The sequence below is a fragment of the Gossypium arboreum genome, chromosome 8, assembly GCF_025698485.1.
Source record: "Gossypium arboreum isolate Shixiya-1 chromosome 8, ASM2569848v2, whole genome shotgun sequence".
Taxonomy (NCBI): domain Eukaryota; kingdom Viridiplantae; phylum Streptophyta; class Magnoliopsida; order Malvales; family Malvaceae; genus Gossypium; species Gossypium arboreum.
This window is the reverse complement of record NC_069077.1, coordinates 132,772,779-132,916,957: the sequence shown is the minus strand read 5'-3', so window position 1 is coordinate 132,916,957 and position 144,179 is coordinate 132,772,779. Positions and strand designations below refer to the sequence as shown.

Here is a 144,179-nt window from a genome sequence, read left to right as displayed (position 1 = left end):
TATGATATAGCATATATTGCCTGAGTCTTCGAGCTACCCAAACCAGAGCGCAACAGTATTTTTCTATGGACGAATACTTTGCTTCATATTCAGTGAACTTTTTGTTGAGGTAGTAGATCGCCTTTTCTTTCTTTCCGGACTCGTCATGTTGACCCAGTATGCAACCCATTGAATTCTCGAACACAGTCAAATACAATATCAATGGTCTTCCCGGTATTGGTGGTACTAGCATTGGAGGACTAGACAAATACTGTTTTATCTTGTTAAAAGTCACTTGGCACTCCTCGTTCCATTCTCCGGGATTATGTTTTTGAAGGAGTCGAAAGATTGGGTTGCATTAGTTGGTAAGTTAAGCGATAAATTGGGCAATGTAGTTTAATCTCCCTAAAAATCCTCTGACTTCCTTTTGCATGCGCGGAAGTGGTAACTCTTGAATGGTTTTTATTTTGTCTGGATTAACTTCAATGCCTCTCTCACTGACAATGAAGCCAAGCAATTTTCCTGAGGTAGCCCCAAACGTACATTTGGCCGGATTGAGCTTTAGCCGGAACTTTCTCAGTCTATCGAACAACTTCTTCAGGTTCACTACATGCTCTTCTTCTCCTTGGGATTTAGCAATCATATCGTCGACATAGACCTCTATTTCTTTATGCATCATGTCATGGAATAATGTCACCATAGCCCTCTGATATGTTGCCCCAGCATTCTTTAACCCAAATGGCATTACCTTGTAGTAGAATGTTCCCCACATTGTTACAAAGGTAGTTTTCTCCATATCCTCAGAGGCCATCTTGATCTGATTATACCCCGAGAATCCATCCATGAAAGAAAACAATGAATGTTTTGTTGTTTTATCCACCAACGTATCAATGTGTGGTAAGGAAAATTATCTTTGGGACTTGCTCGATTCAGGTCACGATAATCTATGCACATTCGTACTTTGCCATCTTTCTTTGGTACCGGAACTATGTTGGTCACCCACTCTGGATATTTGGAGGTTTGTAGGAAGCCAGCATCAAAGATAGCATCAAATTGCTTCTTGACTTCCTCTTTTATTTTCAACAACATCTCAGGTCTCATCCGTCTTAGCTTTTGTTGAATGGGTTTGCATTCTGGCTTCAATGGGAGCTTATGGACCACTACATCTTCATTCAATCTTGGCATATCCTGATATGACCGTGTGAATACATATTTGTACTTACGGAGCAAAGCAATCAAATTATGCCTGGTGCCCCCTGAAATAGAGGTCCCAATCTTCACTTCTTGCTTCCTTTCTTCAGCTTCCAAGTTTATTGTTTCAACAAATTCTTGATGAGGCAAAATCTGTTTATCCTCTTGTTCCACCATTCTCAGCAAGTCAGGAGACAAGACATAGTCTTCAACATTTTCTTCGGCTTCGAATTCTCCTAAACAAACAGTCTTCTCAAAATCGATTTCAGGACTCGTAACGGGTTTGTTCATGCAATTGATATCTGAGCACCTGAAATTTAAATGGAAAAGGAAACTATAGAGGGGCATCCAAGTATTAAAACCAACAAACTGAATGTTATGGTATGGCAAGAGGCAAAATGTAAAGATATGCTATGAAATGATTATGGAATTAGTGATAATGCGAAAAATCGTGACAAAATGCATCTTCATTAATATTCATTTAAATGATAAAGTGCGAATGCAAGCTCTTACAAAAGAATTCTATTATATCTAAGGACATAACAGAATGTTAACGTTTGAGCATTACTCTGAAGACTTATAAACTACAAGAAGATCCTCGGCAGTCCAATTGTTCAACATGAAACCCGGAGGACAAGGGCGTATCTTTGAGACGTCTTTATTCGCGTCAGCTCCTTTGTCAATGACATTTATACTGATATTCTGAAAACCCTCTTCGATCATTAACATTGTGCTTTGTGCACTATACTGCCCTGGGTATATCGTTCTCGCAGACGTAAATGTTCTTGACAAATGAGGGAATTCCATAGGCTCCCATTCTGGTTCTCGGCCTAATGTTCTCGCGATCCTTCTTTCCTGATCTTTCTTTCACTGCTTTCTTCTTTGATGAATGTCCGGCTGGAACCCTAAACCGTATCGAGCCTTGTGGTGTACTGGCTTTAGAGCCCTGACTATTCCTTGCAGATATCTCCCTAAACCTCTTCTCGCTCAAGCTCCCCTTCCTATAGTCAACTTGACACCTATTCTGGTATTTCTCGACAGTTTTGGCACGGAAATTCTATTTTCCTCAGCGACAAAAGTGGCATTGACAAATTCAAGGGATCGGAAGGAACATTCCACTGCATCTTTGCTTAGTTCATGATATGGCGCATCAGCATAGATAGATGCGATAATGTCTTCTTCTCCCTCGACAGTGACCAAACAACCATCCATGATGAACTTTACTTTTTGATGGAGAGAGGATAGAACTGCTCCAGCAGAATGGATCCAGGGCCTTCCCAGAAGGCAGTTATACGAGGGTGTGATGTCCATGACTTGGAACTCGACATTGTAAATGTAAGGGCCCACTTCTAAAGGGATATCAATCTTTCCCATAACTTCACGCCTTGTCCCATCGAATGCCCTTACTGTGGAATGACAGGGCCTTAAATAGGACAGATCTATCGGAATTCTAGAAAGCGTGGCCAAAGGCATGACATTGAGTGCCGAGCCATTATTGATAAGCACATTCGGTATTATGTAGCCCTTGCAACGAGTCGTAACATGTAGTACTTTTATGGAGCCTCTACCATTGGGTGGTATTTCGTCATCACTAAAAGAAATGAAATTATCCGCATTCAAGTTGCTCACCCATCTGTCCAGCTTCTCCACGGATATATTGTTTGCCACGTAAGCTTGATTCAACACCTTCAACAAAGCGTTCCGGTGTGGCTCCGAATTTAGCAGCAGAGATAAAACCGAGATTCGTGCTGGTTGCTTATTCAATTGTTCCACCACATTGTATTCACTGTGTTTGATAAATTTCAAGAACTCCTGTGCTTCCTCCTCATCCACAAGCTTTTTAGTTTCTTGCACGGGTGGAATTTCTTGCTCGACTTCGGCCTCATGCATCACTGCTTTCCCTTTTTACTTCCAGTCACTGTTCTTCTTCACTGGTTCGACCTCTTTCGAATAACATCTTCTACTTTGGGTAAAACGACCTACCTCTCCAACATCTCCAGTTATGGTTTTGAGCTTTTCATCTTCCGGTGTGACAATATTGATGTCATATTTCCATGGTACGGCTTTGTCGTCCTTGTACGGGAAAGGAGACGATAATTCGATTATCATTTTTGGTTTCACCAGCTCTTTCGTCGCGTCGTAATAAATTACTAACGGTTGATCCGCACTATAAGGGAGACCTGATGATTGGTTGTCAGAGGTGCATACTTCTCTTTCATTGGTCTCTTCCCTCTTGTTAAGGACCTTAATCTCCTTATTATCCATCCGGTCTTGAAGCAACCTTTTAAATTCCTCACACGACTGAATGTCGTGTCCTACAATTCCATGGAAATTGCAAAAACTTTGACCTTCTTCTCCGAGAATTCTATTGGGGTGACAAAGTAATCCTTTCTTAACCAGTACCTCCCAAATTTTCTGCAGAGGCGTCCTTATTTCTGAAACACATCTTCTCACTTTCCATTCATCCTCTTTCCCCACTGTGCTCACATTCCCTTCAGCATGGTTAGGGAACGGGTTCCCGATTCGCATCGCACTATCGAACCGTAGGATACCCGCGTCAATGAGTCCTTGAACTCTCCTCTTAAAGGCTAGGTAATTCTCCATGGAATGCCCCTAGTTTCCTGCGTGGTATGCATAACTAGCGTTTGGATCGTACCACTTTGGGTATGGAGGTTTAAGGGGTGCCATATAATATGGAGAAATCAGCTGTTTCTCCAGAAGTTTTGGGTACAATTTCCCATACGACACAGGGATAGGAGTAAATTGCGGTCTCTCGGGATTAGGCCTTGCTGGTCTTGGTTCGTTTCTGGGCTGGCTTTGAGCGGGTACCGTGTTTTGTGGGAATGTGGTGACGGGTCTTTGGTTGTTCGTGGCGTATACGGGGTAGGAAGGAGGTGGTGCTTGGTAGTAAGGGGTTTGAGGGGGATAATAGAAATTTGGAGGTGGATAACTTCGAGGTAGGGGTTGGTTTGGATATGGATTAGGGGCATAACGGCTTCCCATTCCCACCATGCGGGCTTCTGGTTCTTTCTTCTTCATAGGTGCTACCCTTCTTGAACTTTCTTGACCTTCCATTCTACCGCTCTTGACTACGTTCTCTATAAGCTCACCGGATATTACAATATCCGCGAAGTCCTTCGTGGCGCTTCCCACTAGTTTGTCATAAAACAGCGTCTTTAAGGTGTTGATAAAAAGGACGGTTATCTTCGTTTTCGTTAGTGAGGGTTCCAATTAGGCTAAGACGTCCCTCCATCTCTGTGCGTACTGTCTAAAAGTTTCCGACGGCTTTTTCTCCATCATTTGTAAAGTCATCCGATCAGGCACCATATCTGATACATGCTTATACTGCTCACAGAATGCCGATGTCAAGTCTTTCCAAGATCAGATCCTTTCCTTACTGAGTTGGTTGTACCACCGAAGAGCCGATCCTACTAGACTGTCTTGAAAACAATGTACAAGTAGCTTATCTTCGTTCACGTAACCGGTCATTTTTCGGTAAAACATGACAAGATGTGCTTTTAGACATCTTGTCCCATCATACTTTTTTAAATCAGGCACCTTGAACTTCGGAGGCAGGATTAGGTCAGGTACCAAACTGAGTTCTTTAGCACCTAGTATCGAGAAGACTTCAGTGCCTTCTATTGCCTTGAGTCTTTCTTCCAAATTCCTATACTTCTCTTGAGCCTCGTGATCATCTATTTTCAACTTGGCTATTTCGACTGGATCATCTAAATCTGGAACTACAGGATTGGCAGGGGTTGCTCCAGGATTTGACATAAATGTTCCTTGCCCTAGATGAGCAAATGGCATAGGTCGTTGTTCCAAGCCTGTAGATTCCCCTTGAGTATACCCTCTTTGTGCTACGTGAGCAAGTGGTGGAGTGAATCCTGGGGGATAGATTGGATCCTAGTCATGATTAATTCTTGATTGAGGTTCCATACTGTCGGGGTTCTGCATGGGTCCTTTTCCTTTGACCAAAACTGATATCATCTCCATCATTCTAGCCATTTGATCCTTTTGTTCAAGTGATTCCTCTCGAGATCTTACTATCAAATCTCTTGTTTCTTGCTGTGACTTAGCCAGTTGTTCTTGTAATTCCTTCTGGACTCTTTCCATCCTTTCGATTCTTTTATTGAACTCAGCCTCCATTGCTCTAGCTTGTCGACGCGTTTTATACGAATAGCGTGGTTCCAGATTTGAAGTGTTGCAACTGCGAATTATATGATTCTAACCTTAGCGAATGATTATGGGATATGTATATGCAATGAATGGATGAATGGATGCAAAAAGAGGCGTTGATTCCAATTCAATTTCATTAGAAGAACTTTACTAGAAGAACTTCACTAGAAGAAAATTTTCTTTACATAGAACGGATGATTACATATACGACTTCGCCCTAATGCTCAAAGTCTTAACTTTCCTAAGAAGCCAAGCTAAGCTTCGGCCTCGGTCTGATTCCGACTCGTACTTTAAGCTCAATATATCAGCCTGAACTGTCAAGGTTTACAAGTGATCAGCTATCTCCCGAACTTGAGCTATAGCTTCGCCCATGACATAGTCTCTATCTCTAATCTGGTTTTAAGAGTGGTGAAGCTGTTCTCTGTAATGGTCGTTGTTTGTCTCAAGAAGTTCCACTCTAATTTTGCTATCTCGCAGTGCAGTCTCGAGTTCTTCTATTTTCCCTTTCAACTATTCGATCCTGCTCAGACTAGCCTTTAGCTTAATTATTGAATTATGGCTACGATGTTGCTGAAGTAATCTTTCCAATTCAGCCACCCGAGCTCGTAACTTCTCCTTTTCGTTTTGGGTTTCTAACAAACTCTTCTTCAGAGTGTCCTCTCGTACTCGGGCATCTTGAAATCTTTTCTCCCAATGGTCGGCTCTAGTCTTTTCCTCTTTAATCTCTTGACGCCATTGCTCTGACGTTTTACCTAATCCGGCAGTTTTTATTATTATACGAAGCTTCTTGTAATCGGTTTTCAGACTATCTAAATCTTCCTCGGCCTTGTTCTTTCCTTTCCTTAAATTCTCGACTTCTAGCTTGTAGATATCGACGTCTAACCTAACTTCATTTTATCTTCTTCTAGCTGCTCTATCTTCTTCCCCAACTCTAAGTTTATTTTCTCAAAATCTTGCTTAATGATCTCTAACTCGGATGGGATGACCCGTAAATGCTCCTCTATCGGTTGTGTGTTCCCTTGATTCTGCCTAGGGATGTTGTTGTTGACTCTCCTACCCCACCACCATTCATACTCAGGGGTCGTCATCGGGCCTACAGTGAATCATTTCATTCTTTGAGTTTGGTTCCATGCATCTGATATCTCGCGAACCCTCTTTTTATAATTGTTGTCTTTATAGGGGAACTCACATTGTGCCAACCCTTGTGTCACCGGTATAAACTGCCTTGATCGATACTGCCTTAACACCATCAGTGGCGCGTATCCAATGGCTCCCCATATTCCAGCCAGAGGGACCCAGCCAAAATCACCGCACCTATATAAGATCTCGTCAGGAATCAACCACGGAGCCCTCCATTCAACGTCTTCGGTTCGTAAATTTTGGAGAATAGTTATCCACCTCTCTTCGGAGATGTTGTCCCACCTCGATGTGGCCACTAATTCTCTTAATGGGGAATAATCCTTAGAGAATACCCGATAGGAGACCTTCTCCACCTTCCAAAAATGACTGTGGAACCAAGCCAAAAGAAGCTGTGCGCAACCAATAAATCTTCCCTCGCCCGCTCTCCGGCATGTATTCAAGGATCAGAAAGTTTCTGCTAGGATTGCCGGGACGGGTGTGGTACCTTTATCAAGGCGATCGAATAAATCTGAGACGGCTTCAGCTATGTGTCCAAGTGCTTTAGGAAAGACAATCAAACCGTAGAGACTTAAGGCAAAAACATCAACCCTTTTCTTCGAATCCGGGTGCGCAAGAATAAAATCCCTCAAATTCCTCCAAGGAATACATTTACTATCCCCTTTTTGCTTGATGCGGGTCGCAACCCATTGCTCGCTCATCCTCGTGATATTCATCAATTTCTTCAAAAAGGGAGGGACATTAACAGGTCTTAAATAGGCCCTATCAGCCTGAATCTTCGGGCAATTAAGTAACGCCATGTATTCCTCCACCGTAGGTACTAAATCAACTCCTCTGAAAGTGAAGCAACTGTAAGCGGGGTTCCAAAATTACGCGAGGGCCCGGAACAAGTACTTGTCCACCTTTACATAGAGCAAATAGGGTAGGTCGCCGTAGTTACAGTAAAAGAGTTATTTGACTTCGCCATTCCAACTATTCCATATATCCCTTAACTCTTGCAGGTCGTTTTGAGTCACACTGATGCGATTGAAATCCCACAACTCCGATTCATATACCTCGATCAAACTATCTCCTTTCTCCTGTTGCATTCTCACAGACCACACTCGGACAGCCGCATTATCCTCCATTCTATCAAGAAATCCTTTTTCCATGCTAAACTCTTCTAATTAGTAACCGAACGTAAATCAACACCCTTTTATGATGAAATGTCATGCGAAGATGATCAAAATACAACAAGTTAGTATTATATAAAAAGAATAGAATTCAAAGCAAATAGTGAGTAAATAAGCACCTAATCAGGTAACCACTAGGGTTTGGTGTGGTTCTACCTAGGGTAAGCTCCAAGGGCTCATTATATGTAGTTTGGTTCTAAAGTAAAGGTACCTGAACCAACAGATTCCTCGATCCTCACCTATTATAGGTTCATACAAACCGAATTCGATTCAGGGGAATACATTTCCCTACGGTTATACGGAGGTGAAAACCCCACGAAGACGCAGGTACGGATATATCCTGAAAGCAATCCACTATCCTATACGGAGGTGAAGACCTCACGAAGGAGTAGTTTTTCACTTCCACTTAAGAGGGTGAAATTGACTAATAATGCGATGCGATATGCAAAGATACCTTAAAGAATTAAACCACTTAAAGCAAGCATATTATGAAGAGAGTCGCGAAAATAACAGACAATATGCAATGCAATAAATTTAAAATCGATTTTCGATTTTTGACAAAAGACAAAAAAAAAATCAATTTAAGGCTCGACTCTCGAATTCCTCAGTGGAGTCGCCAAGCTGTCGAAACCATTCTTTTGAAAACGGGGATCGACTTTGTTTGAAAGTGAAAATTAAAACGGGAGTCACCACTAATCTTTTATCAGGTGTGATCGGATCACCTTTGTTTTAATAAATCAGTTTTAGTTTACTAAAACAGGGCCTTTGGTCTACGAAACTTGAGAGAATGAGTTCGGGAGTCAGTTACGTGCGAGGAAAGATTAGCACCCTCAACACGCTCAAAAAATTGGTACCGAATTGATTAGTTAGTGTCTTAATGTCGAAAATTAAAAATCGGGAAGGGACTTGAAATACGATCTGTTCTATTAATACTGATTTTAAAATTCTTGAATTAGCTTAAATCGATTTGTTTAAAGATTTCCTTATCTCGAGATATCGGAGTATCACATCCCGTAAGTTAGGACACAATACCATGAATTCCCGAGCACAAGGTCATCTTTTAATTTAAATTGAAAATCCGTGCATTTCAAAACTTAAAAGGATATTTAGCTATTTAGAACCAACAAGAGAACCGAAACCCCGTAAGTTAGGGCACAATTCTTCGATGTTCCAAAATGCGAAACATTGCCTTATTTATTGAAATTAGTAAAACATGAATAAAAATCTTTAAAGTAATGAACAACGAATGATATAAAATAGGTGGGAGACAAAAATAAACGAGTTGGAAATACATTGAAACAAATAATAAATATGACAATAATATTAAAACAATAACAATGCATGCGATATATTAAACGTAATAATAGTATCCAATGTGAAATAAAAACAACAAATATATACATAATAAAGATATTAAGAGTATGTACGTAATATATATATATATATTTTATAAGTAGTAATAGTGTTAGAAATATACTATATATAGTGTTTGAAGCATATACATAAAATAGTGAAAATATAACTAGTAATGTTAAGATATATATAATATATACATATGTATGAAATAGATATAAAAAAATATGTACATAATATAGTGTAAAAATACATACATAATATAATTAAAATATATACATAAGATAACATGTAGAAAAATAAATAAATAATATAGTATTAAAGATATATACATAAAATAGTATAATATATATACGTAATATAGAATTTAGAATATACCTAATATATTAAAATAATATATATAATATAATATTAAAAATATAATAATAACAAAAAAAAAGAGAGGGAGAGAGTGGGTGATTTCTGGCCACAAGGCCGCCACCGTCTCCTTCATCGACCATGGCAAACACCACTGTCGGTGCCACCAGTACACTGATAGCGGACCTCAAAAAAACTTTTTCGGTAAAAATGGGAAAGCTTCCTCCTTTTATTTTTACTTTCGTATAAAAGAAACAAAATAAAACTGAAAGGAAAACAATAAGCAAACAAAGAACTTAAAACGAGAATAGACCAAGAAACTTCTTTTGCTTTGATATTTGATTAATCTCTAAAAAAAAAACTAGCCTCTCCAAAAACTAGCCTTTACAATAACTCTTCTCCTTGATTACTCTCAAAAAACCTCTCAAAAATCCTTTACAATAACTTTCTCCCTCAAAACTTCTTCCTCCCCTAAATACAAAATATGAGAAGACTTATATAGCCATTTACAAAATATTTTTTATTGTTTATGTCTTCATTTGTAGGTACAAGTGGTAGTGGAGCAAGTGTGGCTAATGGAGTAGGTGGTGGAGCAAGTGTGGCTAGTGGAGTAGGTGGTGAAGCAAGTGTAGCTAGTGGAGTAGGTGGTGGAGCAAGTATGGCTAGTGGAGTTGGTGGTGGCAAAGGCTAGGATTTAGTTGAGAAAAGTTTAGGTTGTGGGCTAGGGTTTTTTAAATTTAATTTGGGCTTAGGGTTTGGGCCATTGGGGTTTTGATGTAAATTGGGCTTTGGGTAGTTAAGATTTTGGGTCTTGGGTTTAATTTTGATGGGTTAGGTAAGGTTAAATTGGGTTTTGATGTAAATGGGTTAAAATTAGCCTACAACACATATCACCCATTATCACGGTACAAATATCCAAGTCTATTCCAAAGGTTCAACAAAAGTCTTCACTACATAAATTTCTCAACTTGTATTCTCATATTCCAAGATCAATACAATTTATGCCATATCAACTGAATTACACATTATAAAGATATAATTGCATTATTAACATACAACTTACCTTGCTAATCAAAATGTAAGTAATTATTCAGTTTTAGTCCGCTAGCTTTGCTTTTCCCCGGTCTAGGCCCGGATTATGTAATTCTTGATCTAAAATGATAAAAAAATTCACAAGTTTAGTCGTTTTATCGATCTAGGTACTTAACAATTCATAATTAGGCAAAATGACCATTTTGCCCCTAGCCTTTCACAAAATAACCATTTTACCCCTAGACTCGAAAATTGATTTTTATCCTATTTTCTCATTAATCAAGCCTAGCCGAATAATTTTTAGGCTAGGAGCAGCCTTCAATTATCATTATTTCACACATTTATCACCAATTTTACAACTTATGCAAAATGGTCCTTAGTTAGGGTTTCCATGAAAACTACTTCACAAAAGTTGTTTATTTCACAACTATAACTCATATTCTTCCATAAAATTTTAGAAATAAACATGTATACTATCATGGAAAAACCCTAAAATTTCAACCATTTTGCAAAATAGTCCCCTTATTAGAAAGCTCATGCTACAAGGACCTCAAAAGTACAAAAATATTCAAGAAAAACCCTCAAATCACTTACTTGCAAGGGCTTTAAGTTACTGAAAATTTTTCAAACTTCCATGGCCATTTTCTTAAAGAAAAATCGTTGGAGAAGAAAGAGAGAGATGAAAAAAAAAATGACAACTTTTACTATTTGTTTCATTTTATTCAATTTTCAACACCTAATTTCACCAATTTTTTTACTTTTGACCACCTTTGTCGCCTATGGCCGGCCATGCTATTCTAAAGGGTATAATTTCCCTTTAAAGACCTCCAATTTAGGTTCTCTAGCTATTTGACACCCTTAGCTATCAAAATAGGACTTTTGCACTTTATGCGATTTAGTTCTTTTTCACAATTAAACCCACAAATGCTAAAATTGCTTCATCAAATTTTTCATGCACTAATATAAACATGCTATAACTCTAAAATAATAATAAAATAATTACTCCGACTTCAGATTGATGGTCTGAAAACCACCATTTCGACTGAGCCCAAAATCGGGCTATTATAGAGACTGAGTTACAGGATTTAAGATTTAGAGGTCTTTCGTTCACATGGCATAAAAGGCATATCTGAACGTCTTGACAGGGCTATAGGAAATGATGCTTAAGGTGAAGGCTTTCCCTCATTGCTTAGTAACTCATTTTCCTCAGATAAAATGCAATCACATGTATTTACTTTCTTTCACTTATATCAGAGGTTAACTTAACCAGAGGGCATTCTTTCAAATTATTGGTTGGTTGGGTGGACCATCATTCCTTCTCAAATTTTTTCAAAGATAATTGGCATTTTAATGGTAACATGGCTAAGTCTCTACTTAGTTTTGCTGCAAATATCAAACACTAGAATAAAACTATGTATGGACATCTTGTGTTTCAAAAAAATAATTGATGTAGAAATTATTTAAGATTCAATAGGCACGGAAAGATTGGAGTCGGATTATTTAGTTTAGAAGGAAGCTCTGATTCATAAGAATCGAGCTTGAAATTGTTGTTCATCACAAGGAGCTCCTATAGAAACAGAAAGCTAGGTGTGACTAGCTGCATTTAGGTAACAGTAATACTAAGTTTTATCACTCTTGCACAATCCAAAGAAGGAAGAAAAATCAGATTACAGCCTTAAAGAATGAAAAGGGAGAATGGATTTATAATACAAAGGAACAACAGTCAGAGGCAGTTAATTTTTTTTTTAAGCTTTATGGTGAAAATCCAAGTCCAATGTCTGATTTACTGCCTAGTAAGTTTCTGATTCTTGATCACAGTGATGTTATATTTCTGGGTAAGAATGTTTCGAAAGAATATATTAAATGAGCTCTATTTGATACGGCTCCTTTAAAAGCGTCTGGTTCTGATGGGTTTCATGCATTATTCTTCAAGAACCAATGGGAATTGATTGTTGGAGCTATATGTGAATGGGTGCAAAAAGTATTTACTGGACACGCAATTGATCAAGAGTTGAATAATACATTGATTGTCTTGTTACCAAAGATTTCAAATCTAGAAAGTTTCACCTAGTTCAGACCAATAAGCTTGTGCTTTGTTCTTTACAAGTTGGTAATGAAGATCATAGCCAATTGTTTTAAGGTGGTTTTCCCCAAAATTATCACTCTAGAACAAGTGAGGTTTATTGCAATGAGGAACATAACTGACAATATCATCATTGCCAAAAGTAGTGCATTCTATGAGTAGCAAGCAGAAGAATAGGAGGTGGATTACTATTAAAATAGATTTGGAAAAAGCTTATGATTGGGTAAGATGGGATTTCATCGAGGCTTCTCTCCAAGCTGTAGGTATATTTACTTTCATCAGTAAAGTCATTATGTCAGTCATTAAAAATTCTAATATGTTGATTTTATGGGATGGAGTACCATTTCCAAAATTTTGGCCTGCAAGAGGGGTTAGACAAGGTTATCCTTTGTCACGTTATATTTTTGTATTGTGTATGGAATGAATTGGGCATAACATTTGATCCAGCATTAGTGTTGGTAAATGGCACCCAATTCATTTGTCGAGATCCAGTCATGCGCTTTCACATTTGTTCTTTGCTGACAACTTGGTCATTTTTGGTCAAGTTGATAGTAAACAAGCTAGTTTGATCAAGGCATTACTAGAAAATTTTTGCGCCTACTCGAGATATCAAATTAATGCATACAAAACTAATGTTTTCTTCTCTAAAAAGAGAGGCAAAGAGGCTAGAAGTAATTTTTGTAAAATACTTGGATTCTTAAAGTCCAATGTCTAGGCAAGTATCTGGGAATTCCTTTATTCCATGAAAGGGTCACTAACAGTTTCTTGAGGTTTGTTATTGATAAGGTTCGAAGCAAGCTTCAGAGATAGGATGTGAGAAAATTGTCTTTTAAGGGTATAGTTACCCTTGCCCAATCAATTCTTCTTTTGGTACCCAATTTTTTTATGCAATCCGTGTAACGCCCCCACGCCCGAAACCATCACCGGAGTCAAGCTTGAGGTGTTACTAAACTTATCTTACCTTTTAAACAACTCTAAATCACTTATTTTAATTTTCAGAATAAACTATTTTTCTGCATCATGGTTACTTAAAAATTAATTTCTCGAGTTTCAAAACTCGAAATTAAGATCCGTAAATTTTTCATGAAACTAGACTCATATATATATCTACTAATTTTTTTCTAGAATTTTTGACTTAGCCAATTAGTACAGTTTATTAGTTAAAGTTTCCCCTGTTTCAAAACTCGACTGCACTAACCTCTTGTTACTACGAACCATGTTTCTTCCTGTAAAAAATTCATATCACTAAGCCGTTTGTTTATTTTAAAACTAGACTCAACAAGGATTATAACCATCTAAAGTATACCTTCTAATTAGGTTTTTACAATTTATGGTGAATTTCCAAAGTTGAAACAGGGGTTCTAGAAATCGCTCTGACCTTGTTTCACTAAAACTCAGATATATCATGAAATATAATACCTTTACCTATTTTTCTTATTCCATAAGAAAATAGACATAATAAGCTTTAATTTCATATATTATTAATCTTCAAAATATGTTTATACAATTTTTAGTGATTTTTCAAAGTTACGTCATTGCTGTTACTTGAATCTGTTTTTAGGTTACTTTCACATTTTTCATAATTTTCATGTGATAATCACCATTCAATCATACATATTAATAAACATGCATATCATCGGCCATTTTTATTAGCTAATCACTAGCAAGTATTTACACATCATTCATTGTTCATATTATACCAAAAGTGGCTAAGTTTCTATACATGCCATACACAAAACAAAACGTCTAATTATACCGAGTTATTTCTTTGATAGTGTGATCGGCCTCCGACATTTCCTTCGATCCCCGAGTGACTAGATAAGTACTATAAGAAGAAGAAAATAAAGAGATTAAGCACTAGGCTTAGTAAGCTTACAAGCAAATAAATCACAACATTCAACATAATGGATAATTATGCATAATATCATCTAACATCATAAATTTCTTTACTTCTCAATTTCTATCTTCTTCTTTATTCCTTACCTTCTTTCTTATCCGACCTTTCCTTTTCATAAGTATAATCTACTTTTCCTTTGCTGTTAATTCACTGTAATTTAACTCGTATCCTGACCCGTTGAACCACTCGGAATACTAAGGATACTAGGGTCGCTTCTGTCTATCAATATCTCGCCAATGCCATGTCTTTGACATGGACTTACATGAATTATTCCTGCTCCAATGCCATATATAATATGGACTTACATGGCTCAATCCTGTCTCCAAAGCCATATTTCTAATATGGACTTACATGGCTCATTTCTGTTCATCTCTGTCAACCCTAATATCCTAACATTCCTAGGGTTCAACCGGCTTTCTAACACTTTTCCTCTGTCACTTCACCTTAAATTCGACTTTAAATATTTTCATAACATAAATATATAAATGCTGAAATTGACAATAATAATGTAAAATAAAAGAATATTGCATTTATTTATCAGTAAACTTACCTCGATACAAAATGTGACTAAACTTTACAATTTAGTCCTTTACTTTTCTTTTCCCGATCTACTCTCAATTTCGCTCTTCTTGATCTATAATAGCAAATTTAGCTTATTTAATATCAACATTTATCAAAACAACCCTTTACTCAAACTTTGGAAAAATTACATTTTGCCCCTAAACTTTCACATATTTGCACTTTTGCCCCAAGGCTCGTAAATTAAACTTCATCCTATTTTCTTATGTTTTATGACATGCTGATCATTTTTCCCTTCTATGGAAACATCAAATTCACACACTAACATGTACTTATGACTATTAGATATTTTTACCGATTAAGCCTTTTTACTCGTTTTCACTTAAAACCAAGTAGCACAAGTTGTCTAACATAATTTAAAACCTCATATTCCATCATAAAACATCAAAATACACAAATTTCACCTATGGGTATTTTTCCAAATTTGATTCCTAACTTAAATTATTGCTAGCATAAGCTTTATCGAGCTACCGGACTTCAAAACGTAAAGATCATTAAAAGCGGGCTTGGAATCACTTACTATGAAGCTTGAAAGTTGAAGAAACCCCAGCTATGGAGAGAGGTAAGGTTCTGCTGGTAACTTGAAGAAGATGATACAATTTTATCATCTTTTTACCTTTTATTAATGTTAATAACCAAATGACCAAAATGCCCTCCTTACTAAACTTTCAAAAATTCCTTCCATGTCCTAATTTTGTCCATGAACTTAAAATTGGTCAAATTACCATTTAAGATCTCCTAATTAATATTCCAAAATAATTTCATACTAAAACTTCTAGAATGCAAGTTTTGCAAATTATTCGATTTAGTCCCTAACCTCAATTTAAGCACTTTATGCATAGAATTTTATCACGAAATTTTCACACAATCATGTAATCATACCATGAACCTCAAAATAATAATAAAATATTTTTATTTTATTTTTTTACCCTAAATTTGTGGTTTCGCAACCACTCGCTCCGCTTAGGCCCTATTTGAATGTTACATTTCTCCCCACTTTAGGGATTTTCGTCCCAAAATCTTACCTGTGAAGAGATATGGGTACTGTTTTCGCATAGGCTCTTCGGGTTCCCATGTAGCCTCGTCTACCCCATGTCTATTCCATAGTACTTTCACAAGTACAATACTTTTGTTCCTTAATTGCTTTACCTCTCGAGCTAGAATCTTTACTGGTTCTTCACCGTAAGTCATGTCCGGTCAATCTCAACCTCTGTTTGAGAAATCACATGTGACGGATCTGAACGATAACGACGTAGCATAGACACATGAAATACATTATGAATCTTCTCTAACTCAATCGGTAAAACTAACCGATATGCTAATGGTCCGACTCTCTCAATCACTTCAAACGGTCCAATAAAACGTGGAATTAGTTTGCCTTTCTTGCCAAATCTGAGAACTTTCTTCCACGGGGATACTTTCAAAAAAACTTTGTCACCAACTTGATATTCGATCTCTTTTCTTTTAAATCTGCATACAACTTCATGCATCTGTCGCTTTTAAACAATTTCGATAACTTTCACTTTTCTTCCGTTTCTTTAACTAGATCAACCCAGAATCGCTTTCTTTAAGCTCATCCAATATAAAGGTGTGCGGCATTTACGTCCATACAAAGCTTCATAAGGTGCCATCTTCAAACTCGATCGATAACTATTATTGTAGGCAAACTCTACTAATGGTAAATATTTTTCCCAACCGCCTTGAAATTCCAAAGACACAACATCTAAGCATATCTTCAAGTACTGAATAACTCTCTCTCGATCGACCGTCGGTTTGAGGGTGGAAAGTCAGACTAAAACTCAACTTTGTGCCCAAAGCCTTCGTAATTTCTTCCAAAACCGTGAAGTAAATCTTGGATCTCTGTCTAAAATGATCGATAATGGTACCTTGTGTAGTTTGACTATCTCGACATATACAACTCGGCTAACTTGTCAAGTGAATAATCCATACTGAACCGGATAAAATGAGCCGACTTCGTTAACTTATCAATCACAACCTATATCTGCATCTTTCTTTCTCGGTAAACGGCAATCCTGTCACAAAATCCATAGTAACTCGATCCCATTTCCACTCGTGGACTAGCACAGTCGCAATAAACTGAAGGTACCGATGTTCGACCTTTACCGGCAGATCAAACATCTAAAAACAAACTCTGAAATGTCCCTTTTCATTCCTACCCACCAGTACATTTTTTTTTTAAATCATTATACATCTTTATACTACCTGGATGAATAGACAAAGAACTACTATGTGCTTCCTGTAAAATCTTTCGAATAAGCTCATCATTCTTGGTATGCATACCTGCCTCGGAACATCAAACAACCGTCGAATCGATCCGAAAATCGACTCTACATCCGACTCAGACCGATCTCTTTTGGTTAACAACTCATCATCATTTTTTTTTTGAGCTTCACAAATTTCTTCAAGAAACATCGGTTTAGCTCTCAACTCAGCTAAGATAAAACCATCATCCGATAAGGCTAGACTAGTGTTCAAAGCTCTTAATGCAAATAAAGATTTCCTACTCAAAGCATCAAGAACAACGTTTGCCTTACAGGTGATAATCGATCACTAGCTCATAATCTTTAATCAACTCTAACCATCTTCTTTGCCTCAAATTCAAATCTTTTGAGTCATCAAATATTTCAAACTTTTGTGATCGGTGAATATGTGGCACTTCTCACCGTACAAATGATGTCTCCAAATCTTCAAATAAAAAAACAATGGCGCTAGCTCTAAATCATGTGTCGGATAGTTCTTCTCATGTGGCTTTAGTTGTCTAGAGGCATAAGCAATTACCTTCCCTTCCTGCATAAGTACACAACCAAGTCCATTCATGGACGATCATCAGAATCACAAACTCCTTACCGGTTCTAGTTGCACTAAAGCAGGAGCTTTAGTCAACAATGCTTTTAACTTGTCAAAACTCGTTGACACTTCTCATCCATTCAAACTTGACATCCTTTCGCAGCAATCTTGTCGATTGGGGTAGCTATCATGGAAAATCCCTCTACAAATCGCCTATAATATCCGGCAAGACCAAGAAAACTTCTAACTTTTGATACATTTCTAGGAGGCTTCCAATCAACAATGGCTGAAATCTTGCTCGGATCAACCTTAATACCTTCACCTGAAACAATATGTCCAAGAAAACCAACTTCTCGTAACCAGTACTCACTTTTGCTGAACTTGACATACAACTGATTATCTTTCAAAATCTGCAAAACTGTTCTCAAATGCTCTGCATGCTCAGTCTCATCATGAGAATAAATCAAGATATCATCAATAAACAAAACTACAAACTTATCCAAGTACGGTCTGAAAATTCGGTTCATTAAGTCCATGAAAATGGCAGGAGCATTAGTCAAGTCAAATGGCATCACAAGGAACTCATAATGACCATACCTAGTCCGGAAAGCAGTCTTCAAGACATCTGACTCTTTAACTCACAACTGATAATATCCGGATCTCAAATCTATCTTGAAAAACACAGTAGCTCCCTTCAATTGATCAAACAGATCATCAATTCTAGGCAATGGATACTTGTTCTTTACTGTTACCTTGTTAAGTTGCCGATAATTTAAGCACAATCTCATCGATCCGTCATATTACCTTGTTTCAATTCCAGGAATTCCTTTCTCTTCGGTCAATAAACCTCGATGATGTACTTTTTACGAAATTCCTCCCGAAGAAATCCCAAGTGACCTCTCCTTTGGTACAACTGATACAAGTGTCTTCCACCAGTAGTAGGTGAGTCTCTAAGAAGTGATACTACACATTCCATACATTCCTCGGTGTACAAGATAACTCATCAAAGACTCGATAGTATTTTCTAACCAAAATTCGCTCTTTCGCATCATCATCTTTTGTTGCTCGGAACTCTTCGCCTTTGTTTCCTAATTCTATCAACTGGTGGCTTTTCTCTTATCACTGCACTGTGATTGGGGAGCTTGAGCTACATGGGTAGCCCGAGAATCATGAGGGGTGGAGGTCTAACTGCCGGATTCGTGCGAACGAACTCGCAAACAAATCATTCAAAGCTTGGAAGAGAGCTTCTCGAGTCACTCCTCCCCGATTAATCATTCTCGCCTATTCTCGATGGCGCTACCCTTCTACGGAGCAAAGCATTACTTTCTACATCATCATCACCAGCTCACTCGGGATCCATTACAATAAAACAAAATATTTAAAAATCGCCGAGAGTCGTCACACTATCAAAATACAAGTATGGCATGTATAGCTAGACTTTTCTCACACTAACTGCTCCGAGAACCGACTAAACCTGCTCGATACCAATAAATGTAACGCCTCTACGCCTGAAACCATCACCGAGTCAAGCTTGAGGTGTTACTAAACTTATCTTACCTTTTAAACAACTCTAAATCACTTATTTTAATTTTCGAATAAACTATTTTTCTGCGTCATGGTTACTTAAAATTAATTTCTCGAGTTTCAAAACTCAAAATTAAGATCCGTAAATTTTCATGAAACTAGACTCATATATATATCTACTAATTTTTTCTAGAATTTTGACTTAGCCAATTAGTACAGTTTATTAGTTAAAGTTTCCCTGTTTCAAAACTCGACTGCACTAACCTCTTGTTACTACGAACCATGTTTCTTCCTGTAAAAATTCATATCACTAAGCCGTTTGTTTCTTTTAAAACTAGACTTAACAAGGATTATAACCATATAAAGTATACCTTCTAATTAGTTTTTACAATTTATGGTGAATTTCCAAAGTTGAAACAGGGTTCTAGAAATCACTCTGACCTTGTTTCACTAAAACTCAGATATATCATGAAATATAATACCTTTACCTATTTTTATTATTCCATAAGAAAATAGACATAATAAGCTTTAATTTCATATATTATTCATCTTCAAACTATGTTTATACAATTTTAGTGATTTTTCAAAGTTACGTCATTGCTGTTACTTGAATCTGTTTCTAGGTTACTTTCACATTTTCATAATTTTCATGTGATAATCACCATTCAATCATACATATTAATAAACATGCATATCATCGGCCATTTTATTAGCTAATCACTAGCAAGTATTTACACATCATTCATTGTTCATATTATACCAAAAGTGGCTAAGTTTCTATACATGCCATACACAAAACAAAACGTCTAATTATACCGAGTTATTTCTTTGATAGTGTGATCGGCCTCCGACATTTCCTTCGATCCCGAGTGACTAGATAAGTACTATAAGAAGAAGAAAATAAAGAGATTAAGCACTAGGCTTAGTAAGCTTACAAGCAAATAAATCACAACATTCAACATAATGGATAATTATGCATAATATCATCTAACATCATAAATTTCTTTACTTCTCAATTTCTATCTTCTTCTTTATTCCCTTACCTTCTTTCTTATCCGACCTTTCCTTTTCATAAGTATAATCTACTTTTCCTTTGCTGTTAATTCACTGTAATTTAACTCGTATCCTGACCCGTTGAACCACTCGGAATACTAAGGATACTAGGGTCGCTTCTGCTCATCAATATCTCGCCAATGCCATGTCTTTGACATGGACTTACATGAATTATTCCTGTCTCCAATGCCATATATAATATGGACTTACATGGCTCAATCCTGTCTCCAAAGCCATATTTCTAATATGGACTTACATGGCTCATTTCGTTTCATCTGTCAACCCTAATATCCTAACATTCCTAGGGTTCAACCGGCTTTCTAACACTTTTCCTCCTCACTTCACCTTAAATTCGACTTTAAATATTTTCATAACATAAATATATAAATGCTGGAAATTGACAATAATAATGTAAAATAAAAGAATATTGCATTTATTTACTGTAAACTTACCTCGATACAAAATGTGACTAAACTTTACAATTTAGTCCTTTACTTTTCTTTTCCCGATCTACTCTAATTTCGCTCTTCTTGATCTATAATAGTAAATTTAGCTTATTTAATATCAACATTTATCAAAACAACCCTTTACTCAAACTTTGGAAAAATTACATTTTGCCCTAAACTTTCACATATTTGCACTTTTGCCCCAAGGCTCGTAAATTAAACTTCATCCTATTTTCTTATGTTTTATGACATGCTGATCATTTTCCTTCTATGGAAACATCAAATTCACACACTAACATGTACTTATGACTATTAGGTATTTTTGCCGATTAAGCCTTTTTACTCGTTTTCACTTAAAACCAAGTAGCACAAGTTGTCTAACATAATTTAAAACCTCATATTCCATCATAAAACATCAAAATACACAAATTTCACCTATGGGTATTTTTCCAAATTTGATTCCTAACTTAAATTATTGCTAGCATAAGCTTTATCGAGCTACGGGACTTCAAAACGTAAAGATCATTAAAACGGGCTTGGAATCACTTACTATGAAGCTTGAAAGTTGAAGAAACCCCAGCTATGGAGAGAGGTAAGGTTCTGCTGGTAACTTGAAGAAGATGATACAATTTTATCATCTTTTTACCTTTTATTAATGTTAATAACCAAATGACCAAAATGCCCTCCTTACTAAACTTTCAAAAATTCCTTCCATGTCCTAATTTTGTCCATGAACTTAAAATTGGTCAAATTACCATTTAAGATCTCCTAATTAATATTCCAAAATAATTTCATACTAAAACTTCTAGAATGCAAGTTTTGCAAATTATTCGATTTAGTCCCTAACCTCAATTTAAGCACTTTATGCATAGAATTTTATCACGAAATTTTCACACAATCATGTAATCATACCATGAACCTCAAAATAATAATAAAATATTTTTTATTTTATTTTTTTACCCTGAATTTGTGGTTTCGCAACCACTGTTCCGTTTAGGCCCTATTTCGGAATGTTACAATCCGTACTTGTTCCTTAAAACTTTGCGATGAGATGGAAAGATTGGTGCTATAGTTTATTTGGGGATCATTAGGAGGGAGTAAGAAGATATCTTTAATTAACTGAAAGGTGGTATGTCGACCAAAGGCCTATGGTGGTCTTAATTTTCATCCAATAAGATAACAAAATAATTCTTTTATGTTGAAATTAGGGTTTAACATTCTAAACAATATTAGTTCTTTGTAGGTCCAAGTTCTCATGTCTAAATACGGGCTTAAAGAAGGTATTTCCAAAGCCATATCTTTAAGAAAGTGTCATTTCCTTTGGAGATGGCTTTAAAAATTTTGGCTCTTGCTGCGAGATAGTATTGTCTAGTTTGTGGATGATAGAAATAGTGTTCGTTGTTGGAAGGATAACTGGATTCCAGAACTTGGCCCTCTAGTTAACCAAATCCCTACTTACGTTAATCTTAATATAATAAAGTAATTTATCATATTCATTGTTAATATCATGATATATGAAATATAAATTTTAAATATTTTAAAATAATTAATATAAATCATTTATAAAATTTAATTTAAATATAACAATCATATTTAGATTTTTTTCTTTTCAAAGAAAAAGCCTGTAAGGGCCATATTTAGAATTTTAGTTAACTAAACAATGTGTGAGTTATAATTTGACAACCAAGTTCGCTTTAAAAATTAATTTAGTTAAAAAGCTATCTATTTTCTCAAAAAATAAAAAAATATCTATTTTGATCGTGTTTTTAATATTATATATATATATATATATATATTGAGCATTTTATTGAGTTGGTGTCACTCTTAACTGCACCACCAATTCAGTTATAAAATTACAAAATCTCTTCTTTTAAATTATAATTAATAATGTTATAATTACACTTTTGTTTTTTTTATACTTATATTATTTTTTAATAAATCAGTTAAAATTACAAATACAAAGATTAAACATGCATTCAATACTCAATAGTATTAAAATATAAGTTCATTACCACTCCACCTATATTCATTATAGAATAAAATTTAAAACAAAATGTTTTAACATCTACGTTATGGGTGTGACAAAATCTAATATTATTCTATATTTATTTAAATATATTTAAATTTATTAATTAGTTATATGTAAACTTAATAATAAATTATTGTCATAGATACGTATATTTCTATATATTTTATATTATATACTTGTCAATTTTTTTTCATTTTCGTTGTGTTATTTAATGAAGGCTTTATTAGTAAATTGGTAAATTACGCCAATTTTCATGTTGCTTTTAAAGTTTCTTTTAATATAAATTATCAATTTTGTTTCTTATTACTCGCAAATGATATCAACTAATAAAACCATATCATATTCTAATAGAATGTTTTACCTTTTTTTAGTAAAATAAAAGAAAATCAATAACTAAATAATAATTTTGACTAAAAATTTTAAGAACTAATTTGATAATTTAAGTATAGTTGAAAAGCCAATGGACACTTAATCTCTAGTTCCAAGTCCAAAATTAAAAAATATTCATGCATTTTAATTGATATTTAAAAATAACAAGCCGAAGTAAATTCCTAAGCTAGTTTTCTCCCGACTGTATGGTGAACTTCTTGAACATTGAGGATGGTGGTGGTGGTGGCTTTCCCTTATTGCTTAGTAACTCATCTTCCTCGGATAAAATCCGGTCATTGGCCTTTACTTAACTTAACCAGAGGGCGTTCTTTCAAATTATTGGTTGGTTGGGTGGACTGTCCTTCCTTCTCATATTTTGTCAAAGATAATTGGCGTTTTAATGGTAACATGGCTAAGTCTCTGATTAGTTTTTCTGCAAATATCAAATACTGGAATAAAACTGCGTATAGACATCTTGTGTTTCGGAAAAATAATTGATGTAGAAATTGTCTAAGATTCAGTAGGCACTGGAAAGATTGGAGTCAGATTATTTAGTTTAGAAGGAAGCTCCGATTCATGAGGAGCTTGAAATTGTCCTTCATCACGAGGAGCTCCTATAGAAGCAGAAAGCTAGGTGTGACTAACTGCATTTAGGTGACAGTAATACTAAGTTTTATCACTCTCGCACAATACAAAGAAGGAAGAAAAATTAGATTACAACCTTAAAGAATGAAAAGGGAGAATGGTTTTATGATACAGAGGAACAACAGTCAGAGGCGGTTAATGTTTTCTTAAGCTTTATGGTGAAAGTCCAATCCAATGTCTGATTTATCGCCTAGTAAGTTTCTGATTCTTAATCATAGTGATGTTATGTTTCTTGGTAATAATGTTCCGAAAGAATATATTAAATGAGCTCTATTTGATATGGCTCCTTTAATAGCATTTGGTTCTGGTGGGTTTCATGCATTATTCTTCAAGAATCAATGGGAATTGATTCGTGGAGCTATATGTGATTGAGTGAAAGACACGCAATTGATCAATAGTTGAATAATACATTGATTGTCTTGTTACCAAATATTTCAAATCTAGAAAGTTTCACCCAATTCAGACCAATAAGCTTGTGCTTTGTTCTCTATAGGTTGGTAATGAAGATCATAGCCAATTGTTTTAAGGTGATTTTACCTAAAATTATCACTCTAGAATGAGTGAGGTTTATTGGAATAAGGAACATAACTGACAATATCATTATTGCCTAAAAGTAGTGCATTCCATGAAAAGAAAGCAGAAGAATAGGAGGTGGATTACTATTAAGATAGATTTGGAAAAAGCTTATGATTGGGTAAGATTGGATTTCATCGAGGCTTCTCTCCAAGTTGAAGGCATTCTTAGTTTCCTCAGTAAAGTCATTATGTTAGCCATTAAAAATTCTAATATGTTGATTTTTTGGGATGGAGTACCATTTCCAAAATTTTGGCCTGCAAAAGGGGTTAGATAAGTTTATCCTTTGTCACTTTATATTTTTGTATTATGTATGGAATGAATTGGGCATAAATTTGATCCAACATTAGTGTTGGTATATGACGCCAATTCATTTGTTGAGATTCGGTCAAGCACTTTCACATTTGTTCTTTGCTGACAACTTGGTTATTTTTGGTCAAGTTGATAGTAAATAGGCTAGTTTGATTAAGGCATTACTAGACAATTTCTGCGCCTACTCGAGCTATCAAATTAATGCACACAAAACTAATGTTTTGTTCTCTAAAAAGAGAAACGAAGAGGCTGGAAGTAATTTGTGTAAAATACTTGGATTCCGTAAAGTCCAATGTCTAAGCAAGTATCTGGGAATTCTGTTATTCCATGAAAGGGTCATTAACAGTTTCTTGAGGTTTATTGTTGATAAGGTTCGAAGCAAGCTTCAGAGATGGGATGTGACAAAAATGTCCTTTGCCGCTGTCAAAACCATTTTTATTTTTTTTAAAAACGGGGATCGACTTTACAAAACAAATATGGAGTCGCCACCAATCTCTTTGTTTAGGTGTGATTGGGTCACCTACTAAAACATTTTGTTTCATTTAAAACAATTTTGGTCCACGTAAAATTAAAAATGGGTTCGGGAGCCGGTTACGTATGAGGTAGGGTTAGCACCCTCATTATGTCCAAAAATTGGTACCAGATTGATTCAATGTTGCCCTCATATCAAAGATTTTAGAAAGGATCTTTTGAAGTATGGTTCCTTTTAAAACGTTTGAGTGGTTTAAGCTGGTCGTCGAAACTTTCTCGTTTCAAAGGCATAAAGCATCACATCCAACACGATAGGACATGATCCTTTATACTTTTGAGAACACGATTGAGTTTCGACTTCCAAAAGCTCGTAGGTCAAAAATTACAAAAGGATGTCCAAATATTTAGTCCAACGAAAAATCGAAACCCAACACGATAGGGCACGATTTCTCAATTTTCTAAATACTGAACATTGCATTGTTTTTGTAAAAAAACAATTTAAATAAATTATTGTAAATTATTTCAAAACATATTGATTTTACTCAAATAAAATGGACCAATTGATTTTTAAAATTGAAAATTATTATGCAAAATTTGTAAACTAAAAGAAAATAAAAATATGAGATAATATACATGCATAAAAATATGATACTTGATGGTTGAAGATAATATAACTTTATTTAATCAATCAAATCAAACAATTGAATATAATTAATCTAAGCAAAATGAAACCAACTTTCTAAGCATGTATGGAGAACAGTTGAGATAACAATAAAAAAACTGAAAGAAATAGTACCACAATGATATATAGCCTAATGCAATCAATTTAAAATATACAAAACAAAATGCAAATCTAAAAAACCCACTATGGTATAAGACTAATTTAAAATAATGATGAACATATAATATACAATATATGAATTGATGAATTGATGAATTTGAAATTATTTGTAAACTCAAACTAGAGATATATATGTAATCATTAAAATATGTATTATAGAATGAAGATTTTAAACCAAATAATATACAAAGTGTTAAAAACATTGGTTAAAATACATACACTAAAGGAAAATTTAATAATATATAAAATATGAGAGAATAGCAAGAATACATGATAAAATATAATTTTAGGAAATACCCATAATGGGTTTACAAAACATATACATACATAAATAGATTTAGAAGTAATTATTCGTAAAAATATCATGAAATTAATAATGCATATAAGATTAAATTAATTTAACATAAAATATATATGTAACAATATACATGAAAGCATTTAAATTAGATACTATATAAAATATTAGAATAATATAATATAAAGAAGAATTCAAATAATAAGTTTATAAACACAAAAATGAAGTTCCTAAAATAGCTTCATATAAAAATATTAGGTGAATCATAAAGCAAGAAGTATTTGAAATAGAAAGACTCTATTAAAATAATATATGTACCAATATATAAAAATACTTAAACAAAATGTTATATAAAAGTGTTAAAATAGTTTAATGTAACAAGAATTTTAAAACAATGATTTTACAAAACAAAATAAAGTTATTAAAATGGCTCAACACATATATAAAAATATTGTGAACTTCAAAATAATAGGCATTATAAATTGAAAACTCAATGAAAATAATATATGTACAAATATGTATAAAATATTTAAAGAAATATTGTGCAAAATGTAAAAATAATATGATAAAAGAAACTTTCAAAATAATTGTACAAATAAAAACAAACAAAAGCCTTAAAATGGATCAACACTTATAAAAATATTAAATGTATTCTAAATTAGTAAGTTATACAAATAACAAAAAAAAACCAAATTAAAATTGAACTAAAATAAAAGGGATAATTTATAAATAAAAGAAACCAAAATAAGGACCAGCGCGCAATGTGCGCAAATACACAGGGACTAAAACTGGAATTATTCCAAATCCCAAAACACTGTATTGAGGCGTGGGTTAAAATGCAAAAACATAGAAATTTTAGGAAAAATTTAAAAAGCAGATAAAGTCCAAATAGGAACTAATTGAAATGCATCACAAAAAGGGAAGGACTAGCCACATAACTTTCCCATTTGAAGCGTAAAGGCGCGAATCTGGGTCCTGGAACGGGCTGACGCACGGATCTCATTCCCTTAAATGGCGCCATTTCATTTTTAATCCAAAATTACAAGAAACTGAATGGCAATCTGCCATTTTTCAAGCCACAAACTGAATACCCATTTGCTAGGGTTTCGACGCAGCAGCTCTAAAGTTTTCCATCCCCTTTCGCCCATTCATCCACCATTTTACCATTATAATTGGTAAATGGCAGAGGCGCTCCTTACACCCATCAAAACCGAGACTCACAGCTCATTTTCATTCGAAAATCCACATCTCCAACCCCGTTTTCGATGTAGAAGACACGAATCTTGTCATGCATTCACGACGGTAAATCTCTCTCATTTCTCTTTTTTTATTCTAAAAAATATTCTACAAAAGCAAGATAAATGCAAAAAGAAACAGAAATATTGAAGGCAAAGGAAAAAAATTTGAAATCACCTTCCGATTTCTTTTGCTAATTCTTTGTATCTAGTATTCGTATTTCAGTATGCGTAAGATCTTTTAGAGTACAAATAATGGCTTTTTATAGCTGAGCTTACAGAATTAATAAAAATAATAAAAAAATCTCTTTTCCTTCTGTCATTTGGCTGTGTATTCTGTTAACTACTTCTCGTGTATTCTGTTGCAGGTATGGCCGTACGGAGGAACGAGGGAAGACGCGCGTAAAAAAAGCCGTGCATGTAAGGAGCCCGATCCCAGCTAGTTGCTGGCTAGCTGCTGGTGCTAGCACCTTCCAGAAACCTCTAGGGTTTCTGGTGCCTTCAACCTATTGGGCTCGTTCGGGCCATTTGTAAATTGGATTGGGGATGTGGGTTTATTTTAGTCTTTGGATTTTGAAAGTTGTAAGTGGACTTTTTGAGCTATTTTAGTCTTGGACTTTATTTTAATTTATTTGGGTTTATTCATTTGACTTATTTATTTATTGTAAATAAATTAAATGGGCTCGGGCAAAATGGGTTAACTACAGCCGGTATAGTTACCCTTGCCCAATCAATTATTCTTTCGGTACCTAATTTTTTATGCAATCCTTACTTGTTCCTTAAAAGCTTTGCAAGGAGATGGAAAGATTGGTGCTATAGTTTATTTGGATATCATTAAGAGGGAGTAAGAAGATATATTTAGTTAACTAATAGGTGGTATATCAACCAAAGGCCTATGGTGGTCTCAGTTTTCGTCCAATGAGATAACAAAATAATTCCTTTATGTTGAAATTAGGGTTTAACATTCTGGACAATACTAGTGCTTTGTGGGTCCAAATTCTCATGTTTAAGTACAGGCTTAAAGAAGGTATTCCCAAAGCCATATCTTGAATAAAGTGTTATTTCCTTTGGAGATCGCTTTAAAAAATTTGGCCCTTACTACAAGATAATATTATCTGGTTTGTGGATAATAGAAATAGTGTTCGTTGTTGGAATGATAACTGGATTCTAGAACTTGGAAAATTATATGAATATTCGGTCAAGCATGAGTATATGAAAATTAAGTGTTTTTTGTGATTTTGTAAATTAGAGACTAAAGTGTCAAAATATGAATATGTGAGGGCTAGTTTGCAAATTGACCTAAATATGTGTTTGTGGATTGATTTGAATGAATATGAAAGTGAATGAGTTAAATTTGAATTTGATAGATCGAGAATTAAATAATACAGAATTAAATCGGGGAAAGTCGAAAGTCGTTGAGTAGCTGATTCAATCTATCTGAACCCGTACGAGGTAAGTCAATATACAAAAACGTGTTTGAATTGAATTCTTATTATTCATATGATATTGAATTGTGATGAATGAATGTTCGAGCTAAATATGTGCTATTCGAGAAAGTATCGACAAAATTTCGACGTCCGAAAAACCCCGTATGAACCTTAGGAATAGTTAGGATACATATGTCATGACATAGGATTTCTGATATGTGTTATCGTGTAAGACCACGTCTGGGACGTTGGCATTGACTTCTATTTTACGTGTAAGACCATGTCTGGGATATTGGCATCATTAATCGATTTCGTGTAAGACCCTGTCTGGGACAGTGGCATCGATGTTTGATTACATGTAAGACCACATCTACATTATTTTTACTTTTCGAGCTATCTGCGTATACTTATGTTTCTGAACAGTTCAAACGAGCATTCCAAGAAATCGAATGACTTTGTAAAATTGTATCCGATTCAGGTATGTTTGCATTGTATATTATGTTTGAGAATGAAAGGTAAGTATATGTACAAATGATAATCTATGATCCAAGAATATGAATATGAGGCTTGCGTTGGTATTTGGCTACAAAGTAATTTGAAGATGTTTATATGCTTTAAATGATAAGTTTACTTGTATATGGCTTACTAAGCTTTTCAAAGCTTACTTTATGTATGTTTGCATTGTTTTATAGATATTGAAGCTATTGTGAGCTCGGGGATTGTTGAAGATCATCATCACACTATCGAATCTCATTGTGGTACCTTTTGAAAATGTATATAGTAAAGTATGACATGTATAGGCTAGAAGTATTTTGGATATGTTTTGTAATGTTTATACCATGCCATGTGATATGGCTAGTGTTTAAACTTATAGTTTGATAATGGTATATAATATATGATGCAAATGTGCTAATGTGATATGTTTTTGGTTGGCCAAAGGAAATGGTCAATTTGGCATGGTTTTAGTATGATATTTGGTTATATGTTTGGAGATTACCAAATTATATGTTTTGATATGATTTTGTCTTATGTTATGACATAAATTAGTAAGGTTTATAAGTTTGGAATTGATTGGAAATGTTATGATATGAATGACATATGTTTTAGTATTGAAATTGGTTATAATTGTAGAGGATATATGCTTGGTTTGGGGCGTGTAGGTTTGACCCAATTGGAGTGGCAAATTGGCTATTCAAATGACCTATTTTTGTCCACAAGGGCAGAGACACGGGAGTGTGTCTCAGCCATGTGCGACACACGGCTATGTTACATGGCCATGTGTCCCTAGTGTATCCTACAAATTAAAGTCAGTATACCCTCCAGTTTTGACACGGCCTAGGCACACGGGTGTGTCTATTGGTCGTGTGTGGCACACGGGCTGGCACACGGGCGTTTGGTCAGCCATGTGGCCAAGTCAGTAGCCTTCCTAATTTTCACACGGCCTGGCACACAGGTGTGTCTTGTAGCCGTGTAGACAAGTCAGTATGTATGCCCTGTTTCGCCACGGCTTAGGCATACGGGCGTGACTAATGCCATGTGAGGCACATGGCCTATTCACACGGGCGTGTCTAATACCGTGTGAGGCATACGGTCTGTTCACTCGGGCGTGTGACACTTGAAAAGTTAAAATTTTTTTAAGTTTCTGAAACTTCCATATGTTACCGATTTGGTCCCAAATGCATGATTTAGGCTTTGTATACTCAATTTAAGTTCATATTGAATAAGAATGACTTATATTTATTGAAATGAGATGATATTTGATATATGATTATTCTGAATTGAGTTACAAGTCCGGTAATACCTCTTAACCTATTCCGGTGACAGTTACGGGTTAGGGGTGTTACACAATTTTCGCGCCTACTATAAATATCAAATTAATACGCACAAACTAATGTTTTCTTCTCTAAAAAGAGAAACCAAATAGGCTAGAAGTAATTTGTGTAAAATACTTGGATTCTGTAAAATCCAATGTCTAGGCAAGTATCTGGGAATTCCTTTATTCCATGAAAAGGTCACTAACAGTTTCTTGAGGTTTATTGTTGATAAGCTTCGAAGCAAGCTTCAGAGATAGGATGTGAGAAAAATATCCTTTGCCGGTATAGTTACCCTTGCCCAATCAATTCTTCTTTCGGTACGTAATTTTTTTATGCAATCCTTACTTGTTCCTTAAAAGCTTTGCGAGGAGATGGAAAGATTGGTGCTATAGTTTATTTGGGGATCATTAGGAGGGAGTAAGAAGATATATTTAGTTAACTGAAAGGTGGTATGTCAACCAAAGGCCTATGGTGGTCTCAGTTTTCGTCCAATGAGATAACAAAATAATTTTTTTATGTTGAAATTAGGGTTTAACATTCTGGACAATACTAGTGCTTTGTAGGTCCAAATTCTCATGTTTAAGTACAGGCTTAAAGAAGGTATTCCCAAAGCCATATCTTGAAGAAAGTGTTATTTCCTTTGGAGATCGCTTTAAAAAATTTGGCCATTGCTACGAGATAATATTGCCTGGTTTATGGATAATAGAAATAGTGTTCATTGTTGGAAGGATAACTGGATTCCAGAACTTGACCCTCTAGTTAACCAAATCCCTACTCATGTTAATTTTAATATGGGTTGTTGACTCAAAGACATGGTTATAGAAGAAGGTGGGTTGAATTTTGATCTTCTCAAAGTTTGGCTTTCGGGAGATATTATTAAACGTATTATAAGTATCCCTCTTCTACATCCTTCTATCGGTCAGGAAATACTTTCTTGGGCTAGGTCTCTATCCAGGTCATTCTCTATTAAGAGTGTTTATACGATGCTTAGGGAGGGTTCGTGGAATCAGAAAGAGGAATGTTGGAACTTAGCGTGGAAATATCGGGGTACAAAGGGTACGAATGTTTTTTTGGCTTGTTCTTAAGCAAAGATTACTCACACTGGTAAAGTGGGTGAGGCATGGAATTGGGGAGGATGAGTGGTGTTTATTATGTAGACATACCTTAAAGGATGTTCTCTATGCCATTAGAGATTGTTCAACGATTAAAAGAGTATGGTCGCGAATTATTCCAGTTGACAAGCAGGACTATTTTTTTCCGGAGATATACGGGAATGGCTCTCTTATAATTTGGGCAATCAGCATAATTTCACCTTTAGGGATATTAACTGGTTATGTTTCTTTGAGTTAATTATTTGGTGCATTTGGAATAATAGGAAGCTTTTCATCTTTTAATAATCTTCGTGGAGTGTCAATGAAATAATTAGGTGTTCATATAATTGGGCTCAGCAATGTAATTCTACATATAGGTAGATACTAGGATAATAACAACTTCACAAGCATTATCCTCTTCTACTGGTAATTGGATCTGGTTATGCTTTGATGGCGTAATCAAGGTGAATTCAAGGGAAGCTACTGCCTAAGGGAGTTCTAAGGGATCACCATGGTAAATGGATCATTGGGTTTAATAGGAGGTTGGGACTTTGTTCTGTATTAAGTGCTGAACTATAGGGTATCCTAGATGGTTTGACGATACTAAATATCAAGAACTGGGACAAAGTGTCGATTCAGATGGATAGCGTGGAGGTTTTTCAAGCCATTCAAGTAGCTTTCTCAAGGTCATCTAATTCAACACCTATCAAACATATTCAGTAGATATTGTTGACAATGCTACAATAAGAAATGATATATACTCCTCGAGAAGAGAATATATAAGCTGATAGCATTGCTAAATTAGCTTTTAACAAGGATGAGGGTATGAAGTTGTTTGCAGAAAACCCATTAAATATTGGTAGTTTAATATAATTATTGTATTGATTATCCTTTTCATCAAAAAAAAAAGTCGATTGAGTCTTAGCTTAGTTGCCATCGATATTGTTACTAGTGCAAGAGGATGTAGGTTTGAGTGGATTGAAGCGCATTATCCTCTTATTTAAAGGTTGGGGATGTGGAGGTTATGTACTCCATCACTGTGTTAGATCATTATTCTTTGGGTAAACTACACCCAATCTTACTAAATTATTAATAAGTTTATATTTTGGTTATTCAACTTCAAAAGGTTACACATGGTCAATGAACTATTCGAACGTTTTCATTTAAGTCACTAGGCTGTTAAAATCTTTATGGTATGTCCACCTCCGTTCACACCCCCTACACTAATCAAAAGTTGTTTCCCCATTCTCTTTTATAGTTCAACTTGTTTTCATTAAATAGCTTTGAGTGTCACGAATCTGCAAATCAAAATCCAAGTAGCTTTCTTCGTCGATCTCCAACACTAATCACCAAATCAACTTGAAGCTAAGGTATGTTATTCTTCTCATCGATAGATATTGAACCACCATATTGGTCGTCGAATCATCACTTGGAACTCGCTAGCTGAACTTTTATTAAAAAAAAAAACTTAACAACCCAGTTACTTGAGTAAAAACTTTTGTATAATTTAGTAACTTAAATGAAAGCTTTCGAATAGTTCAATGACCATTTTGTAACTTTTTGAAGTTGAGTGATCAATTTGCAAACGTACTAATAGTTTAGTGACCTTAGATATAGTTTACCCTTATTCTTTAAAAAATGTTAATAATAACAACAACGAATTTATCACACACGTATGCATGTAAAAACTATGTATTTAAAACACAAAATATATTTTTAATAATAACATACAATAAATAATGAAACATCTAATTCAAAATTTATTACTAATAACACATAAAATATATACGATATTAAAATAAAAAAATTATTGACTTCTCATTTTGAAATGCATTTAAAAGTAGGGTGAAAATGTACAGCAAAAAGAAGTTACTCCATTGGTCCATTAATTTGATTTACTTGAGCGACTGCAATGGCTTTAGAAACAGACAAGCACGCGTGTGAGTTGCCTGCCCTCATAACTCCATGCCCAATTGCCCACATCACAGAACACTTAGTACAAATATTAGTTTATTTAACAGTAATGTTAAGCAACTATATAATTGGTTAAAAGAGGTATACTGTTCGTAATTTTGAAATTTGTATTTATTTTATTTTAAAAATTATTTTATTTATTTTTAAATTTCAAGATTTTCCTTTAATTATTAATCTTATTAGAATATTTTTTGTTAAATTGGTTGGTGTGATACTTTAAACTTTAAAAAAATTATATGATAGCAATGTAATTAAAAACTGATATTGTAATATACTTAAAGTTATTTAAAAAGAAGTTTAATAGGATGACTTATATTTTAAATAAAAAGATAAACTAAATTCATTAAAATAAAAGTAAAAAACTGAATTCCAAATATATAAAAAGTATAACAACTTAAAATATACTAAAATCTTATCATAAGCATATGCGTGTAGAAATGAAAATTCAAAATATAAATGTGCTTTTAAAAATAACATACAATAAATAATGAAATGTATAATTTGAAATTAATAATAACACACAAAATATGTACAATGTTGAAATAAAAAAATTAAAATTGTTTAGTATGATATCGTCATCAATCTTGAGTTGGTGGGGAATTAACTTATAACATCAACTCAATCAAATACATTAATATATATATATACACACACAATTGATAGAGATAAAAAGTGTGAATAATAAAAGTTGAAATGTATAAAAATATTAAAATACAGCTTTGATTAAGGGTAAATTAAAGGTTTTACTAACCCAATTAGTCCAGGTTCAAATCCCATCATATATATTTTAATTTATCTTTTAAATAAAAAGATTAAATTATCCTCTAACAATATAATTTATTTTAATTATAGAAAGATATCGTAATTTCACTAATTAAATTAGTGACTCGATCGAAGATGACACCAACTCAATAAAATACTCATACCTCGTTTTAGTTATTAACTTAATAACATAAGGGAAGCTTATTTAACATATATGTATTAATAGGAGAAAAAATAATATGCTAACAAAAGTAATAAATAAGATAGTGTTTGGTAGATAAATTGAAAACCATCTTATACAAATATTTACTTTGGTTATATTATTGTAAAAGTAAAATATAGGTATTATTGTATGAAATATAATTTTGCCCTTAATGAAAGTACAACATAGAACAAATCAAATTTTGAATTTTTTTTAACCAAAATAATTTCTTTTAAAAATGGATGCCTATAAAAGGATTGGTTAAATTCTGTTTTTAATCCGATATAAAATTAAAAATAATTAAATTAAAATATAAGGACTAAATTTATAATTTATTTAAAATACAGTAACCAAAATAATTCCCCACGAAAGGCATAGAAAAAGAATTTATAGTTATTTGAATATTTAATCTGAATTAATTTAAATCTAATATAATTACCCAAGACTGAAGAAAAAAAGGCCACGCTCTCTCCTGCAGATGTGGACTTTGTTAATAGGGTGGCGTCATTTTGAACATGCGGCCGTCTTTTGACTCTGCCTCTATTTCCTTTCCTACTAATTTAAACAAAAACCCGAATCAAGTTTTGTTTGTCAGTAAACAATTTATTAGTTGATTAGTGTTAAAAATTAAATTAGAAAGTAATTATATTTTTATTAAAAATTTAATGTGATTGACGAAATAATAATATAATAATATTTGATGTGTTATTTTTATCTTATGTTAACGTATAGTGATTAATTTTAACAGCAGATATTTTTAATCTAATGTACATATGAGAGTGTTGAATGTATATATAATTTAATAATTTTGAAAAATAGCAACAGTTAGTGACTACTAGGATTAATTATTTTCTTAATTATATTTTATTATTCTATATCTCTCAAATCCCAACAAACATTACGCACACGAATTCACGTAAGTTCAGAATTTTAACCGTCTTTCAATAATAGTGGCTACTACTCAATAAACTAATTTACCCTTAAATTCCACATTGATAATATTATTTTAATAATCAATATATTTTTATAACCATAATTCAAATTTAGCCTATGTTACAATTTGGGGTTCTTTATATAATATTATTAATCGTTATTAAATTTATTTAAAAATTTATAATTTGAATATAGTCTCTTTAAATTTTAAAAATCTAGTGTTTTTATATTTTAAAAGAAAATATTCACATTTTAATAATAAATGTATTTTAATTAAAAAGTGCATCATTAATAATAAATATTTTTGTTACACCTTCAGCGTAACACGTTTCGTTAGACTATCCAATGATTATGGAAACTCGGTGAGGCTCAGCCTTATGGCTTCCCAATAGAATAGTTCTCATCTCTTGAGCATGTTGCTTGAACATCATGTCACGCTAAGCGAACCCACACAATCTTCAAAAGTTATATATGGAGTAGTTTCTAATAGCTCTCATCAATCCATTGCATCCCCAACATGAAGAGCATCTCAAATATAACTATAACTTTATTGTTTTACATTTGGTATAATATTATTGTTATAACAATAGGAGTCGTCTACAAAAAACAAACAAAAGCGCTATATTATTATCCTATGAAGGCCATCATCAGTAAAAGCAAGAGGACCAATATATCTCCCATGACAAACACTGGGATAGATCTAGATGATGTGATCAAAATGATGCAATCAAAATGATGCAATAGAGGCTTATCATCCATTTTATCCTTAATTTCAACATAAAGCAACAAGCAATCTCATCCATTTTTGTCAACCCCTAACAAATCACCAAGTGGAGGAATATTATTGAGGTTCAAGGGCGGAAAAAGAATTCTCAACTTACCATCCAACAATATTGAAAGTTGCAAATCCAAAGAAAGTTGCTTTGGGCTCAATTGAGAAAAAGAGAAATATATTCATCTCAAGGCCAAAAATAATCCCAGTGACAACAGTATAACCATGACTCAGAGGAAATCAAATCAGTGTTTCATCAACGAAGAAAAGACGATGTCACAATAGGACACCATAACTACCAACACTCAAAGAACCTAAAAGGGGTGTCACCTACTCCTATCATTATACTCCTCAAATGAACCCCACTACCCATGCGATCTGACCCATGGAAGAGGAAGTCTAGAGTTGAATTTTATTTTTTTTCTAATATTTTATGTTATTTTTAATGCTTTTGAACAAATAAGCTTTTGCAATGTCTTGTTATAGGCAATGGATCGAGATTGAGAAAACAAAAGCATAATAAAAAAGGTAGAGTGAGGAAAAAGCTAGAACATGAAAAAAAACTACATTATGCCAGAGAATGCCATAATATTTAACTTTTAATGTCGCGACATTAACTTGATTTTTCTAGAATTGCTGTTATTTTGATGTTATGGGCCTTTTGGTTTTTTCACTCATAGCTCAAGATTTTCCCTAAAAAAACTCTTGTAAATAGTATAAGCAAGTGTGATTCATTAGTTTTTAGGTTTAGTTTCAGTTTCATGGTTAGTCATGTTTACATTTACTTCTCAATTCTCTTATAAATTGTAACAACTCTTTAAGAGATTATTTAATATCAATATTTTTTAGTTTTTTTTTGTTTGTTATTATGCTTCATTGTAATGACCTGATTTCCAGTGTTACTGAAAAATGCGGTTAGAGAACCCCATTTCTATAAATCGAGTCTGTAAATATTTTATTAAATATTTTATAGAATTATTATATAGGTGAATTGAATTTTTGATAAGTAATTTAATCGAAATTGTGTTTAATTAGGGCTTAGAGACTGAGTTGTAAAGTCCAATTGCTATAAATTTTTAATTAGAAAATGAATTGAGGACTTAAATTGCAATTAGCCAAAGGTCTAAAATAACAATTAGACCATGTGAAAACCTATGTTATTGGACGGTGGATTAAAAAGGTCAATGGTTAATTAATTAAGGATTTAACTAATTTAATTAAGTTTAATTTAAACTAATTATATGTATATATATTAAAGTTAGGGGGGGAGGAAAGAAGAACATCGTCTTTTTCTTCCCCAAACACCGAAAGCTGAAAAAAGAAAACCTAAGTAACGGCTTAAAGATTCGGCCTTAATTTGGTATGTATAATTTAGTCATTTTCTTATAATTTTTATGTTTTTGATGTCTTGGAAGAATCATTTAGCTACCCCATGTACCAATTTGTAAAATTGTTAAAGACTTAGGAATTTGTCATTGTTAATTTCTTGATGTTTTGGGTGTTAAATTGATATATTTTAAGCTTAGATATAAAAATGGACTAAATCGTAAAGCTTAATTGATAGTTTTGTACATTAAGGACTAAACAGAATAAAATGTAAAATTGAATGTAGAAATAAGAAATAGGAGGTCACTAATGGATAATAATGAAATCAAATTTAAATTTGGAGATTTAAATTGGAAGTCATGTTAGTTCTGGTTTTAGGGATTAAATTGGATAATTTGAAAATTTGTATAAATTGATAATTGAGTGTGAATTAGCTGTTTTTTGTTACTGCTATGTGTTTATGTTAATTCGTAGCTAACGTCGACCTAGATTCATTGAGAGGGAAAGGAAAATCCAAAGTCGTTGACGAATAGTTTGAAATTTTTTGTTTCTAATTTTCTGATTCGAGAATATTTTATTTGATCCATATTTATATCATTCTACATTATGTAGATTTGGAACTGAGTATTGATGATTTCTTGTGTGACACCCCTCACCGACCCAATTGCTAAGTCCAAGTTACAAGATGCTACAGTCGATACTGAAACAGTTACAACATTTAATAATTGATTTACACCATAATACAAGCATTCATAATCAAAACATTTCATAAGTACGTTATACAATCTTTTCAGGGGTTTGATCGAGCTTACGAAATTTCAATTACTAAATTCAAACATGAAATAAGACCAAATTGGAAAGTTCCAAAGTTTCAAAACAGGTATCAGTACCCCTAAAATGGTACCAATACCATTTATAGTTTCAATGTTTAGAAAATTATTCATTAAATCACAAGTACTGTTATTTGTCATATGGTATCAATACCTCTTTTACAAAGTATCGATACTTATTCTAGTATCGATATCATTTTACGCTTTTGTTTCTTTTTTAAAAACTAAACAAAGGTCAAATGTATCGATACCCTTGTTACAGAGTATCGATACTTTATTTTGATATTGATGCCATTTTTGGTTCGAAGTTTTGGAAATTAAGAAAATTTTCTAAAGTACTAAATCGTTCCTAAGGTATTGATACTTCAAGGCAAAAATGTCAAAAAACTGCATTTTTGTGCCCATTTCATGCCAACTTATCAACTAACCCGCATGTGTTAGATATCAAGCCACCGGTCATTAAATTTCTGATCAAACATCCAATTCATTTTTGGACCATAATGACATACCATTCATACCCTAAATATTTACTAGTTCACGCGAAATTATTATTGTATTTGTACCATTTCAATTTCTATACTATAACAACTCGTTTTTCACTGGTGTTGAAAATAGTGGTTTCAGGACAACAATTTTGACGAGTGAGTCCATAAATATTATTATTGAATATTTATGAGTCAAATACAATGTTATAGTGAATTTTGATTTGATACATTTTTCTAATTAGACGGTTAATTAAAGAAAAAGTGGTTTGATCTTTAAGTTAATGGTTTTGGTAAATGAGGTATTAATACCTCGTTTCTATAAATCGAGTATGTAAATATTTCCATTAAATATTTACAAAGATGTTATATAGGTGAATTAAATTTTAGTTCATAAATTTTAGTGATTAAATGGCTAATTAAGGTATAAGGACTAAATCGTAACAATCATAAAAGTCAATTGCTACAAAAAATTTTATTAGCTAAAATACTTATTTAGTAAATTTTTAAGGATCTATAAGGCAATTAGACCTTAGTGCTAAATTTTGGATGGGTTGCGCATTTAATTAATGAAATTGTAAGTTAGATTTAAGGTTAAAACGGTAATTAAGTAAATGTTATAATAATAACAAAAAGAAACCAGAAAAGTCATCATCTTCTTCATTTCTTCATTTCAACCGATTTCACTATTTCTAAGGAGTTTAAGGTTCAGCCAAACTTCTATTCTTGCATGCAAGTCCAATTCAAGTATGTTTTTCAATTCATTATAACTTGATTTAGCTAAATTGTGTCTCCATTTTCAAAATTGTTAAAGTTTTAAAAGATTACTATTTAAGTTCTTGGAAGTTTTTATTGTTGATTAGCTTGTTTTAAGTTTGGAAAAGATTAGAGACTAATTTGTATAGTGAAATTGGTTAGTTTTGAACGTAGGGACTAAAATGAAAATAATTCAAAATTAGCATTTTTTTGCTAAATTCATATTTCATAGGGCTGTATAAGGGTATAATTGAAACTGGAAAGTAAAAATAGGTTTCAATTGTGAAAGAGATAGTTGTTTCAATTTTAGGGACTAAATTTAATAAAAAGCAAAACTTTAGGGAAATTGTGAAAAATGAATAAAAGATGTCATATACATGAAATAAGATGATTTAAGATGTTTGGAACTGAAAATTGGTAATAAATTACTACATCAATCAAGAATCGGTAGATAATCAAGGAAAAGGGAAAATTACATATTAGTCCCTAACACTCCTATTTTTGTATTTTCCCCTGGTAAGTTCATACAGTATAGTTATGGGTATTTTTTTATTTTTTATTTTTGAATTATTTATTTTATAATGTTTGAATATAGATTAAAATGTTGCAAATTGGTACAAAGGTGAAAAAAGGACTGAATTGAAAAGTGAATTACTATTATATGTACTGATCCCGGATGAACATAGGATAGGATACAATTGGTATGCCAATATGGTTATTTCACACACTGTATAGGTATGACATGAGATGAGATGATGATGTACTGTTTATTCATTGGTAGTACCGGAATCCAACATTTATTACGAATTACCGAGTCATCTTTACAATGACCAATTGTGTTTCTAAGGAAAGATATGTAGCCTACGGGCTTGGCACTTAGTGTCCAGGTGTGTTCATGGATGGTATGGCTTGTTTGAACAATCAAGTGTGTTTTGGTTGGTTACCCGCATATCCGTATTTGTTCATTATAGTTTATCGAGCTAAATTATTGTTGCAATTCAATAATAATGAATGGTAAAAGTATTATAATAATATAAAGCATAGATGCATAATAAAAAGTACATATGTTCAATGGTTGTTGATATAACTTTGATTGAGATTGAACTATATCGAATGGAATGTTATACAATTTTTATATGATAAACTCATCTGATTATATGAATTGTGGTAATAGAGAAAACTATTTAGTTAACTGTTTTATTATGTAAATGTAGGAATTAAGTAAGTTATATTATTTTGAACATATGAACTTACTAAGCTTATTTAAAGTTTACTCTGTTTCGTTTTCTATTTCCTATAGTTAACATTTTGTGGAACTCGATGATTGGATCATCTCAAAAATCACACTATCCATCCTCCACTTTGGTAGACTTTTAAACATTCAATTCGGTGATGTGGCATATAACAGGGGTTAAATTGTATTTAAATGTTTTGTAATAGTAAGGTGTGAATAGTGTTATATAAAGTATGTTTGCCTGTTGGCATCTTGATATGTTGGATTATGGCTTGAATAGTAACTTTGAAGATGTTTGATAAGTATGGAAAATGTGATAGACTAACATGAATGTTTGGCATGTTTGGTTATGATATGTGATGTTCAAATAGGTGAGATTGTATTAGAAATTATGGCATAAAATTTTGATAATTGGATTAGATGTTTTAGGCATGATATGTGAATTAGTTTTGATATCAAACTTATAGGTTATAGATTTGGCATTTTTTGTCAATATTAGATGATTGAAAGTTTTATTTTGTTTGTGTATACGGTACATGTATGGTCACTTTCTATCTTGGCATGAATGGGGATGAACTTTGATCTTGATTTATGTTCGTGATAATTCCTACTTCTTCTTCTTTTTTCTTTTGCATTTTGAACATGTTTAAGGATTGATTAAGTGTATACTTATGTTATATTTGAAAATTTAGTTTTGTAACTTGCATAAAAATGTACCTAATTTCATACACGGGTTAACACACAACTATGTGTCACACATGCACATGTGACATGACTGTGTGCTCTTTATGAATTGGGAAATTTAGCTTAAGCATGATTTCAATATTTTATATGGGCTAGCCACACGCCTGTCTGGTATTGTAGATTTGGTCAATGTATGTTTCATATGGTCTCAATCTCTCATATGACCTAGCCACACAACTGTGTAATTACTTGTAAATTTTTGCATTTAGGTCCACAAATTCTTCAATGAGTTACACGGCCTGGATACAAGTCGTATGACTCCAGCTTACACGGTTGCAATTTGTAACACGACTTAAGCACACAGCCATGTGACCCTGTTTTATGATTTTTCCCTAGTTGTCAAAATGGAAGCAACTATTTCTCATTGATTTTCTAATGTTTAACTAATACTAAGCTGTATTACGTGGTCAGATCGTAATATGAAAAGGTAGCTTATATTAGCAGACGAACCTAAAAATGCCCTGAGTCTAATTGGAAATGAGCAAACCGATTGAAAGACTAACATTTTGTCTATCAAATCTAATTGGGAAAATGTCTTGTCTTGGGCATCGGAGCGGATGACTCCTAGAAGATAGAGACATAGATGTAACTGACTGGACTAACAATACATCGGACAAGACCCAAGTAGAATAGATCTTGAATCTGTTTATGGATTTATTCACTTGTGACGTTTATAGTGTGACATACCTAAATCCTGAGTGGATGACAGACTATGTATGCGTGACTTGTACACTTTAATGTAAGTAAAAGCCCAAGTTCAAATAAATAAGGAACCGAAAGTTTATGTGTTACATGTATGAATTCTATAGTATGTAGAGTCATTCACAATAGTGGAATCCATAGCCCAAAACATGGGTAAATGATATCCTCTCATTGGCATTGCATAGTTGATGAAAAGTAAATGTGGCCATGGGTCATTCGTCTTTGTGATGGATGACTTGATCATTATCTGATAGTGATTGAATTTTCATGAAGGAAGATGTAATGGTTACCATGAGATAAAATAGAATCATATTGGGAGAATGGATATAATCCCAAAGAGATTAAGGATATACTATAAACGCAACACACTTATGACAAAGTAATTGGACGAGCACTGAGTAGCTGCTTTCGTAATAGTATGTCATTAAGGGTAACACACTAAATGAGTTTATAATTAATAGGCAAAAAGCTGGAACTTAATTATAAATCATGTAATATCCTAATTTTGGGCCTAGTAGGAATGGTGGTTTCGAGACCACAAATCTGATATAGAAATAATTATTTTATAATTATTTTGAGGTCTATGATATGATTGCATGATTGTGTGACAATTACGTGAAGAAATTCTATGCATAAAGTGCTTAATTTGAAATTAGGGACTAAATTGAATAAATTGTAAAACTTGTGTTCTAGAAGCATTTTTCATAAAATTGAATTATATTATTAATTATAGGTCCTTAAAGAGTAATTTGACCAATTTCTAAAAACAATTTGGACAAAAATGGGCTTGGAAGGGTAAAAATTTAAAGAATAGTAAAAGGGCATTTTGGTCATTTATGGGTAAAATGAATTAAAAGACAAATTTTAAAACCCAAATGTGTCCATCTTCAACCCCATGGCCGAATATAGTAAGGAGAAACCATGGCTAGGGTTTTTCAAGCTTCCAAGCTCAATTGTAAGTCCGTTCTAGCCTCGTTTTTAATGTTTTTTACGTTTTTGGAATCTCGGTAGCTCGATTAAGCTTATGCTAGCAATAATTCAACCTAGGGTTCATATTTGGAAAAATACCCATAGGTGAAATTTGTGTATTTTGGTGTTTTATGATAGAATATGAGGTTTTAAATTATGTTAGACAACTTGTACTACTCGGTTTTAAGCGAAAACGAGTAAAAGGGCTTAATCGGTAAAAATACCTAATAGTCATAAGTACATGTTAGAGTGTGAATTTGATGTTGCCATAGAAGGAAAAAATGATCAGCATGTCATAAAACATAAGAATAAGGGATGAAGTTTAATTCCCGAGCCTAGGGGCAAAAGTGTAATTATGCAAAAGTTTATGGGAAAAAATGTAATTTTGCCAAATTTCGTATTAAATGCTGTTTTGATGAATGTATGTATTAAATAAGATTAATTTGGCATTATAGATCAAGAGAAACGAGATTCAAGTCGCAATCGAGGGAAAAATAAAGTTTACGAAGAATAGGCTCGATTGCTAATAATTTTATACCGAGGTAAGTTCATGTGTAAATGTAGTAACATAATTGTCATTTTAAGCATTTTAATGTTGTTTATATGATATGATGCTGATTATTATCATGAAATATTATGCTTTGTGGTTATTGTTGAATAATATGTAATTATGTGAATTACTTGATGAGTATGAACTATCACCGAAGTATCGATTTCGATATTCCGTGGAAGATGGAAAAGATGTGTGATCAAGGAAAACGCCCGTTTGAACCTTGGGAATAGATTAGAATACAAGTGACATGTCACTAGGATGGTTAAGTTCCGAACTCGTTGAGTTGAGTCCGAGTTCGTGAGATGTAACTAGGCATCCGAGCTCGTTGAGTTGAGTCCGAGTTCACTTATGGATGCGAACGCCCGAGCTCGTTGAGTTGAGTCTGAGTTCACTTATGGGCGGGTTACATGGTAGCTTGGCTACATATATAGCACTTATGTGCAAACTTTCCATGTATCCAAATTATATTCCGATGTGTTCAACGAGTAAAATTCTACTCAAATGGAGGAATACTCAAGATGAAAGGGACGAATTGGTAAGTGTTGTGAAATGGATACTTTGAACAGGTATGTACTTAACCCTCGGGTTGAAAACTCGATATAACAACAATATGGTAAGATGATAAATGAAAATGTGATATGAATATCTCGGTGATGATTATGCAAATGATGTTTTATGTTTGCTTATATAGTTGTGTTACTTGCTATTTGAAGGTGAACTTACTAAGCATTTATGCTTACTCCCTCCTTTTCATTCCTTGTAGTTTTGACAAGCCAGCTCGGAAATCGGGAACGGTCGGAGGCTCGCTCACACTATCCGTGTATCATCTTGGCATAATGGCTTGTATATTTTGAGCATGGCATGTATATCATTATAATGATTTTGTGTATATGGTCTTATGATATGGTTATTGAGTGGTATGGAAATGCTTGGTAATGAATGGCTAATCATGATCATATTTGGTGTTATGTATGCTAAATTGCTAGCTAATCCATGGAAACCATGAAATAGGTAAAACTTACCATAAAATAGATTTAGACAGCAGCAGTGACATGAGTTTGAAAATTCATTAAAAATAGTAGAGATATAATTAGATGATTAATAAAATATGTAATTGAAGAATTATGAGTCTATTTTCATATGGATGGAGCAAAATAGGTATATGAGTTATATTTTATGAGATGTTTAACTTTTTGTGAAACAGGGCCAGAGCGATTTCTGGATCCCTTATTCTGACTTTAAAAATTCATCATAAATTTAACAAAAATAATTAGAAGTCATTATTTATATTTAAAGATTCCTTATTGAGTCTAGTTTTATTAGAAACAAACATTATAGTCATTGAAACTCTGTACAGGGAGATATCTAATTTGTAATACACAGAGGTCAGAGAAGTCGAACCCTGAAACAGGGGAGACTTTAACTAATAAACTGTACTAATTGGCTTGACCAAAAATTCTAGAAAAAAATTAGTAAATATATATATGAGTCTAGTTTCAGGAAAAATTTAAGGGATTTGATTTCTAGTTTTGGAACTCCAGATATGAATTTTTAAGTGACTGTGACGCAGATTTCTAGCTTGACTAGAAATTTTAAAAATAAATTGTTTGAGCTGTTTAAGTAATGAATTAAGTCTGTTAACACATCGTTTTCGACTCCGACGACGGTCTCGGGTACGGGGCGTTACAAATCATTTGAGCCTCAATTACATATGTCCAATCGATCCCTCCACTAGCTCGTTAAAACTAAAAATGAATTGCGTGTTTTGAATGGAAATGAAAGGAATGGATAAAAAAGAGAAATGGGAAATATTCTGGAATAATTATGGTTTTCTCCAAAATGGAGAAATGTAATAATTTCGAAATGAATGTAGGTTTTCAAAAATGGAAATGGAAACTTGCAATAGGATTACTTAAAAAATGATGGAAGAATGAGTTTATGTTTTTGGACAATTTTGAAGCTCGAAAACGGAAATAAATCATTCGGTTATAGTTAACATATTGACTTGTGACACATTCTGTAATAGCCTAAATTTTCAGTGGTCTCGGAACAGTGATTCGAGATCACTAAATCCGACAAATGAGTAGAAAATATTATTAATTTAGTGAATATAAGTTAGATATAAAGTTAGGAAAATTTTTGAAGTAGCGAATAGTGGACTAGAAATAAATATTACAACAATTATAATAAAAAAACAAGGTATCGAGACTTTGAAAATTTTAAACCGAGCTAACAATATTTTATAAAAATTTATGGAGTGTTAATAAGTTAGTATTAAAGTTTCGTCAAGAAATTTCAAAGTTTCGATAGTTAATTGAATCGAAAGGACTAAATTGTAACAAATATAAAATTTTGGAAAATGATTAAATAACTTAAATAAAAAAAAGGAAAGAGGGTTTAAAAGGAAAATAGACCCAATGTCTATTTGGGCTGGACGGCAAAGGCATGAAATCAACAAGAAAATAAGGAGAATTAAGGGTAAAATTGGAATATTGCAAAATTTACTTAATAAAGCTAGGACTAAAATGGAATTATCTAGATTTCTCTTTATTTTTCTGCATTCTCATCAGAAAAAAAAACACCATAGAAGGGTTTCCTTAAGCTAGTTTTTCATATTTTTACTACAAATCGAGAACCCAAAGCAAATCGAGGAAAAAAAAAAGTAACTGATTAGTCCCTGAACTTTTACAAATTTTGCAAATCGACCCAGAGAATAAAATAACAACCTGAAAATCGAATAAATGATCAAATTGAGCGGAACGTCAGATTTGAGTACTTCTGATTAGTGACAAGTGATAAGTAGTAGTTTTAGCTACACTTATCTGATCAGTGACAAGTGACAAGTGATAAGTAGTAGCTTTAGCTACACTTATCTGATCAGTGACAAGTGGTAAGTGATAAGTGGTAGCTTCTACTACACTTATCTAATCAGTGACAAGTGATAAGTGATAAGTGATAAGTGGTAGCTTCTGCTACACTTATCTGATCAGTGACAAGTGACAAGTGATAAATGTGATCAGTGTAAAATCGTGGCAGGACCATGACTTCTAAAAGTGTTAAGTGATCATACGCAAGACCATAATTATACTATGGCAAAGTGGAAGTGAGGTACTCAATTTTCCGTAATCATTCCCTAATTTGGTTAAAGAATGATATGTGACAAATGGGCCCAAAAGAATTAAAGGAAATGGATAAGTGGTAATGAGTTTATACAAGGGAACTCACCAATGACTGTGGTTGACAGGTGAACTTAATAATTGTGTATATTGTATAAGTGTATAAATATTTGGTAAGATTTATGTTTTATGCCTATGAACTTACTAAGCTTCTATAAGCTTACTTGAGTGTATTCAATGTCTCTTGTAGATTGACGTGGAAGTATACGTGGAAGTATACGTGGAAGTATACGTGGAAGTATACCAGATTATCTCCGGTAGCTTTTGTAAATTTCCTTTTTGATTTATATGGCATGTATAAGATTTGATGATTATATAAATACTAAGACTTGTTTAATGAATATACATTAAAGTAAAGAATGATGAATGTGTTAAATAGTATAATTATAATAGAAATATAATTTGGTAACAAATTGATTGAAATGAATTGGTTGGTTGGATTGGTCTTGGTTTTAAAATTTGCAGGGAAGGTTAGATATTTATAAAGGAGTTATATTGAGCTAAAAAAAACTTTGGAATTTTGCGAAAAATTCTCTATGGTTTTGATTTAATTCTGGTTTGGTCTCGAAGTATGTTTTGGGCTTTGGAGGCCCATCTAAAGGACGTCATGACATATTTAAGTAAATGAATAGTATTTAACTTGTAATAACGGAAAATTAATTCGGTAAACTCCGGTAACACCTCGTACCCTATTCTGACGACGAATACGGGTAAAGGGTGTTACATTAAACGAATTTTCTCACAATTTTGTTGGGGATAAAATCGTGAAAATTTTACCTTGGGTAACATTATCAAAAAATTTATTGGAATAAATTTCGGAGGAGAAAATTATTTAATATGTAAATATTAAAGTTTATTTTAGGAAATAGAAAATTTTAATCAGGTTGGGTTATATTGCATAATACTAGGTCAAAAAGGCCTAAGAAGTACTCATCATTAGACACGATATGAGAGAGGCCCGAAACTCGTCATATAACATAAAGGGGGCGGCAACCCTAGTAGAAATACAAGGGTAAGTTGTTTATCCCTCTCCTGTTCTAAGTAGGATATTGTTTTTCTATTTAAGAAAAAACTCTACAACTCTACGAGGGTTCTACCTTCTCTCTCTATAAATAGATGACACCAGTAGAACTATTAACACAACTTTTGAGATATTATTATTCTGCCGAATAATAAAGAGAATTTATTCTCAACTTATAAACATATTTTTTTAAGAACAATTTTACATGTTTCGATTAAAGAAAAGAGAATTTCTATTTTCACTCCAAAAGCAAAACTTTTTCTAGTTTTGTATTTTTATTCAATTGGTTTAAGCTCACACTCGAAACAGTTCGTGGCACGAGAATAGCGAAAAAATCGTTTGGTTGAAAGCTAGAAAACATCAAGGATCCTCTTAACCAAAAACACAAGTACGAATTTGTTAAGGTGTATTGTTATAAATACCACAAATCTGGTCGATTTTCAAAATTTTAATTTTTCTCTGTGCAAGAAAACTGTTTTCAAACTAGATTTTTTCCAACAGGTACACTGTGTAATCTAAAAATCTCTGAGATATACAGTTCAACTAATTTTTCAAGTCAATAATCAATTCTGATCAGAATAAAATGTGCAGACTTAGTCAATCTATCAACTATCTATCAACTATTACCCAGATTACATCTTTCTTTTTTTGGCGACAAAGGTAAACCTAATACAAAATCCATCATGACTCGCTCTCATTTTCATTCTGGAATCATCACAAGTTGTAACAAACCTGATAGAACTTGATGTTTGGCTTTCACCTGCTGGCATACTAAACATTTTGTCACAAACTTTAAAATTTCTCATTTTATTCCCGAACACCAGTACACTTGCTTCAACTCATTTTACATTTTGTTCCTACCCGGATGTATCAAATAAGTACTGTTGTGAGCCTCGCATAAAATGTCTTGTTTCAAGCCTGAATCTTTCGGTACACATAATCGATTACAAAAATATAAGCTATCATTATCACCGATTCTGAATTTTATGATTTGACTGACTTCAATAAGCTTTCTTTTTGTTAGCAAGTTCAGATCATCTTAATGTGATTCTCAAATTCTCTGAAGAAATACCAATCTAGCTCTCAACTTAGCTAAAATAAAACTGTCGCGTTCTAAGGTTAGACGTGTGTTCATTACCTTCAAAGCAAACAGAGACTTACGAATCAAAACATCAGCTATAACATTATCTTTAATCATATGGTAATTGATAATCAAATCCTAATATTTCAACAACTCGAGTCATCTACACTGTCTCAGATTCAATTATTTACGTGTTAGCAAATACTTTAGATTTTTTTATCTGTAAAAAAATGAAATTTTTCACAGTATAAATAATGTTTCCAGAGTACAAATAATGTTTCCAGATCTTCAAAGCAAACACAGCCGCACCTAAATCTAGGTCATGCATAGGAGGATAGTTTTTCTTGTATGATTTAAGCTATTGAGAAGCATAGGCTATTACTTTTTCATTCTACATTAGTACACAACCCAATTCGTTAAGCGAAGCATCACTGAAATCAACAAATTCCTTCTTGGATTCAAGACTACAGCTTCTGTCAACATGGCTTTCAATTAATAAAACTCTGTTGGCATTTTGCTAACTAACCAAATCTGACATCTTTTTGTAACAACTTCATTAGTGGTAAAGTTATCATCGAGAAACCTTTTAACAAATCGTCGATAATATCCGGCAAAATCTAGAAAGTTACGTACTACATAAACATTTCTCGTATGCTTCCAATTTACAATTGCTGAGAATTTTTTCGGATCAACCCAAATACCTTCCGCTAAAATCACATAGCCCAAAAATCTCACTTCTCGTAACCAGAGCTCGCATTTACTAAATTTCGCATGTAACTGTTTCTCACGCAATGTCTGTAAAACTTTTATGTGTTGATACTCAGTCTATCAACATAGCAAAGAAATCAGTACTTTAACATAATGTGACCATAAAATTCATTCATTTTTCATATGAATCCTTGCCATTTTATATCATTTTTCATTCAACCTTCACCCATTTAAAATAATTTACAAAGTATCCAAAATTAATTACAATCCTAAAATTAAAAAATAATAGTTCAATCATCATCCGAATCATCAAATACTTCTCTTTATTCCTTTCTCCTTTCTCCTTCCTCCTCCTCGCCTACTTCCTATTCCTCACTCTCTTGCTTCTCTTCTTCATACTCTAGATGCGTCGGGCCAAGCATATCTAGCAAATTCTTAAAGAATAGAGCCTATTTCTTGCATCCATCTTATCATTTCGTTGATTTTTGCACTACTACTCTGACTCCTTTCTTGTCTAGATGTCGATTTTACTTTTTTTTTTAAGTAAGGCCAGGATGTTTATCTTTTCTTTTCTCATTTGGTTCTAATCTATGATTTGCTTTTAGTTGAGTTCTACATACTGAGTATACATAGAATCTCTTATTAAGCTTTTTTTTGGGCGTATGAACTGCTTATTCTCTTCCTTTGGAACCTCTACACTCTTGCAAAGTGTCGTCACGAAATGGGGAAAGAAAATCCCGCCCATCTGGCCACTAATATAACGCTTCATACTTTGATGGATCAATTGTCCTATGCATATTTGGTTCTTCTATAAAATGTCATATAAAAAAATAGCTTGAAACGTATTGACATTAGAAACATTAAGAGCATGTGTAATTCTAGTGCAAAAAATTTGCATCCACATTTTAGCTATTGGAAACATTATAGCTTGAATGAAATTGGTCGGTATTCTGATATCTGGCCAGAGGTTTCATTCACCTCGATTTTCAGTTAAGTATTTAACAATGCTTTCCATATCAACATCTTGAAATCTCGTTAAATTAATATTTTCTAAATAGTTAAAGTTATAATATGGAGCATCGTAATGTTTACAAATCTTTTTCAGGGAGAATGGCATATCCTTACCTCGCACTGTTACCATTTTCCACGTGTGGTCTCCAGGTTTCCTCGTCCTAAGAGCAGCATAAAATTTTTGCACAATAGGAATAACATTTTTTGGGGGATCATGTAGAAACACTCTCATCTATGACATCATATTAAAGACCAATTTTCATTGCAAAGAACCATTAATGATTCGAATCCCTTTTTTTAAATAAAGTTTCTACCTTGAAGCTCGAGGAAATACCTTGCATTTTAGTTTTGAAATTTTAAAGGATTTAAAACCGTCAATGGTTCTTGTACATGAGTTTTTCTATTCTTCCTAGGGGGCATGTTTGATATTAAAACTTAGAAAAACTAATAAATTCAAACAATTTATTTCAAAAATAATAAAATAGTAAAATTTGAGGTTTGAAACTCTTAACCTTGTCCTTGAAGTCTTATTTGGTTCCTTTAAAGGTGTTGTTGTGACCTCCCATATGAATACTTGATGTATAACCTGCACCAAAATAAAGAAGAAAATAGGCAAGTTAGGGTTTGAAAATTTTTAAGATGATTTAAGAGAGCTTAGAAGTTAAGAGAGGTTTAAGGTTTAGTTAAAAGAGTTTTTAGAATTTAAAAAAGGTATTTTAAGGTAAAAAATCAGGTAAAATTAAGTTAAAAGTCGATGGATTGCACAATCAAGTTAGTTTGCCCGTGCAAAAAGTTTCAACGATGTCATGACACAGGGGTTCTATGTCACGACACCCCTGGCAAAATACCGATGTCGCAACACACTCGGAAATTTGAACACCTAGGCAAATTATCCTTCGTGTCGTCGAGATAATTTCCTCAATTCTTCCGATTTTGGACGATGTGTTGCAACATGGGGGTACCGTGTTATGACATTGACTCTATTTTCGCCCAAACTTCCTCATTTCGAAGTGTCTTAGTTTCTATTTAAACAATAATTTAATAAGGATCAAAGTCTAAACTATCGGTTAGTTAAAAATACAATAATATGTACAAAATTCAAATTCAATTTATAATGTCAAGTTTTGTTACCGGACTCATTCGTCAGTTCAATCAGTGTGCTCGCGGATGCCCTTCCTGTTTTATTTCTATTAGTGTCCGTCCAGCATCCATCGTGCCACTCCACCTTCCTTCGCTTGTCCCATTCTTTGAACTTGCTTTTTCTACCTACACTAATTACAAAAAACACCTCCACTGGCTTAGGGTAATTAGAGATTTTTACAAATATTTCAAGACATCATTTTCCTAATTTCTCCCTATTTACCTTATTCTGTTGATGACCACATTGAAAGGCTTCCAATCCACCACTGCCTGAATCATCTGCGGATCCACTCGAATACCATTCACCGCGAAAATGTGACCCAAAAAGGCCATCTTAGAAAGCCAAAATTCACACTTAATAAATTTGGCAAAAAGTCATCTCTGTCGAAGGGCCTGAAACACAACTCAGAGATGGTGATCATGCTCATCCTCAGATCGCGAATAACCCAATATATCATCAATGAAAACCACTAGAAATTGATCTAAGTAGGGCTAAAAAATACGGTTCATTAAATCTATGAAGGCCGCAGAAGCATTTGTGAGCCCAAACGGCATCACCAAGAACTCATAATGGTCATATCTAGTCCTAAAATCCATCTTTGGGATATCCCACTCCTTAACTTTCAACTGATGATACCCCGATCTCAAATCAACCTTAGGAAACACACAAGCACCTCTCAACTAGTTAAACAGGTCCTAAATCATCGGAAGTGGGTATTTGTTCTTCACTGTCACCTTATTAACCCGACGATAATCAATGTACAATCTCATCGGCCTATCTTTCTTTCAGACGAATAACACTGGTGCTCCCTATAGTGACACATTAAGGCATATAAAATCGCGCTCAAGTAACTCTAGCAACTGAGTCTTTAATTCTTTCAACTCAGCTGTATGGGGAAATGAATATCGAAGCTGTACTAGGCAACACCTCGATCCCAAATTCTAACTCTCTATCCGGGGGTAATCCTGGCAACTCCTCAGGAAAAACATCTAGAACTCCTTCACAATCCGTAGGTCCTCCAATGTCGAACTTTAGACCCTTGTATCCACTACAAGAGCTAAGAAGGCTTCGTAACCTTTACTAATCAACCTTCAAGCTATATTCGCAGAAATGACATAAGATGAGCATTCACTAATCTCAATAGTCACTAGGACTTTGGTTCCATCCAACCCATGGAGCTTAAACTGCCTCGCTCTACATCTTAAACTTCTATCATGCTCAGTCAACCATTCCATGCCCAAAATTACATCAAACTCTCGAAAGGGTAACTCCATCAAGTCTACCAGAAATAACTGACCCTGAATCTCAACTGGACATCTCCGATACACCTTATCCACCAACACATCAAGTTCTAACGGGCTGGATACTAGAACCTCAACATCCAACTCATTAACAGGAATACCTCTCTCCCGGATGATCTCACTACAGATATATGAATGCGTGGACCCGGAGTCCACTAATGCAGTAATGAGAATAAAGAACAATGTGAAAATACCTATAATCACATCAGTAGCGTTGCAGTCTTCTTGAGCTTTCACAGTATACTGCCCAGATGGAACTTGAATATCATATACAGTTGCAGATCTAACCGTGCCTCTACTTTGCTAGCCTGGAGCGACATTATCACCACCATGAGTTGACCCTCTATTACGTTGATAAGAAGGTGTTGATCTCTGAGTCTGAGCAGGCGAAGCACCGCTAGCTCTAGGGAAATCTCTGAAAAATGCTTGGTGGACCCACACTAATCTTCTGATAACACACCCGGGGATGTCTTCGACCATAAAAATTACAAACTGAAAAAGTCGGGGTCCTGACTGATCCTCCTGAACTCACTAGTGGTGACAAAGTCAATGGTCTCCTACAAGCCCCTAGTACTGACTCTTGACTTGATCTCTAAGACTGCGTCGATAGAGCTCTCCTGAATCCTCTAGAATCGTGCGTCCTCTTGGCTGCTACCTGGACGGACTTGCAGTGTCAGAAGCCCTCTTACTCTGGATACTAGAATCGTTTGATGAGCTCAATCTCATACTTAGAACCCTCTTTATAGCTTTAGCTTACCGTACCAATTCTGAAAATACCTTAGGTGGGTCTGCTACCAAATAAGTGTGAATATCAATATGCAACCCCTCACAAAATCTCCTGCACCTTAGACTCTCAGAAGCCACTAACTTAGGAGCGAAACTATTCAATCGCAGAAAGTCTCTCTCGTACTCATACACCGATCGATTTCCCTAGACTAGTCGTGAAAAAAGTATCCTCAAGTCATCCATATGTGTCTGACCAATGTACTTCCCTTGGAACTTAGACAAGAATTGATCCTACCTCGACTGCTCTGGTTGTAAAGGCATCTCGACTGTCTCCCACCAATCATATGCATCACCCTTCAACAATGAAATGATGCACTCTAAGTTACCCTTAAGGGTAAAATGGAGTGGCCACAAAGTCGTCAAATGTGTCCTTCAACCACTAACTAGTAGCTATTGGGTCATCATCACTGGTGTCATAAAAGTCCTCCACCTTACATCTGTGAAATCTCTCTATCGGAGTCTCCTGCAGAACAACAGATGGTGGTGGAACAGGGTAGGCTGAACCCTCGGGATCGCTTGAAGGATACGATGCAGCACAAAATTATCATTCTGGAAGTAAGCTGCCTCATCCACATCCAAACCAATTGAAATGTCAAATTCGTCAATGTTCGGGACAAACTCATCTCCCGTATCATGCTTTTCCTCCCTAGCCTCATGGCTACGATTTGAATCGTTGAGCATGTTGAATCTGAAGACGAAACAGAAAAGAGAAAGCATCATCAGACTTCTAGTCTTAGAAGAATACATTCTTAAACTTAGGGGCATGTATTCATCGACACCTTACTACGACTTACTAGCTGTTCCTAGAACTGACTAAACCTTACTCTGATACCACTAAATGTAACGTTCTAATCCCGAATATGGAGTACTCGAATACTAAGGTGTTACATTAGGTCACCAGAGTAACCCAGCAAAATTTTCAAATAATTTTAAAACATTGAAATACATTTTATATAAGAGAAAATACCATACATAGTTATACTAAAAATAGTAATAAAAGTAGTTATACAAAATATATGGAGCTCCAATATCATCGTATATCAAAATATTCAAAATAACAAAAAATGATAAATGAGTTACAAGCCTACAAAAAAGTACAAGTAAGGCCTTAGGAATACAATTCCCACTAATAGATAAGGTTTTGTACTTTGAATACGTGATGCTAGGAGTCGCTCATCGATGATGTTCACCGGACACAAAAAAAAGTCTACAAATCTGAACATTAAGACAATTCGAAGGCTGAGCTTTACAAGCTTAATGGTACACAATAAATCTACCATACTTCAAGCAATTCATAAATATAAGCATGCAAATCAAATGTATACATCGAAACATAACATGAGTATTGAATAATTAAATCATGAGTCATTAAATCTCCATAACTAAATAGCTTGTATATCAAACTTGTCAAACTTGTTAGATTGCACATACTGCTCAAATAATCAGGTATCTGGATAGTCCCGCGTCACTCATGACCGCTAGTCAAATAATCTTGGGTGTCCGTAGGGTTATCCCAAGCGCCACTCATGACCGCTAGTAAGGTTAGAGCCCGAAAGCTTAGCGCAAACAAAACATCAAACATATAATCACCAAAATACAACCATGACATTCGAGTTTCATACTCATTTCAACTTGCTTATCGTTTCAGCTAAAATATTAACTAAAGAGATGTAACAATCTGCTACCTTGACGTTCTGACCTTTCCTCATTTAAAAATTAATAACTCTTAATATATAACTCTAAATCAAGCACTGTTTATTTTAAAAGAAACTAAGCTTCTGTACGGTTATAGGGATATAAGGCTCGCTTCCTATTTTATCTTATGAAATTTTTGGTGATTTTTCAAAGTCACTACTAAATCTATTTTATAATAATTCTGCTGCCAGATTTTTATGATCTTTCAACACAAAAAAAAATCGTATCTTTTAAAATAAAAATCAAAATTGATCTTTTTTTATTCTAAACGAAACTAAACTGACTCATGGTTTCAACGATGTATAGATCACTTCTTAATTATTTTTAGAGAATTTATGATGAATTTTCAAACTTACTGTTTATGTAATAATTTGTTTCTAGCAGATTTCACAACTAAGTTTTTAGCTTCATTTTAAAACATCCAAACAAGATTTCCACCCAAAGACATATAACATGCATGCATTATCACACAAGCATCATTTTTATGACTTATCAAGAATTATAGGAGAGTTAGAGGGTACCACCTTGATAGAAGAACACCAACAAAGTTTGTTGCCTAGCTCTCCATCACTTTGCCTTTACCCTTAGCTTTAAAAGATTCACCACCCTCTTTAACTAATAACCATGTAACACACAAGATTTCCCACAAAAATAAGAGTTGATAGGATGTAAAAATACATACTTTAAATAAATTAATTAATTAAATATGAGAAGATGGATAGAGACTTCCTTAAACTCAAACCCTTTTAAACACCCAAAAACCTCCACCTTCACCCTTGAAGAACATAGATATTTTTTTTTTCTTTCATGGAACTTTTTAAAAGAAAAAAAAACTAGATCAAGACTCTTACCTTCTTTGAGATTTGGAGGATGAAAAAAATGGTGAGAACTTACTTAAATCTCTCTCCCTTTACAAGACTTGCTAAAGAAAAATATAGATGAAGAAAAGAAGAAAAAAAAATAAAAATAAAGAGATGTAAAAAGGAAAAAAAAAACAATAGGGTGATTATAATATAGGGAAAAATAGGGACAAATCTAATTTATCCCATACCTCAATCTACCAAACCATCTTTTCTCATTAATTGGGAGAAGATTTTTATTCAAAAATGGTAAAATCACCATATTAGCCATCCATCTTCCCTTACTTCACACAAGCTTCCCAACATCCTTAATTTCTTATAGAAAAGGTCCAAAATTTACCCAAATTAATTCCAATAAAAACCCAATCCCAAAATAGATTTACCCATCGCCAAACCATGTCAACACTCAAACGTTGACTCACGAATTTGGGGCCGTTACATGGATTGTCCTCAGTATCGCGATACCAGACCTTGGATATCACGATACCAACCCTGATCTATTTTTGAAAATTTTGCAATTTCATCCTCAAGTTGAGCAACTTGACTATTGTATTCAATATTGTGATACCAAACCCTGGATATCGTAATACCCACTTGATGAAATTGAAGTTTGGCTACTGTTTTTAATGTTATGATACCCAACTTAGGATACCGCAATACCCAGTTGTTATATTTTGAAAAGTTTTTAGTTTAGTCCTAACTCAACACTAAGTTAGTATTGAGCTTTCATAAGCTTGAATAAAATCCAAATATTAATCGTTTATTATAGTTTTAGATTTTTTAACATTGAATTACATGTATGATTACTTATTAGTTAATTAATTAACAGTAGTTGCTTCGGCAACAAACGTGGCATCCTATAGTTCGAACCCGACAATCGAGCCGAGTATAAGATGTTACATTCATCATTTTATCATTTATGTTTTTTCTTTTTGTCAATTTACAATGAGCTAATTATTTATATGGTTGAGAGACCTATAGGTTAATCGCTTAGTGACCTAAATAAGAGTAAAAATTGATTTAGGAAAAGACTATGATTTAATTTTCTAATTTGGTCATGTGTTAATTCTAGATGTCAACTATGTTAGTAGAAATCCTAAAGGGAAAGCACGATTGAATACCTCCCGACTCTACCTTTGTGATCTAGTTAGAAAATCATTCAAAGATTAGTTTCGGGGAAAATGACCAACTGAAGATCACATTGTACTAAGTAGGAGGTTAGGAAACCATTAAATTACTTGACACGATGGGGAAGGTGATGCCAATAGCCATTGGCTTAAATCTAGAGGCGCATCTGAGTCCTTAAACTGAGATTAGGTTAAATTTGAAATAGGCGTAAATCTAGATGGCAATGAAAATAAAAGTTTCTGTAAAAAGCTTAACCAAGATTAAGGCGTAAGCTTCATAAATAAAAGCCATGCTTTCTGCAAAAAAAAAAATATGGTAAGCATAGTAAACAACATAAGGTTCAACGAGCAAAGAATAAGATCACAAACCCATGTCAGGTGCCTCTATAAAATTCTTCATAAAGTTTTCAATACAGTTTTTGGTAATGGAGGCTCCACATTCATAGGGTCACAATGCACATGTTGGTGAACAAAATTAGGAGATTTTTTCTCTTTCCCAAGCATTAGCTTTGCCAAGATGTTAATGTTATGCCTTAGCCATGCATATGTGACATAAGTGGAATAACAATAATTAGCACATGAAGAAGTTCAACCATCTCTTTCAATCGCATCATTAAGACTATGCTCATTAAAATAGAACCTCTAAAAGTTACTTAAAGATCACATATTGCCAAAAATAACCTCATTGGTTCTTAGGCAATGGTATTGGTCCTAGGTGAGGAATCTGTCAAAGAGATGAGTAAAAAAACCTTACATATGAAAGAACAGTCCACTTTAAAAGAAAAGGAAATTTTCAAAACTTATCCTTTATCAAGATATATTTTTGGAATAAAATGCAAAATTCTTAGAGAATTGGTGTACCTTGGGGTCGTAAATATCTCGTGGTTAAAACTTGAAATTGACCCATACTAGGAGAACCCTTAAAAGTAAGGGTGAACAAATTGCTATAACTATTTAAAGAAGCATCCTCCTTATGCTTCTTGCAATCCAAGAAATACAACACTAATAGATGCCAAGATGTCCTTAATAATTGTCCAGGGGTAACATGAAAAAATGAAGTATCTCTATAAACCAAAGATGAAATTTAGATGAAAAAAAAACCTACTTTCAAATAGGTGCAAGAGGAGATAAAATCCCCTCAAATTAGTCATAACTTTGTTCATTTGATGAACTATTGATGAAATCAAGAAGTTATATCTATAATTATGTGATTTAGACATTGTAGTACCAATATGGTTGTCATCTCCTCCATGATAGTGGTGCACAATCATTCTTTTTTTTATGAGAAGTTCATTTGGAATCTCAGAGGATCAATGACCATTATAAGAGGAAGAATGAAAAAAAATAAAAGGACATAAAATAAAAAGTAGCTCTCTAACAAAAAGTAACAAATGAGAGTAGGAAACAGAGAAAAAAAAGGTAGCAAGAAAGAGTTTCAACCTTGAAGTCTTGAAAAAGCCTTATTTATATGTATTTATGAGTGAAAATGAAAAGTCACTTCAAGCAAGAAAATGATAACAAAGAAATGGCACATTAAAAAAAAATCAACCAAAGACAAACATGTGTATAAAAGTAATTAATACAAGGGGACAATGATTAGGGCAATCATAATGACACTTTAAACTCTCTATGAGCCTTGCCAAGGACCTTCAATGAGCCTCACTAGAAAATCAACTCAATCTAGGTTACTTTATAACATGTCTTTCATTAAAAGGAAATTGTTGTACCCTCATCATAGCATGCCTCACCAAACTACCCAAAAACTATCGGAACAAAGTTCTGTCTTATGACCACGTTGAAAGCATAATTCCTATCTCAAGAACGCCTTTTCTAAACATCACATGACGCTAGGCAAGCCCACAGGACCTTTGCAATATATATATATTGAAAGTTTCCTAACAACATCCATCAATCCATTACATCCCCAACTTGACAAACACCTCGATCAGTTCTCTCAAGTCGACTCCAACAATGCCCTTAGTTGATAATCACTATTTTACCACCTACGCCTATAAAGTAGGAAACTCAATGGTTGGACTCACGCCAAGCCAACCTCATTTTATAAATGATATAAAAAATTCACAAAGACTTTATATCCAACACTCTACTCAAAAACAATCTCAACACATCTAAGTCACCATTTGCAGTAGTTCTATGCACCACCTATAATATGAACTACCCTTATTTTAATGTCTCTCCGCACCCTTACAATATAAATCGTCTCATTTTATACAAGTTTGTTGTTATAACAATTTAATAACAAATATTACTTTTTAAAACCTTACATTCAAATAATACTACTTTGAAACATTTTAAAATATTTAATATAAACAATGTTTCTTTTGTGTCCTAAATATAAACAATATTTTGAAAATAAAGGAAGTATTCAAAATGAACATAGGCATTACTAAAAAAATGTATGATTTGATATTATTATTTGAAAATAAAATAAAATAAAATTCCATTTATACTTTTCCTAACAAGATTATTATATAGGCGAAGGTTATGAGTAATTGGGTCAAAAAAATGAAAAACCTTAGAAGTAAAACCCAAATAATTAGCCGAAGCACGCAACAAAACAAAATACTCCAACTCCACCTCTCTCTCTCTACCTCCTATTGTTTTGTGTTTTCTTACATGAAAATCAATAAACACCAACAGACATCAAGATCAAGCACTCTTGTCTTTCTCTCTCTTCTTACACAGAGAAAGAAGACAAACCTTCTCCTTTGATTTCCTCATCAGATCCCCTCTTAGTTTTACAGCAACACAATACCCACTAATGCCCCTCTTTTAAAACACCCTCTTTTTTGCAATTATTCTCTTCTCTTTATACAACATTCAAATTTCAAACTATTTCAGTACATAATACCTTTTTTTCTAGTTTATATATCTCTGCTCATAAATCACAATACACAGACACAATTCTTAAGAAAGAGGAGCATAGGGGGGGTTGGTTGTTTTTGTTTTTGTCTTGTGACCAATCTTTTAAATGAGGTGTAAGAAACATCTTGCCGACTTGAGTAGCGGCGTTGGCGTGTGTGCCACTTGTCTCCGGGAGCGTCTTCTGGAGCTCATCGCCGCTCAGGCGCAGGCTCAGGCGCAAGCCCAACAGGCTCAATTAGCGCGCTTTGCCATCGAAGATGGTCTGAAACATGACCCTCCGCCGCTGATTTTCCCTCGGTCTGTTTCTCCTTATGTCAGTCGGCGGAAATCTGATGATAATAGTGCCACGTGGATCCACCATCAACGGTTCTACAGCACTCCTCAGGTGGGCCCAACTTACAGCACCACATCCACCTCCTATTTTGAAGCCACCAGATCGTTCAAAAAGAAGAACAGGTTCTCGCTTTTTTCGAATCTGTTCAGGTCGAGATCCGAGAAGTTCGATTCCGATCCTAGGGTTCATTTTCATCGGGACTCGTGCGACGAGCCTTCCACATCATCGGCATCCCCGTCATGGTTCGCAGCAATTTTTCCCGTTCGTCGGAAAAAGCAGAAATCATCGAAGACATCTCGCGTGGATCAATTTGACCAATTCGGTCCCGGCGATCGGAGATCATGTAGAATCATAGATCGGGGAATGTCGCCAGCGATTGAAGTGGATTCAGGAGACGAGTGTGATCAACCGCCATCTGGAGCCTCGCCGGAGGCATCGCCGCGATGGAAAATGACACCGACGGCAGCGAGGAGACCGAGGGGCGGGACGAGGAACAACATTTCGGGATTAGCGTTTTGCTTAAGCCCACTCATGAGGCCGAGCCCGAACACGCACTGGAACCAGAAGGGCGGATTGCCACCGGACATGTCGTTCAGCGGAGAAGCTCGACCGTCGACGAAGAAGCCGCATCTGGCGAGCGCCGCAGGATTTCACGCGAATCGGTCCAGGAAGCTTGCTGATTTTGGCAGAGTCAATCGTAACCGTTGAGTGCGTTAAATCGTTGACATTTGACCACATCGATTGTGAGTGAAAGATAATTCAAGTAAATTGATTTAAACTACGGTTTAGCCATTGCTTATCTGCTGTTTCTGTGATTCGTAAATGATCATTTTTCTTTTCCCAGTAAAAATATATTTTTTACCGAATACAAATTACACATGCTGTTTACCACTATTGTCAAAAACAAGGATTGATTTTGGGTAAAAATAAATAAAATTTATTTACGTTCCATATCCCTTTATTAGATATTTATAAAGGGGGGCTTTTAAGTAAATGGAAGTAGCTGTCATTATTACGAAACATTTGGATATGGTTGGGTTCAAAGTGGCATCATTAGAGAGTAAAAAAGAGGATTGACTTTGGGAATTTGGTCTAAAGTTCAATACCGTTGGATGAAGACGAAGAAGATGAATGGATCATTTTTCTTTTGGTGGGGGTGGGGGTGGAGGTGGGGGGGTTGGGGGCCATTCACAACATGATCAACTGAAGGTGGTGAGGGGCACGTGTGTCTGTGCCGCATCATGCCCTTCCTTGACTGGTGGCTGCACTATGTGTCTGTGCCGCATCATGCCCTTCCTTGACTGGTGGCTGCACTATCTCAACAACACCAAATGCTAACCCAAACACTTGCTCTGTTTTTTTCATTTCAATACCTCAAAATTTTTAAGGCTTCAACCTTGTCAATGAGTCATTCTCAAAATTTTCAGGACTTCTTCGACATTGCCGTTAATCCAAGCTCATTAGTATTCTAAACAATAATCATGGTTGTTACAATTGGGTTAGATTGAATGTTTGAACAAATTAAATCGAGAATCGATTATCCAATTAATACCCAAAATTTAGAAGAAGGTTGAACCAATGCAAAACAGGTCAAATTAGTAAAAAAAAAAATCATTTCGGTCGGATTTAAATTAAATTAAATATTAATTTTTTTGTTATTAGGGTAGAAAATGAACTAGAGCGTTCAACGAACTACTAGTAAACCATTCATATAATGTTTATTTATTAATTTATATAAATGAGTATAAATAAAAAATTATGTTTATTTATTAAACGAACAATTTTGAATAATTTTGTACAAAGGTGTGTTTAGTTCATTTATGTTTACAAACAAACTTATTTATTTATCTATTCGTTTATAAACTCATTTAATTAAAAATATTCGATTTATTTATATTTACAAATAAACTTGTTTATTTATCTATCTATATATAAACTCATTTATTCAAAATGATATTTTCCTATGAAAAATACTTTGATAATATATTCCATCTATTTCTATACTTAACTTTGGACTCTTTTTCCAAGAAAATTTATATACTTGCAGTCAGTTACAATTTGACAAAATGTTCGGTGAAATGATAATTATACAATTACCTTTCTCTATAATAGTCATCCGCTATAATAGTGTTTCTTTATAAAATTCAAGTTTTAATAAAATCAATTTTAATGTTTTATTTTAACCTCTATAACAACTTTTCACTTATAAGATTTATATCTATAGCTACTAAATACATTTTTATTAAATTATTTTTCTATAACGGCATATTGTCTAAATTTTTAAATAAAATATAGTTATTCCATAAAAGTAAACCTACTAATTATTATTTATTAAATGAAATTGATCTTAATTAAAATATTATTTCAATAAAATGATTAAATTTTATGTAAAAATCTATTAATCATGTTTTTTAGATAAAAATAATCTTCAATAGGTGGAATTAAAGATATCGATTCAATAAGCTATTAAGTTCTCTAATTAAATATTCTATTATCAATTTGGAATATCATAAACTTATAAATTGATTATTGGAATTTAGTAATTCACGATAAATTAATTAATTTAATTTGATAACTCATATTGGTTAATTGAATTTATTAGATTTATGAATTTTATAATTGATCATGAGAAAGAACGTAAAATAAAATGTGCATTAAAGCAACAATGCATGCACCTATTATATGTTTTTAAATTTGTTGATTTGATTCTCACGTTTTCTTCTTCTTCTTCTTTTAACATAATTCACGCTTTTTTTTATTTGATGGAAATTCACAATATAAATTTTATGGTAAGCCTACAACAATCATTTCTCTATAACAACATGTTGATATAGCTATATAACCGCCATTAGGGGTGAAGCCAAAAAAAAATTTTGGGCTAAATTAAATTATATATTTTATAATAGTAAAAATACAATTTCATTATTTTAATAACTTTTATGTTTATAATTTTAAAGAATTAAATCAATTTTTATCATTTTTGGGGGCCAAAGTATAATTTTACCATTATTAATTTAAAATTTTATAAATTATAAAGAGGTCTAAATGGAAATATTTTTTATTTTAGGAGAATAGGAACCCTACCAGCAAAAATAAGACTATTACATAGAGAGTTGACTGTATAACTAAAATACTTCAAATAAAAACTAAAATTAAAATATAAAACTATACCCTTAGTTGGCATACACTAACATAAGTGTTGGGGATCGACTTGTATAAACAACGAGATAATAAAAATGAAGAAGAATGAACACAAATATTTTATGTGAAATACCTTCAAAGAAGGAAAAATCACGGGCAAAGGAGGCTTCAACTTGTCACTAAGTGAGTAAACAAGCGAGAGTACAATATGAAGAAAATAAACCTACATATACTAAATGTACATTATCTAAAACCCTGAATACAAAGCTCAAAATTCTAAAGAGCAAATCGATAAACAAAATCTTAAATCTCATAGGGAACTCATAAAAGGGATATAAAAATACTGTCCATAATTACCATGAAACTCTCACCAAAACTCATATACGACTACATCTTATCGCTTTCAAAGAAAAAGTTTACGACTACATCTTGATTGGCTTAACAAAACAAGGTTACAATAGCCCCTTTAATTAGGCTAATCATACTAAAATATTCTTGGAATAATCAAAGTCTAACTAAGAGAAGAAGCCTTACTTGAAGTCTAAAACGCAGCTGCCAAATAGGAAAACACGTCATGACGTCACAACGTCCCATTCACCTTATCACAATGTCATCCATCGTATCGTCCCGATGTTGGGCCTGTCTTGACTCTTCTTCAGTTGCTCATCGATTCTCATCTAATGTACCTGTAACATATCCGATAAATGCGAGGCAGACCCCACAATAAATCTTTTATCTCTTTCTTAATCCGAAAAAATAAAATCTAAAACTCTTTTTACTTTACATTTTTTACTGTTTATTTTTCCATTTTTACGCAACAAACATCATGATTGTTGAAATGTTAGTTTAGTTTAATTGGTTTGTTTATTTGTTTTTTTTGTTTGATTGGTTTAATGTTAATATATTTATTTAATGTTGGTAAATATATAAACATATTTGTTTATGAACGTTAAACAAACATAAATATGATGCTAAAATTTAAACAAACATAAATTAAATATTAACAACTTTAGAAATAAACAAACGAACACGAATAAAGCTTCGTTTATTTGAGCCTAATTCATTTACACTTGTAATTGTTATAATTTATAAAACAAATGTTTACATTATTATTTATTTATTAAATAAAAATTAATTATCTATCGAAAATTGATGTAATTATTAATCTAATTCTTACAACATTAACAATAATACTAGGACAATTTAAGACAACCTTAAAGTTTAATAAATCCATCCACTTGGGTTTGTAAACATTAAGCAAAGCCTATGTGGTTGAACTCAAGAGACTTTTTTATAAGAAATAAATTACATGTAAATTGAATATATAAATATATTTATTTCATCAATAATTTAATAAACAAATTATGAGAAAACAAAGTCATTTATTTCAAAAAAAAAGTAATTTCTAAATTTTAGTTGTAATTTGTTAGAAAGAAAAGTGAGATATGATCATTTTCATCATAATATATAAAATTAACTTTTCTAAACTAGAATGACGAGAGAAGAGAAAAGAGAGAGTGTGCATGTTAGTTACATATTTTAAATGTTATATTTTCTTTCCTTCCATTTTTAACTCTACCAAGTAATAGAAAAAAAAATAATAATTATATTTTCATTTCTATCTCCCTACCGAACACACTCTTAAGTTTTCTATCTTGTCAATTTCCTTTTCACTTTGATCTCTACGGGCTTGTTTTATAAGAATAGAAATAAATTATTTATTTAATTATAAATATACAAAATTTTAATAGCTCACCCAATTGATGGTATAAGATTAGTTTCCATTTCAACGTATATAATATGGAAACATGTTGTCATCTATTTTAAGTTATTCTAACTGTTCTTTTTAGATAATTTCTAAATTATTTATAATCATAATTTTGAAAAAGAAAAACTATTCATTGTTGCAACATTAACTAAATAGTAAATTTAAATTCTAGTTACCCTAAACCCTTCGATTTTATTTTAATTTTAAAAGCCCTGCATCACCCACGCTTCTGATTTTTCTTTTTGTTATTTGTTATAATAATTTGTTTGGATTTTTATTTTATAAAAAAAAGTATTTTTATTTTTATTTTTAGTCATTAAACTTGTGTCGTTAAATCAAACCACTCAATGGATGGAAAAATTAATGTTTGTTAACTTTTTTGACATAGCTACATGTGGATTACCACATGGATGTTATTTTAGCAATTAATTATTTTTAAAAAATTTAAAAATTCAGAAATAATTAAAATAAAAATATTTAATAACTATAAAAATTATAAAAATTTTAAATTTTAAATTTTTTAAAATTAATTAACTGCTAACATAATATACATGTGAATTGCCTCATGGATGCCACGTCAACAAAGTTATAGATGTTAATTTTTTCATCTATTTTGGGATAATTTTACAAATAATATGAGTTTAAGGTAGCGGTGAAGCCAAGAGGCTAGCAGAGGCTTTGGCCTCCTAAAATTAAAAAAAAAATTCCATTTAAGTCAATTTATAATTTATAATTTATAAAAATTTAAATTAGTAATAATAAAATTGCGCTTTGACTCTCCAAAAATGATAAAATTTTGATTTAATCTTTTAAAATTTTAAAAATATAGGCTATTAAAATAGTAAAATTACAATTTTACTATCATAAAATATATAATTTAATTTCAACCCTAAAAGGAATTTTTAACTTTGCCATTGATTCAAGAGCTAAAAACAAATGTAAGGGCTAAAATGAATTTTTAATTTTATAGAATAAATTAATATGGCTTGTTGTTTGGTTGTTCAAAACATGAGACGCATGGGGCGGTTTCTATTATAGTTAATTTATGGGGGGCAAAATTGTCTAATAAAATAATTAGTGTTATTTTAAAGATTGGAGAATTGTAAGGAAGGAGAGCATTTATGAAAAATTGGGTTATTAATATTGCCTTGACCTTTTCCATCTTACATTTATTTATTTTTGGAAAGGTTTTCCATGTGAGATTGAATATCAATTCTAGAATTTTCATCCTAATTAATGCCAAATTAAAAATTAATTAAAAGATGACTGACTTTTCTTTTATATTTCCACTAAATTTTAAATGTAAATGTATATTTTATGTGTATATTTTACTTTAATTGATATTTATCATTGTGTTTACAAATTAAACTTAAATTAATATTATTATATTATTATACTAATTTATATACTCATCACATTCTCGTATATGTTAATTAATTTAATATACATTAATGTTTATTATATATGCACATATTATGTGTACTATTTGAATTTATATAATTTATTTTATATATATTTGGACTATCTAATTATACACTTGTATTTTTATTTTAAGTAACGTAGGGTGTAAAATCTAATTATTATAATTTTAAGATTATCTTCTATTAATTTTAAAATATTGTTTTTTATTAATTTAAAATGGGTATATTTATAGATTTTGTTACTATGTGTCAATAGGATAAATATGTCAAATGTCAAATTTAGGTTGCCATGTTAGCTTGGACTCTAAGATCTTGTAATATAATATGCATTCGTTTTAATCTTTTATTGAAATCTATTTTCTTTAGGGTTTATTTTCGGCACGTTCAAATAAGATTGATATGTCTATGCTATGTGTCTACTATTATTTAAGTATCTGGTGAAGTTGGTATCACGAATCAATCGAGCATCAATTCAATTAAAAAATTAAGAAAATATTCTTTCATAATTATAATAAATTCTATTATTCGAGGGTATTTTAATTTATTTATTTAAATAAATAAATAAAATTATGCATAAAGTAAGATTTGAACCCATGCCAATTAAGTTAGTAAAAACTTTAAAATTACAACTCAACCAAAACTTTATTTTGATAATATTATTTAAGATCTTGGATGAGTTGATGTCACAAGTCAACTGGACACCAACTCGGTTAGAAAAATTATAGAAATATAATTTTATTATTTATTGTATGTTATTTTAATTAAATATTTACGTATTAAATACATAATTTCCACATGCATGCATATCGTGTAATAAAATTTATAATATTATATTTAAAGTTTTAATTGGATTGATATCATGAATGAATCAAATACAAATCTTATAAAAAAATCCTTTTATTTAAAAACAATAAATACTATTATAAATATATATTTTTATATTTTTCATATAATTATATATATAAAAATAAAAACTCAAAAGTAAAAGTTTAAGCGAGAACAGTAAGATATTAAAACTCAAATTTGAAATTTCAACAAAAGTTTTATTTAATTATTATGATGATGTTTTATATAATTTTCTTGATGTACTTCGTGGATGTACCATAACCACACTCCAATTTTAATATTTTACTACTTCTTTGTTTCCGTCTAGAAAACTCTCCAATTCATTGGTTGATGTCACTATCTTTTTAATTACAAATATATTCATATAAATTTTAAATAATATTTTCATCCGGATATTAAATTTTAAAATTCTGATATATATATATATATATATATATATATATATATATATATTATTTACTTTATACGTAAAATAATATTTTAATATTTTTGAAGCGATAATTTATTCCATCAACTTAGCTTAATATAAGTATATATACTATAACATATAAATGGTAGCCCGTTATCGGTGGTTAAGCTTGTTCTAGCCTAAAGACAAAGATATGAAGATGTTGATTATATAAGATTTTGTATTCGAGTTTTGTAAATATTTAATTTAACTCAATTTTAAATTTAATGTCATAAAAAAAAATAAAAATAACCTAGAAAAGAGTATGGTTGAATGTAGAGAAATGTGCAGTGTATTAACTTGGAAAAAAAGTAAGACTAAAATACAAAAAAACTTTGTTCTTTTTTGAGAAGCTTCCAAGAAGTGTGTCTCATTATAATTGAAGAAAACCTTGACAAATTGATAAATATAAATGTAAAAGGGCTTTAATTCATGGTCCCAGCCAGGTGGCCAGCTCTTGGACTATATATGTACTTTACAATGTGTTGGTATTGGTTCATATCAAGAAGCACTTTCCATGGGTTTCCCAAAGTCTCTGGTTTTGTGAACCATAAATAAAGGGTTTAATTAGTAGTATCTATATATAGTTTAAAAATGAAGTTTGAAGGTAAATATGTAAGCAATGTCAAAAAAATGTTTAATCTGTTCAAAATCCATCATCATCGTAATCAATGTTGGGTTGAATAGAAAGTGGGAGATGAAAATCTTAGACAACAATGCTTACCCGAAATTTGTTTAGATTTGAAGCAAAACACTTAGGACAAATTACTCAATAACAAAATATTACTAAAACTAATATCTTTTCCCAACGATAGACATTGTTCTATCTCGTTGCTACCCTATTTAACAATGATATACTATTATTCAGTTTTGTATCGATTCGTGATAATTTTTTTTAAATTAATATAAGAAAAACCTGCCTTGCGATTTTTAAAATTATTGTTTTATCTCTTATTTTATGTATCACTTTTTATATTTTAGTTTAGGGTTTTAATCTTAAATTATTTTGAGATTTAATTTCTCTAATATCCATTAAATTAACTAAAATTTAACTAAGACAATTGCACCTATCAATTATTAGTATAGCTATGATGAACACAGATATCGTTCCCTCGAGGACTACAATGACTAGTAATTATCATCTTTCTATTATTTAACCTAATAATTTAAAGGATCAATTAAAATTTACAATTAACTAATGTATGCACCTAATTTATCAACCAAGTAACAAAATAATACCTAGGTAAGAATCCACCTAAGTTTCATCTATAATTCTTAATCTAAACTATGCAGCTTCTTTTCTTAGTTCTTTAATCTATAGAAACCTCTATGTAACACCCCCATGCCCGAACCCGTCACCGGAGTCAAGCTTGAGGTGTTACTAAACTTATCTTACCTTTTAAACAACTCTAAACCACTTATTTTAATATTCACATTTATTAAAACAGTCCTTGACCCAAACTTTAGAAAAATTATATTTTTACCCCTAAACTTTCAAAAATTCCTTTCATGTCCTAATTTTTGTCCATGAACTTAAAATTGGTCAAATTGTTATTTAAACCCTCCTAATTAATATTCCAAAGCAATTTCATACTAAAAACTTCTAGAATGCAAGTTTTGCAAATTATTCGATTTAGTCCCTAACCTCAACTTAAGCACTTTATGCATAGAATTTCATCACGAAATTTTCACACAATCATGCAGTCATACCATGAACCTCAAAATAATAATAAAATAAATTTTTCTACCTTGGATTTGTGGTTTCACAACCACTGTTCCGTTTAGGCCCTATTTCGGGATGTTACACTCTAATATATGATAATATCTCTTTCGAGCATAAGAGCAACTAACTCTAGGTTGATTAATTGAAATTTCTTTCTAATTAAAACATCTATTATTGCATTAATTTTCTCTATGGATCCCACTATTAGATTTGACTCTAATCTGGTAGATTTATATTGTCATATTTCTAGGATTGCATGTAACTCCATTCAATTATGCACGATCTAATCTCAAGAAAAGTCTATTCAACCTCAGACTTAAGCACATCAAACATAGATCAACACTCTAGATTTATCAACCCAAGAACAATTAAGCATTCATAATTGAAAAAAAAAACTAAGGTTTTATTGCATAAAACTAGAAATCAAACAATAGAATCCGTCCTAGGGTTTATCTCCCCTAAGTATTAAGAGAATTAGTTCATACTTGTAAGAGTACACCACAAATACAATATAACCACTAAAATAAAAGAAATCCATAATAGCTCCCTTCGGAATCAGCTTGGACTCATGAATCTTGAATCTTGATGGCAAATTGTTTGGAAATCAGCTTCAATGGTGTTCTTTCGGGTAATTTTCGTGCTATCCTATGACGGCTGCTTTCCTCCTCTTGTATTCCCTTATTTATACATTCTCAAAGTGCCAAAAAAACCTAAAAATCATCACTTTCAGCTGTTAGCAAACATGGTTTGCGAAATCCACATGCCTTAGACACACACGTATGAAACTCTGCTACATGTGTTCAACTTTCAGAATGCTCCAATGTTCTAATTTCCACCCGTTTTTTACTCATATTGCTCCCAAATGCCCTATTAAGCATCAAAACATGAATATAAAGGATTTGGAGTATATAATTCATAATTAATATCACATAATCACCCAAAAACATACTAAGAATGAGGCTAAAATATGTTACTTTTTGACACTTATCATCCTCTATTTTAATTAGACATAATTTGATCACTCTATATTTGTAATGTTATTAGTAGTTGATAATAGTGTTGACTTGAGCTATTAAAGTGATTACATGGATATTTTTTGTAAGAAGGTTATCCACACTATCTTTATTTTAAGAAACTTATAAATAAAAGTTCACATCATCACTTTAACAACATTAATTAAGAATGTTATCAATTTGAACTTACTAAAACCATTATAAAAATAAACGATCTAATTATATCAAATTAAAGGATTAAATCATAAATTCTAACATAATAGAGAGGCAAAAGCTAAAATTAAACCTTTTAATGCATGTGCATATATTTAAAATCACATCTATGTGAATATGTGATATATATATATATATATATATATATATATATATATAAGATTATAGTACACCTGGCTTGGACTGCCATGTGTTGATATATTATCAATTAATTAGTTTTTAAAATTTAAAAATTATTTTTATTATTTAAAAATAGTTTTATATTTATTTTGAATTTTAAAATTTTTAAAAATTAATTAAATGTCGATGTATCATTGTTAACAAAGTTAATAAATGTCAATTTTTTTTAAGGTGATTTCACAAAAATATAAGTTTAAGGGTTAAAAAGATTAAGAAAAAAGATATTATGCGAAAAATAGGATGGATAAGACAATTCTCACCCGGCTTTGCTCTATAGCTTTCCTTTCTTACCATAATTGAATTAATAAAGGCTTAGCAACTGCCTTTCATTTATACATTTGAATGTGGTTATTTTATAACCAACGACCAAACATTGGTTACAAAACCAACAAAAAAGAAGGGTAAAATGGACATTTTTCCCCCGGTAACAAGAACTGGACAAGTTTAATCACGTTCAGTTATTCACAACGGAATAATCCTTATTTTAGTTAATCTTATTTACTTTTATTTGCCTCAGATTACATTTTAGGTATTTATGTTTGAAATGTTACGTTTTAGTCATTTGCGTTATCGTTTTGTTACTAAGTTGTCACTCTACCACTAAACTCCATTACTTCTCTAATGGTAATTTTACGTGACAGTCCAAATAAATTTTAAATGTCAACTTGGATGTCTAGTTACTATGACGAAAATAGGTTTTTAATTAAATAAATTTAATTTGGACTGTCATGTAAGATTGTCGTTAGGGAGATAACGGAACTTAACGGTAAAATGATTAATTCGTTACAAAACAATAATATAAGTGACTAAAACGTAACATTTCAAATATAAATGCCTAAAATGTAATCCGAGACAAACAAAATTGACTATTTTTATAGTTTACTCTTATTATTATTGAGTAATCCAGGAGAATTAATAGGTAGAAGGTAAACATTATATATAAAGTTATACAACATTCAAGGTAATAGGTCTCAAAATCTATCAAATAATGGAAAAATAGCTATTAGCCCTTTAATTTTATTTTATTTTAAATTATTTTATCCTTTGATTTAATTTTTTCATACATTTAGTTTTTAAATTTGTATTATTTATCAAATCACATCAAAATAAATAGAAAAATATTAACCACGTTGCCAATTGATTAACTTTTAAAAATTTAAAAATTCAAAAATTATAAAATCATATTTAAAAATAAATATCATTAAAAGCATTAAAATTATAAAACTAATGTGGCATATACGTGGATTATGCCATGTCAACAAAGTTAACAAACGTTAACTTTTCCATCCTTGTTGGGGTGATCTGATAAATAACACAAATTTAAGACTTAAAATATGAAAAAGAAAATTAAATGAAGGGCTAAAATGAATTTTTTTTTTAAAAAAAATGTTTGAGAGCCAAATAAGTCATTATGCTCAAAAAGGTTGATGTCTTTTATCAACAAGTGTTGTGTGCAATAGTAAAACCCATTGCATTCTTAAGGAGAATCCATATTTCAATATTGGACATTGTTGTAAGGGTAGCCCTGAACCCCCAACATAAATAGTAAACAAACATGAAAACTATAAAAGAAAATTGATATATTTTAAGATTTCGAGTTAAAATCTTGTAAAAGAAAAATATATTGTTGGAAGAGCTTCACATTTCATGTAAAAATTTAACGCATTTATCTTTAATTTAATTAATTTAAGCTCAAAATTCGATTCCAAAAGAATAATGTGCGAAAATCTTAGGCTTCCTTCACCAAACTTTACCTGTGTCATAGTACATTTAAACTACCTTTTAACTTCAATCTCACCACAATTGAATAAAAATATAATATTTTAATATTGTAATTTTGTAATATCATTCAAATATATATAAATTTTTATGTACTGCCCTTAATATAAATATAATATAGAAAATTTTAATTATTACTTAAAATAAATATGATTTTGTTATATATTATATGAAAATAAATAAAATTTTATTATGAGTTTATAAAGATTCTTTTTTCTCATTTCACGCTATATATTTAGCATTGATCTTACAACTATAATAATTAACTTTATCACTACTCTAATCTCATTTTTCATCCAAATGAACCCTTAGTCGGATTCTCATTACCGTATTTTGCAGTAAACAACCTTCTCTACCACGGATTAGTTTTTTTTTTTTCTTTCTCCAGTCTCTCCCCTGATAGAAAAACATCAACAAATGTTACTTTCAGTCGGAAGAAATTTGGGTAGCACATAGTCCAGTCTTATGTCGTGTTTGATTTGCAATATTTTATGACTGCGACTACAACCACTCGTTCCCGAGGTGTTTTCCCTTTCGCCGACGGCATGTCCTTTGATACTACCAATTAATTCCTCCCTAAGAATTAATCCTGGACCTCACCTCTACACCACTTCACCATTCTTTTCTTCTAGAAATTAAAAGCTAGACTCACATCATGCATGTGAATGCATTTAATGCATCTATATAAATTTCTAAGCAAAAAAAAAAAAAAACAGAGAGAGTAGTGTATGAATTAGAGAAGATAGTTATAGGTCAAACTTTGCATGGTTATCAAAATCATCTTTAATTAGAAAAGTCCTTCGAGAAGATGATTTAGATTTTCTAGTTAGTTTTGGCTTTTTCAAATGAAATATAATTTAATACTTTTTGAAAAATGACAAAGTATGAACATTTGAAGTTAAGAATATGGGGACCAGACCAGACCGGACAGACCATTCTGGCATGAGAGAGAGAGAGAGAGAGAGAGGATGTAGGTCTAGCTTACTTATATGCTCTGCTTATTCAACCGTTCCTTAGTGCTTTGATTACTTGTATCATATGGTTACCCTTTTTTCTGTTTTTAGGCTATTACTTGTATGGTTTACTTGATCATTATTACTAAATTAGCAAATTATCAGCATCATCCAGTGGAAAGATTATGAATGTCAATCACTGCATGTGCTTCATCCTAACCAATTCTAAGTGCTGCAATTACTGCATGTGCATCAACCCAACCCCAATCACTAAGGTTACTTTTGGGTTCAAGAAACAAATATCATTTTGTTTTTGTTTTTGGAAAATAGAAAACATTAAGGATCCTTAATTTGTTTGGTTAAAATTTTGAAATTTATTTTGAAAATTTAAAATTTAAAATTAATAAAAATTATTTTCATTAAAAATGTTCTGTACAGTTGAAAAAGTTGAAAATAAGGTTTTTAAACTTTAAATTCAATTAATGAATTAGCCCTAATTCAAATTCATTTAAACTATTATGAATTTTGGCTACAAGAAAGCTTTTTCTTATCCTCATGAATCAGATAATAGTATGCTTTTTCTTATCCTCATGAATCAGATAATAGTATGCTATTTCCTATGCTTATATTACTTCTATTTACTTTATTTGTTGGAGCTATAGCAATTCCTTGTAATCAAGAAAGAATGCATTTGGATATATTATCGAAATTATTAACTCTATCTATAAATCTTTTACATCAAAATTTGAATGATTTTGAGGATTCATATCAATTTTTTAAAAATGCAACTTTTTTGGTGAGTATAGCTTGTTTCGGAATATTTATAGCATTCCTTTCATATAAACCTTTTTACTCATCTTTACAAAATTTAAACTTACTAAATTCATTTGTAAAAGGATCCTAAAAGGATTTTATTGGATAAAATAATATATTTGATATATGATTGGTCATATAATCGTGGTTACATAGATATATTTTATTCAATATCCTTAACAAAAGGTATAAAAGGATTGGCAAAATTAACTAATTTTTTGATAGCCAAGTAATTGATGGAATTACAAACGGATTAGGCATTACAAGTTTTTTGTGGGAGAAAGTATAAAACGATAAATATATTTTTCTCTAAAATTTTTAAATATCAAAACCTCTTACTAGTTTTAATCTATATAAATATAGTATTTTATTTTATTTTATTTCTCATTGTCATGTCTCTACTATAACAAAATAGTGTATTAAACATGTTTTCATATTTTCATTATTGAAAATAAATTGTCTTTTGAGAATTTTAAAATAGAAAACAATTATAAAAAGTAAAAATAGAATATGGTCAAAAACCAAAGAAGCCTAATATTTTCCAATTCTTAAATAATATTCGGTTTAACATGAATTCAAATCATATAACCCCATTCTACCTAATATTATATAAAAGAAAAAATTAAAACCTAAGTGATAAAAGTATACATATCATGCGTCCCTAATATGTTCCAAGCAGCTTGATTCCGGGCATGAGTTATTGGATTGGGGTGTTACGAGTGGTAAAGACAAGTATGATTTTTCCTCTTCAGCTTGGAACAAATACATTTACATGATTTTATAGGAACAGAATGAGAGATTTAACTATTATCACCGGGTGTCCAACCTGTTCCGATTTAACCCATACTGTTAGGGATAGGTACTTGAATACATTAATTTTAATGAATGGTTTCTTTAAAGGATGAGTTGTAACCATTGTCAAACCCGGAACTTAAAATGACATCCGATAAATTTGAAATTTTAATTTCTAACATCTGCAACCCTTTTCAATAAGACACCCAATGGACAAGGAAAATTTCTTAATGTGAAGCTAAACATTCTTTACATGGTTTAGAGCAAATCCACTATTTATTTGACTAAACTCCTTTCAAAAACAAAACCATGATGACTATTACTACCATAAATTTTGGCAGTTTTTTGAGATCACAAGAACCTTACACATATAGGACAGCTTAGGGCTAGCCTACCTACCATAACAAATCTCTGTGAAGTTGTATATGCTTAAACATACCAAATCCAAAAAGCCCAATACAGCATAAAAAGGGGGGAGGATAGATTTTTTACAATAACTTTGCAGGATCTCGGAAGCGTAAAAGAAATGTTGAAAAGATGAGCTCAGACCAGGATGTTCATATCAGCAAGCGCATCCTCCAGACTGTTGCTGCGACTGTGACGCATTAGCGTTGGTAGACTTGAGATTGACATCAACCATGTCTTCTTGCTTTGTTGAAGAAAGGGTTTCCATTCCAGGCAAAGCAGCTGCAATCTTCCGAAACAAAGCCTGTAAAGAGATCAAAGAGGGAACTCAATAGATTGCTCAACAACAGTCATGGAGGAATATGGAGAAAATTATAAAGAAAATAGCAAGTCAAACAGGGAACTCGGTAGATTGCTCAGCAACCGTTAAATGATCATGCCGGATTCAAGATACATATTAAATAAATCATGCAACCCATCAGATGTAAGGGAGTTGATGCAGATGTGAGACATAAAGACTGATCAAACTTTCGGAGATTAGATGATTGGTCTAACTCCAATTCATTATGCAAAATCAAAGGCAGCCAATAGTATTTAACTTGGATCTAGACTAAATTTCATTCAGATCTAGCATACAGTCAACATGATATTACTATGGATATTAGTAGTAGTCTACCGATCTTTTACCTTGATATTGAAGCCAGCCTTGGCACTAGTTTCAATAAACATAACATTGAGATCACGAGCCTTGGCTTCTGCTTCCTCTATTGAGACTTGCCTGTAAAATTGGAAAACTTTGGATCACTATGTTCCTTCTTCAAACAACAACCACTACCTAATACCAGGACACTCTACCTCATTCATCGAGAAAGTCAAATCGTGCTAATAAATCAGTTTTTACCTTTTGTCCACAAGATCTGTTTTGTTCCCAACAAGCACAATGATAACATCACTACCCCGTTCAGTCCGCACCTCTTCAATCCACTTTGAAGTATTCTGGAAGGACTGCCTGCCTACAATATCAAACCTAAAGTTGGTAAAATCCATCGGCTTCCATTAAGCAAATGAACGATCAACAAAAGCATGACAAGAAGCTCATGAGACTGAATTTCACAAGTGCCACAGTATTGCATATGCAAACATGCAAAAACGTGATAACTGAACAAGAAAATACATGATATATGAACATTACAAAGCTGGAGGGTAAAGTGAAAAGATAAAATACTTGCAACATCATAGACAATGACTGCCACAGAGGAATCCCTAATATAACTTGGTATAAGACTCCTGAATCTTTCCTGCCCAGCAGTATCCCTGGAATAACAATGATGCAAATAAGGATCAGAGATTCCAATCTTGCCAAAATACTTTTGAGAAAGTTATCGCATGCTTATCAGTGAATTAAAACAACAAACAAGCGAGAGAGACCGTTTTATCATTACAGCCTATATTCAACTACTGGAAATGGTGTCACTGACTATATCATCTACTACTGGCAACTCCAAGGGATATTGAAATCTATAATATCTAGCAGGAAGCTATCCAACTAACCAAAGCAACAGAAATCAAACGAGATACTCCGAAATTCAACTAGCAATAAAGTAATTCGATGCTGAATGCTAGTAGACCGAAATGAGTTCTCTGCCCAGGCATGACACCAACTACATAACAAAGCATGGCTTGCAAGAGAACTCGAAACATACATGGAAAAACAAGCAGAATCCGATAAAAACTCACAAATAAAGTAGCTCAAAGTAAACAATTACAGTTCATGTCTTACCAAAGCTGCAATCGAACTGTTCGATCTTCAAGGTACATTGTTTTCGATAAAAAGTCAATTCCAATGGTAGCCTGGTTAACAGATAATAGAGAATAAAATAAACTTACAATTGGAGGGAAAGGGATCTAAAACAATCAAATAGGAAGCAGATCCAAACAGCTAAGATCCCAATCAAATAAAGAGGAGAAAATAATTTCGACATAAAGAGCAGTGAGTGACTGGTGTAATAAGGAAATAAGAAAATAAATACCTGGTAGGTGTTATCGAATTTATCGTACATGAAGCGAGTGATGATACTGGTCTTCCCAACAGATTGATCCCCCAAGAAAACCAGCTTGTATTTGGCCAGAGCTGAAACTGGAGCCATGGTTAATCGGATCTAGTTCAGTGAGATGCTATGGAACGGGTCGAGATCGGATACAACGTCGAGATCTCACCGGAAACAAGTAGACGGTGCTGCCGGAGAGAACTAGATTGAAATCGAGATCCCTTGCCCCTCTCTTTTTTTTTCTTTAAATTTTAGTTTTCTCCTTTTTAGATTGTATTTATATTCAGGGGCCAGAGAAGCGAGAAAGATTTTAAAATTGAAAATGGAACAAAAATTTCAAACTTTTTTCAAATTTGGTGTATGTGTGTCTTTTATTGTTATAAAAAATTTTGGGGTAAAATATACTTTTTTTTGTAGAAGAAAATTAAAATTAATTAAATTATATGATATTTAATTAATTTAATATGATAATATATTAAGTATAAATTTTAAATTAATGAAATTATTTCTAAAATTAATAATGTATAAAATATTTTAACATTTTTAATACAATAATAAATTATATTTAAATAATTTAATATAATGATAAATGATATTTAAATAATGGGTCAACTATAAAAATAATTACTTTTATTTACTTCAGATTATATTTTAGTCACTTATGTTTGAAATGCTATATTTTAGTCACTTACGTTACCGTTTTGTTATGAAGTGATCACTCTATCGTTAAGCTTCGTTACCTCCTTAACGGCGGTCCTAAATGGCAGTCCAAATTAAATTTATTTAAAGTAAAACCTATTTTCTTCCCAGCAACTAACCATTCAAGTTGGCATTTAAAATCCATTTGGACTGCCACGTAAAACTATCATTAAGGGGTAACGGAGTTTAACGATAAAATTACCACTTCGTAACATAACGATAACGTAAGTGGTTAAAATCAACATTTAAAACATAAGTAACTAAAACATAATCTGAGGTAAACAAAAGTGATTATTATTTTTAGTTTACCCTTAAATAATTTAATATAATGCTACATGAAATACAAATTAATTTAATTTTTATAGGGTAAACTATACCATTGATCACTAAATTATGACTAAATTTTCATTTTGGTCAATTAACTAAAAAAATTACAATTTGGTCATTGTATTATTCAAAAATTTTAATTTAAGTCAGTAGGTTGTCAAAATTGATGCTATATGGCTTTTTCTGTTCGCACTGCCTGCACCAATCTCTTTCCACTTTTCATCTACAATTCAATTTTTTTAATGAAATAACTTTGGACACCACTAATCTGTAAACTAAAATTCAAACAGTATTTTTTCCACTCTTCAACATTGACCGATAGATCGACTTGGATCAAAGATATGTTCTTCTACTCATCAATGGGTATTGATCCATTATGCCGGTCGTAAAATTGTCACTTGAAACTCACTAGCGAAACTTAAAAAAAAAAAAGCTAAACATCTTAATGATTTAAATAAAAACTTTTGAATAGTTTAATGATTTAAATGAAAACTTTCGAATAGTTCAATGACCAATTTGTAACTTTTTTAGCTAAGTGACCAAAACAAAAACTCACTCGTAGTTTAGTGACTAATGGTGTAGTTTATCATTTTTTATATACCTTTTAAATATATAATATAAAAAAAAGTATTTTGATAATTTTTACTTCCAAATGCAAAAAAAGTCAACCCCAACTTTTTTGTTTCGATGGAAAAGCATTTTTCTACATTTGTTCAATAACCAGGTGTTCTTCGTTACTTCTGTGATAAAAAAGCACTTTTGAAACCCCAAATGCAATGGAAAGGGATACTTTTGACATGTTTAAATTATGTGATAAATTTTGAATTAGTCTTAAGTAATTGAATCATCAAAATATCAAAAATTGTATCGAGTTCTTCAATCAATCTTTTTAGTAGCTTGGACATAAATATAAACTCAAATTTATTGTAAAACATATTTAAAATATGTATTTGTCGATAACAATTTAAGTTTAAAAATATATTTTTAATTTTTAACTACATCATCTTACATTAACAACAATGCCGATCCTATACAAACTAATAAACTTAGTTGACTAATATTTAACGTCGTTATAAAAAGATCTAACTATAAAAACAATTACAACTATTTATCATTTAATTTAATAAATAATTTAAAATTATTATAAACCAATTTTTAAAATTGGCTAAATTCTGCTATTAATCCCTTATTTTACGAAAGTTGTGGATTTAATCTATTTATTTTGATTTGATCAATTTTAGTCAATGTACTTTTCGAGTTGGTAAATTTTAATCCATATACTTTTTAAAATTTTAAATTTTAAATTTTAGCACTAACCCAAACAATAACATTTGAATTCATTTGGTTAAATACAATTATTAGTTCTATACTATGCATACAGTTGTAGATTTGATCCATATTCTTCAATTGACTCATTCTAAATCTCTATATTTTTTGAATTTTAAAATTTCAGCATTGACATAAATGATAGCGTTTAACCCATTAATTGGTTTTTTAGTACGTAATATGTTGAAATAACAAGCTGATATTGCATTACACATATGATAATATGTTTGACGCATCAAATTTTGAAAATAACTAAGCTTAACTTAATTAATTTCATAGTTATGATTTGGTGATGACTAAAAAGACCAAATCAAAATACATGAATTAAATCCATAACTATTGCGAATATTGTGACTAATAGCTGAATTTAACAATTAAAATATTTATAAAAATATTGTGATATATATATTATTTTATTGAATAAAATTAAGAAATCATATATTTTAATAATTTCATAAAAATAGAATAATTTAAAAATTTTATTGTATATCATTTTAATGTAATGCCGTTAGTAGTTATTTGTTTTATTATTCTTATAAGTGTATTTTATCCAAACACACGCCTCATTTTCGATTTTAATCTCATTGTTATAATATGTCTCACTATTTTCCTTGTTTTTAACTTTAGTGAAGGTAAACACACTATTCATCTAAAACAATTTTACTACATATATTTATTGAAATTTGAAAGAGTAAAATTTAATATTTATTTTTATTTTGAAGAAAATTAAAAGTGATGTTTAATATAGAATGATTAACTAAAAGATATTAGCAGTTTTTATTTTATAATTATTATAAAATTTTAAATATTTTTTAATTTTAGAAAGATTTCGAATTTTAGATATCCATAAAAGTTTGAATTTGAAGTGTTTGGTTAAACGGTGTGTAGTAAAACACTCACCCGCTTGACTACCAAATAGAATCGTTGAGTTGGTTGCTGGCGCGTTTAACTCACCATATACAACTATGACGGGTACAATAAGCACGTGCAAAGCGCATGATCGCCCTCGTTGCCTTACTTTTACTAGGCTTAAATTCTAAATGGCTAAATTCACCGTTTAGTTTGCCCAACAATAGTAGGAAATAGGAATGGCACTAAGGGCCGCTGTACTTCGCCACATTCGGTTGCCTGTTCAAACCCTAACGCCGACTGCTTCAAGAGCTCCGTTGCAATGGAGTCTCCTCCGGCTATTCTCATCGCACGACGATCACCTTACTAAAGAAGAAGTAATCGACAGAGTCCTCGACGTTGTCAAAAGCTTCCCCAAAGTCGATCCTTCCAAGGTCACCCCTTTTTCTCACTTCCATTTCACGATTTATTGTTGGATTTTATATTTGGGTGCTTGGGTGCTTAGGAAGAAATGATTTTGAAGTTATTCTTTTCTGGAACGACTTGATATTTCACCCGATTTATAGTTTGCGAATCGGATTTAATTTTATTTCCCTTAATCGAATATTTGGGAACGATTACGTACCCTTTTGATTGGTTGATCTGGTGTCTTTGTCTGGGTTTCTAGAAAAAATGTGGGTAGTAAAAATAGCCTTAAAATTCTAAGTTGTGGGCATTTTATGTTTATTGGTTATCCATTTGTGAAAGTGAAAAGTTCAGGTTGATTGTCTCAATAGGAAGCAATTTCAGTAGTAGTATTAGCATGTTGAAGCTTGCATTTGCATTGCAGTTGATTCTGCATTCTAGATTCCATTGAAATTACTCTCCTAGAGTTGTGCTAAATTTGAGGTTGTTTATATTGTTATGCATGTTTAAAAGAACAATGGACTGGTCTCAAAACCTATTTTGATGGATCATTTGCTTTGTATGCTGGCATGACTTTGAGATAAATTATTCAATGGTGGTGTCAATTATTTTACTTGTTTTCTGATTTTATAGATGAATGTACTTATTTTAGGGTAGACATTAAGGACTTATATGCAAGGTGTTGGCTTTTTTTAAACTAAGTTCTCTTATCGCAAGACGCATAACCTTGAATCTTGGAAGCTCTTGAATATTTGAGGGCATAATTCATTACCAAGAATAGGAGGGAAGTGTAATTTTCGTAACTTTGAGTTCATTAGTTCTACTCCATACTAAGATGGATCTTAGATCTTTTAAATATTCTCTCATTTGTTGATTGTGTGATATCTTGACATTGTAATGCTAGAACAAATAACAATATCCAAGGGGCAAATGATGTCTATTTTTCATTTTTCTGTAGAATATCATAAGTTAGAAGGTATTGATATTCTGTATTATCTTATATGCCGCTATGTATATTCTAGCAGCATCCTTGTCTTTTATTTCCCGTCTTTATGCTAGTTTCTTCCCTATATATTTCCACATATTGCTCTTTCGAATCTCCATTAGGATTTTTTATTAGTGTCTTTTTGCTACTTATTGGGGATTGAATTGTCCTTATCGATCACATGCAGGTGACACCTGATGTTCATTTCCAGAAAGATTTAGGGTTAGATAGCTTGGACACTGTGGAGATTGTCATGGCTTTAGAGGAAGAGTTCAAGCTGGAAATTCCAGATAAGGAAGCTGACAAAATCGACTCATGCAATCTTGCTATCGAGTACATATACAACCATCCAATGGCTGGTTAATAACAGCAAGGGTGTTTTCTTGTTCAAATTTCATTTGGAAAGAAGGATGATAATCTGCTCTGTTCTTGTTCGACATTTTAGGCATTTTGTATGAATTTTACTCTTCATAATGGGATTTTAAGACTGATGATCTGAAACTGTTTGGTGGGGGTACTACCTGAACTTATTTCTACACCAAGCGGCAACAGATTCCGAGTTTTAAACTTGCAATAAACATCCTGTATTGCATGGATGTTATCTTACCTTTCAAATTCTTCTTTTGTTTGGCTACTGTTGTGATATATGTTTGCGTTTATTTTTAACTTCTGCCCTTTGCTAATGCTTCTTGTTTCGTTTTAATCTTTTTGAAGACCGTAAAGGGAGTAAAACTTGCTTCTTTCAAGCACTGGATTTCTGGATTCAGTAAGTAAATCATTTTGTTGTTGCAGAAGCTACTTAAATATACAAATTAGTAGGCTTTAGCCACTGTTCATTTGTTATTGAACAACAAAGCAGAGGGAATTGGCCTTTCAGACTTCAGTTCATTGTTGCTTCCCCACGCACCATTAGAAGGAAATTGGGGTTGGGGGGGAGGGGGAAAGAAATTGATTTAACTTATAAAAATTAATTTATTTATTTTTTAAGAGAAAACAAAATGTAATTTTACTTTAATTTTATTTGGGATTATAACTTGGAGAATATGGAAACGACGGAACAACTTGCTCTTCAATGGAGAATTTGGTGTTGCTCTTCAATGGAGAATTTGATGAGATTAAGGTTGCTGGAATTTATTTTTTTTTAAGAGAAAATAAAATATAATTTTAGTTTAATTTTATTTGGGGTATTAATTTATTTATATTTTAAGAGAAAACATAATATAATTTTACTTTAATTTTAATTTGGGATTATAACTTGGAGAATATGGAAACAAAGAAACATTTTGCTCTTCAATGGAGAATTTGGTGAGATTGAGGTTGCTGGAATTATTGCTTTTGCGAAATCAATCACATTGGTGAACAGTAGGAGAAATCAGCATAATGATCCGGCAATGTATTTTATTTGTTGGCAGCTGCCACCTAGCGATTAGTGCAAACTGAATACGAATAGATCAAGGCGTTTGATTACTAATCAAACCTCTGCCGAGGGTTTGTTTTGGGATCATCAAGGTAAATGGGTTATTGGTTATCGTCGGACTATACACATTTATCTTGTACTTGATACAAAATTATGGGTAATCATTGTAATGACCCGAATTTTTACAGTTATTGAAAAAGTACATTTTCGGGTCTCCGTTTCTGAAAAATAAATTTTTAAATATTTATTAAAAATATTTACGAAGTTAAGAGAGTGATTAATTAAAGTTTAATGAAGCAAATTAGCTTAAATAAAGGATAATTAGATAAAAGGATTAAATTGAATGAAGTGTGAAAGTTTAATTATAGGATAAAGAAATTAAAAGGACGAAATAAGTAAATAAGCCAAAGGAGTGCCAAGTGTATGGCAAAAATAAAATACATGTGTAATAAGTATTATACATACATTTGTAATACATGTATGTATTTACTTATTATTTAAGTAAATAATTAATGTATTTATTATTATTAAATTGATATTATATGATGAATAGATTAAATAAAGACAAGTGTATGGTAATGATTTGGTACAAATATATTAAAAAAATACATACATTTGTAATATATGTATTTGATATTAAATGGATATTTATTATTTAGTGAAAGATATTTATTAAATAAATAATTATATTATAATATATTTATATGATAAATAAATGTAAAATGACAAGTGTATGGTGGGGATGAAATACAAATGTAATAATATATGTGTGCCTAAGTGTAAAATAAATATTTGATATTAAGTAGATATTTATTAAAGTCATTATTATTATTGTTATTATATATATTATATATATATATATAAAGTAAAACAAAAGAAAAGAAAGAAAAGAAGAAACAGAGAATGATACGAAACAGGGGAAAGAAAGGAAAGAAAGAAAAATAAAAGGAAAATTGGGGTTTTTGAAGCCTTAAGCTTTACTAGGTAAGTTAATTTGATCCCTTTTCTTGCAATTTTGATGTTTATGGAATTCTAGAGAAGAGTACTACATGAATTATATCAAAAGTTAGGAAGTTAATGAATTTTTATGTGTTGATATAGTTGAACAAAAAGATGAATTAAGGGCTAAATTGATAGAAATTCAAGTTAGAAATGAAATAAGGATTGAATTGTAAAGTGATTAATGAATTTTTATGTGTTGATTAAGTTGAACAAAAAGATGAATTAAGGGCTAAATTGATATAAATTCAAGTTAGAAATGAAATAAGGATTGAATTGTAAAGTGATTCATAAGTTTTATGCTTTATGGACTAAATTGAAAGAATTTCAAAATTATGGTTTTATGATGAAAAATAGATAATTATGTCTAAGTTTGGTTAAAATTGAGTAGAAATAAAGTATGGATTAAAATAGAAAAGTAAGTGAATTTAGTTAGGATTAAATTGAAATTAAAGTAGAAAATCAATATTTTGCATTAAGACTGTTTGGGACAGCAACAGTAGTTTAAGTTTGAAAAATCACCAAAAATTGTATAAATTGAATTAGAGGATGAATAAAATACGGAATTAAATCTTATTAAGCCTAATTTCTTATAGAAGAAACTATTTAAGCAATTGAATTGTAAATTATGAGATATAATGAGTTTTGTGAGACAAGGTCAGAATGAATTTGGGTTCCCCTGTTCTGACTTTGGAAAATCACCAAAAATTGAAGAAAAATAATTAGAAGCTTAAAGTTATATTTTTAGAATCCATAATGAGTCTATTTTTAGAAGAAATCAACAGGAATATTATCCGAGTTCTGTACTGTGAGATAATTAATTTTTAGTGAAGAAGGGTCGGAACTGTCAGACAGCAGAATAGGGGTGAATTTAAAGAATAAACTGTACTTAATGGCTGAACGAAAAATTTTGAAAATTTTGTGGTAAGAAGATTTGTGAGTCTAGTTTCAGGAGAAATTAGCGGATCTTAATTTAGAATTCTGTAACTCAAAATATAAATTAGTAATGTATTAATGATTATGAATTGTATTAATTTCGTAGTCAATGTGGTACTGGAAATCTCAGCTAAGAAAGGACAAGACAAAGTCAACGGGAGTTAGCTCGGAAATTACGGTTTGTACTTCTATAATTCGAACTTAATACTTAAATTGTTGGATTTATTATTTAATATATATATATATATATATGTGTGTGTGTGTGTGTGTGTAGTAGGTGTTTTGAGATGATTATATTGAATTAATTTATGAATATATGTGAATGTTTGAATTGAAATGAATATTGATGTGGAAATTGAATAATAAATATTTGTTATATTGGAAAATATATGTAGTTGGAAGTGTGATGAAATTGATAGAAAATTGTGATAATTGTGAAATTGAATATTTATTAGTGAAAAGTGAATGGAATTATATTCAATTGAAAAAAAATATAATTAATTAATTAAAATATGAATTAATTGAAAACTGAAAAGTGAATTAAATACCCTATTAACTTGTCGGGCTAGCCGGATATAGTTGGCATGCCATAGGATATGAAAGAGTACGAGTTTTTGCCGGCTTACTAATCAGGCACTTATGTGCCGACTCATCTTATCATATCATATCATTATCGATTCGACACTTTGTGTGTCGGATATTGTTACTATACCGTTCTTTATTCTCGTTCGAATTTGTTCGATGAGGTACTACGTAATCGTGTACCGTCTCGCCATCGTTATCTTTATTCTTTCTTGACCGGCCGATGAGGCACTATGTGTCGTACTGGTGTGTTGGTTGGATTCGTGTATCCGTCTGAGTCCGAGTTATGTTAATAGGGGTAAATAAATGTATAAAATAACTGATTATTACTGAATAATTGATCATACGGATAAGTGATATTCTTGGATATTAGATCATTCTTGAATAACGAATATTCTTGAATAATTGATCATTACTGAATAACTGATTGCCACTAAATGAATGACTGTTACTGAATAACTTAATTGTTACCGAATATCTGATTTTACTGAATAATTGACTTTTACTGGATAACCTATCAATTGATCGATACTGAATAATTGGTTATTATTGAATAATTAATTGTTACCGAATAACTGACTGTTACGGAATAAATAATCGTTCTGAGTGTTAATGAACATTACTGATTGATTAATTGCTATTGAAAAATAATGAATGATTTGAAATTTAAAGTAGACCAAAATATCGGTTGGAAAGTGAATGTTTGAATTCTCATTGAGTTTGAATAGTTCAATATATATAAATTAATATGTTTTATAATTGTTTAAGTGTTCAGATTATAGAAATACCACTGAGTGTATACTCAGCGTATGGTTTGTTTTCGTGCGCAGGTTAAATTAAGGCTAGACCGTTGAATCAGCATCCCAGGCCGATCCCGAATTCAATGAGGTAAAGTATGTTGAGTATTGGTAATGACATGTACCTAGGATGTTTTATGAGAGTCATTTAGGTTGTAGAAGTATTGATGAAATGAGTAAATTATGGTTGGCAATGGTATATAATATAAATTTTGAAATTTACTAAAAATTCGTAGTGATTCTAAATTAGTCCCGAATTGAATTTACTGTTCATATTGGATTGCGAGGGCCTATTAAAGGGACGACATCTTAAAACTAGGATGAGTGTGAATATTTATTTTAATTAATGACTAGAATTGGACTGTACTGACTGGTAATGTCTCGTAACCCTGTTCTGGCGACGGTATAGGGTTAGGGGATGTTACAATCATGGACGGATTGGATATAATTTGAAAAAGAGGCGTAAAGTAGTTATTGGTGGAAAGTGATTGTTTGATTGCAGTTAACATTCTTAATGGTCAAACAGAGGAGACAGAAGGGAGTCTAGCATGAATTGCCAGAGAGCTGTTAGCAAGGGATTGACATGTGAAGGTAATGTTTATTCCACGCACAGCAAATATGGCTGCAGATTCAATGGCAGCATTAGGAAGAAATGTTCCTCTTGGTTTGAGAATTTATGATGGTCCTTCAAAATGAACGAGATGGAGGTTCTATAAAATAGTGTTGGTGTCAATTTCTTTTATGACTAAATGTATTTAGCTTTCTTATCTAAAAAAAAATTATTTATAATACTTTTCCCTTAAAATGCTTAATAAATTGAAAAAAAAAAAAGAGTACATGGGTAGATTTTTTTAAAGTGATAATAACAATTATAATTGCAAATACTCTTTGAATATCTAGAATTAGAAATGTAAGTGAAAAACTCATTTGTCCCAACAAGAAGTATATCTTAAGAACTTAAAACTGTATACTTGTACCAAAAAATCTGCATACAATTTCATAGCTAACCCAAAGTAAATTTAGATTCTACGTTGCAAGCTTAACCAGTGGCACGACCCAAAGGAAAAAAATCTTTTAATCCCGACCCTCACCTCGCCAAAAGCAAAAGAACCGAAACTGAAAAGTGAAAACCCTTTTCTCTCACCATCTCAAAAGTTAGAATGTTGCACACATACTTCCAAATAACCCTAACGTAAAAGTTTAAAAACCCAGCTATTACTTACAAGGGGTCAGGGGCAAAAGTGTTTTGCCAAAAATGGTGAACTTGGGCTCGGCAATGGATTCTGCGTTTTGGGATCAGACCATATCTACTCCTCAGGCTTTGGAAGGCTACGCAAAGTCAGTTCCTGGGGAGCCCTTTCCTCTTGATGGAGCTCGAGCCAGCAAAACCCTTAGAATTCAGCAGCTTTCTCTTCTAAGAAATGGTTTCCTTTTGGGCATCATTCCTTCTTTGGCTCCTCCTTCCCGCAAAGACTTGGGATCCTTCTCTCTTCATACTCTCTTACTCAGACCCTCCGCTTCTGACTGGTATTTCCACAATCCCACTTTCTCTCTCTCTTGGACTTCTCTTCTATTTGAAAATGTAGAAACTTTATTAAATTGTTAACTGTAATACAAGGTTTAGCTTTGAAAATTGATTGAGTTGCATAAAGTTTTTCATTTCATTTCTCCAATGCTATGAGATGAATGCCTCAAAAAGTGGGTTTTCTTTTTCTTCTTCTTTCTTTCCCATATAGGTGGCTTGGATTAATTGGTAGTTTAGGCCCAAAAAACTGATTTCTGCTATTAAAACAGAGCTTCAGAATGCTGACGAGTTAGAGCTCTCTGTTTTTAGAGATGCAGCTAATCATTTCCTTGACAAGTCACTGTATTCAATTGCCTTAGCCACACAGCTTTCTTTGCCTCCTTCTTCTTAATGTGGAGCACTGAACTGCAGGCGAAAAGAAAGGCTATTGGAACAAGTTCAAGCTTTATCACCAGGCACGTATTTCGTTCCCATTCATCTTTTATGCTCCCTTTTCATATCTTCCACACTTCTATCTTTCCATGGTTCATCTTTATAACTAGTTGTAGTTGCTACACTTCTATTGTTCTATATCTACATCATGGATGATAAGGTGTTATTAGTTTAATTTTCTTTGTTAGAGTGGTTTTGCATAGGTGAATTCAAAGTGTAATAGAGCTAGTATGATGAGTAAGTATTTAAGCAGTTGTTAGTGCCTAGATGTGAGCTCAGCCAATCCCAAGTCTAGTTTTTCCTATTCAAAACCTCAAGTAAGAAGGCCGGCCAATTGAAATTTCAAGACTACCTCTGATTTAGAAGCATGACTTTAAGACATTGTTGTGTTTTTAAGTCTTTTGTCTCATAGTTGTTTACGCAATTTTTGGTGATCGATCAGAATGAGAGATGTTCTTCAAGGAAGATGAAATGGGCTTGAATGCAGTTGAGTTCTTGAAAGACAAACGTGAGTTAAGGGTGCACTGGAGCTTATACTGGGCCAAAACTTGGCCTAACATAGTACCAAGTTTGGCTGCCTTTATAGTAGAGACTATTATTGTGCTTGACAGTTAGCATATTTAATATTTGGCATAACACTTCGATTAGATTTGAACTGTACATATAATTCTTTTCATGCGAGTTTTTTCTCAAGCTCATAGATATGCTTGGGCCATTTTTCTTCTTGTGCAACTTTTGCTTTTCTTTTTCTTCAATATCAAAAGATTCACAAATCCCATCGATTCCAAATGAATCATTGTCAACAGTCATTGGTTATGACAACTTATGCAAAACACCTCTTACCGCATTAAGTTTCATTATATCCTTCTGATTAGAGGAGCCAAAAGCAACGGACTTACCATTGACATATACACTAGCAATGTTTTTTGTCTTTCTTTTAATGCTTTATGTTAATGTTCTTTCCTTGCTTTTGACATATCTTGAACAACATAGTCAGTTGAGGTGGTTGTTACAAATCTTTATGTGTAACTATTAGTTACAATAATTGTCTAACACTAAACCAGAGTTTTGTTAGATAAGTTGATGTCAACATAAAAAACAGTTATTACATATTGCACAATATTAAGTAAAACCTTGGATGCTCTCATTGATCCACCATGAGCTACCGGATCATCTTATTGACTAAAACCTCAGCAAATTCCTTAACCTTTTGTTTGAGACCAATATTATTGTGTGAAATGAATGAAAAACACGAAGTTTGATGAAGACAAGCAAGTTTCTCTATACTTATGTCTGTTGCTTGGATCAACAAAAGTTGCTTGAGTTCAAGCCAGGAAAACGTGGTTAGACAACATTAGATCTAGAGTGGTGTTGCCGACGAATACTAGTCATCTTTTTCTTGGCTTACCCCAAGCTTGATTTCAATAAAAAAACTTGCTCGCATCATTGTCAAACACCATCCTTTCTAGTTTGTCCAACACAAAACTGTTGGACTCAAACAAAAGATTAAGGAATTTGTTGAAGTTGTTTCAATAGCTCATAGTGAACCAAGGAAAATACCCAAGGTTTGATATGATATTGGGGAAGTTGTGGTAGTTGTTGTTTATGTTCACATCAATTTTGATCTAACAAAACTCTAGGTGACCTTTAGAGGTTTATTGGAGCTGGTGTTACACATGAGGATTTGTAACGACAATCTTATTCAAAAACAAGGGACGAACGATGATATAGCATTAGAAGAAAGCCATAAAAAATATTGCTGGTTTATTTTTCAATGGGAAGTTCGTTCGTTGCTGCTGCATCCAATGATCAAAAGCATATCATAAAGTGCAATAAGGGAAGCTTTGTATAAATTGTTGAAATCCATGGTTGTGAACAATGACTCATTTGAAATTGATGGCACTAATGAATTTTTCTAGATTGAACAAGCAAAACAAAAGTTGCACATGCTGTGGGAAGAAGAAATGACTTAAACATATTTACGAGTGTATTAGATCAAGATTATATTTTCAGTTAAATCCTAATGCCAAATATTAATGATACTAGTTGTTAAGCATAATAATAGCCTAGTACAAAGCTAGCCATTAGAAAACTCTACAAACCAATAATAAGGCAGCCTTTAGAACAAGCATAAATACACATGTATAATGTATTTTCCGCCTCTAAGGGAGCTCCCTCCTTCAGCTTCTTTATTAGCTCAAGTTTCTTGCTTTCTTCACGACAAACTTATGCTAACTTAAGCATCGGAGAGTGTTTCGGAGCATAACCTCTAACGCCCTCCAAGCTCACATTCTTCTTGCAGGAAGCCGAAAGCATTTCAACCCATTTCATCTTCTTCAAAGAACATTTCTCAGCTTGGTCCATCACTAAAAATGCGTAAACAATAACGTTGGTTTTTTTGGTTCCATGATCATGAACAAGAGGTTTTTAAACTATGTTGTTGAACCATTGTTGTGTATTTACAGCTTCCTGATCATGATATCACACTGGATGCTGCATGGCCTAAGCTTTTCATGGACCATAAAGGAAAATATTGGGAGGTTCCAGAATCAATATCATTAGACATGTCTTCTCTTCCTTCTAATTCAGGGTGTTATATCGTTTTTACATGCACAAAAATAGTGGCTCCCCCCATTCTTTCAATGCATTAGATATCGAGGCACCCTTTGCTTTAATGCTATGACTATGTGCAAAGGCTGCATTCTCTTATGAGAAGAAAATAGATTTTTGGAGGCGAAAGGAGACAAAAGAGGATTTCATCGTAAAGACAGACAACGGTTCTTTTTGGCAACTATCATATGATACCCATCTTAAAGAACCTCATGCAACAATATCCGGAATCATAGGTATGGTTTACTTTGTTTCCCTCTCTCGGCTTTTCCCTGATTTCTCCCTATGTTAACCTTGTGAACTTTTTGCATTTCATGTTATAAGATTGGTTTTTATGGCGCCTTCCATTACTGCAGTTCATGTTAAGCTTAATACTGTTGGACCAGAGCCTTGAAGGAATTGCTATTCCTTCAATTTTTGCTTGCTTGTGGGAAGGGTTAGCAATAGTGTCAGGTCAAATGTATAGAACGTCTATATACTATGCATTTTTGGCAGGTATAATTGTGGCTCTACTTTTTGAAATGTCTATTTTTAGTCCTAAAACTAACTTTTTCCTGTTAATTCAGTCAAATAGTATGACTAAGTTTATTTAAAAAAAATGCCATGGTGTAATGCTACACCATGGTATTTTTTTTCACAATTGGACAAATATTGTCTTCTTTCAACTTGCTTTTTTGTATTTTTTGAAGTGCAAATTTGTTCAATTTTACAAAAAAGGTCAATATTTGTGTCATGTCATCGAATGTTTATTAAAACATAATCCATGTCAAATTATTTGATAGAATTAAAGAAACAAGTTGACCTTAGTACTAAAAATACACATCTCGAGAAGGAAAGGCTACATCCATATTTGACCTGAAATTTTCATATGTTTGTTGCTTTTGCTTTGTTTTGGAGGTCTCTTTTTCAATCTCTTGTTTGTTTCTTCTAGGAGGCTCATTTGCAGCCTAGTTCCGAAAAGACTCCGCAAGTGCTGGTGAATCACGGAAAGAGGGTAACGGTCCCACGACCAACAAAAAGGAAAGTCCTTTGAACATGGATTTATTCAGCTCGGTTTGCTACACGTTTCAGCACGGCCAGTTCCGGAAGCTATACGGTGACCTAACCCGAGTGGATGCTCAATTGGACATATGCTCGCTTCCATCGTTTTCCAAAAGAGTTGTGAAGAGCTGTTGGTTTAGTGCAGACAGTTCACTATCATCTCCGAGGCTAAATTTGATCTTCCAACAACAGGTTGTAGGGCCAATTGTGTGTCGAATAGATTTGAAGTTGTTGCTGGATTCAAAATTGGGGAAAAGAGGCCTTCACATTGAGGATCTCATATACAGCCTCAGCTATTCCTTCAGGCTTCTACGATCTGGAAAAGTGGTAGCATGGTTTTCTCTAAAGAGAAAAGAAGGGATGATAGAATTGTGGCTGTTTGAATTCTAACCCCCTGCAGATTCAATGAGGAAATTAATAATGCCTATTTCTTCTAATTATATAATTATTTGAACCCAATTGTGAATAAAAGTCTTGCTGATGAGTCACTAACTTTGTTGTGTTGTGTTTAGGTCTCATCTCCACATTTTTAGGAACTTTCAAAACACAACTCAATAAATATGTTCAAAGATGGAAATTTAAACAAGCTTGATATCAAATTTAGTTTTATATAGAATATAAAACAAATGGTATCATGTTTACACGTGGATTGTTATGTGAGTTGTTACGTCAACATCGTTAAAAAAATTAATGTTTTAGTTAACATTTTTATTTTTATTTTTTGCTAAAAAAAATTTAAATTGACAGACCCCTTTCACTTGAACAAAATTCAGATTTTAAATTAGTCCTAGAGTTTTACAAGAATTTATGGGTTGAGTTGTACTGGGTTTATATTGTATGATATATTCGTAATTGTCCAAGTTGATTCCATCGAAAATATATTTGTAAATGATTGACCCAAATTCATTTAAGCATAATCATATATATATACATATATTAAAAATATATCATATTTGTTTAATATTAGTAATTACATTTTTATTAAAATTTTAAATACAAACAACTTTACGAATTTTTAGCATTATAATATGGTATATTTAATTGTGACATGATATAAATTAAATTAAAAAACACAAAAAGAAAAAGAAAGACATATTATAAATTTGAAACTGAACTCAACTTGGGTTTTAGAATATTAAAAGCTCAATACCTATATTTTAAACATACATAATTTTGTTACCCAAGTTTATTATTTAGCCCTAACATGTAGAAAGAAAGAAAGAAAGAAAGAAAATGAATTTCACTCCTCATCTTTCCATCTTCTCTCTCACGTCTCACCCTCCCAACATTAGCAAATGTTTCTTCTCTTCCATTTTAGTCCTTTTTCTACCACTTTTCATCATCTCAAACTCAAAACTCCAAAATTCCTCTATAAATCCTTAGTGAAATCACAAGAATAACTTCATGGTAACTAAGCTTTATGTGGAGCTAGCTAGAATATATAGTTGAGGAGAGAAAAAAGAAAAAAAAGAGTTAGGGATTTAGAGAAATTTTAAGGTATGGAAGATGAGATTTTTCTTAAGAAATTTCATGTGCATTTCATTTTATATGCATGCAAGTGATATGAAAATATTGTATTAATATATAAATGTTGTGTATGTTTATTTTGTTAATGAAGAGAAAGAGAAGAGAAGTGAAGAACAAATTAGGGATAAAGGCAAAGGAGTAACCAAGGAGTAAAGAAGAAAGAAAATATTTATTCAAGCATTTTGTAGTAAGTATATCAAGAATTTCTCATTCAATCAAACCCTAAGTAGAAAATTTTACAAATTGGTTTAGCATTTTATTTGAGATTTATTTACATATGAAAATGATGATTTGATTTTATGAAATTATTTGAATATGAAATTATATTTTGTTATGAACTGGAAGGAGTACATGTAATGAATTTAATGAAAAATGACTAAATTGTAAAGAGTGTAAAGTTAGATAGGTGAAATAGTTATTGGTACTAAGTATTTAAGTGAAATGTTGAGTGTTAATAAATAAATATCAAATTTTAATTTGATGATCGTTAATTCAATTCAAATAAGGACTAAATTGTAAAACTAGTAAAGTTTTGTGTTAATTGTTGAGAAAGTGCAATAAAGCTGTATAGTTCAAATGCCCTTGTAGACAAAATGTGAACTAGTAGAATATAAATGGCATACCATTAGGAAAATTTCTATGCGTGCAAGAGATAGTGGCAGTACGGTACAAGCGAAATCGGTACTACGGTATAAGTGTTAATGGCACTTCAATGCAAAGTGACATCCACACATCCGTGCGAAGATAAGGGGAACTTCAGTGCATGTTATCGATATTTCTGCATATCCTATAGTGTTCTATTAAGTCTACAATTGGGCAATAGAAATATAAGGTAAGTGAACTTAGAAATGACTTATTTGTAACTTGTGGAATTAGTGTTTTACTATAGTTATTATTATAACAAAATTTATGCATGATGATTTTAATTAATGATAGTAATATATATACATATGGTTATGTATGTGTGTGTATAGGAAATTAATTTTTTTTTAATGTTCAGTTGAATTCTTGATATGCTTACTAAGCTCTCGTGAGCTTAACGTGTAGGTGAAGATCGTCTCCAACTCATCTCATCACATCTCAAGCCTTAGTAGAAGTATGTATTTAAATTTTGGGCATTATATTTGGCATGTACATAGGGTTTCATTGAGAATGTTATTTATATTATCTAAAGGATGAAATCGTTGGATATTGATCTTTATTGTGAACTTTATATTTTGGTTATGTATGAAGTTGTTTTATGTTGAATTGGGTAGTGTTTTAAGTTGGTAATTTTTATATTTGATTGTGGTATTGGATGTTGGGAGGTTATATGGCATACAGAAGTAGTTTTAGGCGTTAGGGAGCAAAAACATGCAGGTTTTGAGGTTGCAAGATTGAGGCCACAGCGTCGGGTGTTTGAAGTTACGACAAGCTTGAGTCAAAGAGTCACGTCGCGATGTGAAACCTCTCGAGGTTGCGACGAGCTATGGATGTCATAACGTAGAATTCCATGAAGTTGCGACAAGAAATTGTTTGGACTTTACAATTTGGACCCTAAATGACATTCGATCACCTTAGGAGCTTTCATAAGCTCATTTTAAGCTTGAATAAGTGTCTGAATCATATTTTAATTGTATTTTAGGCTTAACAACTTGAAAAAAAAATTAAATTGATTAGGAGTCATTATAGTTGCTTCGACAAATGTGACATATCGATGCCTTGGCTTGACGATCGATCTAGTCAAGGGTATTACACGCCAAGTAACCTAATCTTTTCTTACCTTCTTGATAATCACGACAATTGCCATTAATTACTTCCCTAACTGACAAATAACCTTATAACAATCGCTTATGAATTTTATTTATCAATAGCTTTAAGAATGAAAGAGACCCAATTCTAATCAACAAACACACTATCATGGCCTATTTAAGTTAGATCGCATGCCCACACTACATAAATAATCATGCAATTGTCACAAATATTAGAAGTCAATCGATTGACTAATTATTTAATTGACAAAGCAACCATTCTAAGCTATTAAATGTTGGCCAACTATTTAACTAACTTGAACAGTTGTAATTAACTAGTAGACATGCAACTACTAAAGAGCAAATAAAGATTAGAAGCAATTCGATCTCACAAAATTCTAGAATCAAACTTCGAATAATATTTCAAATATAAAAAAATGGTTTAGAAACCCATAAAATGAAGAAAACAAAATAAAACTAAAAACGGCTAGGTCTAAGTCTCACTAATGTTAACCTAATCATGTCTATTTATAGGACTAAAATAATATAATGGAGAAAATACAAAAGTGTCTATAATTAAGTAAAACATAGTTTTTTTTAGGTTTTTCAACTATTTTCGTGTCAAACTTTGAAGCCATTTTTGGATGTCTTCCTAATGTTTTGGGGCTTCATCTGTGAAATAACTTTACGTAGATCTTTCAATTCCCTACGAATCTATATATTATAGGCTCAAAATGAACCTATGTAGCTTAAGTTATGGCAAAAATATTAAAAAATTTGAAAAATATGCACTAATTAATTTCCATAATGAATGTTTTAATTCCTTGGTAATAGTATTTTATTTCAATAATTTTACCCAATAAAGAGATTAACTTATTATGAACAAATAAATACTTAACAATAAAATATGTCATGCTCTTATTTTTCATTTTACACATATAAGCTTTCAGCTATCAACTAGGTTTTATCAAACACTTTTAAATAAACAGTTAATAGAATCAATTGGTTAAACCAACCATTGCAATTAGTAATCAGCTATCAGTCAATTACCAAACAGAAACTAAATTTTAATGTAAAAATAATTTTCAAGATCATGAATTAAATTAGATAACAAAAATTATGTCTCAATATGAAATAATTATCAAATTTAAGTCCCAAATAGTACATTAACCATTTTTGTGCATTATTTTCAAACTTGATTTGCTTATGCTATGTTATCGCTTGTTTAAAAACTGACAAAGTCAACTAGTGATTGTGACACTCACTTCAGAGATATTTTTTTAATTTATTAAAGATGTGAGAGTGTGAAAATTAATAAAAAATAAATAAACACCACAATTTCAGTGAAAATTAAAAAAAAAAAGAAGGAAAACTTCATACGCGAAGAGTGGTCATTTTATGTAGACCAGTATTTTTTTTCAACAAATGGTTTAATTTGTTTCAAAAATATAAAAATATAATTTTATTATTTTAATATATTATCTATTTAAAATTTTTAAAGAATTAAATTAATACTTTTTATTATTTTTAGGAGTAAAATTATAATTTTACTATATATTAAATTTTATAAATTATCAAAGGGTTAAAAAAAGACCGAAGCTCTTATTAGCTTCCTAGCTTTGACCCAATAACTTAGGTAAGAGTGTTAGACCTCAAAAATTATAAAATTACTATTTAATTTTTTACAATTCATGAAATTATAGAATTAATATAATAATAAAATTATACTTTAATCTCTAAAAATTATAATTTATTTTTAATTTTCTTAAAACAATTTTATGATTTTTTTTTCTACGAGGCAAGTTTGACTCAATGAAGACAAAAAAAAAAGAAAAGAAAAGAAAGAGAGGGTAATTTAGTATTGCTTTTGACAAGCGCTTTTAAAAAGTGCTGTGAAAAAGTAAATTTGAGAAATATTTTTAAAAAGTTTGGTTTAAGATTTAAATGTTTAATATTGCTACCAAAAACTATTTTAAAAAATAAAATGTTCATTTTAGACATAGTGTTATAAAGTAACAAATATGTATTTAAATAATGTTTAAATTAGTTAATATTATGATATTTTAGTAAGAATATAAAAAAATTATTATTAATATTTTAATTGATGAACTATAAATTTTAAATATTTTAAACAATTAATATTAATTATTTATAAAAATTAATTCGAATATATAAACTAAGATTTAAATATTAAAATATAATCAATAAAAATTTAAATATATAATATTATATAATTAAAATAAATTTTAATAGAAAAGTAATTACATACTCAATATTAATATTATATAAAATACTTTATAAGGGTTAAAATTGTCATTTGTTCCTAAAAGTGTTTTTGTCAAAAAAAAGAGAAAGAAACTTTTGTTTTTTGGACGCTTCACTTTAAAAGTTATCTGGTTAGTATTAATTATCGGTTTAAAAGTGCTTTTAACTCTAAAATCACTTTTAAACGAATCCTCAGTTTAACCAATAATCCCATAAAAAAAGTTGTAAATTGGAAAGAGGTAAAAGTTATATAGAATGCAAGCAACTAATGTGTAAATATAAAACAAACACTCTAAAATAAAAGAAAAGGAGAATATTTATAATTAAAGTAAAAGAAGAATGCTTCCTAAACTAAACTATCTATCCCAATGATTTTCTCAGAAAGGGCAAAAAAGGTTGTAGATCCGGCCCATCTACCTGTACCCATGAACCAAACCGTTTTATTAGGTTTGGAAGGAAATAGATATTAATTTAACCGAAAACCAAGACGTCCTTGTTTGATACCTGCCACTTATTGCACTACACCTTTGTTTTTAGTACTATCAAATCTAACTCTTTTTTTTTTTTTTTATTAAACCAAATTACCACTTTGCATCCACACCAAATCTATTAATACCACATTTTAAAAAATTATATATAAAGTAAATTTGGATAAGTGATTAGGTTCATTGTAGTGCATTTAATTTATTTTTTATTATATGTTACAGTATTTAACATCATCGTTACTGTTATTTTTACAATAACAACAAATAAACATATTATCTATCTAAACTCAGATAATTTTATATTTTTTTTTTAATACCGTTAGATTTTTCCATTGGATCATTAAACCAAATTTAACGCACTAAACTACTTAAAAATCTAAAATGTAAATGCCTTTTTTTTTATCTACAGCCGATAAATTAGTAAAAAAGAAAATCACCTGGACTAAAAAATTTTGCTATCTCCACTCCATTTCTGAACTTTTATTGCTCTCTCTGTTGTGTTGCGATTTTTCGATCCGTCGGGAACGGAGTGGAATGAGCAAAACATTTGAGTCAACTTATCAAAAAAGAAAAATGAAGAAAACGGCGCGGACATGTCCATACGACCTCGTTTTTTTTACCATTCATACCCCTGAGAACCAACGAAACATTTCGCTGATCTCCTCGCCGATGCGATTGGCCTCCACGTCGTAATCTGCGGTGATAACGCCGGCGATATCGCTTCGTCGACTGCTCCCGGTGAAGAGTCTACCTGAGCTACGAAATGACATCGCACGAGACGATAGCGAAGAAGAGAGCCTATCCACGTATTCCTTAAGCCAACTCCTTCCGGTGGCAACCTCGCCGGCTAGGCTCCCTTCCGAAGCTGCCTCAGCTCCTCCGACCACCTCTTCTTTATCGGAGACGTTTCTCTGATGAGTTTGATTCCTAGTCACCTCTGATTCTTCCTCGACGATATAATCAAAAGAGCCAATGGAATACGACCTTCTTTGCTCACCTGATTCGGAGCCTGGTTGCCGGAGACTTACAGAACCGATCTCGAGCCGGAAACTATCGCTTCCGCCACTTCCGATCGGTGTGGCTGCGTTAGAAGACTGAAGCAATGACTTCATGAGATCGGGCTCGGAAGCGAAGAGAGGAGAGCGGCATAGAGGACAAGTCTGATTTGAAGTAAGCCAAGTATCAATGCACTGGGCGTGAAATGCGTGACAACAGAGAGGGAGAAGCCTGAGCTGATCCTGCTGTTCAAATTTCGACAAACAAACGGCACAATCTCCGAAAACCGTTGAATCACCGTTGGAGCGGCGGCGAGTAATGGAAGAGAAAGTAAAAAGAGGAAGAGAATCAAGCAACAAAGCCGTCGGCGATTGTTCGGGACTGACACGGTGGCTGGCAGCGGAGGCGATAATAGTGGAGGTAGAGGAACGAGAGAGGTGACGCAAGCAACGGCGGTTGACATGACGCAAGAGGAGACAAAGAGAAACAGAAACAAGCAAGGTTATAGAAAGGATCAAAATGATTATTATAATACTAGGCTTTGCACTCTCAATTGAAGAAGAAGAAGAATGGGAGCTTTCACTGCTATTATTTTCCGAAGAGGCCACAGTTCCTCCAATAACTCCGTATAACAAAGGTGGCGGCGACGCCATTGATGGGTTCTTGGTCCTTACTGTATCACAAGTGGAGGAGGATGACGTGTAAGGAACAGAATTGTATTTGGGGGGGGGGTAAAGGAAGGAGAGATTGGCGTTGTTGGTTCAATTTTGGATGCAAATGAAATGCAGAGAAGTGAGGAGAGGGAAAGAGAGAAAGAGAGGTAGCATTTAATTAGAATAAACTGTCCAAAAAAAAATGAAGGAAAGGAGGAAGGAGGGGAAGTAAATGGGGTGTCGCAGATTTTAAAGACGCCTACCAGAGGCAACTTAACAAATTAAAGACGCTTCAACGAACAAACAGCTGGCCCATTCAATTTGTAAGTAGTACTACACCCGGACCTGGTCCTACTCACTTTCATTTACTACACAATTTTCGTTAACTCCTCTTGTTTCGTTGTGTGTTGGAATGCAGTAAAAATGTGCGAGAAAATTATCTCAGAATTGTACGAAATTATAATTTTATATTATTTTTATTTTTTAAATAGAAAATAATAAATTACGGTTTGAATGTAGAATTATAGTTTCATATGATATATTCTCTCTATATAATATGTTTATCTAATAATACGAGGATTTATGATCTGATCATTCTTGATCAGCGGTTAATTTAATTTAATTATATATTATTTAATTAATTGACTTTGATGATGGGAATTAAGTATTGTATTGATCTTCCTTCGAAAAAAGAGAAAAAGGGTTGCATTGATCTAAAGTAGACAGAGCACAAAAGAATTAGAGGAATAATAGATAGCTTCATAGCTAGACTAGCAAGCCGTTATTCCATAACATTATTATAAACGAAATAAATAAAAGTATATACACATAGTCTTAGGTTGCAGTGGAGCAAGGTGTTTTGATCATGAATGTGAGAAAAAAGATAAATTAAATGTTGGTGTGAATGGTTTTAAGATATGGTCTAAATTATTACCTACTAATATTAAAAAGTCTAACCAAGATATATAGAGAGAGAGAGCGAGCTGATTTTAGTTCACCTACACCGACAGGACCGGAGGCCGGGGGTTTTAATCTAACAAGTAACAACCAGTTTTGGCTAATGATATGTGTACACACACACACACAAAATGGTAAACAACAGTGTGTTCATGGTTTGGCATGTTCTACAATCTACTAATTGATCTTGTTAGATAAACCAATTTAAATTTCCCTTTTTTTTTCTTTACTGCTTCATCTCGTAATGTGGAGCAAAGTCAAGTTTCAATGCTTTTTTAGTTTTTTTTTTTTTTTTTTTATTAAGGTGAAAGGAAATAATAAGGAAAAGCCAAGGAAATAATAAGGAAAAGCCAAGGTAAATTCCATGCAATTTTTTAAAAAAAAAACCTTGTAGTTGACGAGTCAGAAAGGTTAGGCCCAGAGTCAAGATAAGGAAAGAGTAGATAAATTCATATATAGTTGGTGTTTTTGTTCAGTTGTTTTTGTAAAAGAAGGGAAATTACGACAAGAAAGAACAGCGGGGGAATTGAACAAGAATGATGTTTTTATATATAGGTTAGGACAGCAAAACACCCTGTATTTTAATTCGTCAGAATATTAACCTATCCCATTTAAAGCTTTGATGGTTAATATTTGACCACCAATGTTGAAAGTTTTAAAAACAGAAAAGCTTCAACTCATTTTAACCTTCTCATTCTTTCCCTACTTTGCTTCCTTTGCACTCATGGAATGTCTCCCTGGAATCCTTATTGTTTGGTCCCTTTTCTGTTGATTTACACCTCTTTTCTTTTAATTTTAATACGAATAAAATTTCAGATTTTAAGAGTTTATTCAAATCAATTTTAAATTTAATCGAAATTCAATATGAATCTACTAGAGACAGGATGTAAGATTGTACATTGTTAAGGTCCTGAATACTTTCCAATATATTTGGATTATAGTATGAAATGTCAAATTTATTTGTGGGTTGATTCAGACATTGGACCAAACAAAACAATCAAGTAGAGGGGACAATTATCTCTGAATATGATATTATAATTTGGAGACTCATGAAAGAAATGTCAAGAAAAAGGATGTGAATTTCAATCACTCACGCTTTGATTCGATGTAATTGTATGTACTTTGTAAAAGTTGGTAATATTTTAGGCAATCCGAGAAAACCAGGAAATTTCTGGCTGTGGAATCACACCTCTAAAGTAAGGAGTCCATTTCTTACATTTATTAATTCTTGTCATTTTTTATAATACATAAATACCTGATAATTACAGTATTGTTTGGTTCTCCTTGTCGTTTTATATGACTTTTCCAACCTCATTAAGTTTACTATCTCAATGAAATAACTATAATTCCTTCCTTCTTATTAAGTAAACTTTATCGGGAGAAATTTTTAATAATTGTAGGTATTATTCTCGTAGGGCTAATGGAGGGAGAACATCTCAATTGATGGAAATGATTTATAATGCTCCCCACTCAATTTGATAATTAATGCTATCCATTATACTAACACCTCTCTTGTCTCTATATCTTCATGGATTAAGGGCTCTCGGAGACAAAACTCCCAACAATTGTCTAAAGATTGAATCCAGAATCAATGTCAACGATAAACTTAAACACAAATCCTTCATCGCTCAACTTAGTTCACGTTACCTAAATAAGTCAGTCAATTGTTTTTGAATTAATGGGTAATGACTAAAAACGTTTACTTTTACATGTGTTAGCGTTTGAAGGGGTGTAGTTAGATACTAGATAATCTAATCCACTCATGAGTCCAAGTCAAGCAATCTAGATAAGATAGAAAAAATAAGCATAACAGTGAAAAATAAGCCATCCTTTTAGGCTTCTGACTTGTGAGCAGCATCGACATAATGGATTAGTTTAAAGGGTGGGGCAAATCCCAGCAAGCAAGCTTAATATAGAATCCCATAATATAATATATGCTCATTTCACCATCTTCCACAGGAGGTATTCCGCCTGAGAAATTAGGCTAGTCATTTTAAATGAAAAAAACGAGGGTTGGAGAAAGCGTAAAGAGGTAGGTTTAGTAGGGGGGTTGAGGCCCATTGCTTTAATTCCTACATTCTCCCACTTTTCACCATTTGGATTGGATTTCTGCTATTAAAGGACGATGAGCTTTTATATACTTATTACTTATGGTTTAATCATCCTGTATTCATCCTGCAGTTAACATTTTTTGTAAATATGAGACCTTGGTATAATCATAAGCACTATGCAACCAAGATTTCAGTTTGATTTTGCTGATTATTTCATTCAGTTCAATTAATTAAAATATATTTATAATTTATATTATATGATTATGGTCTTTAATTAAAAATTCTTGGCAAAGATTCTCTTTTTCCAACAAAAGGAGAAGACAGGCATCATATGGAATACCAACAATCCAAAACCCAGCAACATAAATAGATCCTCTAAATTGTAACAATGGGAGATTTCAAAAACAACAAAACTATGGTTTCCATCAAAATAAAACAATTAAACCAAAAACCAACCAAAGTTCATACATTGAAACACACACCTCAACACTACAATTTTTGCCATTTCAAAAGCTAACCTCTCACATGGCTGTAAAAGCTTTCTTCCCACCACCGGAAGACCCCGCCGGAATGACCTTTAGCACATTGAACCTCACCGTCTTCGACAAAGGCCTGCAACAAAGTTGTTTCATAAGTTGAGATCGGGGCACAATTGTGGCAGTAAATATGTAAAGGATAAAATGCAATCAAACAACAAACCTGCATTGCCCGATTATAACATGATCTCCTTCTTTAACACGAAAGCAGGGGGATATATGAGCTGGGATATTGCTGTGCCTTTTCTCGTATCTGAAACAATTGTGATACCATATTGAATGACATCAATGAGGGCTTTTCATATATGTGGATAACATTCTTTTGTAAAAACCAAAATATCTAGCAAATCAATGGAAATATTAAAATAAAAAGGTATCTTGCCTTTGGTATTTCTTGATGTAGTGAAGGTAGTTCCTTCGGACGATAATAGTCCTTACCATTTTTGCACTATGGCAAGTACCGGCAAGGATACGGCCTCTAATAGAAACAGTGCCAGTAAATGGGCATTTCTTATCAATATATGTTCCTGGACAACATTGAAATCCAATGTAAGTGTCAACAAATGCAATTGTAGAAAGGGTGAGGGGAAGCAGACATGAAATAGTACGATGAAAATGAATCTACAAATGGCTAGACATCCATAAAAATTATGGATGCCCCATGGTTCTATGACATGAACTGTTTTGAGTAAAGGTAAGATCACAGAAACATGTTAGCCAAAAACATGGCCTCCACAGTGTAATCACATCGGTCAGACAAAACCCCAAAAGAAAGCATCTAACATGAAGTGCAATAAACCTACTATATCAATGCCCTAAAACAGTTCCAAGCAGAAAACAGAGTAAAATGGTGATGAATGTTGTCCCGAAATCTCCGAAAAGAACAACATAGTTAGATTATCTAGTTTAACAATAAAAAATATAGCAGAGAACAAGTAATTCCCATTACACATATTCAGTGATGAACACAAGGAAGCATGGCTAAGAAGAATATATTCTAATTGCCAAATCAAATAACAATATGCAGGCAAAATAGTAATGATAAGGAAGAGCAAAGCAAAGCAAACCTTCAATGGCCTCTCTGGGTGTCTTAAAGCCTAACCCAATGCTTTTCCAGAAGCGATTCCCGCCCTTTCCAGGTCTCTTTCCTTTCCCAGTTTTTTTAGAGCTGATAGAGGTATTAGAAGGTCTGAGTAAGATGAATTAGCAACAAAGTAAAACATATATAACAATGGAAGAAGCTAGTTCACCTTAAAAACACCTTGGGTTGTTTGAGAAATGCTTTCTCCGTCTAATATACAATAAAAAGAAAGATCAAAGCAGTTTCAAAACATAAAAATGAGACAGATAAAAGGCAGCGAAAGAGGAATCTGGACCTGTTCCGCCATGGCTGAGGATTGAAAGGACTACCCGATACTCTGCAAAGACACAGCACAAAAACCCTAATGGCAGGAGGCTGCAACGCAACCGTCCACTTTATATATGCATATGGGCTTTCATTTGCAAATTTCAGTTCTCTGCTTATGGGCTATTATTGGGTCGAGTTACAAATAGTCATCGTGTGGGTTGCCTATTTTCAGCCCACTTGGGGAACTATAAGGAATCCATCAATCTTGTCTTTACCTTTATTTCTTAATGAGCCAATACAACTTTTTAGTCTTGCAATTCAATCCAACTTGGATTTTTTCAAGAATTGATGATGTGGCAGTACGAGATTGTGCCATGTCATCTCTTAAATTTTTTTAAAAAAAAAATGTTATTAAATTTTTTAAGTAATAATATAGTACTGTATTAAAATGTCACATCGTCAAATTATTTATATTTTCCAAGTTCAAGAGGATATTGATATCAAAGTGGCCCTAAATGTCAAGTTCAAGGATTAAATTTCCAGAAAAATTATCAAATTATTCACACTAATCATATTTAAATTAGGATAAAGAATTTAAATTGATCTCAAACTTTAAAATTTTCTAAATAAAATTTTAAAGTATCGATATATATCAATAAATTTTTTCATTTATTTACCGATAAATTTACATATTAAACCGAATATTAATTCCTAAACACGTATGTAATTGTCGATTTACATGTTTGGTTATAACATATTTAAAAAGAAACAGATCACACTTTTATTGATTCTTTTTTTTTTAATATGTCAAAAAAAAAAAAAACAGTACGTGGGATAAATATATATAAATTTGAGTAAATAGTGACGGTCCATGGAATAAAATATATAAAGCCCAAATATTTGGGCTGAGGGTTCCTATAAGCCCAGAATCAATAAGTCCAAAAGGGGGATATTTGAGCGGAGTGGAATTGAGATTCTGCTCTCCATTTTTCAGATCACATCACAATACTGTGTTAGAGAAAAGAGTGAATAAAGAGAGTGAAAGACCCTCACACTCCCAGTCTCCGACCTTGCGAGAGCCGAGCGACCCCTCCCAGAATGCTGCGTCGAGCATTGGGGCTCTTGCCCCGACCCATAGCAGCTGCAAGGGCTCGATCCTTTTCCACCGATCTGCCCGCCGCTCACACTGCCGATGCCACCTTCATGGAGGCCTGGAACAAAGTCATGCCCAACATGGATCCTCCTAAGACCCCTCTATCTTTCATGCACCCTCGCCCGCCTACCCCTTCCTCCATTCCTCCCAAACTCACTGTCAATTTCGTTCTTCCTTATGCTTCTGAGTTGTCCACCAAAGAGGTAACATTTCGGTTCCTTTATTTCCAATCGTTCTGATTTCTAGTTAGGGCATTTTCAATTTGTCTTTAATGCTGAAGGTTAGTAAGGTTGGACATAGAAAATGCTGCTAGGCTAAGGCTATTTTTTTTTTTTGTTTTTGGGGTCAACAGAATGCCAGTGGTGATAAACCCAATTTTGAATATTTTACCTTATAAAGCTCCTATAGGTATATATTAGTGATGATGAAACCATGCAATGCATCTCTATTCCTTACATTGGTTACATATTTCTGAACCTAAAGTTGTTGCAGTATTGCTCTCAATTTAGAGTTTATTATTCTCCAACTTTTTAACTTCACGGTCTTCTTCACATTCCCTTGGCTGATGATGGATGCTAGACTTTCCAGAAAGTCATTTCTGGATGCCTCATACCTTGCACCAGTGCACCATTTGTCCCAAAAAAAAAAAACTTTTAAATGGGTTTTTAGTATATGTCAAGTCTTGGTTGTCCAAGCCACTTTAACTACCCCTTTTAGATGTAGGAGTTAAAGTCGTATAACATGCTTGTTCAGTTGTAACTTCATTAAAAATGGTTATTAGAAAATGTGGTAATGTTGATAATGGCCGTTACAAAGAGAGTGAGGGGTTGTGTTTTGATTGACATCTGCTTTGTACTTATGAACTGCATTTCGTAACTTTGTCCTTAAGTATAAACAGCGTATTTTGTTTGGACTTTTTAAAGCTGGATTTACTTTAGCCAGATAATTGTAAGTAATTCTGAGGCAACAACAATAAAAAGATCCAGTATTTGGTGCAATGTTATTAGAATGATGCCTATTTGTTAACATATTAGTTCCTTAATATTCCTAAATATGTTACGGATTTCTGATTTTAGTTTTTTTGTTTTGTCAAGACATTCTGCCATTGAATGGAACCCCTTATAAGTTGTACAAAGATAGTTATTTTCAGCCTTATGATTACAGATTGATTTTGAGAAAGTGGAGGTGTGCAACTCAAAAAGATTGCACCCTAACAGCCAAACCAATAGTGAATCTGTCACTTATTTATGTTCCATCAAGAATGGTGACCATGCTGATATTTGATCAAGTTTTTAAATCCTTGCTGTGATTGAAAGATACTGTATTTTAAACATTCTTCTTCCATTTCCATCTATATTTCCTCTCAGAAAATTCCAACACCAAGACCATTAAGGGAATTTCCTCAATTTTCAACTAAATCTGACCTTATATGGCACTTCCATTCAATTTGGATGACTCAACCTAAGTTCACTGTTGTTTTTCTTGCTCTTTTGCTAAGTTTGAGCAATGGTAAACATAATGAAGTAAAGCTACAATATTGAACTGTCCCTGCCCTAGAAGCCATTCTGATTGATAATAAATGAAACAATGAGAGAGAGGAATGCATGTGTGTTTTTTATGTTTTTCTTGTTTGTTTTCAGTGTGGGTTTGGCTGAGGGGCATGGTAGGTTCTTCCATGAATATTAGGCCTGTGTAATTTGGAACAGTAATGCAACTTTTCATGGTGTTGATGTACTGCGTAAGAGAAAAAAGAATGAGGTGGATGAAGGCAAAATGATAATAATGTCTGAAATCATTGACTATATGTTGCTCTTTAGATGAATCTCTTAAATCTTGAACTCCCTGTGTCCAGGTTGACATGGTTATAGTACCAGCCACAACCGGGCAGATGGGTGTTCTTCCAGGACATGTAGCAACAATTGCAGAATTGAAGCCTGGTGTGCTGTCAGTGCATGAAGGAAGTGAAACTACAAAGTATTTTGTCAGCAGCGGTTTTGTTTTTATCCATGCCAACTCATTTGCAGATATAATTGCTGTCGAGGCAGTGCCACTCGATCAGATCGATGCAAACCTTGTCCAGAAAGGGCTTGCAGATTTCACCCAAAAGCTGAGCTCAGCCACAACTGAATTGGAGAAAGCTGAAGCACAGATTGGGATTGATGTTCATAGCGCACTTAACTCAGCTCTCACAGGCTAACCGTTGTTTGCCATTATGTTCATTGGTTAGTCCATTTGTCCCCTTCTCTTTTAGGTTTATCTCATGGAAGCTGATGTTATTCTGAATACGGTGGTTCTATTTGTTCTGAATATTTAAAGAGATACTGCTTGATTAATAAAGAGGAAACCGGAGATTTTGATTTGATATATAATCAAATACACTAGTATTAGTGGTAGTAGCATAAAAGCAGCAACGGCCAGGGATTAAAGCTAAGGGAATTAATATAACAGAGAAAATCACTTCATAAGATCTCAGCACTAATATTTAGCATCTATAAAAATGTAGGTGGTGTGTTCTTTTTGGTCTGACAAACTTTGGTATCCGTTTGCCACATTGGGTTTTGATTAAATCTAGAATCAAGTCAGACGGAGGGTAAGCTCTTTCTGTACTGTTTTTTTTTTTTTTTAATTAAAAAAACTTAAATTTGGAATCTTGCTTAAAGGCATTAAATTTTTTACCACTCGATTCAAAAGGAGTCGAAGGTGATGATGTATTATGGGCTATTTGTTGTCCGGTGATCATCCAAGTTATGACTTTAAAATAAAAGCTTGGAACTTGAAGGAGTACTTGCCATGTCAACTTTTATATATTTCATAAATAAAGAAAAGAATCATCGTCACTCCGAAAAACAAGAAAAAGGTGTTTTTTACTTCCAAATCCAATAAATGATTAAACAAATTCCTGAGCTTGCATAGCATCTAGTCAGATTGCTTTTTATATTGTGTTGTTGCACTTGGGGGGGTTTTTCCTTTTAAGAAAGAATACTTAGTGAGAAATTTTTTGCTAATTGTTGAGCTTTGGAATTAATCACGTTACAATCAACTTTTATTATTAAATACAGTGCTATAACTTCTCTAATTTAAAGCTATACTTACTATTAGTTTTTTTTTTTCAAAGAAAAAGTTTTACATCCCTTAAATACCATATTCCAGTCTCTATACTTTAATTTGTTTATTTTTTAGTCTGTAAACTTTGTTGTTGACCACGGTAATTATTAAATTCGTTTAACTAAATTAGGTTATTTTCAAATTTGTAAGCGACTAAATTTACCCATCTAAATTAATCTATATATTTTATGCATGGTAGATAAATTAATAGTAAAAATAATAAAATTGAACCCAATATATATTTTATAAAGATGTTAATTTTGGCATGGGTACAAAAGTTAAATTTGATTACCACAAATTTAAAAAGTGGATGCATGATGTAATGAATAAAATAATGTGATTTTATTGGCGAAGTGATATTTTATTATGATTTAAACAAAACCTTATTACAATGATAGTGATGAATGCAAGGCAACAGGATGAATTTATCTGTTCATTTGCATAATGTCCACTAAATTATTAAATTAAATTGAATTCAATTTTCTGTATACACTGAAATTCAAACTCTACCTTTTGGAAATAAATTTTTACTTTTTTTTTTTCATTAAATATCGCATTAAAAAAAAGGAAAAAAAGCATTATTTCTTTCTGAAAAAAAGAAAAAGAAAAACATTATCCTTAAATCCCACCTGTTAGTTTTGATTTGAAAGCTTGAGTTTATTCAATCTCTTATCCTACTTTTAAATTATTGGCTTAGTTCCTTTGCGTTTTTGGACTGCTTTTCTTACAATAGTTGGAAGCTTTGGTTAGACGTTACTTTTGGACATACTCTTATTTCTACGAAAAAACAATCCCTCCCCTTTTATACGAATTAAACAGCTCAAGGTAAAATTGAATGGAGAAGAAGAAGATAGAATCATATGTCATCTTGGACAACTGATTTGTCATTATAGAATCATACGTCATCTTGGACAACTGATTTGTCATTATAGATTTAGATAGAGCGGTGATTGAATGTGAAATAAATCACTTTTGATAGTTTTTATCAATAATGATAATTAATAAGTAAAGTCTACTTTAAATATAAAATCAAAAATGATTTAAATTCAAAACTATAAATAATTGAAAACAAAGTGACGTAAATTTAAAACTAATACAAAATAAAATAACTTAAATCTAAAACAAAATTGATATGAAATCATCCAAAAAGAAAAAGTTGAAATTACCTAAATTCGAAGGGATCTGATACTTAAACTAGTCAATTTAAAGAGCATTTACTACAGTGGAGCTCCAAAGTAGGGGGAACAAGCATGTGCAAGCGGTCCACATCCCGCCCCCACTCAATAATTGATTCCCACTATGGCGACGACTCCACCGTGAGCACCACCACCACCAACTCATAAGCCCTTGATCTCAATCCTGACCGCTACAATAAATCAGTATCATTTTTCCTACATCCGCCACGTATGATGCGGCAAATAATTCTATGGTGCTGCGCTGGCGATCGAATCGGGACGCAACATACACGGGCAATGGAATGGTAGAACGTTGGGGGACGCTGCCCGGGTTTCACGGGCAGCATGCATGGACCTTTAGGTGTAATAAAGCCAGCAAGATGATGAGTCAGGTGGGCCCCCTTCTTCGATGTTTTTGTCGGGTTGTGTTCCATCGGTGGGGCCTACGTCTACTCAGCTCCTAGTTCGGTTTTTGTTTTCCTCTACTTGTGGACCCTACCAATTTCTCAATCCCAGTTGGAAAAAAAAACCAGCCAAAAAACAAGTGGTCCTCCTTCCTCTGGAGAATTCAGGAACCGCCCACAATTGTTTTTTTCCCTTCTATTGGCGTAAGTTGATAACTTATTAATGTACACAAAAAAATTATTATTTTTATAATTATTGGAGAATTTGATCATTTTATTTTGATTTATAATCAGTTTTTTTAATAATTCGATTTTCATAAATATTGATAATGAAATTAGAAGCCAAAAAAACATGGCATAAACACAACATGGACCATATCGTAAAATGACAAATGTAGTTACGGACATCATTTGCCACAAAGTTTCATTTGATTGTGGCACGTGTTTTTGCTCTCCACCCAAAGATCCAACACTACGTACGGCAGAGTTTGAGTTCATTGAACCAAAACCACAATGGTGACTTGAAAAAAGATTAAAATAATATTCATCGGTAACCCTAAACCAGTAATTAGTTAAAAACAGACACCTGGCATATTAAAAAAATAAAATTTGATTCTTATTCGTAATCATCAGAGAGAGAAAAAGCAACTCACTTTATTTAATTAATTAAAAATATAAAATAAATAACTTTGGCAGAAAGTAAGAAAGATAGCGTATCAATAATCAAGCATTTTTATAATACCGCTTTTCATTTCCAATACCGCCCTTGGATTTGTGCGTATCATAATGCACTTACTTTTACAACATCGCCAATCAAATTTACACACCTGTCCATTTGGGGCTACATAGTCTTACAGTAGTCCCTGTACTACCTGATTGCACCGAGTCAAAATCTAAGCTACAAGCTGACGCTTTCTTTATATATAGCTGCCAACCCTCAACTGCCCTTCCTCCCTCAACTCACAACACTCTCTTCCAACCTTTTTCAGTTCCGGCCACACTAAACAAGCAACTAATATGTCGGGTTATTATTATTACTCAGGGTGCCCAGATCACTACGAGGCTCATTATCTGGATGCCTGCTCCGTTTGCGGCAAATCGCTTCATAATTCCGATATTTTCATGTACAGGTTGGTTGAATTTTGAATTTTGTATTTTGAACCGGATTTGATTATGAAAGAATCTTGTTTTCTGATGGTTATTATTATTTTTAAATTGCAGAGGGAATACACCGTTTTGCAGCAAAGAGTGTAGACAAGAACAGATGGAGATCGATGAAGGCAGAGAAAAGAAATTGAAATCTGGCCGATCTCTTAGAAAATCGGATTCAAAGAGCTCTACACCCAACAAAACTGTTCGGACGGGCATTGTTACGGTGTCGTAATTACATCTTCTTTTTTTCTTTAAATGATAATTGTATCATCATCAATTTTGAAAAAAAAAAAACGAAAAAACAAGATCGGGACAAGAATGGGAAAAAAAAAAAAGAAACCTTCAATGGAATTTTGTATTTTCGTTTTATTATTGGGTATGATGTTTGAGAGGAGTGGATGTTTATAAGGGGGGGGGGGTATCGGATGTGCAGTTTTCATTAATGGAAAATGTGCAAAGATTTATAATTTCTGGTATTCTTGAAATTTTTGAAGCATTCAAGTTCCAAAGATCCCTCTTTTAGTCTTTCCCGACCAATCTGTCTGCGGGAGATCATACCATTCGATCTAACATGTTGACCCTTTCATTAAGCAAATGGATATATAATTTTTTAAGGGGAATAAGGGCAAGAAGGGAAAAAAAAAAACCGATTTATCAGTATGTGCTTAATTCAATGAATGTGGACATGGTTGAACAGTATATCGAGTGTTGGGCAATAGCTTTTAAGGGGGAAAATCATATTTTACCGATTTCCTGTAAATTTCGGACCAGAGTTGGAGCTGGAAAGAACTTTTTGTTTTATTCTGTACTGAATGGACCCTCCCTGATTGAATCGTTTAGTTTCCATGATAGTTCGAAGGCATCTCTTCTTTAGCAAATTACAAAAGGAATAAATTAGCTTCATTTTTCCATAGCAATAGACGAACTTAAATATCGTCAAGAACTCAAGAAAAACACAACTTGTCGAGCAGAGAGATGGAAATATTTTCTAGGCTCCCAAACAGAGGAGGAGGGCATACATTATACAGCTGCAAGCCATTCTTCATCTTTGTTCCATTCTTCTAGTTCATTATGAGTTCAAATGATTAGTTTTATTTATTTTTTTTAATATCAATAATTGGCTTTCTGAGTCCAAAAAATTGTGGCGATTCATCTTTGTTTAATCATCATAAGCCCAAAACATAGCCCATTTATACTCCATGGATATATGCTTTTGTCCTAAAAGAAAACCTGGAAATAGGAAGTTAATTAATGGGACATAATAGAAATTATGGGTCAAGTGTTTAGTATAGTCCCTGCACTACTCCATATGCACATGCTAGAAAAGGTTTATATATTGTTGGAATCTAAAGTGGTTAATTGCTTGAATCGATTAAGTTGAATCTAAAGTCGTTATTTACATAGTTTAATTTTTTACGTTTGTGGAGTCTAACTCAATAAGTAATCCCACTATCTTTTAACCCACAAAAAAAAGAGAGTAAATTATGCTCTATCACTCCCTAGTATAGAGACCTCACCTTTGTACTTAAAAATTAAAACACTCACCTCTAAACTTTTCTCTTGAGAATTTAGATTGTAAGCACAATCTGTTTGCACTTCAATTCCATTCAAAAGTACATTCCTAAATGAACATATAGTACATAAACCTAAACAAGTTTTTCAAATATATGGGTGTTCAAGACTTGATAATATACTAGAGATCAACAACAATTCAATCCCTATTAAATAGGGAAAATACAATATATTGATAAAGTGCAATGTAAAGTAGAATTTTTCGAGATATGTCTTCAATATAATCTTAATCTAATCTCCATATTTTAAAGGATTCGATTGGTTAATCCTATTCAATCAAATCTTCAAAAATTTGTTGCTCCACAATATGAATCTTCAAATATGAGCCAATACACATTCACAAAATCATTGAAGTCATTGCCCAAGTGACGTGGTTGAAAAGATTTCCAATTCCACATAAGACGAGTTATGTTGCCCATCGAAGTGCTAGATTGAAGTGGTCACTTCCACTGGTCTTTTGACATACACTTCAAAAACACTTTCCTTAACAATAAAACCTCTATCAAAGTTGGTCAAGACTTCCATATTTTGAGCACAATTAATAATTTTTTCTTCACAAGGTAAGCTTTAATCTATCTTGATATGCTCAAATATCATCAAATCAATTATCTTTAATATAAGGCTACACAAGATTATAAAGTCAACTTATATCTTCTTGGATTGTATATCCCAGTGTACAAGGTAAGTAAATAACATAAGAATCCTTGAAAAGTAATCTTGTTTTATTCAATCTCTTCTCTAGTGATAAACATGAGATTGGCTGCATAAAATCCTCAAAAAGAGATAAACAAATCATCAAAATATTTTGATCAAACATGCCAACAAATAAGACAACTTATATGTCTCACACAATGATGATGAAAATGATCATTTCCATCTTCCATTAGCCACTTCGAAAACTTGCCTCAACATATATATTGATAGTCTTTTAAAATTTAACATCTAATTATTATATTTTAATTTTGAGAGATTTTATTTAAAAATCTACCTTTCATCCAATTTTGCCGGCATGGCAATTATAGAAAAAAGGAATAATAACTTTATAGCCATCAACATTTATAATTTTTTATGAATTTGGTGCTTATTCTTTAAAAGTTATGTACATAAAAAAAAATTTCATATTTTTTTATAAAAATAAAAGGTTTAAATTCTTACGGGTTGATTTTCATCATCAAGCTGATTGTGGAAAACCCAAAGTCCATCTATGGTAGCAATACCATACAATGGAGATGAAATTGTGAATGAAAGAAAATGAGAAGCAAGCGAGTGAACATGGAACAGTGACACTTAAAAGTCATGTATTTTTAGGCATTTCACATCTTCCATGGTTGGAGAATGAGGGTATAATGGCTTGGAATGCGAATATGAGGTCGATCGAAGTAGGTTCTCGAGGTTGGCTGAAAATGATAGGGCCTTGGAGGCGGATTGTGGAAGAGCTGCTTCGGTGATTGCCATAGGTGAGCTTTTGAAGTAAACTTGTGTTATGGGATCAATTTTTTTTTTTTTTTTTGGTTATGCCTTTTATATATACATCTAACGAATTTTAATTGGGCATTGGGCGAATGTAAGGCGGGCCAGCAGTGACTTTCACCCTAATAAAAAGAAAAATTGTCTTTTAAGTCTTATTAAATTTTTTAAAGAATTATAAATTATTAATGATAAAAATATATTTTAATCTTTACAAAATTTATAATTCAAAATTGACCCTTTTCAATTAATGTTCTGGCTTCGCTCCTACTTTGAAGACAAATTTTTTAAATAATTTTGGTGAAATTTAAGTATAAATTTATTATTTCTTAAAATTATATTTTTATTTAAAATATGAAAATATTAATTTTTTTATTTTTGAGTTAATATATATTTGCCTCCTAAACTTGTTCACTTGGTACCTAGTTGATACTTGAATTATTAGTTTTGGATTATCACCGTTAAATTTTGTTGATGTGGACGAAATATGATAACCTCATATCATGACACATGACAAGCCCTAATAAAAAAAATTAAAAATATTTTACCTTTAAAATAAATCTGGACATATGATTATCCAAATTCATTTAACTTGAATAACCATTTGCTCAAATTCATTTTCAACTGAATTTTAGTAAACTTTATATATATATTTTATAAACTTGCAACTTTCCTATATTATTACTTTGAAATTAAAGGTACATAAAATATATATTTTTAAAAATATACCTATATAAATTTGTAACTTTAGGTGAAAATGAACAATTATTGTTCAAATTTCAATTTGTACAAGTTTAAAAATGTGATTTTGTGAAGGTTGGTTAACTAAAGAGATGACCCGAGAGAAATAATTTGTTTAGAGTAACCTTGAAGTTTTCAAGAGCTGGTCCATTCATCATTGTTAAAAGAGTATTTATAGGAGAGATTCTCTTGTCTACAAATGTGATGTGGAAGGATAAATACTCAGTCCTACTAAATTTATAAAGAATATTCATGAGCGTGAAGGATGTGCACCATGAGATCCTATTCTGTTATATATTCAATCAAGACGAGTTTGTTATGTCTAAAAATGAGTGCATTAGAAGCGATATAACTTATTATCAATAAGTGAGAGGTTGGCTAAGAGTAATTATCTAACAGATAACGAAAGGATATTCAAATTTCCGTTAACTCATTTTCGTCCGAATCAATATTTTATAATAGAAATAATCCATCTAGAAAACCCGCATTAACCAAGCCGTCCAGTAATTTTTGAGTGTAACATTCGTAATAAATACATGGTGGTAAATATAGAAGAGAATCTTTTGGTGATTAAAATACTTAAAAAAAAAAATATTCATGGGTGACGTAAACCCCATTTAAGTAATTGGTAACGAGACACTTACACATCCAACCATTCACCCTTATTTTTAATTTGATTTGATTCTTATGCATAATCAACAGACCCTGACACTTTAATTAATATATTTATAAATTGTATCCCTAATTAAGCTTTTTTTTTTTTAAAAAAAAAACCAACCCGCTTTGATCCGTTTTACAACCTTTCCAATCAACGCCTAACACCTTCCCATTTGTTTGGGCTACATAGTCCTTACTGTACTCCCTGTACTGCCTGATTGCACCAACTCAGAATCCAAGCTATCACCTCCGTTTGCTTTATATATACCTGCCAAGCTTTGACGCCCATCAACTCACTCTTTTATTCTCTTCCACCCTTTTTCAGCTACCAGCGCCGCCCTCAGCTCAGGCCCTACTTTACGAAATTCAACAAGTAGCAAGCAGTTAATATGTCGGGATATTATTATTACTCAGGGTGCCCAGATCAGTACGGGGCTCACTATCTGGATGCCTGCTCCGTTTGCGGCAAATCGCTTCATAATTCCGATATTTTCATGTACAGGTTTGTTTGCTCTTTAGTATTGATTTTAAAATTCGGATCGTGTTTGAGTATGAAATAATCTTGTTTCCTGATGGGTATTTTTTCAATTGCAGAGGGAATACACCGTTTTGCAGTACAGAGTGTAGACAAGAACAGATGGAGATGGATGAAGCCAGAGAAAAGAAATTGAAATTTGGTAGATCACATAGGAAATCGGATTCCAAGACCTCTACACCCAACAAAACTGTTCGGACGGGAACTATTACGGTGTCGTAGTACATATTTGCTTATCTTTTTCTGAGTAGGGTGATAATGGTATCATCAATTTTGCAAAAAGAAAACGAGAAACAAGATAAGGAAAAAGAAAACCTTGAATGGAATTTTGTAATATCGTTTTTTATTGGGGTTGAGGGTTGATAAGGGAGGAAGGGGGAGGTATCAGATTGTGCAGTTTTCATCAATGAAAAATATTCAGAGATCTATAATTTCCGGTATTCCTCTGAATTGAAGCTAGCTTTTAATGATCTGATACTCGAAAATCATATTAAAGTGTAACTAAATTTGAATGAAATCGTAACAGGCAAAGTTTTGTGCCCATCACGATATTAGAATTTAAATTGGGATTAGCAAAATGGGTCTGTTTTATTAAGCAAATGAGAAAAAAAACTGATATATCAGTAATTGGTAAATGCAGTGAATCTGTACATCGTTGAACGGTATATTGTCTTGAGCAAATGCTTTTTGGTCGGATTGAATGGACCCTGCCTCCTACTTACTTTTCACTTGTTTTGTCCCATTCAATCATCCCTTTTCACCTTATATGGCTTTTTACCATGCTTTCATTACCATTTCCATCGCTTATTTGACAAATATTAACATTATTTAACAAATTACAATATAATAATTTAGCTCTACCATTTTCCATGGAAATGGAATATATTTAAGGCTATTTTAATATTGCTTTTAATGGTGTTATTAAAAGTGTTTTTAAAAATTTAATTTAAATTTGAATGTTTATTATTGTTATCAAAAAATAATTTTGAGAAATAAAATGTTTATTTTAGACATGATATTACTAAGTAATAAATATGTATTTAAATAATTTTAAATTAATACTATTATTATATTTTAGTAGGAATATAAAAATAATTTATTATAACTTGTTGTTGATATTTTAATATATGAAATATAAATTTTAAATATTTTAAGCAATAAATACTAATTATTTATAAAATTTAATTAAAATATATAAATTATATTTTAAATAATTAAGTATAACCATTAAATATTTGTAATTAGATACTAACACATTTGTATTATTTTAAAAATACTTTTTTATTTTTAATTAATGATTATAACACATTTGCAATTTAGCACCAAGAAAGAAAAAGAAAAGTATCATACTGTTGGAGGGGTGAAAAAATAATTAAGCATCAAAAGTGTTTTCAGTAGAGAAAAAGCTAAAAATTTTAGCTTCTCCTATTCAAAAGCTAAAATTTCAGTAAAAAATAACTTATTTAACACAATTTTTCTTTTAAAAGTATTTTTTAAGCCAAAAGTATTTTTTTAAGCAATACTAACAAATTCCTTAGTTTCTTTCTTATTTCTTATACTTATTACTTTACTTTGCACAAATCATTTTATAATTTTACCATTTCCCTAAACCTTTTAAAACATCAATTCCTAATGCAAACATCTTCAAGTACATAAAAGAACACAACCTCTCAAGCAGAGATAACTTATATTTTAAGAATCAAATCGATAGTTTATTAGATCATCAATCTTTGATTCATCCAATTTGATCGATCTATCTAGTTCAAAGCAAATAATTTACTAAAAATAAAAATAAAAATAAAAATAAAAATTTAATTAAAGAATAATAAAAATCCAGATCAATCGATTTGTACTACTTCGTAAGTTAATTGATATCCAGATCAATCGATTTGTAGTACTTCGTAAGTTAATTGATATTTTATCACTCTTTAAACCGATACTTTAACTGTTTCTTGATCCAACCAGTTAGACCAATCAGTCCAATTCAAACAATACTGGAGAGGAGTCGAAACCAGGGTGTCCACCGTTGGTAACTATGACTAATCCCCTTATTATGGGTGCTCTCCAAAGAAGTAAGCGGTTGGCCATTAAATACGTTCCATTCTCATGGGCAATGATCAAACCTCCAACTTCATGGTTAAGGGATAATGTGAACAACCATCACACCACACCTAATGGTTAAAGAAAATTGATATAACCTAGAATCAATTGCATAATTGAAAGCTTCGCATATGATATTTTTAAGTGCATTATCAATACTCATATTGAAAATGCGGCAGTTAAGAATTTTTTTAGTAACATGGCTTTGATGCATAAAGTTTCAAAGATGAAACTTGTTTGTATTTATTTTGTAAAGATTTTTTTTGTTCTATAGGCATTGTGTTATACTTCCTTTGACACTAGTAAGTTATTCATACTAACTAGTGGGTTTGAATTTAACAAAAATAAATTCCGACTCAAAAATATAAAATTTGTATATAACAGTGAGTAGAATTGAATTTACAGGAATTAATAATAATCTTATGTGTTTAATAAAAACAAGTAAAAAAATGAAGAGTATCAAAATTCGAAACTAGAATTAAAAGTAATTTGACAATAATTTGGGATTAACAAAATCGGTCTAGTTATTAAGCAAATGAGAAAAACAAGAAGAAAAGGAAACAAAGACAAAAAGAAAACACTAATTTATCAGTATTTGGTAAATGTAGTGAATGTGGACATGGTTTAACAATATATTGTCTTAAATGAAGGTTTTTTTTGAATTAAATGAAACTTGCCTCGTAAATACTTTCCACTTGTTTTGTCGATAGAATTATCCATTTTTTTTGGAATATGCTATTTGTTACATTTTGAAAAAGTAGGTCAATTGTCATTTTTCCCTCGTGAGTAGAACCTTCCCGAAGTCATCACAATTTGTCGTTATTCGCCAATTTTTCTCTATTTTGTCTTCGGATCTCATTTAAGCCTTTGGTTTCCTATTGAGATTCCTTGGTTGCTTCTGTTTCTTTAAAGATGTTAGTGATTCTATTTTGTTTGAGTAAGAAGAACTGTCTCAATGCAGCCGCATCTCGCCTTTGTTCGCCATTTTCTCCACAGGTCTTGTTGGTAGTTGGTTTTCTACCACTTCCAATCCTCTCAATTTTCGATTTCTAGTATTTGGTTCGCCTTCCTTTGGCTGGGTTTGGTGGATTTCGTTTGTTTTAGGGTTTCTATTGAAGGACTAAATGAGTTATTGGGTTTGCTTTCTTTTCTTCTATTCTTAGTTCTTCTCATAGATTTGATCACAATAATTTGGGTTTATTGTGTTGTTTTCGGTTTTTGGTATTTGGTTCTCCTTCCTTTGGCTGGGTTTGGTGGATTTTATCTGTTTCAGGGTTTTTATCAAAGGAATAAGTTGGGTTATTTGGTCTGCTTTCTCTTCTTCTGTTCTCAATTCTTTTCATAGACCTGATCACAACAAAGGTCTTGTGCACACTGATACATATTGATTACCGAGATCTAGCATTTTTTGCAAACTAAAAGGTACATGCGACACAAGTTTAGCTCAGACGATTAACCTAATGTCCTTTTAAAGGTTTAGCCTGGACGAGTAATCTGACATGTATATTTTCAGTTTGGCCAAGCAATTTGATGTGTCATTAAAGTTTTAGCCCGAACAGGTAACTTGTCGCGATTATTGTTATATTCCTCGCCTAGTCTGGCCGCCAGACCCGAGTTACAAAATGCTTTAGTAAAATAGAGACATTCGCATGCACAACCAACCAATAAATTTATTTTTAATGTCAATAAAATTTTATTTAGATCACTTACATATAGTAGAGGCTATAACATAAGTGAGACTAATTAATTTTTATAACAAATATCATTAGTTTTAGGTGATTTATTGTAACAGCCCGGTTTTAGCTAAATCGAAACAATGGTTTTGAGACTATAAATCCGAGGTTGTAAAATTATTTTTATATTATTTTTGGTGTTTACAATATTTGATTTTATATGTGTGAAAATTTCATGAGCTAATTTTAGCATTTGAATGTTAATTTGAGAAAATGACTTAATCACGTAAAATGCAAAAGTATCATGCTATAAGATAAAAGTGCTTAATTGCCATGGCTTATTAATTGCAAGGTCCTTATGATGATAATATACCATTGGTTGTGTTAATGGAAATTAATGTACTTGTATTATAAAATTCTATGTTATCTCATTAAGGTTAAACTTGTAATTTGATTAATAAAGGTTAATAAACAAAACAAAAATTCATAATTTGTGTCCATCTTTCTTTTGGTGACCGAATATCAAAGAAAATAAGAGAGGTTGAAAGCTTGCTAGGGTTCGTCACTTGCAAGGCTCAATTGGTATGTGATTTTTGTTCCGTTTTTGATGATTCCTACGTTTTTGTGATCGTTGCTTCGTGTTTTAGCTAGCTCGTGCTTTAATTTTCAAATTTGTTGATGATTTTGTGAAGTTCCATTGATGAGCGCTTGAGTTCTTGAATGTTTGATGAAGGAAAATGAGTATTTGTTGATAGATTATCATGTTTTGTGAAGTGATTTTTAGTGAAATTGCATAAAATGGGTTAATTTGTGAAAATGTAAAAATGTGGGGTTAAATGTGTGAATAAATGATAAAATATGGGCTGCTAGGGACCTATAGAGAATTCTACTAAGCACTGGTTTTATTGAATATTGTGAATTTGGTGTATTTATGAAATAAGGACTAAATTGAATAAATGTAGAACTTTAGGGGTTAAAGTGCAAAATGTCCAAATATGTGTTTGTGGACTGAATTGAAAGATTATGTGATTAAATGAGTTGAATTTTTTTATAATATAGATCAAGATAAGAGAAACCCAGACTTAAATCAAGGCAAGAACAAAGTACTCGACTAGTCGACTAGTTTCGTCGTTTTTACGTTTGAGGTAAGTTCGTACGTGATAAACATTGTTACAATTATGTTTCGAATGAGTATGACGACAAATTGACTATGTTTGGCACTTAGTGTGCGTTTCGAGATAGCTTCGACTATATATATAACACTTAGTGTGCGAATTGGAATAGCTTCGGCTATATGTGGCACTGAGTGTGCGATACTGGGATAACTTCGGTTTAATGTGATGGCACTAAGTGTGTGATATCGTTATCACTTTTGCTAATCATTTTTACACTAAGTGTGCGAGTTCCTTGAGTATTGAAAGATTTCCGGATGGATTAACTATTGAATAAAGAGGTGAAAATGTAATAAATAAATATGGGAGAGTACATGTATGTACGATACCTATGTGGTAGTTGATACTTTGTGTATGAAGCTTGATGGATTTTTATATATATGATAAATAGTCATGGGTTAGAATTGAGTGATGATATGAGACTTATTAAGTGTCTATTAATTGATGATTTGAATATTATGAACTGTCGATTTTATTTAGTACGAACTTACTAAGCTATGAAGCTTACTGTGTGTTATTTGTCTATGTTTTATAGAGTATCAAAGCTAACTCAGACTTGGGGATCATCGAGAAACATCATCACACTATCGATTGACTCGTTGGTACTTTTGAAGCTTTGTATATATGGTATATGACATGTATAGGCTAGTGTCCTTTTGGTATGTTTTGAGTCATGATTAGCCATGAGATTTGGCTTGTAAATGGTGATGTGTATGGCCACTTAAGTTGGCTTAAATTATGTGTTTGATAAGTAATATATGTGATGTATATAAGTTACCTTGTGTTTTGGCTTGTTTGCCATGATTGTTGATATGACTAAGTGGTTGCTCATTTGGTTAGTTATTATTTGATGAATTAATATTTGAGGAATGATATATTTTGGTATGAGTTGTGGATGAAGAATTGGTATGTTTGAGAAGCATGATTTGGTTGATAGAAAGGTGAGATAATACATTTAGGAGTTATGTGAGTTTGATGATTATGGCATATTGATTTGGCATGTTTTGGTTGCCTATATATGTATTGAAATGATACCATTTTGATGGCTAGGTGAACATGATAAAAGGGTGGCAAATTAGTTTTGCAAATGGCCTATTTTTGTCCATACGGGCAGAGACACGGGCGTGTGTCTCAGCCGTGTGCGACACACGGTCATGTTATACGGCCGTGATAAACCATAATATATACATATTTTTACCCCATGCTTGGAATATTTTTGGACAATTTATCATAAGATTCGTTGAATTCGATGCTCTTAATCCTTTAAATGCATGTTTTATACTTAGGTGAGCACAAGGAGGCGGAAAGAGTAAGAAACAGGCCAAAAACGGACAAAATGGGCCTAATTTAGCGTGGCACACGGCCTAGGCACTTCCACACGGGTGATCCACATGCCTGTGTGTGACACACGGGTATACCACACGCCCGTGTGTCATGGCCGTGTCGACACTAAACCAAGTCAGAATTGCACACGGCCTGAGCACCTTCACACGGGCGTGGCACACAGCCGTGTCCTTATCGAGCCTAAGTCTAATTCTACTTAGAAAAGGCCAATTTTGGGCTAATTTGTTCATTCCAAAGTCTATTTAAAGACCCTAGAAGAGGATTAAAGGGGAGAGGTAGAGCAGAACGCAGAAAAGACTTAAGGTCAGCCATCAAAATCATCCCAGAAGCAAGATCTCCTTCAAGACTGAAGATCTCTATTCAATTTCTACCGAAGTTTTTGGGTTTCTTTATGTTTTGTTGTTTTCCCAATTTTGAGATGTTTTCCTCTATTGTTATGGACTAAATTCCCTAAATACCTAAAGGAGATGAAACCTAAGACGAATCTTATTACTATTTGAATTATATGATAAATACTTGTTCTTATTTTTAATTGTGAATTTAACCCTTGCTTTAATATTCCAGGATATTAATTCAGGTTTTTGATGTGCTTATTCAGAGGAGAAAAATTCCATGTTTAAGAGTAGATCGCCCATAATTAAGTGGAGTTACATGCAATCCTAGATATTGGACGACATAAATTTGCCGGATTAGAGTCAAATCTAATAAAGGGATCTATAGATTGAGTTAATGCGACGATAGGGGTTTTAATTAGAAAGAGATTTCGATTAATCAACCTGGATCTAGTTGTTTTTAGTCTTGAGAGAGATGCTAACATAAATCAGGGATTTCTACGGATTAAGTCAAGTGAATAAATCATCAAATTCAGAAGTGATAAGTGAAGTCTAGGTGGATTCTTCCTTAGGTATTGTCTTCTCCATCGATTTTCCTAAAGTATTTTCCAACTTTTATCTCTGTCATAGTCTTAGTTAATTAGATAGTTAATTTTAGTTTTTAAAACATCCCTTCGGTTCTCAGGCTAGATAATAAAAAGATAGTAATTACTAGTACTTTTAGTCCTCGTGGATACGATATTTCCGGTTTCACCATAACTATACTATTGTTCGATAGGTGCGCTTTCCTTAGTCGAATTTTTAGTTAGTTTCACGACCATTAAGTTTTTGGCGCCATTGCTGGGGATTAAGATATTAGGAACACTTAATTTTTATTACTTCAGCCATTTTTTATTTTTATTACAATTTAATTTTGTTTTTATTTACTAAATTTTCTTTTCTCTACTTCTGACAGGTTTTTATAGTTTATGACTAGAAGAAACCCGTCAGGACCTTTACCTTTTGATAGCGAAATTGAAAGCACAGCTTATAAAAATCGAAGAGAAATAAGGCGAAGCCTACAATACATAGAGGAAGAGCAAGAAAATGATATCTATACTACAACTGAGGAGATGGTTCATAATCAGAATAATACGCTACTCCTGTGGTTTCTGCAAATCCCGTAGATCAGAATCCTGCTCCTCATACTATGTATGATTATGCTAAACCTACTTTAATAGGAACTGAATCGAGTATAGTTAGATCTGTTGTTCCTGCAAATAATTTTGAACTGAAATCTAACACGATTCAAATGCTACAACAGTTTGTTCAGTTTGTTCAGTTTGATAGTTTGCAGGATGAGGAACCAAACATTCATTTAGCTAATTTTCTGGAATTCTACGACATCTTTAAGACTAATGGCATTTCTGACGATGTCATTCGCCTTCAGTTATTTCCCTTTTCATTAAGAAATAAGGCTAAACAGTGGTTGAACTCGTTACCTCGAGGGTCAATCACCACTTGGGAACAAATGACCGAAAAATTTTTGCTTAAATATTTTCCACCGGCTAAAACGTCTAAATTAAGGAATGATATCTCTTCTTCTGTGTAGATGGATTTAGAATCACTTTATGATGCATGGGAGAGATACAAAGATTTATTGAGAAGGTGCCTCACTATGGGTTACCTCTTTGGTTACAAGTTCAAACTTTTCACAACGGTTTGAATCCCTCGACCAGACAAATGATTGATGCAGCTACTGGTGGCACTATTAATAATAAGACACCTGAAGAGGCTTATGAGTTCATAGAAGAGATGTCACTGAATAATTATCAGTGACAAGTTCTGAGGAAAAGCTGACAAAAGCATCCAATGTTTTTAACGTCGACTCGGTTACTATGCTTTCAAATTAGGTAGAACTTTTTAATAGAAAAATTGATGGTTTGCTTGGTTCTACGCAGGTACATCTAGTAATGCACTGTGATGCAAGTGGAGGTGGATTAAATAATTTAGAATATCCACCCTATGGCCCCAACATGGAGAGCGAGCAATTGAACTATATGGGCAATAATACTCGACCTCAAAATAATCCTTATAGTAACACGTACAATGCAGGTTGGAGGAACCACCCAAATTTCTCATGAGGAGGCCAAGGAAATCAAAGACCACCACCCCTTCCAGGCTTCCAATAACAACCTTACCAGCAAGAGAAAAAGCCTAACCTTGAGGAGATGATGATAAAATTTATTTCAGTAGCAGATACTCATTTTCAGAACACTGAAACTGCACTTAAAAATCACCAAGCATCAATTCAAGGGCTCAAGAACCAAATAGGACAACTGACTAAGATAATTTCAGAAAGACAACTAAAGAGTCTACCTAGTAACACTGAACCCAATCCAAAAGAGCATGTGAAAGCAGTTACATTAATAAATGGGAAAATGTTAGCTGAATCTGAAAAGAAGCTGCTGCCAGAAGTTGATAGAAAAGAAGATGAAGAAGAAAAACCCGAAAATAATAAAAAATCGGTGTTGAGGGAATATAAACCACCAATCCCATACCCAGCAAAGTTGAAAAAAGATCGTATGGATGCAAAATTCGGTAAATTTCTTGAACTTTTTAAACAATTTACATATTAACTTACCTTTTGTTGAAGCTATCTCGCAGATGCCTACATATGCAAAGTTCTTGAAGGAGCTTTTAACAAATAAAAGGAAGTTTGAATAATTATCTACAGTGAAACTCAACGAGGAGTGCTCGGTCATACTCCAAAATAAACTGCCAATCAAACTGAAAAATCTAAGAAGTTTTACTATTCCCTACTTAATTGGTAGTTTAAATGTTGAGAAGGCACTAGCTGATTTAGGCGCTAGCATTAATCTGATGCCCTACAAAATGTTTAAGCAATTTGCGGGGAACCTAAACCTACTAGGATGAGTATTCAACTAGCCGAGATCTGTAAAATATCCTAGGGGTATTATAGAGGACGTACTTGTAAAAGTAAATAAATTTATATTCCCTGTTAATTTTGCTGTGCTTGACATGGATGAGGATGTTGAGGTGCCTTTAATTTTAGGTCGTCCATTTTTAGCCACTGCTAGAGTTGTTATTGATGTGGGTGATTGTAAACTTGTACTTAGGGTAGGTGATGAAGAGATTATTTTTAAAATTTATAATGCCATGAGATTTTCTAGGGAACAGGATGGCTCATGTTATTTTGTTGACTCCATTTTTAGCCACTGCTAGAGTTGTTATTGATGTGGGTGATTGTAAACTTGTACTTAGGGTAGGTGATGAAGAGATTATTTTTAAAATTTATAATGCCATGAGATTTTCTAGGGAACAGGATGGCTCATGTTATTTTGTTGACTCTATTGATCATACTACTCAAGATTCTTCAGAGGAAATCGTACATAAGGACACGTTGGAACTATGTCTTACCTAAGGAGAGGAGGTAAATGACGATGATTCTATGATAAGTAAGATAAAATCTGAACTAAATTCCAATGAGCCTTCACTGAGACAGAAGAACTACGAGGGTATTAAGGTCAACAATGAATTAAAATTAAAACCCTCTGTTGAAGAACCGCCTAAATTGGAATTAAAGCAACTACCAGATCACTTAGAATATGCATTTCTTGGAAATAATTACACATTACTAGTGATTATTGCTTCAGATTTACAGCCAACCGAGAAAGACGAGTTACTCAAATATTAAAGGAGCACAAAAGAGCCATAGCTTGGAAGATTTCTGACATAAGAGGGATCAACCCTTTTTTTTGCACACATAAAATTTTAATGGAAGATGAATACAAACCCTGTGTGCAAGCTCAAAGATGATTGAATCCTAACATGAAAGAAGTCGTAAAAGCTGAGGTAATTAAACATCTAGATGCTGGAATTATTTATCCTATCTCTGACAGTTCTTGGGTGATTCCTGTGCAAGTTGTTCCTAAGAAAGGAGTCATAACTGTTGTGGCCAATGAGAAAAACGAATTAATTCCAATGCGAATAGTCACGGGATGGAGAGTTTGCATTGACTATAGGAAATTGAATGATGCTACAAGAAAAGATCACTTTACCTTACCATTCATTGATCAAATGTTGGAAAGATTATCTAGACATATGTATTATTGTTTCCTATATGGACTCTCTGGGTATTTCCAAATCCTAATAGCTCCTGAGGACCAAGAGAAAATGACATTTACATGTCCACACGGTACGTTTGCTTATCGATGAATGCCTTTTGGATTATGTAATGCTCTTGCTACTTTTCAGCGATGCATGTTGGCCATTTTTGATGAACTCATAGAAGACATTATGGAGGTATTTATGGATGACTTCTCGGTATTCGGTAACTCTTTCCATCTTTGCGTTAAAAATTTAAAACGAGTTTTAATAAGATGTGAGGAAACGAACCTTGTACTGAATTGGGAAAAATGTCACTTCATGGTTCGTGAAGGGATTGTGTTAGGCCATAAAATTTCTAGCAAGGGAATAGAGGTTGACAAAGCGAAACTTGAAACTATTGAGAAATTACCTCCCCCTAGTTCAGTTAAGGCTATTTGAAGCTTTTTAGACATGCTGGGTTTTATAGAAGATTTATTAAAGACTTTTCTAAAATAGCTAAGCCTTTAACTACTTTACTCGAAAAATAAATTAATTTCAGTCAGGAATGTTTAGAAGCCTTTAATACTCTTAAAAATAAATTAATTAATGCTCCAATTGTGGTTGCACCTGATTGGAATTTACCCTTTGAGCTAATGTGTGATGCAAGTGATTTAGCAGTAAGTGCGGTTCTTGGACAGCGGAAAGACAAGCACTTTCAATTAATCTATTATGCTAGCAAAACTTTGACAGCCACACAAGAAAATTATATGACGACTGAGAAAGAATTGTTGGCTGTGGTTTTTGCATTCGATAAATTTAGACCATATTTAATATTATCTAAAGTTGTCGTTTACACTGACCATTCAGCTCTTCGATACCTCCTTACTAAAATAGATGCAAAACCTCGACTAATAAGATGGATTTTATTGTTGCAGGAATTTGATCTAAAAATTCAAGATAAGAAGGGAGCAGAAAATCTTGCAGCAGATCATTTATCTAGATTAGAAAACCCACATCTCAAAAGACTTGACGAACAGGAGATAAATGACTCATTCCCTGAAGAACAACTCTTTGCTATATTTGACTCTGAGGAACCTTGGTTTGCAGACATTGTGAATTATTTAGCTGTTAACGTTATACCAAAAGGGTTGACACATCAGCAAAAGAAGCGATTCTTCACTGATGTGAAAAACTATTTTTGGGAATGACCTTTTCTTTTTCGTATATGTGAAGATTAGGTAATTCGAAGATACGTTACAAAGGCAGAAGCAATTAAAATTTTGGAACATTGCCACTCAGGACCGACTGGAGGACATTACAGTGGAACTAGGACCACACATAAAACACTCGAATCAGGTTTTTACTGGCCCACACTATTCAAAGACGCAAATAGGTATGTTGCTACTTGCGATAAATGACAACGAATAGGTAATTTATCTAAACGTGACGAAATGCCCCAAACGTACATGCTTTCATGTGAGATATTTGATGATGGCGTATTGATTTCGTTGGTCCATTCCCTAGCTCGTTTAGAAATAAATACATATTAGTAGTTGTTGATTATATATCTAAATGGGTGGAAGCCCAAGCCTTACCTACTAATGATGCTAGAGTAGTGGTGAAGTTCTTAAAGAAACTTTTCTCTCGATTTGGAGCACCTAGAGCAATTATCAGTGATAGGGGCACTCATTTTTGTAGTGTTTAATTTGATAAAACCCTTAAGAAATATGGAGTTTACCACAAAACAACTACCCCTTACCATCCTCAAACTAGTGGACAAGTTGAAGTCGCTAACCGAGAGCTTAAATGCATCCTAGAAAAGACTGGAGAGTCAAATAGGAAGGATTGGGCAAAGAAAATAGATAATGCTTTATGGGCCTATAGAACAGCTTTTAAGACCCCATAGGAACATCTCCTTACAGACTTGTTTATGGGAAAAGTTGTCATTTACCGTTTGAACTAGAACATAAAACATTCTGGGCTATAAAATTTCTGAACTTTGATCCCAAACTCGCAGGTGAAAAGAGAATGATGCAGTTGAACGAATGAATGGTGAGCTAATGCCTATGAGAACTCACGATTATACAAGGAAGCAGCGAAGCGCCTCCATAATGCTCGTTTAAAGCAACACAAGAAATTTGAAGTTGGAGATCTTGTCCTGTTATACAACTTAAGGCTCAAATTGTTTTCTGGGAAGCTTAAATCACAATGGTCAGGTCCTTTCGTAGTCCAAACTGTCTTTGCATATGGAACAATAGAGGTAAGTCACCCAACCCAAGGCACTTTCAAGGTAAATGGACATCGTCTTAAACTTTATAACAATGAGGATTTTAAAGACAATGGAGAGGAGCTACGGCTCCGTGAACCCGCTTAACATTCCCACAAGGTAAAGTCGAGCTTAGACTCTAAACAAGCGCTTCTCGGGATGTAACACCCCCTTACCCAAGACCGTTGCTAGAGTCGAGCACGAGGCGTTAACAGACTTAAATTATCACTTAAACAATTTCAAACAATTTATTTCACCTTTTGTAATAAACTGCCCATCTGCGTCATAGTCGCTAAAAAAATCATATCTCGAGTTATGAAACTCAAAATTAAAATCTGTAAATTTTCCCTAAAACTAGGCTCATATATATATTTACTAATATTTTTATAGAATTTTTGGTCAAGCCAATTATTACAGTTTATTAGTTAAAGTTTCCCCTATTTTAGTGTTTGATTGCTCTGACCTCTTTTCACTACGAATCACTTTTCTCTCTATACAGAATTCAAATGACTATGACGTTTGTTTCTATTACAATTAGACTTAATAAGGAATCTATACATATAAAGTATGACTCCTAATTATTTTTTTACAATTTTCAGTGAATTTATAAAGTCAGAATAGGGGATTCAGAAATCGCTCTGACCCTATTCCACCAAAACTCAAATTTCTCATAAAATAAAACTCATTTACCTGTTTTATTTCTCCATATGAAAATAGACTCAATAAGATTCAATTTTATATTTTAGTCATCATCTAATTATTTCTCTACTATTTTTAGTTATGTTTCAAACTCACGTCATTGCTGCTATATGATACTGTTTTATAGCAAATTTCACCTTTTTTTGAATTTCCATGGATTAGATAGCACATTATGCATACATAACACCAAATATGATCTTGATTAGCCATTCCAATGGATAATCATTAGCAAACATTTCCTTACCACACAATAGCCATATCATAAGATCATATGCACAAAATGATTATAATGTTATACATGCCATACTTAAAATATACAAACCACTATACCAAAATAGTCCACGGATAGTGTGTGCGAGCCTTCGACTGTTCCCAAATTTCGAGCTAACTTGTCAAAACTACAAAGAATGGAAAGGAGGGAGTGAGCATAAATGTTTAGTAAGTTCACATGTAAATAGCAAGTAACATAATCATGCAATCCAACATAAAACATCATTTGTATAAATATCACCAAGACATTCATGTTACATTTGCATTTACTATCTTACCACGATTTCATCATACCAAGTTCTCAACCCGAGGGTTTAAGCGCATACCTATCTAAATTTTCTCATTCACTATTGATCGCGTAATTCGTAACAAGTAATAAATATTTATAATGAAGATTAAACCTAGACTAACTATTATCACGACGAAAAGGCAAGCGCACCTATCGAACAATAGTATAGTAATGGCAAGACCGGGATATCGTACCGAAGGGAACCAAAAGTACTAGTAATAACTATCTTTTTATTATTTAACCTGGAAATAAAGAGGGGTTGTGTGACACCCCTAATGTGACCCTAGTCGGAAAGTGGTTTCGGGACCACAAAACCGAGTCATAAAAATAATTAACCGTCATACTTGATGCTTATTATATGTATATATGCATGTGTGAAAATTTCATGTTTGAATTTTGTTAATTGAAAGTGAATTTTATTAAATAGGACTTATGTGTGACACTTTTGAAATGTGATAGGTTAATCTATAAGGATCTATTAATGCATGTTAGGAAATGCTTGTACTTGCATGTCAAATTACCCAAAATGTTAGGTAGTGGCCGGCCATGCTAGGGGTTAAAACATATTATAAACATTTTGTGTTAAAATGTTGTGTGAGAAATAATAAAATACTAGTTAATGGGAGGAGAAACCAAAGTTGTCTCACCCTTGCTCCTCCATTTCCGTGACTTGAGGGAGGAAGAAGAAAGTTTGGTTGCTTTAATTTTTAGCTTAGAAGATGGCTAGAAGGAGGAAAAACTATGATTTTAGCTAGTTAGGTAGCTGAAATTTCAAGTAACTCGGTAATCCATCGAAGAAGAAGAAGATGGCTGCAACAAAAAGAAAAATGGAGACAGTTTGCATGTTGAAGGAAACTAAGGATTTAGCTTGTTTAAGAGTTGTATCCTAAGTTGGTAAGTTTTCTAAGCTCCCCTCTATCTTTAACTTTGTTGTAAAGAAAAATGATGATGGATTGTGGTTGGAAGGCATGAATGCGGGTTGTAGAAAAGAAAAGCTCTTTGATTAGTTGTAAAATTACTCTTGTCCAATTTTGTGCCTTCGTTATGCTGTCCAAAATTTGAACAAATTAATGGTTCTATTTTCATGCCGATTAGGGGTTGATAAATTGAGTCTAATAGCTAAAATATTATGTTATTCTTACTAAGTTTCAGTTGTTAGTAGTGACGTAACAATTTGACAATTAAATGCACAAATGATCTTTGAAACTGCAGCTTGAAAACAAATTGTTCCAGCATGTAAATGCTGATTTGAATGTGCTGTAATATGTGAGGAATTGGTCTGCTGCATGTTTGAAATAAAAGAAAACAATGGTTGTTAAATATTAGTTTTTGTTGCTAATCGAATGGGTTTAATTCATTGTTCAAGGGGCTATAAATTGGTGTTAATTAAGCTATTCGATGGTCTAATAAAACAGCCTGAATGTTAAATAATGCTTGCTGTCCAGATTGAAATTATGCTAGAAGGTTGAACAATTGTTGTTCAAATGGAATTTTGGAGTGTTTAATGGACTCCATGTTGCTAAAATTTACATGAATAGAAATTTCTAAGCTTAAATTGTAAGAATTTGAGTTGTGTGGTTTAAATTGTCAAAGATGCATTTGGCAATTGATTATAATTTGTTAAAGGGTGTAAAGTATTGATAGTTCTAAATGGTACATAGTTAAATGAAGATGGAAGCTTGATAAACTTTTATTTAGAATGGAAGTAGGAGAAATGTGTATTCGGCCATGTTGTGATGAGTTGAATTTGAATGGTTGATGTCTTAGTTTATAAATGGTCATTAGATGAGTTTTAAACTTGTTAAAGTTTGATAATTTGGGGTGTTAAGTTGGGGAAACGTGTAATAAAAATGGGTTGATAATGTTTGTTTGTTAATTGATGTTTGCACCTTAAATAGTTGAAATAAAGCTTGCCGATTATGATTAAATGTTTAAATTGTAATGGTCATATATAGGTATATATATATATGCCTTATGTATGTACCATGTACACATAAGGACATTCGCAATATGATTAAATTCATGTATAAGGAAGCATGATAAATTAAGTGACTCTTTACTTGTGAATGTGAATTAGATATAAATTAAATAAGCATGAAATCGAATCATGGCATGTTTTATTAAATATGATACATATTGAAATCTATTGTTTTAGATGTAGATTAAATGATATGTGATTGCCAAATGTGATTGTTAAGTGAATAATATTAGTTAAGTACTTAAGCAAATCTATTGTTTTACTTAAGCTTAAGAGCAAAGAGTATCAAAGTCGGATAGGGGAAAAGAGAAAGTAAACGAATAGCCGTGGATATCTAGTCGTCGACCACTTCCGAGGTAAGTTTTAAGTGATTAAACGTTGAGTAAATTCAATCATAATAGGACATAATGAGTTGATTTAATAAGATATGATGTGGCCATGATATGTCTTAAACTCAAATGGTAAGTTCATAAGTGGACTTGGAAATTTAAGAGCAAATTGTAATAATTTGCTCAAGACAGTAGCAGTAACGTGATTTTAGAAAATCACTATAAATTTTTGGTGTGGAATTATAGGCTGAATAAAATATGTAATCAAAGCTTAATTAGTCTAGTTTCTTATAAAAGAGATCGTGTAAGCAAAGAAATTTCCTATAAAGAGATATTTAAAGTTGTGTGAGATAGTGTCAGAATGACTCCGAAATCCCCTGTTCTGTATTTAGAAAATCACTATAATTTGTACAAAAATGGTTACAAGATAAAATTTATATGATTAGACTCCTTAATGAGTCTAGTTTCAAATGAAATCAAATATAATATATTTTGAATTCTGTACAATGAGAAATTTGATTCGTAGTGAAGACTGGTCAGATTAGTCAAACAGTGAAACAGGGGAAACTTTAAGAAAAATCTGGTATTGATTGGCCAAACCTAAAATTCTGAAAATTTTATGGATGGAAAATATATGAGTCTATATTCATAGAAAATTAACAGCAATTGATTTTGAGTTTTGTAGCTCCAGTTATAAATAATTTAGTGACTATTGCTCAGGAAAACAACTTGTAGTGAATATGTGATTTTGTTGTAAACATTGATGAAACTATTTGAGTTGCTTATAAGCTATTGCTGAAATTGATGTACAAGACAAATATATATATGTGTGGTAAAGCCGAATGGCTAGTGTGAAATATGTATGAGATATGTATATGTGGTAAAGCCGAATGGCTAGTGTGAAATATATATGAGATATGTATATGTGGTAAAGCTGAATGGCTAGTGTGAAATATGTATGAGATATGTATATTTGGTAAAGCCGAATGGCTAATGTGAAATATGTAGGAGATGTGTGTATATTGTGGCCGAATGACCAAAAGTGAAAGGTGTGTATTATTAGATATTTGATGAGGCAAATGAATTACAAATATGACAGTCGATGTGAATGTTGTAACATGTGATTAAATGTACATGAAACTTGGAAATATATTCCGGGTAAGACCCGATGACTACGTGTGGAGATTTTGTCCGGGTAAGACCCGATAACTACGTGTGGGGACTATTCGAGCTAAAGGTTTCGCTGAAGATTCGAGTAAAGCATAAGATTATACGACTTCACAGTAACAATTGGTAATAAATACGTTCAATGCGTTAAGTTGGTCAGGTACGTATTTTGAGATTATATTTAAGCTTGATTTGGACTAAATCACAAGGTCGTTATGTGATGTACATGTGAGTAAAGCAATAAGACTATTCTATGATTATTGTGCATTTGGTCAATGTGGAAAGTTAGGTGAAAATATGTAATGTACCTATGTTTATAAGAGATCACTATCAAGTGAGAATTTATCTGCCTATTATATATGATGAGATGTGCATATTCGGTAAAGGGATGGTATGCCCAAGGAAGAGTGAAATAAAATACGAACAACTATGTTATAATTTGATTGTTATCTGTTGACTCTGCTTAAAACTTACTAAGCATTGTAATGCTTACTCTGCTTACTTTGTTTCCTCTGTTTTATAGATCTCATTTGGAAGCTACGGGATCGGGATCGTCAAGAAACTAGTCACACTATCACTATCCACCGTTTGGTACTGCTATGTTTTGGATTATCTTATGGCATGTATAGAATAGACTAGTAGTGGGAGGATATTTTGGTTAATGTATATAAGCTATGCGAATATGACATCTTATGAATGTTTACTTTTATAAGTTTTTTAAATTTTATCCCTGGTTGTGTCTAGCAATTATCCAATTGAATGATCTTTACTTCAAGAAAATGAAAAAATTTTTACTGTTCTGATATGAGTTTTAAGTCCGGTAATGCCCCTTTACCTATTCCGGCGACGGATACGGGATAGGGGTGTTACAGGTTGTTTATTAAACTAATTAACTAAACTAATTAACTAATTAAACTAAAGCAAAGAGAAAATTTGGAAAAAAGACTTGAAGAAAAGTAATTGATAAAGACGACACCCAAGGAGGAATCCACCTAGATTTCACTTGTTATCTGAATCTAAACCAGACAATTAATTCACTTGACTTGATCCGTGAGACTCCTTAACCTATATTATTATCTCTTTCCAGACTAATAACGTCTAACTCTCAGTTGAATTAATTGAAATTTCTTTCTTAATTAAAACCCCTAGGAAGCTGTAAATCGATCTATGGACTCCCATAATAAGTTTCACCCTAATCTGGCAAAATCTCGTAACCCTATTTCTAGGCGTTCGATCAACTCCGCTTAATTATGCCAAATCTACTCTTAGACAAGGACTTTTGCTCCTCTGCATAAGCACATCAAATCATGAATCAATACCCGGAATATTAACTCAAGCATTAAGAACACATAATGAAGAACAAATCAAGTATTTATCATACAGTTCAAATAATAATAACAAGATCCATCATAGGTTTCAACCCCCTTTGGTATCTAAGGGGTTTAGTTCATAATAAAATAAGAGTACATCTCAAAAGTATGAAAATAATAAAACATAAAGAAAACTCTAAAATGCCTGAAGGAATTCTGAGAGAGATCTTCAGTCTTGGATTAGCTCCAGCTTTTGGAATGGATCGTCTGGCTTCCTTCAAGTAATTCCCGGCGTGTTGTTTTGTACTTCAGAAAAGTTTTGAAGGGAGGCCTCCTTTCTAAGTCATACTTAGGGTGTTTATATAGGCTTTGGATTGGCTTTTTTCCTCTCTAAGTATCATTTTCCGTATAAAATATAGCTTCTTGAAAAAGGGACACGCCCGTGTGCCATGGCCGTGTGACGTGATTGTTAGGCCGTGTTCGACCCGTTAAATTGCACACGGCCATGTGGGTCAATGGCCAGGCCGTGTGAATCGTGGAAGCCTTGGTCGACACCCTCGAAAGGCACGGGCGTGTGAGCTACCCGTGTGGCAAGGCTTAGGCCGTGTCATCTTCTTGATTTGGTTTGTTTTGTCCCTTTTTTGCTCGTTTTTGGCTCCTTTTGACTCTTGGTGCTCTCCTGAGTACAAAACATGAAATAACTGGATTAAGAGCACCAAAATCCACAAATCTAGTAACAAACATCCATAAATATGCTAAATATTTGGGGTAAAAATATGTATAATTTGGCGTTTATCAAATACCCCCACACTTAAGCATTTGCTTGTCCTCAAGCAAAACTCTCATTTACTGCTAGAATTCATTCCTTTCAATCATATAATCATTACTGGTAATGTTACAAATTATTCCACAGAAAATCATACAGTGAGAATTCAACTATAGAGGCATTAAAAGCCTCAAACAATCTAAATCGAATATTTTGATAATAAAATCATAGGTAATCTCCTTCCTCTAAGTAATTAACTTTAGTCCTAAATATACAAGAGATGACATCCTCACTAAAGATTTACTCAAATCACTCAAAATGTTTAAGGTTCAAGATTAAGCACTCGATTGTCTAACATGAGAAGTTATTACCATAGGCTTGCATGAAAATCAAATCTCCACCACTTGTAAATGATATGATACACAAATCAAAAGGTTTTTGCATTGTTGTAACGGGGTTTGGGTTACGAGTATGGATACAAGCTGAAAAGAAAAAGGTTAGAATCGAGATAATTTCAATATATTACCCCACTATCAAAAACTTAATTACTGAATCACAAACAAATATCTAGAACTATATTACATGAGCTCTCTTTTTTTTCATTACAACTTTAGCTTGCTGAGGACTACAATAAGAATACTGAGTTTTTTTTTTAAGAACAAATCAAGTTAATACAATATAGAAATCATACTTCAGGATTCAGTAACAAAAAAATGGTGAGCATAGTGAGGTAACAATATTAAATTTAATCTTGATAAAAAAAAGTAAATTAAGTAAGAGGATTTCAACAATAATGGGTTAATGGGTTAATGATGAGGGTTACTCAATAAAAAGGGTTAGTAGGCTCAAGGGGGGTTCACTAAGGGTTTAATTATGTGGGACGGCTTTTTATGGAGTAAGTGGGTTAAATCCTAAGTGCCTTTATCATCTCAGTATATCAAATCATACATGTGATCTCGACATGTATAATCGAAGCAAGTTCTAGAATAACAGTTTAATGTTGACATACTCAAACTACAAAAGAAGTGAGCAAGAAAGAAAGCTATATGCTCAAAAGGCTCAAAAATCTCATAAAAAATTTGGGTTTGTGATGTCATTCCTGTATACTTAAGATTTCAAGATAATACCTCAATTTAGGAAAATAATCTAAAAATTTTATTTCTTAAAATATCAATTTATCATGCTCGATTCTCTAATGTCCTATAATCAAGTAATCATACATAATTCCCATGATCTAATTCATGACATATCAACAATAATTATAGATCAATCAAAATTCATTCGATCAATATTATGAGAAAATCACTTAAGCACAAGACCAAATTCAGGGATTTGCAAAAAGTTAGGCAGCATGTTCATGTTCACCCCCCATACTTAAGATGTACATTGCCCTCAATGTATAAAGATAGAATATTCAAAATAAAGAAAATCATAAGAGGGAAAGAGGTGAATGTGACAACCCGAATTAGGGCCTAATCGGAATAGTGGTTTCGTGACCACAAATTCGAGATAGAAATAATCGTTTTATAATTATTTTGGGGTTTATGATATGATTTTATGATTTCATGATTTCATGAAAATTTCGTGATGAAATTCTGTGCATTTCGCGCTTAAGTTGAAATTAGGGACTAAATCGAATAAATTGTAAAACTCGTGTTTTAGAAGTTTTTAGTATGAAATTGCTTTGGGATATTAACTAGGAGGTTTTAAATAGCAATTTGACCCATTCTTAAGTTATGGACAAAAGTTGGACATGGAGGGAATTTTTTTGAAAGTTTAGTAGTAAGGGCATTTTGGTCATTTGTATATTAAATGAAATAAAATGGGAAAAATAACACAAAATTGGTTATCATCTTCATTAGCTGCTGCTGAAAATTGCTCTCCTCCATAGCTAGGGTTTCTTCAACTTTCAAGATTCATAGTAAGTGAATTCAAGCCCCGTTTTTAATGTTCTTCACATTTTTGAAATCCTTGTAGCTCGGTTTACTTATTTCTACCATTAGTTCGAGTTAGGGTTTATGTTTAAAAATTTACCCATGAGTGATAGGCATGTATTTTGTTGTTTGATGGTAGAATATGAATGTTTGAAGTTAGGGGAACGATCTTTTCTAAGCGATTTTTAACGAAAACGAGCAAAACGACATAATCGATAAAAATACCTATTGTTCATAACTATGTGTTAGAGTGAGAATTTGATGTTGCCATAGAAGAGAAAAATGATCAGTAGGTCATTAAACATAAGAATAAGGGCTGAAATTAAATTTCCGAGCCTTGGGGAAAAATCGTAATTTTGTAAAAGTTAGGGGGCAAAAATGTAATTTTTGTAGAATGTGATTTTTGGATTAAAATAAATAGTTTGAGTGTTAAATGAGCTAAATATGTTGTTATAGATCAAGAAAGGCGTGGAATCGACCTCGAACGGGGAAAGGAGAAAGTTTTGGACTAAATTGCAAAATTCCCATATTTTGCACCGAGGTAAGTTTGTATGTAAATAATACATTAATTTCAATTACATTTTTATATTTCAGCTTATTATATATATATATTAGCTGATGTTGAAGTATAAATCGACTATTGAAAGAATGGAAATAAGTAATAGAGAGAGAGATCCCGGTTGAACATTCGGAAAAATTGAATAAAATAGAGGGAGCGTAGCTAGGTCACATGTATGGTGCCGAGTGCACATCATGTGTACAAGAAGGCTACGAGATACTATATAGTAGCTAGGTTACATGTGTGATACGGGATGTATCCTATGTAGACAAGAGAGCTACGTGAGAGATAAATGTAGCTAGGTCGCATGCGTGATTCCAAGTGAAGGACACCATGTAGACAAGAGAGCTACGAGACAAATCGGCTAGGTCGCATGAGTGGTACTAAGTATTCACCATGTGTACAAGAGAGCCGAATTAAATGAAACATGATGGTGGGGCTGTGTGTTGAAACCATCAAGTATCGAGGATTAATCCGAATTGTTCAACGGGATGGTTTTGTGGTGACATTGTAGTCATGGACCTACACTTGTGATGTATGAAATGTGGTGAAAATGATTTGTGATATATATATATGTAAGTTAAAATGAGGTTAGTATAAAGAATGTGTGAAAGAATGAAATTAGCATTAAAACTGTTTTGGACAGTAGCAGTGATGTGATTTTGAAAATTCACCAAAAATAGAAGGAATTTAATTAGAGGTTGAATGAGATGTGAAATTAAAGCTTAATGAGTTTATTTTCATATAAAAGAAACAGAGCAAGCAAAGGAATTCTATATTTTGAGATATTTACAATTGTGTGAGACTTGCTCAGGATGACTATGTAATCCCCTGTTTCAACTTTGAAAAATAATTAAAAATTGTAAAAAAAAAATTAAGAAATATAGTTTATATTCCTAAATTCCTTATTGAGTCTAGTTTTAAATGAAACAGGTTTCATGTTTATTTGAATTGTGTACTGAGAGAAATTCAATTCGTAATGAACAGAGGTCATATTAGTTGAGCTGTGTAACAGGGGAAACTTTAACTAATAAACTGTACTAATTGGCTGAACCAAAAATTCTAGAAAAAAATTAATAAGAATTTTTATGAGTCTAGATTCAGGGAAATTTTACAGATTTGAATTTTGAGTTTCGTAACTCGAGTTATGATTTATTTAGTGATCATGACGCAGGAGGGACAGCTTGATCAAATTGGAGTAAACAACAATTAAAAATATGATATAATTGAGTTATGTTGTAAACATATTAGATTTCTTATTTGTTATTTATATACTTACTTACTAAGCTATAAGCTTACTTTCTTTTCTCTCCTTTGTCTTATAGTGTCATCAAGCTAGCACAGGAGTCAGAGATCGTAGAAGATCCGCCCGCACTATCAATACTCTTGGTATCTGAACTCAACATTTTGAAATATGGCATGTATAGTAGACTTAGTTATTTTGTTACGTGTCATAATTGTCTAGGTTCAAATTACTACTTATAGTATCAAACTAATCATTTTGTACGAAGCCTTTGAAGTTGGTTTGTATTGTTAATGGCATATGTTATAATGATCAAATTGCACGCCATATTTTTGTTGGGTTTTGTTTAATAGTATATACTATAATTTGTTAATACCTCGTACCTGTTCCTAAGAATCGGATACGGGTAAGGGCGTTCTGATGAAACTCCCTGGTTTATGGATGCGGAGCTTGATTCTAAGGCTGGAGTGTTTGAGGAAAGTGGTAGATGCCACCGTTCGTTGTTAGATGAAGAAATTGGGTCGTTGAACATGGCACTCGTGAGGTATTGTTCCCTATTTGTTTCTTCATTCCATAATATATTCCTAGCAGGTTTGCTTGGAAGTCTGTAGAATCATGAAGAGTTTTATTAAGAGTGGGTATGGATGAGAGCGTAGTGGGATTACTTGTTAGAAATAACAGAAAAATGAAGAAAGTAAAATTTATTAATATAGATATGTCTTTCAAAAGAAAATAATAAAATTGAAATGAAAATAAAAAATAAAAATAAAAATAAAAAGATAGGAGGATTCAATAATCCTCGTCAGTGGGGCCCTTAGGTGGTGGCGCTGGAGCGGGGATGTGAAAGTACTAGCACAGCTGCTGCATCATGGCCTGCATGTCATCTATCTGTCTATCACGTCACCGATCTCGCTCGTGAATCATCTCGAACGATGTAGTGCAATACTGCTCGAAGTGAGCGTGTCGGTCGGAAAGGTGTGCCAATGAAGCAGCCGCATGAATTGGTCGCTCTCTAGGTGGCGTGATAGAAGGCTCCTCGTGCTGTGGGGGGACATCATCAGGAACGTTCTCAAGATTCTTCTTGTCAATGGGATGAGTGAGACGGTACTGAGGAGGATTGATCCCACGTTGGCGCTTGATCATCCTTATATGTAACATAGTTGTGATGCCCTGTGGGGACATATGACCAATCAGTATAAGCGTTGATGATTGGGCCACAGTGTTGAGGAGGCCGAAGTGTTTGGCGAGGCGCGTCACGTAGGGGTTGATAGAGATTACTCCCTTCCGATGTCGCTCGATTTGATGGCGAATGGCGAAAGCGATGAAGTATGCCAAGTCAGTCACGTGTGCATTCTCCATGCACCACAAATAGTAGGCATCGTGGGTGTTGATGACTCCGGTGCTCTCTCTCCTTCAAGTTAAGGTGTGTGCCAATATGGCATGGAGATAGCGTAGGGAAGGGGCGAGAGCTGAGGCCTTCGAGCGGCTGGGGTCATAGGTGGAAGAGAGTGGTGCCAAAACCTTCCAGCACAAGGAGGGAGAAATGTGGATATTGTGTGGTAGTGCATTCATGTCCTCCTCCCCCATAAACTCATCAGTGTAAAGTCCCAGAGCGACTTCAAACTCTGGGATACTCATCGAGCGAACTAGACCGCCTAATCGGAATTGAATGGTGCCGGGGTCATTATTGTTCTTCATCACTACCTGTAGATGAAAAGTAGAACATAATTTTAAAGTTAGCTCTAAATAAGTGGGTTCGGTAATAGTGAAGAACCCTTCCCATGGGTCAGTGGACAGGAGGGCGCGGATGGCATCAGCTAGCTGAACTTGCTCCACGGCAGCCCAATCGATGCAACGACCTGTAGTGAGGGGTCGCTCGCGTAGTATCTGAAATAGATCCTCTAGCGAAGCTTGCGAAAACTCAATGAACCGGTGCCGAACTTCGGCTGTAGTACGTACCGAGGAAGAATCCGGTCCCCTACGTCTTTTTGAGGATGGGACCGCAGCCTTCTTGCCTCTCGATGATGACATAATGTATTTGAAAATGTTTGAGCATTGATATAATCTTATGACAGTAGTTCCAAGATGTGTTAACATTTAACGATATCAAGTGAGAGGTGAAAAAATTATACGACTATTCAGAAACATTTACTGGAATCAAAGATGCATCAGCAGTTAAGCAAGACTCCTAAAACTAGTATATGCTATTTAGTAGCTTTAACAGTTCAAATATAGAAAATACTAAAGCAAATTCCTAAATTATTCAGAACAAATTGGTAACAGTAACAATATCTGTGTAAGGCATAAAGAATACCAATGTAGCAACGCAGATTAGAAAAAAAAGGGTGAGAAAATGAACCAAAAGCTGCTATAGGGTGGCGCACGGGCGTGTGGCGTGGGGGTACTGTAACACCCCTTA

The 144,179-nt window shown here is 32.7% G+C and overlaps 8 protein-coding genes, 1 long non-coding RNA gene and 1 pseudogene across 9 annotated transcripts; 6 read left to right on the top strand and 4 right to left on the bottom strand.

Annotated features, from left to right (window-relative positions):
• Positions 1 to 14,100: 14,100 nt before the first annotated feature.
• On the bottom strand, positions 14,101 to 14,983 carry LOC128279494 (uncharacterized). The gene is made up of 2 exons (XR_008269690.1): positions 14,931 to 14,983; positions 14,101 to 14,308 (listed from the first exon to the last, which is right to left on the bottom strand). It is a non-coding gene; the product is annotated as an uncharacterized LOC128279494 (long non-coding RNA).
• A 45,568-nt stretch (positions 14,984 to 60,551) lies between these two features.
• On the top strand, positions 60,552 to 62,130 carry LOC108468119 (uncharacterized). Its single transcript, XM_017768977.2, has one exon. The coding sequence runs from the start codon at positions 61,031 to 61,033 to the stop codon at positions 61,964 to 61,966; it is 936 nt and encodes a 311-aa protein (XP_017624466.1). The 5' UTR covers positions 60,552 to 61,030; the 3' UTR covers positions 61,967 to 62,130.
• A 14,409-nt stretch (positions 62,131 to 76,539) lies between these two features.
• Positions 76,540 to 79,157, bottom strand: LOC108467733 (ras-related protein RABH1b). Its single transcript, XM_017768485.2, has 6 exons — positions 78,784 to 79,157; positions 78,534 to 78,604; positions 77,979 to 78,067; positions 77,655 to 77,766; positions 77,441 to 77,531; positions 76,540 to 77,057 (listed from the first exon to the last, which is right to left on the bottom strand). Exons 1-6 carry the CDS (start codon positions 78,898 to 78,900, stop codon positions 76,911 to 76,913), a joined length of 627 nt encoding a protein of 208 aa, XP_017623974.1. The 5' UTR covers positions 78,901 to 79,157; the 3' UTR covers positions 76,540 to 76,910.
• A 3,025-nt stretch (positions 79,158 to 82,182) lies between these two features.
• Positions 82,183 to 84,007, top strand: LOC108467818 (acyl carrier protein 1, mitochondrial). The gene is made up of 2 exons (XM_017768606.2): positions 82,183 to 82,436; positions 83,580 to 84,007. The coding sequence occupies exons 1-2, from the start codon at positions 82,242 to 82,244 to the stop codon at positions 83,754 to 83,756; spliced, it is 372 nt and encodes a 123-aa protein (XP_017624095.1). The 5' UTR covers positions 82,183 to 82,241; the 3' UTR covers positions 83,757 to 84,007.
• Positions 84,008 to 89,378: 5,371 nt separating this feature from the next.
• LOC108469519 (protein TRIGALACTOSYLDIACYLGLYCEROL 4, chloroplastic-like) lies at positions 89,379 to 94,121 on the top strand (annotated as a pseudogene).
• Positions 94,122 to 100,088: 5,967 nt separating this feature from the next.
• LOC108468993 (E3 ubiquitin-protein ligase ATL4-like) lies at positions 100,089 to 101,675 on the bottom strand. Its single transcript, XM_017769865.2, has one exon. The coding sequence runs from the start codon at positions 101,385 to 101,387 to the stop codon at positions 100,362 to 100,364; it is 1,026 nt and encodes a 341-aa protein (XP_017625354.1). The 5' UTR covers positions 101,388 to 101,675; the 3' UTR covers positions 100,089 to 100,361.
• Positions 101,676 to 104,676: 3,001 nt separating this feature from the next.
• LOC108467860 (40S ribosomal protein S11) lies at positions 104,677 to 106,422 on the bottom strand. Its single transcript, XM_017768673.2, has 6 exons — positions 106,308 to 106,422; positions 106,182 to 106,222; positions 105,999 to 106,099; positions 105,314 to 105,458; positions 105,095 to 105,184; positions 104,677 to 105,007 (listed from the first exon to the last, which is right to left on the bottom strand). The coding sequence occupies exons 1-6, from the start codon at positions 106,317 to 106,319 to the stop codon at positions 104,917 to 104,919; spliced, it is 480 nt and encodes a 159-aa protein (XP_017624162.1). The 5' UTR covers positions 106,320 to 106,422; the 3' UTR covers positions 104,677 to 104,916.
• An 801-nt stretch (positions 106,423 to 107,223) lies between these two features.
• On the top strand, positions 107,224 to 109,806 carry LOC108467716 (ATP synthase subunit delta', mitochondrial-like). The gene is made up of 2 exons (XM_017768461.2): positions 107,224 to 107,635; positions 109,285 to 109,806. Exons 1-2 carry the CDS (start codon positions 107,378 to 107,380, stop codon positions 109,627 to 109,629), a joined length of 603 nt encoding a protein of 200 aa, XP_017623950.1. The 5' UTR covers positions 107,224 to 107,377; the 3' UTR covers positions 109,630 to 109,806.
• A 3,232-nt stretch (positions 109,807 to 113,038) lies between these two features.
• Positions 113,039 to 113,735, top strand: LOC108468914 (FCS-Like Zinc finger 3-like). The gene is made up of 2 exons (XM_017769782.2): positions 113,039 to 113,246; positions 113,338 to 113,735. The coding sequence occupies exons 1-2, from the start codon at positions 113,134 to 113,136 to the stop codon at positions 113,498 to 113,500; spliced, it is 276 nt and encodes a 91-aa protein (XP_017625271.1). The 5' UTR covers positions 113,039 to 113,133; the 3' UTR covers positions 113,501 to 113,735.
• Positions 113,736 to 117,898: 4,163 nt separating this feature from the next.
• Positions 117,899 to 118,671, top strand: LOC108469241 (FCS-Like Zinc finger 3-like). The gene is made up of 2 exons (XM_017770133.2): positions 117,899 to 118,207; positions 118,300 to 118,671. Exons 1-2 carry the CDS (start codon positions 118,095 to 118,097, stop codon positions 118,460 to 118,462), a joined length of 276 nt encoding a protein of 91 aa, XP_017625622.1. The 5' UTR covers positions 117,899 to 118,094; the 3' UTR covers positions 118,463 to 118,671.
• The last annotated feature ends 25,508 nt before the right edge of the window (positions 118,672 to 144,179 follow it).

Excerpts from the sequence above, each read along its gene's own strand:
- LOC108468119 (XM_017768977.2), top strand. The coding sequence starts at position 61,031 with ATGAGGTGTAAGAAACATCTTGCCGACTTGAGTAGCGGCGTTGGCGTG.
- LOC108467733 (XM_017768485.2), bottom strand. The coding sequence starts at position 78,900 with ATGGCTCCAGTTTCAGCTCTGGCCAAATACAAGCTGGTTTTCTTGGGG. Across the intron at positions 77,767-77,978 it reads CATTGTCTATGATGTTGCAA|GCAGGCAGTCCTTCCAGAAT; the intron begins GTATTTTATCTT and ends TTGATATTGTAG. Across the intron at positions 77,532-77,654 it reads ACAGATCTTGTGGACAAAAG|GCAAGTCTCAATAGAGGAAG; the intron begins GTAAAAACTGAT and ends CCAATTTTACAG.
- LOC108467818 (XM_017768606.2), top strand. The coding sequence starts at position 82,242 with ATGGCACTAAGGGCCGCTGTACTTCGCCACATTCGGTTGCCTGTTCAA. Across the intron at positions 82,437-83,579 it reads CCAAAGTCGATCCTTCCAAG|GTGACACCTGATGTTCATTT; the intron begins GTCACCCCTTTT and ends GATCACATGCAG.
- LOC108468993 (XM_017769865.2), bottom strand. The coding sequence starts at position 101,387 with ATGGCGTCGCCGCCACCTTTGTTATACGGAGTTATTGGAGGAACTGTG.
- LOC108467860 (XM_017768673.2), bottom strand. Across the intron at positions 106,100-106,181 it reads CAACCCAAGGTGTTTTTAAG|CTCTAAAAAAACTGGGAAAG; the intron begins GTGAACTAGCTT and ends TACCTCTATCAG. Across the intron at positions 105,185-105,313 it reads TACATCAAGAAATACCAAAG|ATACGAGAAAAGGCACAGCA; the intron begins GCAAGATACCTT and ends CAATTGTTTCAG.
- LOC108467716 (XM_017768461.2), top strand. The coding sequence starts at position 107,378 with ATGCTGCGTCGAGCATTGGGGCTCTTGCCCCGACCCATAGCAGCTGCA. Across the intron at positions 107,636-109,284 it reads CTGAGTTGTCCACCAAAGAG|GTTGACATGGTTATAGTACC; the intron begins GTAACATTTCGG and ends CCCTGTGTCCAG.
- LOC108468914 (XM_017769782.2), top strand. The coding sequence starts at position 113,134 with ATGTCGGGTTATTATTATTACTCAGGGTGCCCAGATCACTACGAGGCT. Across the intron at positions 113,247-113,337 it reads TCCGATATTTTCATGTACAG|AGGGAATACACCGTTTTGCA; the intron begins GTTGGTTGAATT and ends TTTAAATTGCAG.
- LOC108469241 (XM_017770133.2), top strand. The coding sequence starts at position 118,095 with ATGTCGGGATATTATTATTACTCAGGGTGCCCAGATCAGTACGGGGCT. Across the intron at positions 118,208-118,299 it reads TCCGATATTTTCATGTACAG|AGGGAATACACCGTTTTGCA; the intron begins GTTTGTTTGCTC and ends TTTCAATTGCAG.